Source organism: Amphiura filiformis, chromosome 1, assembly GCF_039555335.1.
Source record: "Amphiura filiformis chromosome 1, Afil_fr2py, whole genome shotgun sequence".
In the NCBI taxonomy this organism is placed as follows: Eukaryota; Metazoa; Echinodermata; class Ophiuroidea; order Amphilepidida; family Amphiuridae; genus Amphiura; species Amphiura filiformis.
In genome coordinates this window covers 41727182-41871360 of record NC_092628.1, presented here as the reverse complement: position 1 = coordinate 41871360, position 144179 = coordinate 41727182, and the positions used below count along the sequence as shown (strand labels likewise).

The 144179-nt window shown below is 34.8% G+C and overlaps 2 protein-coding genes across 2 annotated transcripts; one reads left to right on the top strand and one right to left on the bottom strand.

Annotated features, from left to right (window-relative positions):
- Positions 1–14357: 14357 nt before the first annotated feature.
- LOC140160415 (uncharacterized) lies at positions 14358–24316 on the bottom strand. The gene is made up of 2 exons (XM_072183653.1): positions 23510–24316; positions 14358–14381 (listed from the first exon to the last, which is right to left on the bottom strand). Exons 1-2 carry the CDS (start codon positions 24314–24316, stop codon positions 14358–14360), a joined length of 831 nt encoding a protein of 276 aa, XP_072039754.1.
- Positions 24317–42722: 18406 nt separating this feature from the next.
- LOC140147224 (uncharacterized) lies at positions 42723–136204 on the top strand. Its single transcript, XM_072169007.1, has 5 exons — positions 42723–43440; positions 105924–106640; positions 122750–122918; positions 127565–127688; positions 132627–136204. The coding sequence occupies exons 1-5, from the start codon at positions 43380–43382 to the stop codon at positions 132726–132728; spliced, it is 1173 nt and encodes a 390-aa protein (XP_072025108.1). The 5' UTR covers positions 42723–43379; the 3' UTR covers positions 132729–136204.
- Positions 136205–144179: the final 7975 nt, after the last annotated feature.

The following is a 144179-nucleotide window of genomic DNA, read 5'->3' as shown; positions in this document are numbered from 1 at the left end:
ATTTTTTTACACGTTGTAATAATATTTTTTGCCAATAAAGGATGAGCTGTAAATGATAAATAAAGATCAAAAGTCACTACCAAATCCATTAACACCTAACAATCTACGTCTACACGAGAATGACGAGATAAATTGTTACCTTTGGGATTCTTTCAAATATTTTTTTTCTTTGATTTTGATATTGAAATAATTCCTTGCATTCAGGCGTTTCTGCCTCATTACCTGTGTAAGGCAATTCAATGTGAAATGTAATTAAGCTTCTCTCAAGCAAATCACGCAACAAATCGAAATTTTATATCGAATATGTCAAAAACAGGTGTAATTACTCTAACATGGGATGTTCAATAGGAAATTACTTCATGAGCACGAAAAACATCATAATTTAGTGCAACATAACGATGGGTTATTCTTATGCAATAACTATATGTCTTTGCTTGTGGGTATTTAAACAAGACTGGGTCAAATCCTCGTACTGCGAGATTTAATCATGTTACAATAAATTTATCATATAAACGTGGAAAACTGCTTCTAGTATTTTCCATTTTGTAATGTATATTTTTATGACATATTATAAAAGAAATACAATTACAAATTGCCATGGGGAGGTTATGTTGTTGATGCTGTTCGTAGAAAAGTTGTTAGTTACCGTGTCAATGGATAGAAATGCAGCGAAAATGTGACTACTGAGACGTACGTAGTTCAGCCATCCAGGTGCTAATGCACTCAACTGATGACCTAGTTAGACCAATAACCTTATTTTATCACACGCAACAAGAAAAGTCAAATTGTGCAAACAGATGTATTTCCGACTGTTATCACAGATCTGTGCTATTATAAAGAAATAAGGGACACCATCCCTTCTCCTCCCATCCCTCCCTTCCTTCCCTCCCTCCTTCTCTTATCCCTCCCTCCCTTTCCCCTCCCCATCCACCATTTTAAAACGAGTTCATCTCTTACAGCGTCTAAATAACAGACCGCACCTCTACCACCTATTAGCGGTGCTAGTCAATGTTAATGCAATTTGTATTTGTATCAACATTGAAGGTGGGTAGTTCTATGTATAAGTATGAGTAAAACAAGAGTGTTTTTTCATACTAATAATAGAAGTCTACCCACCTGAATATGTTGATCCCGCCTCCCTTAACCCCCTTGCGGTATGTTATTTCTCTGGGCGGTGGGGAGTGAACAGGGATCGTTGCACGCATGCGCTCAACTCAAAGGGCGCCAATAGGTCGGTCTTAGGGACAGGTCAGAAAAATCTCTGTGTGAGAGGGTTTTTGTGTTTCGCATAATCGGTAGAACATGTCATCTCATATCACATCATTATGTCGCTCTATAAATTTCTCTCTTTGGAACATATCTCATTTAAGAAGATTCATCAACAGGGACACAACCAGCCATGCCATGCGAGCCCTTGTTCTGTCCAGATTAGACTATGCCAACTCACTCTTAATTGGATGCAACTCTAGCAACATCACCCGCCTTCAGAGATTGCAGAACAGGGCTGCTCGCATAATCTTTCAAGTTGCTCGCCGCCATTCTACAACTCCTCTTCTCGCTAGTCTTCATTGGCTCCCAGTTAAAGATAGAATCGCCTTCAAGACACTTTTGTACATTTTCAAGTCACTTAATGATCAGGCTCCTTCATACCTCACAGACTGCATTACCATATATCAATCAGGTAGACAAGGTCTACGATCTGCTGCAGACACTTCTCGTCTTGTCATCCGTCGGAATCACCGGGTGGTTGGTGGTGGGGCTTTCAGCATTGCTGGTCCCAAACTTTGGAACAACTTGCCATCATCCATACGGTCATGTCCCACTGTCAGCAGTTTCAAGAGCCATCTAAAGACTCATTTGTTCACCTCATAAGATTTGTTGTTGTTGTTTTCCTCTTTTCTTTTTGTGTAAAGTGCTATGTTCATATTCCTTGAATTTGTAATAGCGCTATATAAGTGCTGGTATTATTATTATTATTATTACAGCTGAGCAAAGTAAGATTTCACTTGGAAGTAGTTGCGATTTCAATGGAGCTTTCTGCAAAACGTACCTTCGCAAACGCTTTATACAATTGTATAGAAAACTGAAAATTGAATATACCCAACTTCAGACTGATTTTGCTTGATCACACCACAAATTTTCTTATAGGTTAAACACCACTAATTATGTATTACACGGGTTTCAATGGGAAAATGCCTAATTTCGGGTGGAATTTTCTCATATTCAGAACTCTCACAGATCAATGCCACTAATATCAGGTGAAACTATATGATTTAGATGCCAAATAATAAAAAATTCAACATAGGTTGACCTGAGACTTTTCTTGTTTAACGCACTGAACCGTAAACACCTTAAAATGACAGTGCGCCCTCGAAGCTGAAAGTTACAATATGATAGGGCGAATATTTACTAAAAACCGAAGCCGTGCGTATGAATTTTGGTACTATTACAACAAAAATGTCATATAATGAGAGAAATTGTATCATTTTGAAGCATCAAACTCTAAAAAGTACTTTCTTGGCTATATAACTTGATCAATTTCAGCGATTTTAATTCAGTCTTTTCGAATGCCATGAAAACAAATAGTTACTCGTCGTATTTCAATGTATCGCCCAGGCCTATTAGTGGTATTTAACCTATAGCATGAAGATGTTGTGCTGCCAAAGAAGATTCTGGCCACCGTGCGTGCCATCCACACAACCTCTTACACACATTACAGCAGTTTTTCTCAAATAAAACATGAATAAGACATTCTCTTTTCAATAAATCACTAATAATGAATTACAATTTTTTTAAAGGTCACACAATCATAAACCTGATTATAACAAACGACATTAAGTTAATAACTATGAAATCTTCCTGGTCCCTAGCTATCACGCAAGGCGCTTATTTGCCCTACAAACTATGTTTTTACAGATTATCTCTCTAATACTACTACTTGGTAAGTAGAATCCATGTTAATGCAGCAGCGTGTACTCGCTATAAGAGGCTGCATGAAAAAATATCAAAATGTTTTCTTAAATTTCTTAAATGGTAATCCATAATGATCACAAGTGGATGTAAGAGGTATATAATTTTCAATCTAGTCAGAAAGTTTACTTTACTGAAATTTCATTTGAAATATGCGTAGGCGACTGTGTATTATATTGTATAAGGAAGACTCTAAGTTTAAAATGTTACTTAATAGGTCTTTACTGCATTATTCTAAGGCAGGCTTGTACTCAAATGATTACCTTCTTGCAAGTTAATATTGAAATCAGTCGTTCTGAACCCTTAATACTTGTATCCCCTGCATGCACACTGTTTGGATGCACTTCGACTAAATTATTATGTGTCATAATAAAACTAATATAATATACAATTTACTTGAATTTGACATCAAATGAATTGCTGACGTTAACAGATGTCTGGGTAAATTCTCACTTCGACTCAAAATTCATTCTTCCGCGAGGGTAAAACAATTCCTTAACATATAAAACACCTGTTCTTGAACATACCCCTAAAGTTCTTCTAGGATAACGCAAATTCATTACGATATTTCTTTAGGCATCTTTGCACAACATGTTCCTGTCCAAACTTCACAAGTATGTACATGTAGTCTGTACTTTTCTACAGCAAATGAGTGATGTGCTTGTGTAATTCGAGACGTTTTATTGGTAAGGTGAACTTACAGGCCGTGGGGTGCTGGGAACATTAACAACTTGGCTGCCAAAATGTCGAACCAACGTGTAATGAAATCCGGGCCTAGCAGGGTAAATTTCCTTCTATATAGACCTGTAGTCATGGCGAAGATATTATTCAATCAAACCCTTGCTGCCATCCTATCTTAGGTAGTTGATTATATTGCAAGAAGAGAACTTGAAAACAAAAACCGTTTATGGCGGCTGTACGTTGCCATTGCAGTTCAAATACAAAAGTGTGGTGTGGGGTTACGTAGCAGTAGAGGGTGGAAATAGAGTTAGGGGAAGATATTGATACTTGATGCTAACAGCTGTTTTTCGTACGCCAAAATTGTAGATACGATTTTTTTCTTCTTCTCAGATAGAATCTTGTATAAAAATCGATTTTTGTGAAATTAATCTTGGTCTAACATGAATCCACATAAACCTATCCAGTTATGCGGTTCATTTATGATGAAAGATCAACTGCTTTAATCTTTATGATGAACATAACAGAGAGTAATTAACGTTAACTAATGCAAAAGTAATTTAACAATATTTCATAATATTACATTCAAGTCAATCGTTGGAAGAAGAACAAAAGTAACGCCAAAATTTAGTTTTTCTCGGTGTAGTTGCAGACCGATTATTGTTTTGGTTACATTTATTTATACCATTGCCGAAACTCTTGCAATCATAGTCGAGACCGTGTCAAAAACTTAATTCACCAATGACAGAAAGCGCTATCAAAGAGATTAGGAAAGAAAAGGCTGATCTTAATATCAACAAGATTAGGAAAATCCAGAGGATTGAACCAGGTCGGGTGCCATAAGATGGCCATGCTTCTGAAAGATCCTGCATCCAGTTCCCTGTCTCTGAGTGTAGATTCTCAGTGACTTTCAGAAAGCCTGCAAATGTCACTAGGGCTACAAGTACAAAATCAAAAGATTCAACGCAAGCCCAATCCCATACATGGCTGATTTCCTGAATCAGGCTTAGTATTTATTTATTTATTTATTTATTTATTTATTTATTTATTTATTTATTTATTTATTTATTTATTTATTTATTTATTTATTTATTTATTTATTTATTTATTTAGATTGCTGTATGTGTGTAGGTCTATTCGCGGATGATCTTGTGTGTGGGTGTGATATGTATGGTGATAGATAGCTCTTAAATACGTGGCCCTGTGTATATTATTTTTTTACATTATTACATTGCATACGTAATTTGCAATTCATTTGCCTACAACCACGCTTCAGTATTTTCAAAATACCTGCTATTTTGATATACATTTTTTTAAATGTGTTTATTATTTTTTTTTTTATATATAAATCACTATGGAATGCAGTAATTCGGCTGCTCTTTGAGTGTTTGGAATAAATCTGTTTGAAAATAAATGACAAGTAAATAATTTTCGTGTTGTTTTGTTAAGCATGGCTTTAAATACAACGTAAAAATACATTTTGTTGTTGTTATCTTTAGATTGAGAGACAAACACTGCATAAAGTTTTGAACCAAAGCATGAACCTCAAATGTCATTTTATGTTGTAAGAAAGAGAATAAAGACCGTGTTCATAGTGTCATTGGCTCAGGAAGCTTAAAATCGCGAGGTATATTGTATCTACCTTATCAAAACTTCATTCACAAATGGATGTAAGCAAATACTAGTCTAAACGAGCCCAAGTTCAATCGAAATGTTGTAATTATCACTAGATATCTGGAGGCAAAATTGGGGTAATTTCTACAATATTCACTGACCTTGTTGCTCATGGCTAACAAGGTAAGAAACCGATACCTTGTCTTGGTTGACATTAATTACATATTTCTTCGGGATAATCTTTATATATTGGAAAGAAGCAAATATCGGAACGAGCTCAATTCTTGTGATGGGGGTTAGGTCGTTAAAGTCCGCCAGGGGAGAATTCTACATCCAAATAGTGGGCCACGTATTAGTGTGCACTGTGTTAGCAAATCCACGGAGCATACAAATCAGAATCATGTCAGAATGTTTTCCGTATTGGCCATATGAAATAAACAACATAATATTGTCGTAGTATACTATACTACAAAATACGGAATAATTAGTATCCCAAGTTTATTAACCTAAGATACTACTAACTATTATCCGATCAGGATAAGAGTTTTTACGTTGGTTCGGATTAGAAAACGACGCATTAAAAATGTTTCTGTCACATACAAAAACATTAGGGAAGTATCGAAAAAGTAAAAAGGTGTTTATACCAGCAGTAACAAATCTAATGTTACAACATTTCCCTTCGTGTTTGAAGATACTCTTTATGAAAACAGACTTTCTAAAGTTGGTCAAAATAGCAATTTTCAAGATTTTACACTGTTAATTAGAGTACATCACCGTGCACTAATCAAACTATTAAACCTGTCTATCCTCTATTATACAATAGAGGATGGTAGTGAATGCAAACACTCTTATCAATTATTCTCATGTTTAGTCAGTTTTATATTTAATCTAGCACATATCCCCTTGTTCTAAAATGACCTAATCTTGTTTAAAATTTTAGTAGCGCATACTGTGATCTCGTACTACGCTCTAAAACATAAACAAGGAGACTGATAAAGAGTCTTTGTAAAAATTAACACGGTATTAAACAACACACACTTAAAGAATTTAGGATATTTATGTATTACACAATGCAAACATGCTATGCCACCAAAGCAACTTATTGCAGTTTATATCCAATTTTTCAAACTTCACCGCTATCCGTATTTATGTAGTATACTTCATACAAATTTGATGTTGTTGCAATCTTATTCACCTCACAAATAATCTTCAGTTCAACTTTCACCTACATCTCATAATGTTGGTGTATCAGATTCAATCAAATTTTGCCAACTTCTGGGTTTTGTTATATTCAGTGCCGTATCCATCCAGGTTTTGTTTTGATTAAACAAGTTAAGTAACAGCTAGTAACATGACTTACATAATGTACGTGACTGGAGAATCCTACGCCGTATACACAAATGTGACGTTTCACCATTTGTTTATTTGTAAGGTTTGTTGAACAGCTATTCGGCATACTAGAAAGGATCAAATGAAATACCAAGATAACTCATGGCATCAAACTCGCTTTTCAAACTCAAATCACCGTGTAAGTACTGTGAGATGTAGCTTCTATAATAGCTACCATGTAGAGTTTCAACTGACACTCTTATTTTGCAATAGCAATGCTATTTTGTTTTAATTTATATTTTGTTTCATGCGAATAAGCATCGACAGGAGATAAAAAAATCTTATCATAGAGCATGTCAATTCAACTCGAGGCAGATTCAAACAGTTACTTGATTGCAAGAGCACACAGGAACTATAACTTTTGAATGGAGATCAATCATTGTAACACTCACATGCCAAGTTCCTTAGCATGAGTAAACGTCAGGTAACCGGTGAAGCAAAAGTGGACGTAGTGTTTGAAATGTGGAATATATGCCCTAGGTAATTTTTCTGTGTTGATTTATTTGTCTTCAAAATACAATTAAAGATCAGATTAATCTAATATTCACATCATACAAATTATAATCGTTTTGTTTTATCCCTGACAACATGAGCCGTGTATACGTATGAATAATAAAATACTATAATGTACAATTACTTGTAAATGAATCAAAAGAAAAATTATAAAAGAATTACTCTACAAACACGTACCAGTTTTAAATCGAAATTGTCATAAAGATATAAAGGACAATGCAGTATCCCTTACACCAAATATTGTGTCCGAGGCAATAAAAATGTAAATAATGGGAGACGCGCAGCCGAACCCATTATTTAAAGTTTTTTTACTGTCTCGGACACTATTACCACAAAATAGCGCGATTGCGTTACCACGTGACTTGGATATCATGTTTTTCGTTATAGTCTAGCATTTTGTATAACCTCAGTCTCATTTTGATCACATCAAGGTATTCTATCAATGTCCAAAATGCATTTCATAGTTGCTTACATATTTTATAATATTAATGCATTCGCAAATGGATTTCTGCTTTAAAATGTAGTTACTAAAGTAACCTCTACAAAAAAAGATTGTACGCAATCATTTTAGTAGCCCTGGTTCATGTGGATGGACTTAAGTTATTCCCTGTAAATATAGAACTTAACAGCTGCTTATACATTACACACTAAGCATTTCCCGAAGCATTTACTGTAAATGTGTACAACAGACGACAGCTTTGTATTATTCTTTAATTTGCATTTTAACCCTCTAAGCTGACATAGATCACACCAACTGATTCATTCTGTTGAATGACAAACCAATCAAAGTCAACGTTATTGTGGCGATTACTATTAATACGAACAAACATGCCAAGCATTGCTCACTGCTCGTTAAAGGGTAGAATTCGGTATGAATGAATCTTATAATATTAATGCCAATCAGGGAATGTGATCCTGAGTAAAGACAACATCGATGGAAAAGCAAACAGAAAGACAACAGACAATCTGTAAATGTTTATTGCCCTGCCAATCAAAGTAAACCTGTCATATTAATCTTGTTGTCGAGTGTTGTATAATTCTTCACAAAATTTGAAATTCAAATTGATCTCTCAAAAGGATAGCCGATTGTTCTTCACGTTTGGTCCATCTCTACGCATAGTTTATTTTTGAATTATTCTGTGGAGATATGCAAACACGATATATCTCGTATCAAATGTTTTCCATCGATTTATACGAGGTCGATTTTATCACTACTTGGTTGGGGTATTAGGGACGATTTGAATTTAGTATATAATGTAAGCTATATTTCTGTCATCTACCTAAAGTTGCGTTGAAAACTGAATCGATGTTTATAAATCGGATTATTTGAATACTATTATTTTCATTCTGAGTAAACCACAGGTCATTAACACGAACTGCAAAAGGTAGAGTTCCTATATGGGGACTACATTCTAATTAGCAAATATAAAGAGACATTTTAATAAGGACGTAATAATATTGCCACGTAAGAAAGACACCTATAGAACTGACGCCTTAACACATGTATACATTTATAATAACCCTGTGAACATGGTCTGTACTCTTGCATCTACCTGATCAATTCATTGTAAACATGAAGATTATACAGTCAAGCAATGTGAGACATCAAGAGATCAAATAAAACCCAATAATATATTTGACTGAAGCTCGAGCTGATGAAATTATCCTTAAATGGCATATAAGTAGCAATACAGGTTAAAATAGTCCAACCGCGGCCATATTTTCCTTGTTTTGGTGTCTTAAAGTTTTGTCTTTGATGAAGTTAAACTGGTCCTCTGTCAGCATCGGGCAATTTGAGATACAGACTGTCAAAGTTCATACAGAAGTCAAAATTAAAAGTTGCTCAAATAATTATTGTTAAACACATCACTCACTAAAATTATTCTTGTTATAAGGATCCAGAAAAAAGAGTAGTATGTGTACATTTACCTTTCTGTGACGTACCGTTTGAAGAAGAAAGTTCAGCAGAAAGATCTAACGTCACATTTGGGACCCCACAAGGGTCAAAATTGAAAAATACTATACTATAATGGTCTCAAATTGCTCGCCTTCTATAAACAATTGAAGAAGTGTTGGCCATAATCATGATGTTTCATTACTTTGATAACATGGTAAAGAACTTCAACGTCCATTGACTCCAATAGAACTATCCCGCGCATTGCAAACTATGTTTTAAGTTGTTTCTCCACGAGATGAGACGAGTTTGTTGAAAATCAGGGTGTTTTGCATGTTATGACCCCATCAGTGAAGACCAAAATGTGACCTTCGACCTTTCCTCTTGTAATCCAAAAAGGTATATAAAAGATACATAATGTCACAGACATGTAAAACTATACTTTTTGTGAATCCTTACGACCCGGTGAATAATTTGTTGAGGCTTTAACAAATTTGAACCTCTGTATAAACTTTTGCCTGTCCGCATCTCAAATTGCCCAATGCATTGCTGAACGAGGGCCAGTGAACTGATTTTGTCCAATTGACTGTCTTTGGAAGCAAAATCCTTTAAAAACAAACTAAAGACTCCAAAAAGAAGCTAAAGCAGAAAAATTACGCTTGGTAACCATACTATGTCTGTTTCATGTGTATGCAAAGGGGAGTGTTTAGTTGATCATACACATGAAACAGACTATGTCTGTTTCATGTGTATGATCAACTAAACCCTCCCCTTTGCATACCATATCAATTAATTATCCCCGGTCGTAATTCTGATGAATCGACGAAATTATACCTTTATTTGATTCGCTTCAAAAAACACCCATTTGATATGCTTTCAGGGTAGATTAATATGATTACCTAAAAACTATCATATTGTGAGTAAAACAAACGCTTTATAACTGAGAAGATTATGAAGATTAGAAACAGGTTGGTGTATGAAATGCGGATTTATTTAGAAGTTATTAATTTTCTACTCCGTGATGAAGTAGTCGTCTATATTCTAGTGGTAAATGTCAGCTTTTTAGCCGACTAAAATGTTAGTCTATTTATAAAATACATGCAATTAAACAATGCTGTGGGGCAACGCATGCCCCAAATTAAGCCATTGATTCTTTAGTAGCATCAGAGAAGATAAATCGCTGAACAGCGTAAAATATTACATTAACTTTACTAGAGGATATTGCACCACATGACATAATTATATACAGTCACGGTGGTTGTTACTGCTCCTTAAAGATAACACCTTGCCATATCACCCCCAGGAATATAGTACTGAAAGAACTGAAAGAAGACTTGAAAAAATTATGATAAAAGTGAATATAAAGTCTGGCTGCCAGCCACAAAATTTCACAGTATCACGAATGATGAATTTAAGACAATATCTCTTATGTGTGACACATAATAATGTGTGATATATGGCAGAGCATAGCAGAACAGAGTTCCTGTATTTAACGCTTTTGGTTTATGCTGCCTTGGCCTTTGCAGATCTATTATTATAAAATAATATTTGAAGATTAATATTTTTACACGTTGTAATAATTTTTTTTTGCTAATAAAGGATAAAAACACGGAAAATTTATATTGCCGAGCATATTACAGTATTCATTCTGGAAGTCTGCTGTAAATGAAAAATAGAGATCAAGAATAACTACCAAATCCATTACCACCTTTTTGTTTGAGCTAAATTGAATAATAACTCACATGCAACTCTACGTCTGTACGAGAATAACGAGATAAATTGTTACCATTGGGATTCTTTCAAATATTATTTATTTGTTTTTCTTTGATTTTGATATTAAAATAATTCCCCGCATTCAGGCTTTTCTACTTCATTACCTATGTAAGTCAATTCAATGTGAAGTTTAAAAGCTTCTCTGAGGCAAATCACGCAACAGATCGAAATTTTATGTCGAATATGTCGAAAACAGGTGTAATTACTCTAACATGGGATGTTCAATAGGAAATTACTTCATAGGTCTGTCACACTACGACGGACTGGATCAACGTACATCACCGAATACAAAAATATTTTATTCTGTGGAAAATCACCAGTCCGGCAGAAGATTCGGTGGGATTGTGGGTCCGATTCCCGTTCGTCTCTCTATGCGTTGTGGTCGCTAATAATCCTGCAGGCGTCTTATATCCGATCGTTCAACGTCAGACAAATGACCGGATTTGGGGGTCCGATTCCCGTTCGTTTCTCTATGCGTTGTGGCCGCTAATAATCCTGCAGGCGTCTTATATTCGATCGTTCAACGTCCGACAAATGACCGGATTTGGGGGTCAACGTCCGACAAATGTCCGGATTTGGGGGTCCGATTCCCATTCGTCTCTCTATGCGTTGTGGCCGCTAATAATCCTGCAAGCGTTTTATATTCAATCGTTCAACGTCCGACAAATGACCGGCGAATCCGTGGCATGTGGCACCAATAGGGACGTCCACCCTATCAGAAAAGTGGGGGAGGAGAGGGTGTTTGAGAGGGTTTTTGACCCCTTAGAGGCAGTGACGTAGCAAGCACTTTTTCAGAGGGTGAACGAAGTGGGGAAAGACAACTTTTAAGGGGGCAAACTTTGACGAAAATGGTCAAATATTGGCTAATAAGTACAAAAGGGCTACAAATCTGATATATCAGGGCAATCAGCGTCCGGGGGCAATAGAGGTGAGAAACCTTTGGACAATGAAGGCCCAATTGAAGCCATTTGTCATTTTTTGGATCAATTTTAGCACTATTATTGGGTACTATTTTAGTTTGAAACAGCCGCAAATTGGTGAAACGAAAGCCTAATTGAATCCATTGAAAAGTTTTCACCATTATTGTATAATAGGCCTATAAACAATTGTTTTAAAAATAACACGTGGATGTCCATAGCAGAAGCAAAAAGGAAGACTTGTCCATTTTTCAAAATGAAGGTCCAATGAAGCCATTTGCATGGAGACTGTAGGGCCTATTTACATTATTAGGCCTAGGCCTATTGTGTAAAAATTTAGTTTTAAAAATGGAAAATTTGGAAAATTGTTTTTGGTGCATCATTTTTTCACTATTATTGCCTTAAACAAAAAACAAAGAAGGCCCGAACTGAATTTGCAAAATTTAAAATGTTACACTGATCCACTGACACGTAGATATAAGACTTCAGGTAAAGCATGCATGGATTGATATGTTAAAGTCAGTAATAGACCTAAGTCCGTCAATACTGACTTTCTACGGTGACAAAATATCACGGGCCCTACATATCGACGGGCCGGCAGTAATAATTTTCACAGGCTTTTGGGCCAAGGAACCACATTAATGCACTGCCTATAATAATCACAGGCCTATACTTAGGCTTACTATATACTATCCTGGGCCTACTCAATAACGTACAATTTAACCTTTTCCATGTTTTCTCTTCTTTTTTCTTTCTTGTCAATCACTAAAACAGGTAGGAATTTGATATTGCGTCCTCTACCCTTCAGAAAGTGCCCTCAATACTACTTACATGCATAGGCCTACTAAATTACGTGAAATTTAACTTTTTCTCTTCTCTTCTCTCTTCAATTTTTCTCACTTTCTTTTCTTTTTTCTCTCCTTTCCCCCTTTTTCTACTTGACAGTCACTAAAGTATTGGGGGAAATATGATATTGCGTCACACACCCTTCAGAAAGCCCCCCATGATCGATGCACATGTTCGCCATAGGCCTACATCCGGCACAAGCGCCTGCGAAACCTTGCAAACACCTGCGGTATATAAACGAAAGAATAACGAACAAACCCAGGGTATATATACAGAACAGTACGAACACACATCGGACAACTTCCGAACATGTGTATTCGAGCACACTCCGTTTCAAGTTTTGTGCATGCACAAAACTTGAAACGTATTGTCGACGGACTAAACAAACATCACCTAACACGAAACGCATTTGGCGGATAATAGCAGGACATATGAAGAACATAAAACGAACATTGACGAACACTAACGGATTTGCTAAAATACCATCCGTTTCTTATACGGAAGACCAATCCGGTGTAGTGTGACACTAACACGGTCTGGGTCAACGTACATCACCGAATGCAAAAATATGCTATCCGGTGGTGAAGGCCTCACAGGAACGTATTTGCAACGAACACGGGCCGAGTGCAACGAACAAAGAACGAACATGAACGAAAGTAGAGCGAACAAACTCCGGCAATATGCAGCACCATACGAACACACATCGGATAAATACCGAACATGTGTATTCGGTACACTCCGTTTCAAGTTTTGTGCATGCACAAAACTTGCCGATGGACATAACGAACATCACCTAACACGAAACGCATTTGGCGGATGATAGCAGGGCATAAAAAGAACATAAAACGATCATTGACGAACAACAACGGATTGACTAAAATACCATCCGTTTCTTGTACGGAAGACCTATTCGGTGTAGTGTGACAGACCTATCATGAGCACGAAAAACATCATAATTTAGGGTTATTCTTATTCAATGACTATATGTCCTTGCTTGTGGGTATTCAAACAAGACTGGGCCAAATCCTCGTACTGTGAGATTTAATTATGTTACAATAAATGTAACATATAAACGTGGAAAACTGCTTCTAGTATTTTCCATTTTGTAATGTATATTTTTTATGACATATTATAAAGAAATACAATTACAAAGTGCCATAGGGAGGTTATGGTGTTGTTGCTGTTCGTAGAAAAGTGGTTAGTTACCGTGTCAATGGATAGAAATGGAGTGAAAATGTGACTACTGAGACGTACGTAGGTCAGCCATGCAGGTGCTAATGCACTCAACTGATGACCTAGTTAGACCAATAACCTTATTTTATCACACGTAACAAGAAAAGTCAAATTATGCAAACAGATGACTTCCGACTGTTATCACAGATCTGTGCTATTATAAAGAAATAAAGGACGCCATCCCTTCTCCTTCCTTCCTTCCCTCCCTCAAATCCTCCCATTCCTACCTTCCTCCCTTCCTTCTTCCTTCCCTCCCTCCCTTTCCCCTCCCCATCCACCATTTTAAAACGAGTTCATCTCTTACTGCCGAGCAAAATATGATTTCACTTGGAAGTAGTTGCGATTTCAATGGAGTTTTCTGCAAAACGTACCTTCGCAAACGCTTTATACAATCTTATAGACAACTGAAAATTGAATATACCCAACTTCAGACTGATTTTGTTTGATCACGTCACATATTTTCTTATTGCATGAAGATGTTGTGTTGCCAAAGGAGATTCTAGCAACCGTGCGTGCTATCCACACAACATCTAACATACATTACAGAAGTTTTTCTGAAATAAAACATGAATAAGACATTCAATAAATGACTAAAAATGAATTACAATTTTTTAAAGGTCACACAATTATAAACCTCATTATAACAAACGACATTAAGTTAATAACTATGAAATCTTCTTGAAAGGGAATTATAGGTTCCTAGCTATCACGCAAGGCGCTTATTTGCCCTACAAACTATGTTTTTACAGATTATCTCTCTAATACTACTACTCGGTAAGTAGAATCCATATTAATGCAGCAGCGTGTACTCTCTATAAGAGGCTGCATGAAAAAAATATCAAACTGCTTTCTTAAATTTGCTAAATCAAACGCGTGGAGCCACGAAGTTGACAGTGTTTTTCAAAAATACAATTAGAATGGTAATCCATAATGATCACAAGTGGATGTAAGAGGTATATAATTTTCAATATAGTCAGAAAGTTTACTTTACTGAAATTTCATTTGAAATATGCGTAGGCGACTGTGTATTATATTGTATAAGACTCTAAGTTTAACATGTTACTTTAAAATAGGTCTTTACTGCATTATTCTAAGCAGGTTTGTACTCAATTGATCACCTTTTGCAAGTTGATATTGAATTCGATCGTCGTTAAATAAATATATGAAGTTCTGAACCCTTTACTTGTATCCCCTGCATGCACACTGTTTGGATGCACTTCAACTAAATTATTGTGTGTCATAATAAAAACCAATTTATACAATTTAGTTAAATAAAGTCAAATGAATTGCTGACGTTAACAGATGTCTGGGTAAATTCTCACTTCGACTCGAAATTCATTCTTCCGCGAGGGTAAAAACAATTTCTTAACAACTAAAACATCTGTTCTTGAACATACCCCTAAAGTTCTTCTAGGATAACGCAAATTCATTACGATATTTCTTTAGGCATCTTTGCACAACCTGTTCCTTGTCCAAACTTCATAAGTACGTAGTCTGTACTTTTCTACAGCAAATGAGTAATGTGCTTGTGTAATTCGAGACGTTTTATTGGTAAGGTGAACTTACAGGCCCGTGGGGTGCTGGGAACAGCAACAACTTGGCTGCCAAAATGTCGAACCAACGTGTAATGAATCCGGGCCTAGCAGGGTAAATTTCCTTCTATATGAACCTGTAGACATGGCAGAGATATTATTCAATCATACCCATGCTGCCATCCTATCTTAGGTAGTTGATTATATTGCAAGAAGAGAACTTGAAAACAAAAACCGTTTATGGCGGCTGTGCGTTGCCATTGCAGTTTGTTCATCTTTATTTTTGTTTCGCGCAAGGTGACTGCACCTTATATGTCAAGTGAAAAACAATAAAGTGTGGTGTGAGGTTACGTAGCAGTAGAGGGTGGAATAGAGGTAGGGGAAGATATTGATACTTGATGCTGACAGCTGTTTTTCGTACGCTAAAAATGCTAGATAGAATTTTTTCTTCTTCTCAGATTTTTGTGAAATTAATCTTGGTCTAACATGAATCCACATAGACTTATCCAGTTATGCGGTTCATTTTTGATGAAAGATCAACTGCTTAAATCTTTATGATGAACATAACAGAGAGTAATTAACGTTAACTAATGCAAAAGTAATTTAAAAATATTTCATAATATTACATTCAAGTCAATCGTTGGAAGAAGAACAAAAGTAACGCCAAAATTTAGTTTTTCTCGGTATAGTTGCAGACAGATTATTGTTTTGGTTACATTTATTTATACCATAGCCGAAACTCTTGCAATCATAGTCGAGACCGTGTCAAAAACCTAATTAACCAATGACAGAAAACGCTAACGAAAACGAAAAGGCTGATCTTAATACCAACAAGATTAGGAAAATCCAGACGACTGAACCAGGCCGGGTGCCATAAGATGGCCATGCTCCTGAAAGATCATGCATCCAGTTCACTGTCTCTGAGTGTAGATTCTCAGTGGATTTCAGAAAGCCTGCCAAAGTCAAGGGCTACAAGTACAAAATCAAAAGATTCAACGCAAGCCCAGTCCCATAGATGGCTGATCTCCTGAATCAGGCTTAGTGTTCGCTGTTTATTTATTTATTTATTTATTTATTTATTTATTTATTTATTTATTTATTTATTTATTTATTTATTTATTTATTTATTTATTTATTTATTTATTTATTTATTTATTTATTTATTTACAGATCGATTCCCTTTCCTGTCATTAGTGTTATTATGTTGTTATTCTGATGTTTTAATTTGTGTGCGAAGATTGCTGTAGGTGTGTAGGCATATTTGCGGATGATCTTGTGTGTGAGTTTGAATATACGCTTGTATGTATGGTGATAGATAGCTCTTGGGGTCACGGGCCCTGTGTATATTATTATTTCCTTTGATATTTTAATACTATTTTTTAACATTATTAAATTGCATACGTAATTTGCAATTCATTTGCCTACAACCACGTTTCTGTATTTTCAAAATACCTGCTATTTTCATATACATATTTTTTTTAATGTGTGTATTATTAATTTTTTTTATATAAATCACCATGTAATTCAACAATTCAGCTGCTCTTTGAGTGATTTGAATAAAAATATTTGAAATATGAATGAAAAACGAATAATTGTTGTGGTTTTATTTTGTTGAAATACAAGTAAAGCATGGCTTTACAAATAACGTTATAAAACATTTTGTTGTTGTTATCTTCAGATTGAGAGAAAAAAACTGCATAAAGTTGGCTCAGTAAGCTTAAAATCGCGAGGTACATTGTATCTACCTTATCAAAACTTCATGCACAAATGGATGTAAGCAAACACTAGTCTATACGTGCCCAAGTTCAATCGAAATGTTGTAATTATCACTGATATCTGGAGGCAAAATTGGGGGGTAATTTCCTACAATATTCACTGACCTTGTTGCTCATGGCTAACAAAGTAAGAAACCGATACCATGTCTTGGTTGACATTAATTACATATTTCTTCGGGATAATCTTTATATATTGGAAAGAAGCAAACATCGGAACGAGCTCAATTCTTGCGATGGGGGTAAGGTCGTTAAAGAATTCTACGCCCAAATAGTGGGCCATGTATAGTGTGCACTATGTCAGCGAATCCATGGATCATACAAATCAGAATCATGCCAGAATGTTATCGTATTGACCATATGAAATAAACAACATATTGTCGTTTTATGCTATACTCCAGAAAACGGAAACATTAATATCCCACGTTTATTGACTAAAGATACTACTATCATCGGATAAGGATAAGAGTTTGTACGTTGGTTCGGATAAGAAAACCATACGTTAAAAATGTTTAAAAAATACATTTCCTGTTCTTTATAAGTGAAGAAAAAACGGACACATGATGAAAGTATCCAAAAAGTACAAAGGTGTTTATACCAGCAGTAAAAAAATCTAAGGTTACAACATTTTTCTAAATGTTTGACGATACTCTGTTATGAAAACTGAGTTTCTAAAGTTTGCCAAAATAACCCTTTTCAAGATTTTACAATGTTAATTAGAGTACACCACCATGCACTAATCAAAATATTACACCTGTCTATCCTCTATCATACAATAGAGGATGGTAGTGAATGCAAACACTCTTATCAATTATTCTCATGTTTAGTCAGTTTTATATTTAATCTAGCACATATCCCCTTGTTCTAAAATGACCTAATCTTGTTTAAAAAAATACTATAATATACAATTCCTTGTGCATGAATTAAAAGAATAATTATAAAAGAATTACTGTACAAACACTGATTAATATGTTTTAAATCGAAATTGTCATAAAGATATAAAGAACAATGCAGTATCCTTTACACCCAAATAACCCATTATTTAAACGGTTTTTTTTACTGCCTCGGACACTATTACCACAGAATAGCGCGATTACGTTACCACGTGACTTGGATATCATGTTTTTCGTTATAGTCTGACCGCATTTTGTATAACCTCAGTCTCATTTGATCACATCAAGGTATTCTATCAATGTCCGAAATGCATTTCATAGTTGCTTACGTATTTTATAATATTAATGCATTCGCAAATGGATTTCTGCTTTAAAATGTAGTTACTCAATTAACCTCTACAAACAAAAATTAGATCGTACGCAATCATTTTAGTAGCCCTGGATCATGTGGGTGGACTTAAGTTATTCCTTGTAAATATAGAACTTAACAGCTGCTTATACATTGTATTACACACTAAGCATTTCGCGAAGCATTTACTGTAAATGTGTACAACAGACGACAGCTTTGTATTATTCTTTAATTTGCATTTTAACCCTCTAAGCTGACACAGATCTCACCAACTGATTCATTGTGTTGAATGACAAACCTATCGAAGTCATCTTTATTGTGGCGATTGCTAATACGAACAAACATGCCAAAAATTTCTCACTGATCACTAAAGGGTACAATTTGGTATGAATGAATCTTATAATATTAATGCCAATCAGAAAATGTGATCCTAAGTATAGACAACATCAATGGAAAAGCAAACAGAAAGATAGCAGACAATCTGTAAATGTTTATTGCCCTGCCAATCAAAGTAAACCTGCGATAGTTATCTTGTTGTTGAGTGTAGTATAATTCTTCACAAAATTTGAAATTCAAATTGATCTCTCACAAGGATAGCCGATTGTTCTTCGTGCATCATCTCTACGTATAGTTTATTTTTTGAATTATTCTGTGGAGATATGCAAACACGATATATCTCGTATCAAATGTTTCCATCGATTTATACGAGGTCGATTTTATCACTACTTGGTTAGGGTATCAGAGACGATTTGAATTTTAGTATATGATGCAAGCTATATTTCTGTAATCTCCCTAAAGTTGCTTTGAAAACTGAATCGGTGTTTACAAATCGGATTATTTGAGTACTATTATTTTCATTCTGAGTAAACCAGAGGTCATTAACACGAACTGCAAAAGGTAGAGTTCCTATATGGAGACCATTCTAATTAGCAAATATGAAGAGACATTTTAATAAGGACGTAATAATATCAGACTTGTACCCGAGTCCAGCTTGTCCGAGTCCGAGCCGAGCCGAGTCCATTTGTATCCGAGTCCGAGCCAAGTCCGAGTCCTTTTGTGTCCGAGTCCGGACTCGAGTCCAAGTCCGGGGTGCCGAGTCCGAGCCAAGTCCGAGTCCAACAAAATAAGACCCAAGTCCGGACTCGAGGTCGGCTCGAGTCCGGACTCGGTCAGAGTCCATGTCCGGAGGTGGCGGAGGGGGGGGTCATTCAACTTGAATGTGACATGTATTTGCCTACTGGCATTGCTTAGTAGGAATTTGTACAAAAATGGGTCATTGGGTATAACAAAATGAAAAAGCTAGGGTAATTGGGTATAAAATTTTGAAAGAAGGGGGTCATTTTGTATAAAATTTGAAAAAATGGGTCATTATTCCAAATAATGGAGCAACATTTTATATTTTGTTTCTAATTTGAAAATTTACAATACAAATTTGCTGAAAAAAAGACAATTTCAAAGTTTCCGCATAATTTTAAGGCATTTTGATGATAAAATTGCAGAAAGAGAAGGTCATTGGTCAAAGGTCACTCACTACACCACACCACACACCGCTCTCACTATACACACCCACCCCACCCCACACAGTTGACATTTCAAAGACTCAACCCAGGTCAACCAACCGACCAACCGTACACATGGTACACACAATACTTCAAAGACCCATACCCATGAGCAGCTACATGTAACTCCTGAAGGTAAAAACTACATGTATCAGACCACCTGTATCAGACAGCAGTCATGTGGGGGTATTAGAAATGTAGGCTGTGTGAAGCATAAAGATGAATTGCAATGATTCAAATACATTTTAGAGGGAGGCTCCCTATTATTGTAAACATTTTTATCCATTTTGACACCCAAATTTGGCAACCTCCCTATTTCTGGCAAATTTTGTGCCCTTGAACTTGGTTGCATGTATTTTTGAAAGTCTCCCTATTTTTTGTTTGAATCCTCTCTATTTTCTGGATGTTAATGTTGGCATCTCTGCATCATCGCTACGGTGTCTGTAGTTTGTGTGTGCTCACTACTCACAGCACATTTGTGTGGCCACTCCAATGTGCTGTGAGTAGTGAGCACACACAAACTACAGACACCGTAGCGACCTACCAATTTACTGAGTGGCAGCTGAGATGTAGGGTCCAGTGCATGTGCATGTTTCTCTCTTAAATTTTAATGGATTGGAAAGTTCCATGAAAAATCTCTTAGATATTTTTTATAGTCCAAATATTCAAATTATGCATTTAATTAATTATCAATTATTTCATTACTAAATTAATGATAACAATAATAATTATGATTCTGCTATTGACAGATAAATCTAAATAATTTGCTGGATATGTAGGATATATGACAGATCACATATTTGACAGCCCCCAATTAATTTGGAAAATGTTCAAATAAATAAAGTCAACAAATTTGAGATCTATTTTGACATTTTTAGATTTATCATTTCACATTTTACATGGATTTAATTGGACTGGACTCGGACCGGACTCGGCTTCGAGTCCGAGTCCTTTTGTGTCCGAGTCCGAGCCGAGCCGAGTCTTTTCGTGTCCGAGTCTGAGCCAAGTCCGAGTCCAACAAAAGTGGACTCGAGTCGGACTCGAGTCCGAGTCCGGACTCGAACGATACATCTCTGAATAATATTGCCACGTAAGAAACACACCTATAGAACTGACGCCTAACACATGTATACATTTATAATAACCCTGTGAACATGGTCTACACTCTTGAATCTACCTGATCAATTCATTGTAAACATGACGATTATACAGTCAAGCAATGCGAGACATCAAGAAATCAAATAAAACCCAACAATATATTTGACTGAAGCTCGAGCTGATGAAATCCTTAAATGGCATATAAGTAGCAATACAGGTTAAAATAGTATTTTCATTGTTTTGATGTCTTAAAGTTTTGTCTTTGATGAAGTTAGCTCCTATTTGAAAGATAAACTGGTCCTCTTTCTGCATCGGGCAATTCGAGATACAGACTGTCAAAGTTCATACAGAAGTCAAAATTAAATATTGCTCAAATAATTGTTGTTAAAAACATCACTCACCAAAATTATTCTTGTTATAAGGATCCAGAAAAAAAGTAGTATATATACATTTACCTTTCTGTGACGTACCGTTTGAAGAAGAAAGTTCAGCAGAAAGATCTAACGTCACATTTGGGACCCCACAAGGGTCAAAACTGAAAAATACTATACTATAATGGTCTCAAATTGCTTGCTTTCTATACACGGTTGTTTGATGGCATGTAAAACTGAGTCATTTTAAAGAAAAGTTGAACAATGATGGCGCTATTTATCTAAAATCTTGTTTGCATCTTTACAAGGGGTAGACACTTGTAAAATGGTATTAGAACCTCAGCAAACAGACTAACAAATGACAAAGGAATTTTCAAAAAATATTTTATAATGAAATGTAAGGTACAACTCATATTATTTGGCTAATTTAGATTTAAGATATATGTAAATAGCGCCCTCAATTTGCACATGAATATACAGTTTATAGAACTATATTTACTACAAAAAAGCAGAAAAAGGTGAAAAATTTGATATAGAAACGAAAATCTATGTTCAGAATTGCTACAAAATGCATGTGTACATACAATTTATTAGTGTAATACCTTTTGGTATTATTCAGGTCTAAAATTGAGCATTATAATAACGTTTTGTAAAAATATTAATAAATGATCACATCAAACAACCGTGTATAAACAATTAAAGAAGTGTTGGCCATAATCATGATGTTTCATTACTTTGATAGCATGGTAAAGAAGTTCAACGTCCATTGAATCCAATAGAACTATCCCGCGCATTGCAAACTATTTTTTGTTGTTTCTCCACGAGACGAGTTTTGCATGATATAACCCCGTCAGTGAAGACCAAAATGTGACCAAAATGAGGTAGGGGACGATATTGATACTTGGTGCTTACAGGTGATTTTCGTACGCCAAAATAATACTAGATATGATCTAATGTTTCCTTCTTCTCAGGTAGAATCTTCTGTAAAAATCGATTTTTGTGAAATGGGAAGTATTTCTTGAACTGCATATCTCCTTGTCTTGGGTAGGCATCAATTGATTCTCTGAGGTCTCTGGACTTAGGACCAGACTGGTGGGTTAAACCGCTTTTAAGTGCGCACAACCGTCACGCTACCCTCAGAGATAGATTTAATTAAACCATCATCAGAGATTGGTCACTCCATCCTACTTTCAGGCTAGGAACAGCTGGTATGAGTGGCGTAAACCAGCGTGCTAAGTCAATGCCCCTATATTACCCAGCAGACCCTTGAGCTAGAGTCAGCTGAACAGAGCTTGCACGACTGAAACTGGGATGTGCAATGTCATTACGGACAATGACTGGTCACAGGAACCCAGTCTTACTATCAGTTGGAGGGGTAGTTCATTTGTAGATCACCAGCGCGGTCATCTTCGGAGTCTAATTTCACCCTTCTTAAGATGAGCACTCCTTTGTAGTTCTCTCTTGGAAGATGACAAAAGTGGAAAAATCACCTTGTTGCAGTTTAACTATCAAACGAACAAAATCAGCTTGTTACACCGCCAAATTGCCACACCGTTGCAACGGTCCACCCGGGGTGATGTAAGGCAGCAGGCAGGACTAGTGTATAGCTATGAAAAGTGTCGTTGAGGAATATTTATAAGTGTCACTACTCACTTGGTATATTTAGGTCTGACTGTCTTATGTTGTTCGTCTTCTTTATCTTCACATGGAGACGGTTTCCAGCTTTTAATCAGGTCTATCTGTCGGAATGCTTTGCTTTGACGGCATATCCATATCACATAGCTGGTTCTGAGTGCGGTTTTAGAAGCCACATCCATGATGTAACGTCTCTTTCCACTTAGTACTCCGAGAGCAGCGATGCATTTTGTCAGCGATGTGTTGTTAATACCTCTGCTTCCAATTTCAATTGGGGAGTAGTGCGTACACCATTCCCTATTTTCGCAGTCGGCTACAAGATCTTGGTATTTGCTTTTCTTTCTTGCATTGGCATTTGACAGGTTTTCTTCCATTGGGACTGTAAGCTCAATGATGATAACTGTTTTGGTCCTTTCAGAATAGATTGTAATATCAGGACGTTTTGCAGTCTCTGTGATTATGGGAGGACATACTACTTGCTTTTGTTCCTCATCCATCAGAAATTCCCAGTCATTGGCCTTCTGTAAGAGGGTTGTTGGTTCTCTTTTTGGAAGAGGCAGCGCTGGATTCCGGTAGGTTACACCATCTGCAGTGCGGAATTTGATAGTAGTCATATAGTTGGTATCTACTGGAGGTGTGTACGACTTCTGATTTGCCTCTTCAAAGAAGGGCATTATGCCATTTGCTATAGCTTTCAGTGTCTGATCATGTCTCCAGTTGTATCTACCACTCTGCAGAGAATAGTTACATCCATTTAAGATATGGAATAGAGTGCAGTTATTATGATGACATAAATGGCAGGATCCGAGGTTGGTCTTTCCCCAGAGTCTCAAATTAGCTGGTGATGGAAGTTGGTCGTGGATGGCATTGACATGGAAAGATAGGAGCTCTGGTGTCCATACATAAAGGAGCTTCTTCCAAGATGTATCTACTTGCATGGCAGAGTCCCATCTGAGCCATTGTCCTTGTTTGGCGCAGCCATAGAGGTACACAAGCATGTCATCTTCATCTACGTCTTTTACCAGACTAGTGATGCATTTCCTGTGTTCTTGGGGTTTCTTGTCTCTTAACAGTTTCTGGTTCTTTTTGAAACCAAGGCATGCTCTGTCTGTTTGGCCTCTGCACATCTCATTCAGTATCAGATGTCGCTCTCTTTGTTCAAGTTCTCTGACTCCATTCCACCTTGATTGCTTTTCTTTTCTTTGTAGGCAGTCTTTGTAGAGAGTCGTCTGTGTTCTATAGAATACTTGTTGAGATGGTGCTTGGTGACTTGCATGCATTTTACAGAAGTGATGAGTCTTTTAAGGTGAAGCCCATACTTCTTTCTGCTTCTGTATAGAGCACTATTGGTGGTACATCTGCTTATTCATGCCCATCGTTTCAAGTATTTGGTGCAAGTATCTTCCAAGCCCTCGATGTATGCAATTGGGAAGTTGTAGATGGTAAACTCTCATGTCATTTTGGGTAGGATTGCATTATTATATATCCACATCTTCATGATTCCATTGAGTAGACTTTTGTCTGTCTTTTTTCAGCATGTCTGTTAGTTTCTGCTTTACAGACGCTCTGATTTCCTTATCTTTCAGATCTTTTATAATGAAACTATGAACATGGTCTACACTCTTTAAACTACCTGATCATTTCATTGTAAACAGGAAGATTATACAGTCAGGACATGCGAGACATAAAGAAACTAAATAAAATCCAATAATATAATCCGAACAAATCTTCTGCGCAAGAACATCAGCTGAAGACGCAGATTGAGTTGGTGATGAGTCTACCAAATTTCAGCACCGTAGAAGTTTAATTTTATTTTCTATTTACGTTTACCGCTAACTATGAATATACATCATTATTTTAATTTTAGATGTCAAGGGGCAAGAATGACAGTCATATGTTGACCAAATTTATTTATTTAGTACTAATTTATTTTCTACCGCGTGATGATGTAAATTCCTCTATATAATGTATATTCTAACAGTAAATTTTACATCCAATAACATGTCATGCAATTAAACAATGCTGTTGGCCACGTATACCCAAAATTAAGCCATTGATTCTTTAATAGTATCAGTGAAGACATATCACTGAACATCGTAAAATATTACATTAACTTTACTAGCATGACTAGAGGATATTGCACCACACGACATAGTTATATACAGTCACGGTGGTTGTTACTGCTCCTTCAAAATAACACCTTGTCATATCTCCCCCAGGAATAGAGTACTGAAAGAACTGAAAGAAGACTTGAAAAAGTTATGATAAAGGTGAAAATAAAGTCTGGCTGCCAGCCACAAAATTTCACAGTATCACGAATGATGAATTTAAGACAATATGCGACGTGTCATGTCAAAAGGAGACCAATTTTATAATACCATAACTTACAAACTCAATATCTTCGCTTAGGAATGTCCGATTTCATTGGGAAAACAGCATTGTGGAGCAAAATATCTCTTTATTTAAGATATGTAAACCTCAAAATCGATAACCTGCCCAAAAGTGTCTCCTTTTGACATGACACGTCACATATCTCTTATGAGTGACACGTATAATGTGTGATATATGGCAGAGCATATCTCGCGTTTTATGAAGGTTCGTAACACCATCTACGTGTTGAGACTAACGCTGGATATCGTTTGTTGTATATCAGTTCCTATATATAACGCTTTTGGTTTATGCGGCCTTTGCAGATCTAATATTTAAAGATTAATTATTTTTTACACGTTTTAATAATAATTTTTGTGTTAATAAAGGATAAAAACACGGGAAATTGACATTACCGAACATATTACAGTATTCATTCTGGAAGTCTGCTGTAAATGATAAATAGAGATCAAGAATCACTACCAATCCATTAACACTTTTTTGTTTGAGCTAATTTTGCACAAATACGCATGCTACTCTACGTCTGCTCGAGAATGATGAGATAAATTGTTACCGTTGGGATTCTTTCAAATATTATTTATTTGTTTTTCTTTGATTTTGATATTGAAATAATTCCTCACATTCAGGCGTTTCTGCCTCATTACCTGTGTAAGTCAATTCAATGTGAAATGTAATTAAGCTTCTCTCAAGCAAATCACGCAACAAATCGAAATTTTATGTCGAATATGTCAAAAACAGGTGTAATTACTCTAACATGGGATGTTCAATAGGAAATTACTTCATGAGCATGGAAAACATCATAATTTAGTGCAACATAATGATGGGTTATTCTCATGTAATGACTATGTGTCTTTGCTTGTGGGTATTCAAGACTGGGTCAAATCTTCGTACTGCGAGATTTAATTATGTTACAATAAATGTATCATATAAACGTGGAACACTGCTTCTAGTATTTTCCATTTCGTAATTTATATTTTGTATGACATATTATAAAAGAAATACAATTACAAAGAGCCATGAGGAGGTTATGTTGTTGATGGTTATACCGTGTCAATGAGTGAAAATGTTACTACTGAGATGTACGTTAGTCAGCCATGCAGGTGCTAATGTACTCAATTGTTGACCTAGTTAGACCAATAACCTTATTATATCACACGCAACAAGAAAAGTCAAATTGTGCAAACAGATGATTCCTGACTGTTATCCCACCCTCCCTCCATTCCTCCCTCCCTCCCTTTCCCCTCCCCATCCACCATTTTAAAACGAGTTCATCTCTTACAACCGAGCAAAGTAAGATTTCACTTGGAAGTAGTTGCAATTTCAATAGAGCTTTCTGCAAAACGTACCTTCGCAAACGCTTTATACAAAAAATTGAAAATTGAATATACCCAACTTCAGACTGATTTTGCTTGATCACACCACATATTTTCTTATAGCATGAAGATGTTGTGCTGCCAAAGAAGATTCTGGCACAACTTCTTACACACATTACAGCAGTTTTTCTTAAATAAAACATGAATAAGACATTCTCTTTTCAATAAATCACTAATAATGAATTACAATTTTTTAAAGGTCACACAATCATAAACCTGATTATAACAAACCACATTAAGTTAATAACTATGAAATCGTCTTGAAAGGGAATTATAGGTCCCTAGCTATCACGCAAGGCGCTTATTTGCCCTACAAACTATGTTTTTACAGATTATCTCTCTAATACTACTACTCGGTAAGTAGAATCCATGTTAATGCAGCAGCGTGTACTCGCTATAAGAGGCTGCATGAAAAAATATCAAACTGCTTTCTTAAATTTGCTAAATCAAACGTGTGGAGCCACGAAGTTGACAGTGTTTTTCAAAAAATACAATTAGAATGGTAATCCATAATGATCACAAGTGGATGTAAGAGGTATATAATTTTCAATCTAGTCAGAAAGTTTACTTTACTGAAATTTCATTTGAAATATGCGTAGGCGACTGTGTATTATATTGTATATATAAGGAAGACTTTAAGTTTTTAAACATGTTACTTAATAGGTCTTTAATACTGCACTATTTTAAGGCAGGCTTGTACTCAAATGATTACCTTTTTGCAAGTTGATATTGAATTCGGGCGTCGTTAAATAATTATATGAAGTTCTGAACCATTTACTTGTATCCCCTGTATGCACACTGTTTGGATGCACTTCAACTAAATTATTATGTGTCATAATAAAACTAATATAATATACAATTTACTTGAATTTGACATCAAATGAATTGCTGACGTTAACAGATGTCTGGGTAAATTCTCACTTCGACTCAAAATTCATTCTTCCGCGAGGGTAAAACAATTTCTTAACATATAAAACACCTGTTCTTGAACATACCCCTAAAGTTCTTCTAGGATAACGCAAATTCATTACGATATTTCTTTAGGCATCTTTGCACAACCTATTCCTTGTCCAAACTTCATAAGTACGTAGTCTGTACAGCAAACGAGTGATGTGCTTGTGTAATTCGAGACGTTTTATTGGTAAGGTGAACTTACAGACCCGTGGGGTGCTGGGAACATTAACAACTTGGCTGCCAAAATGTCGAACCAACGTGTAATGAAATCCGGGCCTAGCAGGGTAAATTTCCTTCTATATGGACCTGTAGTCATGACGAAGATATTATTCAATCAAACTCTTGCTGCCATCCTATCTTAGGTAGTTGATTATATTGCAAGGAGAGAACTTGAAAACAAAAACCGTTAATGGTGGCTGTGCGTTGCCATTGCAGTTTAAATACAGTTGGTTCATCTTTATTTTTGTTTCGCGCAAGGTGACTGCACCTTATATGTCAAGTGAAAAACAATAAAGTGTGGTGTGGGGTTACGTAGCAGTAGAGGGTGGAAATAGAGGTAGGGGAAGATATTGATACTTGATGCTAACAGCTGTTTTTCGTACACCAAAAATACTAGATACGGTCTACTTTTTTCTTCTCAGATAGAATCTTGTATAAAAATCGATTTTTGTGAAATTAATCTTGGTCTAACATGAATCCACATAAACATATTCAGTTATGCGGTTCATTTATGATGAAAGATCAACTGCTTTAATCTTTATGATGAACAAAACAGAGAGTAATTAACGTTAGCTAGTGCAAAAGTACTTTTAAAATGTTTCATAATATTACATTCAAATCGATCGTTGGAAGCAGAACAAAAGTAACGACAAAATTTAGTTTTTCTCGGTGTAGTTGCAGACAGATTATTGTTTTGGTTACATTTATTTATACCATAGCCGAAACTCTTGCAATCATAGTCGAGACCGTGTCAAAACCCTAATTAACCAATGACAGAAAGCGTTATCAAAGAGATTAGGAAAGAAAAGGCTGATCTTAATATCAATAAGATTAGGAAAATCCAGAGGACTGCACCAGGTCGGGTACCATAAGATGGCCATGCTTCTGAAAGATCTTGCATCCAGTTCCCTGTCTCTGAGTGTAGATTCTCAATGGATTTCAGAAAGCCTGCCAAAGTCAAGGGCTACAATTGCAAAATCAACGCAAGCCCAATCCCATACATGGCTGATCTCCTGAATCAGGCTTAGTGTTCGCTGTTTATTTATTTATTATTTATTTATTTATTTATTTATTTATTTATTTATTTATTTATTTATTTATTTATTTATTTATTTATTTATTTATTTATTTATTTATTTATTTATTCATTTATTTATTTATTTATTTATTGCGATAGATAGCTCTTGCAGCCACGTGACTCTGTGTATAAATTATTTCTTTTGATATATTAATATTATTTTTTTACATTATTTTATTACATTGCATACGTAACTTGCAATTCATTTGCCTACAACCACGTATTTTCAAAATACCTGCTATTTTGATATAGGCCTACATTTTTTTAATGTGTGTATTATCAAAAAAAATCAACATGTAATTCAGCAATTCGGCTGCTCTTTGAGAGATTTGAATAAATTTATTTGAAATATGAATGAAAAGCAAATCACTTTCGTTGTTTTTTTGTTGTATCAGTACAAGTAAAGCATGGCTTTACAAATAACGTAAAAAAGAATTTTGTTCTTGGTATCTTCAGATTGAGAGATTTATGTTGTAATAAAGAGAAAAAAGACCGTGTTCATATTGCCATTGGCTTAGGAAGCTTAAAATCGCGAGGTACATTGTATCTACCTTATCAAAACTTCATTCACAAATGGATGTAAGCAAATACTAGTCTATACGTGCCCAAGTTCAATCGAAATGTTGTAATTATCACTAGATATCTGGAAGCAAAATTGGGGGTAATTTCCTACAATATTCACTGACCTTGCTTTTTGGCTAACAAAGTAAGAAACCGATACCTTGTCTTGGTTGACATTAATTACATATTTCTTCGGGATAATCTTTATATATTGGAAAGAAGCAAACATCGGAACGAGCTCAAGTCTTGCGATGGGGGTAAGGTCGTTAGTGTCTCCGGCAGGGGTCTATATCCAGATGGTGGGCCACGTATAGTGTGCACTATGTCAGTAAATCCATGGAATCATGCCAGAATGTTTTCCGCATTGGGCATATTGAAATTATATATACTGTGATCGCGTAATATGCTGTAAAACACAAACAATGAGACTTATAAAGCGTCCTTGTAAAAATTAATACGACACACACAATTTAAGATGCAAACATGCTAATGCAACCAAAGCAACTTATTGGAGTTTCTATTAAAGCTTCAACGCTATCCGTGTTTGTGTAGCATACTTCATACAAGTTTGATGTTTTACAATCGTATTCACCTCACAAAAAATCTTCAGTTCAACTTTCACCTACATCTCATAATGTTGGTGTATCAAATTCAATCAATTTTTGCCAACTTCTGGGTTTTGTTATAATCAGTGCCTCATCCACCTAGGTTTTGTTTTGATTAAACAAGTTAAGTAACAGTTAGTAACATGACTTATACATAATGTACGTGACTGGAGAATCCAATACCGTACACAAAAATGTGGCGTTTCACCGTTTGTTTATTTGTAAGGTTTGTTGAACAGCTAGTTGGCATACTAGAAAGGATCAAATGAAATACCAAGATAACTCATGGCATCAAACTCGCTTTTCAAACTCAAATCACCATGTAAGTAGTATACGATGTTGCTTCTATAATAGGTACCATGTAGAGTTTCAACTGACACTCTTATTTTGTAATGGCAATGCTATTCGGCATCAACATGAGATAAAAAATCTTATCATAGAGCATGTCAATTCAACTCGAGGCAGATTCCAAAAGTTACTTGATTGCAAAAGCAAATGGTTTTTACACACAGGATCTATAACTACTGTATGGAGATCAATCATTGCAACACTCACATGCCAAGATCATTATTATGAGTAAAGTCAGGTAACCGGTGCAGCAAAAGTGGTCGTAATGTTTTAAATGTGTAATTTATGCCCTAGGTAATTATACCTGTGTTGATTTCTTTAAAATACAATTGAAGATCATCTAATAAACACTTCATACAAATTATATGTTGTTTTGTTTTATCCCTGACCACATGAGCCGTGTATACGTATGACTAATAAGATACTATAATGTACATTGTGCAAGGATTAAAAGAATAATTATTAAAGAATTACTGAACAAACACTAATCAATATGTACCAGTTGAAATCGAAATTGTTAGGGTACGGTGGCTCAGTGGTTACGGCCTTGGACTCATAATCTGAGAGCTTGCTCGACGTGCGTGGGTTCGATTCCCCGTCCCACCACCGTGTTGCGCCCTTGGGCAAGGCGCTTTGTTGCCTCACCCCACCCAGGTGCAATGGGAAGCGGTTAGGGGTAGTCACAGTCGTTGTACTGATGGACCCTGCGCCACTGGTAGGCTGCAAACGTGGTTCCGACATATTCTAATGACGGCGGAATAAATGTAAAAGCGCTTTGAGGCTGTTTACGGCATAAAGCGCTATATAAATACCTACATTTATAAAGATATAAAGGGTAATGCAGTATCCTTTACACCCAAATAATGTGTCCGATGCAGTAAAAACGTAAATAATGGGTGACGGGCAGCCGACCCCATTATTTAAACGTTTTTACTACCTCTGACACTATTACCACAAAATATCGCGATTGCGTTACCAAGTGACTTGAATATCATGTTCTTCGTTATAGTCTGACCGCATTTTATATAACCCCAGTCTCATTTTGATCACACCAAGGTATTCTATCAATGTCCGAAATGCATTTCATAGTTGCTTACATATATTATAATATTAATGCATTCGCAAATGGATTTCTGCTTACTAAAGCTCTACAAAAAAAGATTGTACGCAATCATTTTAGTAGCCCTGGATCATATGATGGACTTAAGTTATTCCTTGTAAATATAGAACTTAACAGCTGCTTATACATTGTATTACACACTAAGCATTTCCCGAAGCATTTACTGTAAATGTGTACAACAGACGACAGATTTGTATTATTCTTTAATTTGCATTTTAACCCTCTAAGCTGACATAGATCACACCAACTGATTCATTCTATTGAATGACAAACCTATCGAAGGCATCGTTATTATGACTATTGCTAATACGAACAAACATGCCAAGCATTGTTCACTGCTCATTAAAGGGTAGAAATTGGTATGACTGAATCTTATAATATTAATGCCAATCAGGAAATGTGATCCTAAGTATAGACAACATCTCGATGGGAAAGCAAACAGAAAGACAGCATAACATCTGTAGATGTTTATTGCCCTGCCAATCAAAGTAAACCTGCGATATTTATCTTGTTGTCGAGTGTTGTATAATTCTTCACAAAATTTGTAATTCAAATTGATCTCTCACAAGGCTAGCCGATTGTTCTTCGCGTTTGGTGCATCATCTCTGCGTATAGTTTATTTTTGAATTATTCTGTGGGGATATGCAAACGCAATATATCTCGTATCAAATGTTTCCATTGATTTATACGAGGCCGATTTTATCACTACTTGGGTGGGGTATTAGGGACGATTTGAATTTGAGTATAAATGTATATACCTTTCAGCTCCCTAAAGTTGCGTTGAAAACAGAATCGGATTATTTGAGTACTGTTATTTTCATTCTGAGCAAACCAGAGGTCATTAATACGAACTGCAAAAGGTAGAGTTCCTAGGGACGATTCTAATTACTAAATGTGAAGAGATGTTTTAATAAGGACGTAATAATATTGCCACGTAAGAAACACACCTACATGTATAGACGCCTTAACAAAGGTATATATATTTATAATGAAACTTTGAACATGGTCTGCACTCATCAATTCATTGTAAACATGAAGATTATACAGTCAAGCAATGCGAGACATCACGAAATCAAATAAAACCCAAAAATATATTTGATTGAAGCTCGAGCTGATAAAATTATCCTTAAATGGCATATAAGTAGCAATACAGGTTAAAATAGTCCAACCGCGGCTATATTTTACCTTGTTTTGGTGTCTAAAAGTTTTGTCTTTGATGAAGTTAGCTCCTATTTGAAAGATAAACTTTTTCTCTGTCAACATTGGGCAATTTGCGATACGGAGTGTCAAAGTTCATACAGAGGTCAAAATTAAAAGTTACTGATATATTAAATTATTGTTAAAAACATCACCAAAATGATTCTCGTAGTAAGGATAAAAAAACACACATATATTTACCTTTCTGTGACGTACCGTTTTTGAGTTCAGCAGAAAGATCGAACGTCACATTTGGGACCCACAGGGGTCAAAACTGAAAAACACTATACTATAATGTTCTTAAATTGCTTGCCTTCTATAAGCAATTCAAGAAGCTGAAGCTGGAAAATGGCACTTGGCAACCGGTTAGCCAGTTTCCACGGCTGTTTGATGTATATAGAATTGGCTTCATTATTAACTAAATGCAAATTATAGATGGCGCTCTATATCCTAAATCATATTTTTTTTTATTTGCAAGGGTTAGGTGAATAATACTGCCATTAAAACAGCTGGAATAGGTGAAACAAGCAACAAGGAAATTTTTATAAACATATTTCATCAAACAATAAAAGGAATTATTTGTATTAAAAGCTTGAAAGAGTAATTTCCAGTAACTAAATAGCGCCACCAATTTTGTCATTAATAGATACATTTTATATCTGAAAAAGCTATAAGAAATGCTATAAAAGTGAATAATTTTGTAAAAGAGGGGAAATTAATGTTGAGAATGACTCACAAGCATCTGTATACATTAGGATGATATCACATTTAGCACATGATGTTTTGTTTGAAAAACTAATAAATGATCCCATCAAACAACCGTGTTTCATGTGTATGATCAACTAAACACTCCTCTTTGCATAACATCAATTAATCGTCCCCGGTCTTTATGCTAATGGATCGACGAAATTATACCTTTATTTGACAGATTTGCTTCAAAAACATCCATGTGATATGCCTTTATAATACTGTCATACTGTGGGTAAAATTAAACGTTTGAAACTTAAGATTTTGGAAGATCAGAAGCAGGTTGTTTGATGAAATATCAAGTGAACGCGTATTTAATTATCTACTCCGCGATGAAGTAAATTCGTCTATATTCTAGTGGTAAATGTCAGCTTTTTAGCCGACTAAAATGTTAGTATATTGATAAAATACATGCTATTAAACAATGCTGTGGGGCAACGCATGCCCCAAATTAACCTATTGATTCTTTAATAGCATCAGTGAAGATATATTGCTGAACATCGTAAAATATTACATCACCTTTTACCAGTGCACCATATGATATCATATAATATGCAGTCACGGTTTTTACTTCTCCTTAAAGATAACACCTTGTCATATCTCCCCCAGGAACATAGCACTGAAAGAGCTGAAAGAAGACTTTAACAATTGATGATAAAAGTTGATCATACTTGAGTACCAGCCACAAATATTACAGTACCACGGAGAGATGAATTTAAGACAATGCCTCTTGTAAGTGACACATATGTGTGTGATACATAGCAGAATATATCCCGCGTTTTATGAAGGCTCTTAACACCACTTACGTGTTGAAACTAACGCTGAATATTGTTTCCTATCCTTTCATACCGTTAACGCTTCTGGTTTATGCTAGTTTGGCCTTTGCATACAATATTGTTATAAAATTGGAAGATTAATAACTACTTACAGAACTCGTAACGTAATTATTTTTTGCTGATAAAGAATTAATATTACCAGACATATTATAGAATTCATTCTGAAAGTCTTCTTTAGATCAAGAATCACTACCAAATTTCATATATTTGTTTTCAGATGATTTTACACATGCAACTCAATATCTGCATGAGATTGTTAGAGATTCTTATAATTATGCCTTATTATTATTTTTTGATTTTGACATTAGATGAATCCCATACATTAAAGCATTTCTGCCTGTGAAAGTTAATTCAATGTAAAATATAATTAAGATGCTCTCAACAAATCAAGCAACGATCAAACTCTTGCCGAATATTTTCTAGAATGACATTTAATTTGTTTTGTTTGAAAACAGGTGTTATCACTCTAACGTGGGATGTTCAATAGGAAATTACTGCATGAGCACGGAAACATCATAATTAAGTGTTACAAACATAGCGATGAGTTATTCTCAGGTAAAATGTCTATGTCTTTGCTTGTGGGTATTCAAATTGGGTCAAATCCTCGTATTGCGAGATTTAATCATTTTATCATGAATGTATCATACAAATATGGAGAACTGCTTCTAGTATTTTCCATTTTTGATGTATTCATTTCTCTGACATATACATTATAATAGAAATATAAGTGTTATGGTGAGCTAGGACGCAATTATTTTGCTGCTCGTATAAATTGGTTAGTTAGTGTGCCAATGGACACATGGGAAATGGAGCGAAAATTTGACTACTGCGACGTGCCTAGGTCAGCCATGCAAGTGCTAATGCACTCATTTGATGACCTAGTTAGACCAATGACCTGTGGCAAAAGAAGTCAAATCGTGCAAACAGATGCATCTCTGACCCTCTCCCCAAAAAGCATATTCGTAGGCATGTAATCCAAGCAAACTAAGAATTCACTTGGAGCTAACTGCAACAGAATTTATTATTGTACCACAATGCATTTCTAGTCTCAATAACGCCATACTAAAATTACTGCGGAGAAACGATGGCTAATATACATATAAACTGGAATGGATAACGTATTACTTTCACAAGGATTCAAAAAATGTGCAGTTCTACCTATCTCTGACGTACAGTTCTCGAGTTAGAAACCGAAAGTTCAAATTTCATTTGTTTTGGCTCTACATGGGTAAAATATTAAAAATCCTACAACTTTGATCAAAGTCGTCTTTAATTAAGTTCCTCTTGCAAAGACATGTTAAACAAAAATGGTTTTGTTATCTGGGTAATAGGGCAACAAGTCAAAGCCAAATATTGAATCTGGTTGACATTAATCTATTTTGTGTTACCTAACAAAACACCTAAAACACAATAACAATGTAAATTATTCTCAATTTTGTAAAATTCGCGATATAATACAAATTTTTATGGCAAATTATTACAAATTGATATCTTTGACATTCAACAGTCCTCGAAATTAACTTATAAATCTAATGATATGCACTTATAGTGTATGTAACTGGGAGCGAAAGCAGTATATCATTTGAAAATGTTGACCGTTTCTATTGAAGATATACATTTTTTCCCAAAAAGACGTACAAATTGTAGGTATTTTAGGTTTTTCATAAGGGTGTCAATATATCATCTAGATGTTTCGCTAGGTTGCAGTATGGTGAATTAATTGAACTGACAATAGATCTAAATGACATATTTGCTTTGTAGATTTTCTGTAGACCATAAAATGTGTGGAAACACAGTGTGCGTAGGTGTTAAATTTGTTTTGTTCTTTCAAGTGATAGGGTGGGGTCTTTCTTTATGACTTGATATTTTTTATTTTCTCTTTGTACTTATCTTTGTACATAACAACGGTAGACGGCCCTTGTCTGCTGGTAGGGGAATTATGGAAATACCATTCTTGAGTGAATTCAACTCTTCTCTCTCTTCCCGACATTGTATTTGGTTGAGGAACCTTTATAGCTTTCTTGAGAACCCTGAGAACATCACTTCGCTTCACCTTCACCTTCAAGTCTTTTAATCCGTGTTTGGTCGCCGCTATTAACTCATTGACCGGAATGCTCGTCGGAGATGGTGATTAATTCATGCCTTTGCTTAAGATAGCATTTTCAGAGTCATTAAATTCCCTACTACTTTCATTGCAAACTGTGTTTTGAGGAACGTCACTATTATTTCCCTGATCCCGCCTTAAGCTTTTTGGGTTTGTTGTTCTAGATGAGCAAATCTCTGAAGATGTTCTTGCTTAACACGTGAGTATGTGTTGTCTTGGCCACACGTGATACATTTTCAAAGTCCAATTTATTCAAATGATCTTTTAGCCAATTGTATTTTTGATTTATTTCTTTGGATATGCGTTGCATTTACTGACGATTTTCATTAAAAGTGGCTCGTATTCCGAATGTAAATTCGGTGCAATGTGCTCTCAGATCCCAACAAAAACGTTGCTATCTGATTCCTTAAGACGAAGTAAAGTCTGCCTGAAAACTGCCAAAAAGACGTACAAATTGTAGGTATTTTAGGTTTTTCATAAGGGTGTCAATATATCATCTAGATGTTTCGCTAGGTTGCAGTATGGTGAATTAATTGAACTGACAATAGATCTAAATGACATATTTGCTTTGTAGATTTTCTGTAGACCATAAAATGTGTGGAAACACAGTGTGCGTAGGTGTTAAATTTGTTTTGTTCTTTCAAGTGATAGGGTGGGGTCTTTCTTTATGACTTGATATTTTTTATTTTCTCTTTGTACTTATCTTTGTACATAACAACGGTAGACGGCCCTTGTCTGCTGGTAGGGGAATTATGGAAATACCATTCTTGAGTGAATTCAACTCTTCTCTCTCTTCCCGACATTGTATTTGGTTGAGGAACCTTTATAGCTTTCTTGAGAACCCTGAGAACATCACTTCGCTTCACCTTCACCTTCAAGTCTTTTAATCCGTGTTTGGTCGCCGCTATTAACTCATTGACCGGAATGCTCGTCGGAGATGGTGATTAATTCATGCCTTTGCTTAAGATAGCATTTTCAGAGTCATTAAATTCCCTACTACTTTCATTGCAAACTGTGTTTTGAGGAACGTCACTATTATTTCTCCGATCCCGCCTTAAGCTTTTTGGGTTTGTTGTTCTAGATGAGCAAATCTCTGAAGATGTTCTTGCTTAACACGTGAGTATGTGTTGTCTTGGCCACACGTGATACATTTTTAAAGTCCAATTTATTCAAATTATCTTTTAGCCACTTGTATTTTTAATTTATTTTTTGGATATACGTTGCATTTACTGACGATTTTCATAAAAAGTGGCTCGTATTCAGAATGTAAATTTGGTGCAATGTGCTCTCAGATCCCACCAAAAACGTTGCTATCTGATTCCTTAAGATGAAGCAAAGTCTGCCTGAAAACTAGTGTAAATTGATGAAACAGGTATTAGAATAAGCATTCTGTGTAATAGTGTTTCACCATTCTGTTTACTCTTCGTAGCTTGCTCTAATGTAATCAATAGCGCAAGGTGTAATTGTTGCTGTGTATGTCCTTGTACACTATTACAGGTAATACTAACACACTTTCCTGATCAAAATTTCAAAGAGTACAACATTTTAAAGCTGAAAATTTCCAACTGCAAGGCATAAAAGATGTGAAAATTACAATACTGAACAGGTAATCTAACCCAGCTAAAGGCAATGTACTTTACTAGGATTTCAGGCAAGTGACAATAACCGTCCATTAATTAGTTTATATCTCGCAATATTCTAACTCGTATGACACATTGTTTCTAAAAAAATAATGTCGAAATATTGATCCAAGCTTGTATTTGACGTCGTGTTAAAGTCAAACCTATACATAGTATGTGAGGCATATAATTGGTGCAAGACTGCATCAACATCACCTGCACACTGTTTTACGAGCTCAAGCTTATAAATTGTGAGAAATGCGCTGACGTTTGATTCGATTTTATCTTTTCTTGGCTATTTTAAGAATGAAACATGCTACAGTAGCATGCTTCAAAAAACAAAACGTTGACCTTAGATACATTAAACAAGATACACAGGGTGAATACTACCAAAAGGTAAGAATGTACAGAATAAAACATCTGAAATAAGCGTGACTTGCATTGTGATGTTAATCCAGACGTTTGATTGAATTGGGGTAATACGAATACGCAATACTGCGACATCCATTAAAATATATACAGGGTGTCCCCAAAATACATAACCCTCATTGCGCCCTCTTTTCTCCTATTTCAAAAAAATAATAATAAACCGAAAATGCCATACCAAAATATATTGGCTCAACGTTTCAGAAACAGGAGAACAAGAGGACGCAATAAGGGTTCTGTTTTGGGACACCCTGTATATAATGAATCGATGGCAAAACACTGTTGATTCGATGTTTTCGATATACTTTTCAACTCAGTCAGTCAGTCGGTCAGTCGGTCAGTCAGTCAGTCAGTCATTTTTTCATTCAATCGATCACTCATTCATGCATTCGTTAATTTCTTCGTTCATTCCTTTATTCCTTCATTTATTCATTCATCGTCTTTACAATGTTAAGATGACCCAGATAAGATAACAAGACATGATAAATAGTGAGCCAAAGTACAATTCGAAATATAACTTAATCTCTAGCATTTAAAAATCAGTACATACATAATAAGTAGCGATTCTCACAGAAATGGCAGTGTACATCGAGACGTTTGGACACCTTGCATGTTCGATTATTTCTTTCTGCTATTTTTAGAAAGCCCCTAGTTGCATAAATGTTGTTAGGACGCTGACAAAATAGATAAAACGATGGCTTTAGCACACTAGAGACACAAAGACACAAGATGTAAATTTAGTTTGTAAACAAACAGGACAAGATAATATGCAATAGTAAGGTAATAAGAAGGCAATAATGAGTTTATTTACGGTCATATGGCAGTGTTATTCTAAAGAGGGACGGTATTTCCCTTGCCAATTAATAGGTGTGTTTCATAATATACAAAGCGGCTTTAGAATCTCCATCTTTATGCTGTCTACGGTCACGTTTACGGCTTTGTTGCCAACAGGCCATTTTGCGGTTCACGTTCGTCACTCGCACGCTGGCCACCATACATCGAACCCAGTCATTTCTACTTAGAATCAATAAACTGTTTAAATGATGGTTATATTTAATTTTAAAACTCTGCGGATTATGTTCAATTTAACTAAATCCTTCATGACATTACAAGTGATCGTCTTTTTTGTGACATTTATCAGTATGTCGAGTTCATATTTATCTATGGGAGGGAGGGTAGAAGACGAGGTCAAGTGAATCCATTCTTATATATGTTTGTAATAGTATGATTAGTGTGTATGTTAAAGTTTGATTCTTCTTCTTTATGGTTCAGTTTTAAAATACTCATTAGGTTTTACCGTCTTTCTACATTATTTTTTTTATTATTTTATTATTTTTGTTACATTTAAGAGTGTTTGGGACACCACTGGGTGGTACCTTGCAAAATAGAAATATTATTATGTGTCCTTAATATTACTGCCTGTTTTACTTTAAGCAGTCTTTTTCTTCTGCTTTCTGTCATGTCAAGAAACTCTAGCAAGATTCTACATAATATATAAAATAATGACGCCAACCTGTATTTTTTGTTTTGTTTTTTTATAGATTTGTAAGGCGCTTTCAACTACTATGATTATTTGCGCCAGTACTCACTCCTTTGTCAAATTGCACCTGTATATCTAAAGTCAGTCACAAAACGTAATTATCTGCTTCACTGCATCTTAGTTATTTCCTATCTTCTTCATGCCTCGTTGTATGTCTCTTGCTGTATGTGCTCGTACGATGAATCCAAATTTATTTCTTTGTAGACGAGGTAAAAAACCAAACGGTATCTCTTCAGAGCCCAGGCTGAGTCAGCCGAGGAAGGGCTAGAACGTGGTCAAAACTTTACATGAACCTCCGCTAGCTTGACTTCCTCGCATCCAAGCCTGGTCCCCATTGCCCAAGTTTGCGTTACCCATCCGACACCACGTGGAGGTTTGGGTTGAGTTGCCCGCGAGCAAATACTATGCTAGCTCTGCGGGCCTGGCCGGGGAACCTGTTTTTTTCTAGTCAGAGAGATCAAGTAAGGGTTCATTTCATTTCAGTTCATCGCTGTCGCTAAGAACTGAGTGGTACCTGTGAAGAAAAAAAGGCAAATTTAGTATGAGACTGGCATTTGGTGGCGTGAGATCTTATTCATCCAGACGTTTGGACACCTTGCATGCCGTCGATTATTTTTTGTTGCTATTTTTAGAAAGCTCCTAGTTACGTGAAATGATGTTAGACGCTGACAAAATAGATAAAACGATGGCTTTTGCACAATAGTAACTCAAAGACACAAGATGTAAATATTGCTTTTAAACAAGCGGGATTAGTATGTAATGGCAAGGTAAAAAAAGCGATAATGCGTTTATTTACGGTCATTTGGCAGTGTTATTCCAAAGAGGGACGGTATTTCCCTTGCCGATTAATAGGCGTGTCTCATAATACACAAAGCGGCTTTGAAAATGTCCATCATTTCTACGTTCACCTTTACATCTTTGTTGCCAACAGGCTATTTTACGGTTCACGTTTGTCACTCGTATGCTGACTACCGTACATCGAACTAAGCCACTTCTACTTAGAATCAATAAACTGTTTAAATGATGGTTATATTTAATTTTAAAACTCTGCGGATTATGTTCAATTAAACTAAATCATTCTTGGCATTACAAGTGACTGTCTTTTAGGTAGCATTTATCAGTGTGTCGAGCATGATATTTATCTTTGGGAGGAAGGGTAGATGACCATGATGACGGGGTCTAGTGAATCCATTTTTATTATGTTTGTGATAGTATGGTTTGTGTGTATGTTTGGGTAACATCTTCTTACATCTTTACCTTTTATATAAGATTTGTGTGCGTGTATGAGGTAAAACCAACTGGCGCTGTGAGTATATTAGCTGCTAGCTTAATGGACAAGTCTAACCTGCTTGCCTAAGGCACAGTCACGCCTAGGCAAACCCGTAAAGTGAATTAGCACCTCCTCACACGGAATAATCTCACCGAAAATACCCTCGTGGATAGGATTCACAGTTCTTTTTAAATACATATCGCTACTTAACCGTGTACGGTTACCCTTGATACACGAACGATGTTAGTCAATTCGGCATTTGGCAGCGATATTGCTCATCGACGTAGTTAGAAATACCCAGTTTAAGTACAGTATAGATCATTACGTAAAGAGCAAGAGAGCTATTATCTACCGCACAAAGTCAAAGCTGCCACGCGCATATTAGAACGACTTCTATCTTCAGGCGCACTAGACATCTTAGTATTGTTTTACTATTTACTAAAGTAGTATAATGTAGCAAAAATCGAAAAGATAATAGGAAGAATTGCAAGCAAATAAAAGTAAAAGTATTCTTCATTCCATGAAGGTAATTAATCTTACTAAAGGCAGCTACAACGATCGATCTTTCTTGAACATGAGGGATTTTTTATTAGAGAGTTTAAGCATAACATTTTACTTGGATGCTGGGATATATGTGCTGCCAACATTTCGTATAATATCATTATCTATGTGAAGACCGAGTGGATCATTCATGCCCCAAGTAACATTAGATTGTACTCAAAGATTATACACAAATTGGGTCAAAGGCGTATGTAGTCTTGTAATATTTGTGTTATTTGTCACTTCTTAAATCAACTCATTACTGGATCATTCCACCTTGATGAATATCAATGGTTCATTCATGTGGATAAATTAGATAACATTAATGAAAAGAGACTAAAATTGAATATAATTTACTTATTTAAAATAAAAGTATTTGAGTTTCAACAACTAATCAGGTAAAGTGAACGTCCATGCTAACAGTATTATAGAAGCAATGCTGTGTGTTATCAGTTAGTCTATCTGATGAAAGTGTTTTATTTCAAGATTATTATCTAACATTTATAGCATCTTCATGATTAAATTTAACGGATAGGAATTAAAATTAAAATTGATAACATAACTATATTACAGTTATAAGATGTTTGAATAGTAAAGCATAATTGAAAACAATATATATATTAAAAAGACCATTAGTAAGATACAATCACAAAAGTTGAGTAAAGACAGTCTAGAATTACTGTGTTTGCATCTGATTGGACTTGTAGTGGATAAGCAAACCGGTGGCGTAAAATTGGATTTCACCATTCACAGCATAGTGTGCCAGAACGCGTGATATAAGTGATTGAGAGCAACGTAGTGTAGGGGTACATAGCGAGGAACTCGCTTGCCAGGATTGCATTTACACTACTGATTGTCTATGAGTGATCACAGTATACCTTTGTTATGTCCCGGTCACATGCCATCAGCGTTGTCTCACCAACCCCAGCGCGGCCTTGAATGATCTCGCTCACTCACTCACTACTACTACTTCAATTGGCGTGGCAAGCAAGCAAAATCCATTATAGTTGGGGTGTCTATCCGACGCACAACCAAATATCAACCGTGCAAATAATTGCTCAGGGCTTTTCTCGTGCAATCCGGTGTTTTCTTACCCCGACGCTGTCTTCTACAGAAAACCAAATATTGAATTCGGCGTGATGTGAGTACGGAAGAGGTTCGTGGTGTGTATTTTTGAGGTACTCCATAAAAACTGTGTATTTTATAATCTTCATCATCGCAGCTGTACATACCATTTGCAACTGCCTCGACGCCAACTTCCACCGGGTCATCATTGTGGCACAAAGGATGTTTAAATGCTGTATGCAATGATGTATATTGTCGAGTGTGAGCTGTATATATAAATACTTAGGATACACCTACCACACCATCAGTTAAACCTATTTGTGGATTCTAACGTAGTTGTTGATTTGGACGCCATGCTGAGGCCTCTACTATTTCTTACCGCACTATGCGGGACTTTATCCACGTCTTATACAGGTGAGTTATATATATATATGTATGTATATATAGAACTAGACAACGATAAAGAGGAGAAAAGACAAAACATCATATTTTGTTGATATAAAGCTGAAATATATTGTTCCTGACAAGTGTGCTAGTGAGACAGATAATTAAATTTTCTACTTCAGGATTGACTACCCAAGTCAACGTTCACATTTCACTTTATTGAATTGACGAAAGTGATTAAACATCATGGATTTAATAGCAGCAGTATTTTTTGCATCTAAATTCATAACCCTGGAAATAGCGACTGATTCGTGGGTATTAAGTTATCTAATGAGAGTTATCCTGACATTAACAGGTACTAAAAAGCAATAAAAGTTATTTGAAGAAGCAATATATAGCTATATAGGTAATGTAATAACATGATGGTCCTTGAACTGATGACTACTTCAATTAAACTGTACAACAAAAATAAAGTTTTGTGCTTCAACTGATGTAAAGACCTACACCCTGAACCATGTCATTGTTTTTAAAGTTTGCGTTTTTTCATTTAACAGCAACCATTTTTTTAGGAATTTATTTTTAATATACCTCCAAAAATGGGCACTAGCCATAAAACTAAAAGATTTATCGAAATTGTTCAATAAGTTATTTTTTGGTAATGCTTAATAGAAAAACAGAAACATTCTGTACAAAAAGGATAATTGCTGACAGCCCATCTGTCAGAAATTTCCGGTATTTTTTTTCGAATATATTTCTTACAGTATTATATTCTGGGTAATTTCCCAATACCATATATTTAGGCTTAGGTCTAGTTTCTGTACTTTCACCAGTGCAATATGTTTCAGATCCTATGAAATTGCACCTTAGTTACTCAAAATCACTTTGGTTATTAAAAAAAAAAGAAAATGACATTTAATATTTCCATTCACTCTTACAATGCAGAACATAATTTACTAAACGCATAGATGCTATCACCGCAATCTGATATAAATCACACATAGTTTGAAATTGATTTCAAATATTCCAACTGCAATATTTGATCCCTTGTATTTATTTATATCTTTGTATGAAGCCATAGATGAGCTTGAGGCTACAACGTCAATGTCAGTGATTGCATTTACTCTGGGCAATCCCAGACAGCGAGTACAATGTACTCTATAAGCAATGAACATAAACTAACTATATATTAATAATATAGCATTGAAGATTAAATAAGCTCTGTGTCCATCTAGTAGCTATTTTTATTGATTGTTCGTTCCGTATATCCCCGCTCTCCCAACATAACATGTTGTATAATACAATACATTTATCCTCAGATTCTTTCGAAAATACAATCATATCGTCAAATAGTATATATATATGTGATGTGACACATTCAACGAATGCAGCATAAGGCCCACTGTCATGATTTTATTAACAAAACTGATACTCTAGCTTACTATACCTCCAGTATCTTGTTTCATTGCTCGCAAATCGAATAGAAATAATCATTTGTGGCAGGCTCTGGTATTATCTCAGTCAATAAGTTTAGAGACTTGTATTAAATTCACACTTTTTCGAGTTGAAATATTATTCTATTATATCTATATTGAATAATGCATCTGGATAATGAAGTTTTTGAAGCAAATATCCTTTGTTGAAGTTAAAACGGAATGCCTTTTGCTTGGGGTGAGTTTCAAATATGCAGCATTTTAGGCTTATCTTGCCATATATATTTTAGAAGTTTCAATGTTTGTTTGTGTCAAATTTAATTAGAATTGTAGTATCAATTTTTTCAAGTTTTTGAGGTTAAAAATAAAAATAAAAATATAATGCCAGATTAGTGTGATACCTTAATAGGTTTAATAATTTGAGGTAGGGTTAGGATTTGTTCCAGCAAAAATAATTGGAGTCTGGATTAGAACATGTATTTGTTATTTGTGACATAATCTGATCCAATCAGTATGAATGAATGAGTGATATAGGCAAATTGAGATATGGGCAAAAACGAGAAGCAATAAAAACATTAAAAAAATTACATATACAAAGCTCAATAACTTTGCAACAAATTATGTCGAGACTTAAAGTGATATAAACATCAGTAAGCTTAGGCACTGAGCAATAGTAAATGGTAATAACGTAGTTTTAAAAGTTTCAGACTTTAGACTAAATGGACCTGGTCGTTTCACATTTAGGGTTACGGTAGGACTGGTGTTACGGTTAGTATATAATTGTTTCAACAAACATTATTCAAAACATATTTTCATGTGAAATACACGACCACAAGTTAAAACTTAATTTCTCCAAGCTTCTTTCTTTATATTATCCATACTGTATCAAGAAACATGACAAATCAGACGGTTTTATTGACATTCAAAACACCTTATCGTGGTATAATTTGTAAATTGAGTCTATAACCTCTTGAATACTTTCATTAAAATATTAGTATACATTCTACATCACAAATGAACTAATAAAAAGAGGACAACTCCAGTCGTTAATCACACCTTGTGTGGTATACGCATTCCGCGACCTGATCCAGTCAGACGGTTCTCCAAGTTACTAATTGTATCTGTAAACTATATAGCGTCTGATATTCATTAGCATTAGCAATAATTTATGAAAGTAATACTACTAATGGAATCATGATGAGAAAGACAGAACCATTACGCCATTATCTGCACAAATGACTTCAGTGCAATTAAGAAATTAAATCCACCAGTTCGTTTGTTTTGTATTATCTGCGATAGACCAAACTGGCTTAATTTCGAATGGGGTGTGTTTAATTGTGAACATTCTTTCTCAAGGACAAAGGTAATGATAGTACGCACGTAATGAGAAAGCTTATATTTGAATTTTCTGACGTAATTGAGATATGAATTAGATATAACATTTAATATTACTATTACGTTTATCACCAGATATCATTGTCATAGTAAAACAATGCAATTTGTTATCTTGTATGCAACCAATTTTGTTTCTTATTGTTGATATTCAAAAGTATATTCATTTTATTTGGAAAAGAAAGATTTGTTAGAAAAGTTTTAACTGTTTTAAATTTTCATATACCCTTTCCTGTGAAAAGACATGTGCGATTGCAACGGATTCTGGAAATAAACTTCTTTGAGAAGACACTTTTCATGATAGTATCAGTACAGGTTTAGATGTAAAAACAAACCCACAGTGGATCCAGTTTATTGACTCCTTCTATGAAAGCAAACGTATACATCCAAACTTACCTCGATAAATCTTCAAATCATTGACAATACTAGAAATCTGATAAAAATTGACACTAATTACAAAAAAGCCAGATTGAATCTAAACAATTTACTCAAAGATTGGTTCAAGCTGAAATGATACCGAAATTAACTTTGTGCATTCGTGTATTCTTTGTGACGTATATGTCGTTACTAATGCAGTATTAAACAGCCAAACTAGGTCAGGTAGGTGTTTTAATCTGCAGTATATCTGCCTCCTTTTCATTTTCCACTTCAATTGAAATGTTTCGCCTATGTAAAAGTTCTTTCTCTGTAATGTAATCCCATGCCATGTAAGTTGCTTGATATCTAGTCTATGGCAACGAGCGATAAACAGTGATTGATACCGATGAACTGTATTGTTTGTTAAAAAAAAAACACATATAAACGATTCATCTTATTGGCCAAAATTATTTAAAGTTGCTTGTCACCAGAGACTGAAGTATTATGGACTATTCCAGTTGAAATCTATACAAATGGGCTACCCATTCAGGTAACTCTATTTGAAATCCACACTCAATGTTGGAAAGATTAAGGTCATGTCTTCCATAGGGGATGTATGGATTATAACTGAATAGCCGCATATCAAGTTTATCCTCGACTTAAAATGGACTGCGGTAGTGTGTGTCATTCATTGCTTTACATCCATATATTAATTTTGAGTTCTGTAATTACCAAATTTTTGCTAACAGAGAAAAGATACGGAACATTAAAATACTTTACTAAGTATTCGTACAGTGATACGAGAGCAAAATTACAAGAACATAATATATTTATTAGATTCATATAACTGGATCGAGTTATCACATGGCAGGTATATAAGGTGGTGATCTATCCGTATAAAATGCTGACCTGGATTGTTTATCTTGTTTATGGAACCTGAAATAATCTATTTATTCGAGTACTCTACATAAGTCAACATTACTAAAGCGTATTCGGACACTAACCACCGCACATACACACACACTTGTCCATTTATGACACCTACTATGCAGACATATCAATCAAGTCAAGGCAATTGTTAAAGACATTGTACACAGCGACTTCAAGAGCAACAACTGTTTTAATCTAGTTTTATTTCAACTATCTTTGGTGCCGCACAATACAAAATATACACAGGCTTTCAATCATTTCCATTCCATATGAATAAACTATTAAAATCATTTCCACCCTGGATTGCCCAAGGTTGTTCTAGGGAAGATGTATAGTGTTTGTAGTATTGTGTATTATAATTATTATCCGTTTGAGCTTGGATAGCTTTGGGTACGTATAATAGCTTTAGAAGCAATATAACATAGCGTTCTCTGCAGCTTTAGATTTGAACACAGTGACTACAATGTAGTATGTAGATAAAGATGTATCGGCAACGTACTGATTTGTGTGTCAGCGAAACACAATTAATAGACCTTTATTGAATGTTGACAGGTATTTCCTATTAGGCACAATTTTTCAACCACAATATACGGATCAGTGTAGACGATCCATCATCTTATTGCTAGGTTGATGTAGGAAAACGAGCAGACAACCGTTCATTTTTAGACCAATTCATTATCATTGTTGCGCACAGCTGACAGCTCATACATCAAACATGGTGCTGGATACGATCATGAAAATGTCGACCTTGGTCTTCTCGAATAATGTCAGAAGTCAGCAAATTTGGTTTACCATGTTTACTGTACGTGTTATTCATACTACTAATACAGATAAAAGAGAATTATACCGTAGAGAAATGTTCACTTTCATATCGTAGATATACTTTTAAAGGTTAACCATTTTATCAGTGTAAATTGACATAATGGAAAAAAATGTCATCTTGTAATAAAAAGATGTTGACAAGACAAGTATAATGTACATCTTGTCCCAAACAGAAGTGTAAAATGTCTAATTTGCACTAAAAGTAGTAAATTGGTGCAATGACTACTAATACCATAGCTTTGGGTACGTATAATACTGATAATACTGCCCGGGGGGCCACTCAAATATGAGTGTGTACGCATGCGTGACCAAATTTTTTCCAAACACCCCCTAAACAAGTTTTCCTCTGTGAGCAAAATGACCCCCTAAGCAAGTTTTTAGCGTGCTTTCCCCCAAAATTTGACACCCTAAACAAGTTTTTGTCTAATTTTGACCCCCTAAACAAGTTTTTGTCTAATTTTGACCCCCTAAACAAGTTTTTGTCTAAATTTGACCCACTTTACAAGTTTTGATGGATTTTGACAACTTGCACAATTTTTGGTAGGCCTACACTTGTCATTGAACACTAAAAGTCTACCTCTAAATGATGACACAATGAATTCAGAGTGTACCATGCATGAGGCCTACAGATTCGTAGCTTGTTACATGAATCTGATTGGATTCTCGTAAAGTAGTTTTGTGAGAATATAAAATACCATTTTATACAGCGTAATTTATCCAGAGGCAACGTTAAGCAGTATTCACATCGTATTTGGTTCCGAATTCGGCACCTATTGTTGATTATCGTGTCCAGGTCTCGTGCCCTTTTCATGCTTTCTACCGCAAATACAATTTCCTAAAGTAATCCAGAGAAGGGGAAACTCACAAATCTACCAGCAGGAATAGTAAATAATGTGAGGAATCTATAAAAGTCCTGAAAATCTTTTTGAAATACATGATATTTTCGTCTCCCCGTCTGTCCACTGAACTATATACCCATCATAATCAAGCAACATCTATATGACGTCATTAATTAATATGCACGTTTTTAAATCTAAATGACATTTTACATAGAAGTACGAGGCTATGGTTAAATCACATGTATCACGTCATGAAATATATTTGCATAACACAGTGACACTCTAGGTTTGCAGTATGCTATAAAACAGTTCTACGACACTGGAATGAACTTTTTTTCGGAATCGGAGTTTCATCAGATTTGAAAAGCGGATTAAAATGGTACCCTAAATGCGTTACAAACGATTTTAAAACTACCCCTTTTCATGAAAATCACTGTTTTTTACCCCCTTAACGCGTCACGCGCGTAACGTGCTCAACCAAGAAAAAACACCCCTTTTCACGCGTTTTTTTGGTCACGCATGCTTACATCATTATATTTGAGTGGCCCCCCCGGGTAATAGCGTTACAAGCAATAACACAGCAAGCTCTACAGCTTTAGATTTGAGCACAATGACTACAATGTAGTATGTAGATAAAGATGTATCAGCAACGTACTGATTTGTGTGTCAGCGAAACACAATTAATAGAACTTTATTGAATGTTGACAGGTATTTCCTATTAGGCACAATTTTTCAACCACAATATACGGATTAGTGTAGATGATCCATCATCTTATTGCTGGGTTGATGTAGGAAAACGAGCAGACAACCATTCATTTTTAGACCAATTCATTATCATTGTTATGCACACATGACAGCTCATACATCAAACATAGAGCTAGATATACGATCATGAAAATGTCGACCTTGGTCTTCTCGAATAATGTCAGAAGTCAGCAAATTGGGTTTACCATGTTTACTGTACGTGTTATTCATACTACTAATACAGAGAAAAAAGAATTATACCGTAGAGAAATGTTCACTTTCATATCGTAGATATACTTTCAAAGGTTAACCGTTTTATCAGTGCAAATTGACATAATGAAGAAAAATGACATCTTGTAATAAAAAGATGTTGACAAGTATAATGTACATCATGTCCCAAACAGAAGTGTAAAACGTCTAATTTGTACTAAAAGTAGTAGCTTGGTGCAATGATTATTAATACCATAGTATAAAACATTCCGCTTTCCAATACTCGTTTTTATATCCAAAATGATATTGCCCTCAGGGATGTCAGTTTATGTGGAATCGTCCAAAATCCATTTAGTGCCACTATAGTTGTGTTACGTAATGCTTATAGTGACAAATGACAATGCTGGAGCTGATAAATATAAACTCGAAATAGATCAGAGAAAATTGACATAATAAAATATTTCAACCATTATATTTATTTCATTTCTGTCTTTTTGCTGACAATAATCTTTTTGTACTCACTTCAAAGTGACTGATATTGTCAGTATTCTTACGCATTGTGTTAATGAGCATTTTGCCAACAGTGGCATAAAATGGATTTTGAACGTAAAACAACATATCTCTCCAACGACACCACTGTAATTGGATCAAACAAAAAGTACTGAAAAGCTAAATATTGTAGCTATGCCGTGGCATTAATAACAATATTGAGACAACCTACAGCATTCAAATCAGCCGATTTGTGTTGCATCATTCTTTTTGGGACATGGGCGGGATGTGTGTGAGCGTATGTGTTTGCCAGCAAACGTGACGCTTTTATGAAACTTTATATTTCAACCGTGGACGCCCCAACAACCGGACACCGTCCCCGTTTAACTGAATTGTAGCTAGGCGCAGAAAATCAGGAAAAACACGTCCGCGTTTATTTCGTTAAGCACATTGTCCCCGTTAACAAGCAAATACCGGTGGGTGTGGGTGGGGGCGTGTGTGTTGTTGGGTGGTTGAATGATTTTATGTCTGTATGCTGTATGTATACGCCACAAAGCAACGACTCTGAGGCCTCAGCACACTCCATTACAAAAGGACATACTTGATAACAATCAAAGAGTGTCTCAGATTGAAATGATCGGAAGGATATGCAGGGGGCGATTTCCAAGACCGATCGATGTGTCTGAGAGTCTAAATATGGTTTGAAGGTTTTGTTGTGTTGGGGTGAAATTATTAAAAAGAACTTCATCAGAGGTAAAACTGCTGAGATTAGGAGCTATTTTGTTTTGATTAACTCTCTCCACGCGGGTGTCGACTGCAGACGACAAGTTTCACATTTTGTTTTATAAATTCAAAAATTTCAGAAATGCAAATTTTCATGACCATATTTGGAATCAGCATGAAAATTGCATTAAAATGAGTACAAACAAGCCTAGTATTGATTCAGTCGTTCTTAAGATAGCTCTTGATATTTTGAGAAAATATCTCAAAACTTGGAAATTTTGTGTTGAAGCCTATGGCTAGCACCCAGAGCATTAAATTAAGTTCATGGTGATTTTGTCCTAAATACCATCATAAACCATGTCAGTACTTAATCGTAGCTCGTTTTGCAGAAAATAAGCAACAAATGAAATATTCTCGGAGTATAAGCAAATTATAAAACGCCTTTTTAGAATCAAGTACATGTAAATATCCCACAAGTGCCTCTTTCACAAAACGTTATCTCTTTACCTAGTGCCTCAACGACTCTTCAGCTAGCCTCGCCACTGATTACATGGGCGTTATGGAAGATAGCTTACAGTCGACTACAGCGGACATTACCGATTTCCGATTACCTAATCATTCTATCAGACCAAATCCTGGACCACCATTTGTATATATTAAGTTTAGATAGTATAAAGCATGCCGTGAAAGGTTTTGTATCATGTGTACGTTGTTGGTAATGGATAAAGCTAATCAAATGGGATTACCGTGACAGGGATCAATCTATTGCCCCATTCCCTCATTGTCTCATTCCATCCATCAACGTAAATGTAAATGTCCATGGCTATGTGTGCACAGGGTGTCTCTGAAAGAACTATACCGTCAGAAAATTTAAGTTTTGAATATTTTAATGCCACAACGAAACAGAACGGAATAGTGTATGTTTTGCACGTATTTTGTGAATTGTGAAAATTGACACCTACGTTCTGAAATTATAACAATTTGAAAATCACATCTCATTTTTATATGAGTCATTACATAATCTGCATCGGACCATTATGCATAATATATTCAACTGAATATCGAGGTCTCAACCATATCATATATTTTTAATGCGTGAACAGGATTCAAAATACACTGTCATCGACAAAGTTGTACTTTTCATGAACAAAGCAGTCAACTTAAAAAAAAGTGTGCGAAAGCTGTCTTTATACAATTGAATACAATAATCAATCTTGTATGGCTCAGGATTAAAAAAATAACAACACAAACTTCCGCGTTCCGACGGTACAGTTCTTTCCGAGACACCCTGTAGTAAAGAAGTCCATAGCTCTGTGTAGTAAAGACGTCTAAATTTAACTTCAAAAACCTTTCGTAATTGCATAAACAAAACACCACTAAATAGAGAAGCATGGTACAGAAATACTTCTAAGATGAAACTACGATGTTTGTATGCATCATGATTGATGCCTTCAACTTAAAATGTGCATTCTTGAAAGTGGAATATAGTTTATATGCACCAGCCATGCATTCAGCACTTAGACGATAAACATAGTCCTTTTCAATTCAGCGTGGCACGAAGGGGTTTACCCATTTAAGTTTATCAAATGTGCCAACCTTATAACATGTGCAGAAGCACGTACATGTAATAGAGTGCTTCCTCAGTACTTGTAAATGGATACCAAGAGGGGGATTATATAACCGATATCTGGAATGTACGAAGCCCTACTCAATAAGTTAATATCAGCAACCCTTTATTGCTTGTATTGTTAAGATGTTGAGCCCTAGACTACAGATATGGCAAATCAGAGGCCGAGTCTTGTATCACAAATAGAGAAAAGCTGTGAAACGGAAAACATGTGCGAGGTGTTGAATTCGCTTTGAATACCAGAAGCCTTGTCCTTTTCACTCAGTCTTAATAATCCTCAAATGTGAATGCATAGCGTAAACTTAATATGTATAAGAGAGTCAAGAAAAATTAAAATATGAGCCGAGATTAAAAGAGATTGGTATCGTCAATTACCTGGAACTCCTGACCCACACACTTTGCCATACATTCATCTCATAATAACCCGGGCCTTTTATATGTGTTCAACTCAACCCGTGGGGGATTAATTTCAAATACAAAAAATCTTGTAGTGCAGGTTTTGACATAGATTCTATTGGTTACGTGTGGTGTATATTAAGAATTAAGGATTGCATGAACAGGACTGTCAGTTTTGGCGGTAATATAACAGATTACACTTTCGGCAAGACTAGGCTAATGTTTCTTATCGGCTTAAATATTTTTTGCATGCATGAACATGAAGTCAGTACATACGTCATTTAATATGTTTGCCTTGATTTACTGCATTCATAAATTACATTACATTATTATGTCACATGTATTTCTCCTTTTCTCAAGAACCAGTAAACCAAAGCTAGATTATGTTTATACATATTTGTTTATGTAGAAGTCAGTACACACTTAAAACTACGGGGTCAAAAAATGACCCAAACGGGGTCATTTTTGACCCCAGCATAGTTATCAACTAAACACCATACCACTAACGGGGTCATTTTGACCCCATTGGTCGGGGTCATTGCAATTGGGTCAAATAGTAACCCCATTGGGGTCAAAATATTACCACATTTCGGGGTCAAATGAAATGACCCCTTCAAAAGGGTTGCCTTATTGGGTTACTTAATGACCTCATTTCGGGGTCAAATGAAATGACCCATTTGAAAGGGTTGTTTTATAGGGTTACTCAATAACCACATTTAGGGGTTGTTTGGATTTTTTTAGTAGGCCTATGGTCATGCTGGTCCCACCAGGACATAAGTGTGTTTCTGCACAGAGAAAGCATTACATAAACAGCAAACTGCAAAATGCATCTGTGTATCACACTCACACGCAGTCAGTCATCGCCTATGACAGTTCACGTATTATAAGCTTACATGATATAAGCTTATAACAACTGCAGCCAAGACACCGGCCACGACAGCATGAAATTGGAATGAATCTGCGTGCATAGACAAGGGTCTATGCATCATTGCAGTCTCACTTTTCAACTAACTTTTCATATTCCATCATGCAGACAAGCACACACGACAATCCGCTGAGCTGCACAATCAGAACAAATATGGCGCTGATGTGACCACGTGGAAGCCGATGCACACCGTGTGTGCAAATAGTTCGAAATGCAAGTCATTATAAAGTTAACAAAGTGGATAACTTCGGACAAAAAATAAATATTATTTATTAATCAACAAACATTAATTGCAGCTCATGTTTAAACTCATTTATGAATTGAGATTTTCAAAGCGGAAGATTGAAACTGATATCAATGCGCGACGGTATCGGCAAAATGACCACTAAGTTTTTGACCACGTTCGTCGTGGCTAAAATGACCTCGTGAATGTGGTCAAATTAAAACAGTACAACCCCTTGAAGGGTCAAAACAACCCCAAACGTGGTCAATTCAAAATGACCACGGAAAATATAACCCCGTAGTTTTTAGTGTGTACTTTCATGGAAATTTTCAATCTTGATATTGGGAAATTTATCAATATTTTTAACCTGTCAATCATCACCCGCTACACCACGATGGTTAAATATAAGAGAACATATCTCTTGTTGCATTTAATGTACATTAATATAGTTCAGCAGATATATTTTGACCATTACCGGATGTTACAAATCGACTGATCAGTGCCAGAAGTATGTAAGTGCACTAGCTGCCCTGTGAAGATTCGGCAATGTACACACAGTATATCGTACTCTTTTACACATGACATCTACACATAGCAGCTATTGCATTTACCCACTTCTGGTACTAAGCAGTTGAAATGTCATTGAAATGCATCGATTTCAAAACTGGATCAGTTAATAGCTTGCAGTATTCCGTGACAGATGTACTTGCTTTAACCGCAGTTACATCAAAAAAAAAGTTATGAAAAAAACAATCAATCAATATAATTATAATCATGTTTTTTACTCTTTTAAATAGGTTTCCATAATATGTTCTGGAATGGCCATCAAAACTTGAAATTCGTTTCCTGGCGTCGTCTGCTTGGCAAATAACCTTCTCACGAACATATTAATTTGTAACAATTATTATTTCACACTATTTTCTGGTGTATTAACTACGTTAGACGAAGTAAAGCATTACAGCTGTAGTCTACGTTGGCTTTGTCCCACTACGTTTGGCTTCCATACCTAATTGCTGGAATGTAAATAACCCATATGTGCCACCATGGTTAATTTGTTATTATTGCAGGAAAGAGAATATTCAATATGCACACTGTTTCAGATGTGTATATCATTACGGAGGGTGTAGCTAGTTTCTCACTTTGTCGATATATTAACTCCCAGCAAGGGTATGGATTTCAAAGATTGGAATGGAGGTTAGATATCAAGTTAAATCGGGTTGGTTAACTGGGCCACGTAAACAATAAGCTTTCGCTCTGTTAAAGCAATCTTTGCCCCAATCTGCTCACGGCTACATGTCTGATTTGAATTCGTTATGCATATCAACTGTGAAAACATTCGGTGAAACACTAGCTATGCATAATATAATTTTTTTCATTTATAGAGATTTCATACGCCTTAATACGCTTTTATTTGGTGTGGAATAATTATTCTTTTGTAATACGCTATTTACGGTCTAAATATGTTATTATCAGTTGTATACTTGATTTGTTATATACGAATTCGTCGGTTTCATTGATATTATAATTTTCTTTACATCAATATATCGGATATTTGTACCACGTTTACAGGCCACATGAAAAGCTGGATAGATATTTCAATAGAAAACGGTTAAGAAATTAATACACGATTGCTCTAGAAAAAAACCCAATCTAATCAAATTATCCCAATAATAATGACATAACTAATTTTTAATATGCATGATCATAAAATTCTTATTAGACACGAAATTGAAAATATTTGATACATACCAAAGCCTCAGAGCCGAGATTGAAATCTAAATTTGATGAGCTATACGCTAATCAAGACACACAGTATACTCCATTTTGTATTGAATCAATGGGAACATCTAATTCAGTATGCTCCGCACGTAGTTCATATATGTTAGATAGCAGTGCCTTGTCTTGGTGTTTAATCTTCCGCTTTTCAACACTATGCAATCAAACTCTAAAAGGAGTAAATTGGTGGTTTTAAACGTTACTTAAATTGCTTGTTAAATGTAAGCATAGAAAATAAGGCGGGAGGTCGTGAATGCTACAATGGATTGCATGTTACACTATGATCCACAACATGCTCATCTATCAAGGCACATTTCTTTAACTCCAATACAGTTGTACATTCATGTAATGACCTTTGAAAATTTGGTTTAAAAAACTCATACTCTGCAACTTGAGGTCAAATTTTGCACTATGATTATGTAATTGAGGTTATTAGACCATGCCATTGGGATGAGGCTATTGTGGTCCATAGTGTCGCGAATGCTGCAATGGATTGCATGTTAGTAACATGTTCTGTCAAGATGTTATCAACACACCATCTATTTCAATTCTCACGGGAATCGTTAAGAAGGTTTAGCTCATGTGTGAAGTGCTCTAGGACATACGATCTGTCCTTGGTTACACCTTAAGAGGTACTACTATAGACACGGCAGAGCCAAAATATCTTGAAATAGACTACACTGCCAAACTAGGGCATGCATATATGACGAACATTACGAACCTATTAACATTTGACCAAATGACATTCATACAAAGCTATCATCCAATTTGAACGAATCTGATTAATCTCTTAATACAGAATACATTGACGGCTCCTGGAAGGTAAATGTTTGTGGACGTTAATTGCTTTTACACAATTTTGTATTAAAGTGTTTAAAAGCCTTTCGCTGGTCACAAAAGGGGTTTCATCGACTACGTGAAAAGCTGGATAGATATTTCAACAGAAAACAGTTAAGAAATTAATACACAATATTGCTCTAAAAAAAAACCCCAATCTAATCAAATTATCCCAGAAACAATAATGACGTAACTAATTTTTAATATGCATGATCCTAAAATTCTTATTAGACACGAAATTGAGAATATTTGATACATACCAAAGCCTCTGAGCAGAGATTGAAATCTAAATTTGATGAGCTATACGCTAATCAAGACACACAGTATACTCCATTTTGTATTGAATCAACGGGAACATCTAATTCAGTATGCTCCGCACGTAGTTCATATATGTTAGATAGCAGTGCCTTGTCTTGGTGTTTAATCTTCCGCTTTTCAGCACTATGCAATCAAACTCTAAAAGGAGTAAATTGGTGGTTTTAAACGTTACTTAAATTGCTTGTTAAATGTAAGCATAGAAAATAAGGCGGGAGGTCGCGAATGCTGCAGTGGATTGCATGTTAGATTGCATGTTCTGTCAAGATGTTATCAACACACCATCTATTTCAATTCTCTCGGGAATCGTTAAGAAGGTTTAGCTCATGTGTGAAGTGCTCTAGGACATACGATCTGTCCTTGGTTACACCTTAAGAGGTACTACTATAGACACGGCAGAGCCAAAATGTCTTGAAATAGACTACACTGCCAAACTAGGGCATGCATATATGATATCCGTACATTATTACAAACCTATTAACATTTGACCAACTGACATACATCCTTAAAAGCTATCATCCAATTTGAAAGAATCTGATTAATCTCTTAATACAGGATACATTGACGGCTCCTGGAAGGTAAATATTTGTGGCCGTTAAGTGCTTTTACAAAATTTTGTTTTAAAATGTTTAAAAGCCTTTCACTGGCCACAAAGCCGGTTTCATCGACTTTATATCGGCTGCGAATAAAATTAACATAGCAGTTAAGGGAGTACACACGAAACGCAGCCGGTAGTTGACTAGAGCTCCTGACAGGTAATAACGTTTACGCAAGTTACGTGTCCTTCGTACATTGTGCTGATGATTAACTCCAATCTCAGCAACGCAATTTATTATATTCTAAAACATGGATTAAAAAGTGAGTGAGCCCACAGGTTATCCCGCACTTTATCCGATCAAAATGCAGATATTTTCCTTATAAATCATACAATATATAGGGAGTGGAAACAAAAACGTGGTATTTTTGTGTGCATACCAGCCTGAAAGTCATGTAGCCTGTCGTTCAATGGGCCACTGTGATGAACACTTTTGCTTCTTAAAACTCAACCTGATGGAGCATTTTAACTCAAAACTTGGAATTGGATTAGCCACAATATGAGGTAGATACGGGAATACGTCCTGTGTTACAATCGGGCCTTACAATAAGTGTGAAGCTTGAAATGTCACTGAATCTTAATACAATACCTTAATGTCCGGGTCTCAAAGTTGATTGTATTTGGAAGATGAAATGGTCGAAATTCCAATTTCTTTGTCTCTTTGAGAGATGTTCTTTATAAAGCGAATTGAAATCACAACTTGTAGTGACAATGAGGGCGGTATGTAATATGGTAATAAATTCATAAACCATAATCATAGCTAATTTACATAATACATTACACTGTATTTAATGTTCGCCGAACCTCAATCTCAAATGTGTTTTAAATGTTAACACACCACCAGTAGTCGGTAAATCTGGGTCTGTTGATTTGATTATTGTGCTCGTAGCACATGATGGTGACTGTTTACACTGACACAACATACCACACGTTGGATCCATCTGTGGGGCCACTATCCTGGTTTTTACATACATGAACTTGTTGAGACATATCACTGGACAAAATTGGTGAGATTCACAGCAGGGCAATAATTTGTACCAGCACCAAGCATATTGTGGGGAAGAAGCGTAAAATCTTAAATGCTGATGGCTTTGGAATGCTTGTCTTTTAATATTATCAACATAAAGAAATGCTTAAAATTCCCATTCGATTTAGATAACAAGTTAGATGTTGGTATAAAAGTTTCACCTGAATCAAATTGACTACAATGGAAATATAGTGAAACAGTGCATAATTTGAGGGTAATTAGTCTGGCTATAAAAGAAGCACAACTGATCATTTTTCATTATCACCTGTAGCAAGTGGCGATCAATTACTCGGAGAGTTTTGGGAGTATCATATGGAATAAGGTAGCCTTCACGTAGCTAATGAAGATTTCAAATTCATCAGTACTCAAGGAAACATGTAACAGAATGCTTTAAAAGACACAGGCATTTAGCGCACAGATGAGTATGCCTAGAACTGTCCAACTCTCCGGGTAATGAAGATACAATAGCATGGCCAATGAAATGATATGAACGAGTGACTGTCCTTGTTGACCTTTTCAATGGAAAATTGAAGAACCTTATAAATGATGTGCATTTTTATTAGAAGTCAGTATACGTTACAAATTATTTAAACATCGACCTCCATGTCAGAACTTTGTATTTCATTGACTTATAATAATATGTACACATATATGTACACTCAGATAAAACACATATATTTTCTACCAAATTATTAATATGCAATTTCGCACCATTTCCTTTCAATAGTTTAAGGTTATTAATTATTTTAAACTGTTGTGATTTGGTAGTTCACAGCATCTATCACAGATATACTTTTATAGGTGCTGCGGTTCTTGAGTTACGTTGTAAAGAGGGCTGAAACAACAACACTTTTGTAAAACGTACATAACTCATTAACAACAATAAATTAAGCAAGCTTGCAAAGTATACGATTTGTAGAATGAACTTTTGCAAAACATCAATGTGTTAATTTTCAATAATATATTGATCTAGATAATGAAAATCGATTTTTAGGTTGCTTCGACCAACAATACCTCGTCTACCCTTAATCAAAAGAATATATACCGTTTTCTTTCAAAAACAACAACACTTTCCTTTGTATTCTGTAGCCCATCTGCATTCTGCATTCTACATGTTGAAATCATTATTTTTATAATATTCATCATTTTAATTCCGTAGTTTTACTGTTGATATCAACAGATAAAATTATTGCCAATGTTGATTGGCAATGACTAACTACCATTCTTCATGAAATAATCATGTGAATTAGGGATTCAATCATGTTTCACCGTTGTTCGTCAACATTTAACAACGATGTGTCCGCGTCGTCTAAGTGGTTTACTTCGCGAGGGCAGCTTTAAACGCAGACGACGCGGACGTATCGATGCTAGTCAGTGATAAACAACGGTGAGATATGATTGAATCTCTAAGTCATTAATTTACATGGCATGACCCTATACAATTAGAATTTGTAGGAATTCACAAGTACAATAAATACAATCATGAAGAAATATCTTCCTCAGCTCGGCAGTTTTCATTTTACCATAAATTTCAGCCATATAATATCTCAATAAGGTCTTTGCACCAGGCTAATTCTGTGCTTGCTTATGACCATTATATCCGTATCTGAAATCAATGTTCACATGGTTCCCAGTCATACATACTGTTGTAACCTTGATCTAAATCATGAAATAAAACGACCTAAAATTGCACAATATATAAAAAATCTAACATTTCTCTTTAAAAAGCAGGTCATTGAAGTTCATATCATTTATAAAGTAGACCTGTGGAATCTTGTTTCCGTAGCAGACAGCTTAAACGTTTTAACCCGATGTTAAACTACATTAGCGATGTCGCATTAGGTCATACGACATGTTAATTGCATTACTCTCAACAAGATGGAAGCAAACAAATATCGAGCTTGGCGCGAAAAACCAGGACTACTTTAGTCGATTCTCATTAATTTTCAACTCCTGTACAATTCCGTACTAAGGCAAATAAAGGTTCACAAAACCTTGTGAATTGTTAAGGGAATAGAGCAGGACAGAACTCCCTAAAGCGCATACCTCTCTTCGATTTTTACCCTTATGTACGGGCTTTAACACTATGGTTGATTGGAGTGCCAATTGCAGGCACGCGACAGGTGGAAAAAATACAATTGTTTTTCAAAACAATTTAGTCTCCTTATCATATAATTCTGGAAAATATCCTAAACAATGCAATTCAATGAGAGCAAAGATGCCTAGCTATAGTTATATGGAGCATCATATCCAAATTTGTGTTGTGGATGAAAATCTCAAAACAATAATGTCGGAGGTTGCAGCGCATGTTTTGCAAAGCACGAAGCTGCCTCTAGGGAAGAGCGGTAATTGGTGTTGGATGAAGAACAACTATTGAAACGAAGGACGGATAGCATCAGCAAGTGGTGAAATTTAACTTTTTTCCCTTGGAATCAGTTTCATACATGGACACCCAATTTACGCATTGGTTCGTATTATACTTTCTTACCTATGGCAATAGCAATATTCAATTACAGTCCTGGGCGAGACATACCGTTAAATTAAACCAGACGGAAAACTTTGCCCCCATAATACAACCATTTATAGCATGTATAGAAGAGAGAGGCAGATTGCATATATATAGTAGTGATGCAGGAGCGACATGAACATCGATTGTTCTGTATACATGTATAGTATAGTATAGCCAATGTGAGGTCACGTATTCTACATTTGGCTTTATCACAGGATTCACACATGAATGTTGCTTGCCATAAATGCAAGGTGTCGATGAACGATATGCCCTTTCTACGCACGATTTTAGTGATTTTTTTGAAAAATTAGAATCGTATTTTGTCTCATACTGTTTTCACAAAATTGCAGCTGTATTGTAAAAATACGTTATTTTGCATATCATTCATGGATTTTTTAAAGGGCGTATTGAGTCATCATGGCATTGAAAGGTCCCGCAAAATATATACCCTTTTTGCGCTCGTTGTGGTGACTTTATTGTCATTTAGAATCTAATTTTGTCTCATATTGTCTCGAGAGTTTCAGCTGTGGTGTGCAAATCTTTGTATCCATTCTTCCCAATCTATAAAGAGGCGGAACCAATTTGTTCAGCGGAATGAAAGCTAATTTAAAGGTATGTTTTTTTCTGGGCACATTTTAGCGACTCTCTGAACACTTATGAGTCGAAAAAAAAAACACACACCCAAGATTTAGTTGATAACCTTTTTTAAAATATACTTTGGAGATCAATTTATCGACGTAGATTTTTTTTACTGACAATAACGGCACAATGTATAACCTATTAAGACAGGAAAAAGAAAGAATGCAAAACCAAGCAGAAGCATATTTGGCTATTTTTCTTTCTTATCGTTTAACCTCACTTTGCCATTTCCGTCATTCAACAAAATACCGGTGAGTTGTAGTCACCAAAATCATAGCTCGTTTGCTTCAAAAACCATACTCTCTAGGGTTGACGACCAGCCTCACTCTCTACTAATCAATTGTTGGGTATAGCTGCTTTCCTCTTTCTCATCTTCTGATCTAGAAAGATTGACAAGTGATGAAAGGGCCAATAGACAGGAGATAGATACACAAGATAGAAATTTAATTGGCTGTTTCCCAATACCTAATCGATGTTTGGTTTCAGATGGTTTTTGGTTTTAGACATACAATCTGCACTTAATGCACATTAGTATTCCACTAAAGTAAAAAGAAATCGAATTGGAATTTTGAGATCGGTAATCTTGTCCAGAAATAAATAGTGATAAACCCGGTTAGTACTCTTCCCGAGACGTAGCTTCATGCATTTCAAACGTCTTGATCTCTTCATTGTGATAACTTAAATCAAATTTGAGACTACATGTATAGATTATTTTTGATGATTTTCTTTATTGGGTTAAGATTCGTTTGTGATATGTTGGGAGTTATTGTGACTGACGCTGTCTGTGAAAAGACTGCATTGCTTTGGTCATGTAGCGATGATATAAAATGATAAAACACAGGGGCCAACAAAGGTGTAACCACCGTGTTTTATATGAACAGAAACGTTGATACACCGATATGAATGTATAAACTAAATGTCATGAGAGGAATGAGGTGGTCTGTATATCATTCTGTATCGCTACCTTATTTTCAGTTGCTTTATACAGTTATTTTAGAATACGTTGAAAGGTATAAGAAGCACCTGCGTGGTTTCTGACGAAATGGCGTTCCTTTCTTCCAATCTAAACGTCCACCAATAACTAACACGACAACATAAACCAAAAATACATTGCATCATAACTTTGCATACTATCTTGAGTTCTGGGAAGTTTGAGCAGGACTCAGAAAGTTGCCGAAACTTTGGCACTTATGATTCGTTACAATTCATGTCCAATCATATTAAGTTGTTTTTCACCCCTCATGTCAACTAAAACTGTCGCCCACACTAAGCCGTTCACTCATCATAATTCTTAACTCAAAATGACAACCTCAGTATAACCAGAATAAATTGGCAAGTCTTTCAACATTAATCGTGTTTGTGTGTATACACCTGTTCTTGTAAGTCTGGAAACTTTTTTTCAAGATTTCGTCGTCAGCGCCTCCTCTTTGATTGACATTTTATGATGTTATATAAAGGTTGCTTCGATCTCAGGATAATCTTATCGACAAGTTACATGTGTGTAATTTGTTTTCATAATGTCTGTTCCATCAGGTGGACTTGCCTATTGTAATTTAAGCTTCTAAATGCGAAATATGAATTTAACTTAATTAATTATAAAATTATAAGATTTGTATTTGTTTACGTTAACTATATCAAATAGATACAAACCTGTCTTGTTTAAAAAACAATTCTGGATATTTACGGTGAAAGTCTGCTGAAAGATCCTAGAATCGGACTTTCACCGTCATAGTGGTAACGCCAGTGGATAAGCATAAAAGCTTCTTGGTTGTCGTGGAACACGTTGCAGCTGCTGACCAAGGCCATAGCATGTTATACATTAGTCGATATTTTTGCCTCGATGAATACAGTCAAGTTAGTGACATTTTAGACCATTAGAATTGTTCTAGTCTCTAATTCAGCGCAACAGGTTGTCAAGCTGCGTTTAAAAGAAAAAGCATATATTATTGATTACTCCCTCTTTGTTGAAGAAATTTTGCTAACGGGATATGACGTAAAATTAATGTGTATGCTATTCGTGAGAAAAACATGAAACATGCCATATGACGGTTAAGTTAATGTGTAAACTGTTTACATATAGATTTCCATTAATTGACTTGCCATTTGACTGTCTAGTATTTTTGAAATGTATTTCCATGTTTCCCATGTATTAAATGAGATATTATCTCTGGTCAAATATCGAATTTACCTTATTCGATTATTATTAATGAGCTGCATCAAATGATATTTAAGACACAAATAATTAATATATTGCTATACTCCTTTTAATGTACAGAGCGATTCATTAAACCCCGACCATAGAGGGCGCTCAATAGTAAGCACACGCTGGATTTGTATCGGTTGTTATTCATGTTGAAATGTTGGTGTCCTGTAAACAACATTCCAGGTTCTTCTTTTGACTAATTTTTAGAAACAAATAGAACATTACAAAATGCTTTATACTTGATATGCAGTTATGGAGTGCTAATTCGACATGAAGTTATAGTGCCAATAGCCATGATAACATTCTCTGCACCATTCTAATATAGGCTATATGTGATATAAAAAGGTGCGATAGACTGGAGCTAATTTTCTCAAACACTTCACCTTCTGAAAAGCAAACACATTTTAATTGATAGTTTTCGATTTATTAAACAATGATCAAGTGTCACATTGATATCATAACACTGCATGGTTTTGAACCACGTTAGTATGATGTTAATTAAACCATGTAACCAAATGATTCATTGCGCTTTCTTATGAACAGTCTTATATGAAACAGTATATCATTAAGCAGGTGTTTCTTCAAGTTTTTGTAAGTTGTATACTTTATTTCTCTCATGAATCCAATCTGCACTTTTAATAAATGTGCTGCCATGATTACTCTAACGGGCTGTCAGCTAATGTCAATATCTAACCTGGGTAATATATTTCTTATTTCAGTATTGTTTTCATCGTTATGGTTTACCAGAAATGATGCGGAATATTTTGCTCCCCTACTATTACATAAAAAAGAGCCACCTATGTTCTATGATATCCTTCGGAAGAACTTGTGAAAGTCCTTTTAAACAAAGAACAGGATCCTAACCCTGTTGCTGATAATGGCCAAACACATGAATTAACGCCGTATTAAAGGACACCTTGTGAATATCTTGAAGTAATTAACGCAGATGAGCCATGACAGTTCGTTGTGTAGTACACCGTTGACAACGGGTTCAGGCTGTCTCATCACCAGTATATGAAAAGTTGCAGATCGTATTAATTGCTTATTATTTTATAAGTAAATATGACAATACACAAACGTATTCGACTAGTCTTGTAACAAATATGTTGCCTCCTTCAACTGCAACGCCAAATAAAGGCTTCATAGGTAACAGCAAATACATTCAAATCAGATCATATTATAATAAACAGTAACACCTCTTAGTGTAGCTGTCTGTTCTGCTGCTTACTAAATAGGAAAGCCCGGCAGCTAGCATTAAAATGCTACCCGTTTTCAAGATACATGCATTTAACACATGACGCAAGGTATAAGACAACTAAAAGATACAGCAGTGAATAAATTGTGCTTATATAGAGGTATGCGAAATGTAATATTGAAGTATTCTTGTTTGTTGTTCACTTCATATTCACAACGTCTGCTTGTCGTTTGCTTACATTAAAAGGGAAAAAATACAGATTAGAGATGAACTTACACGAAGGTTTACTGGCAATCGAATGATGTTTTGAAGATAGCCTACGTTTTCACATCATGAATAGGAAGCTTCCGCCTGTCTATGCAATCTACTCACTCGAATCTGAACACAATATATGTAGCTCTAGGCAACATCAAACCACCTCATATAGCCATTTGATGGAGGTAATAAAGTTTAACGTACAACAGACTTGGTAAATTTGCCTACTCTAATCTATATCGTCGAAAATCTTCTACTTGCACAGTCTCCAAATAGTAACAGAGTGTTCTAGAGCCTATGTCAATTTAAGTTAAGGAACTAATGCGTGGATAAAAAAAAAATGAGAATATTTTAGATATATTAAATTTACCGTTTTCTGTGCGGCGTTTTCTTCTTTAGGAATAGACTACTTTGCTATGCTCAAATTATGTTCAAAATAAACATTGACTACAATTAATCGCTCTTAATAAAAATCGAATTAAATTTTAGTGCCAGCCATAAGTTCGAGCAACTGATGCATGTGATTAAATGAGGTAATACGGTATAGGGTCAAATTCACATTCTTGATATGATTATTTGACACCATTTATGAAATATATTTTGAGAGGCATAACGTTACTGCATGCATGTTGGCACCGTGAAATAATTCATAGAATGTTAAACATAGAATGTTAAAGGTGTAAATATCAAATAACCTTTAGATACTACACTATTCATTACTCAAATTTCTCACACTCACTTCCTTGGTTGCTTCTCCTACCCATTTCCCTTTTCAGTTTGAAGTACTTTGTAAATTTCACAACTAGTATCTTATAACACCAAAAACAATAGTTGAGTAGTGTCACATCCGGGATATTGTCCTAGTTCTTCTTATATAGCTTTAGGGGTTGCGTAATATATATGGTGCTTCCAAGTCAGGCGTTTGATAAAATTTTGATCTTAATTATTGCTATGAGGTGGAAAAAAAGATCAAACAATCAAATCGGAAATAAACTATTGAGATGTGCCACTACATAAAATAAATTCCCTATTATTTAAAACCCAAGTGAGAATCTTCCCAACTATTGAGATGAATGCCTTAGGCAAAACAAGGAAATTCGTGATTCGTTTACCCATTTGGGTTCCTCTATGTAGTACTCAAGACAGCAGCTGTTATATCGTCTGCTGCAAATAGTTAGAGGCACTTTAGGAATTTTCACTTGGGCGGGCACGATTGCTACCCAATTTGGCTCCCCTCATAGGGCATTTTGTAGTTGTCAAGTTAACATTTCTAGTAAGTTGATAAGAAATCGCTTACAACTCTAATTTCAATTATTACAACATTGCGATACGACTATTTCCAACGGTGCAATTTTAGAAAACATGTTAATTGTGTGTACACTGGGATAATAATGTGTCTTCTTCTTATTGACAACATCCTTGTTTCTCAATAATCTGTATCAAAAAGTAATTTCCTCAAGCATTTATTCGGTGAAAACAAACTGATGTAATGATCAAGTGATCCATGAAGAATGAAACTAAATCTCAACTCCACTTCATATAATTAATTTCTGACGACGAATAAATACAATAAACAATTCGTATAAACCTCTTAACAAGTTTTTCAGATTACAAAATGTACCTATTGGAATACAATCTAAAAGGCAGCAGTATAAATGTGTTACTCGTCTCGCTATCTACCGATATTCATATAGCAACAGCACCCACTTTGTACCATGATACAGAGGCTAAATCGACTAAATCAGATCCAGATTCAATTTTTTTTAAATCTCAATAATACGAAGAATTATATAATACTATTGAAACCGTCGAGTCATAACAAACCGAAACTCAAATCTCTAGATTTACATTTAGTTCATCACAATATTGACAGGCGGATGTCTTGACTAAGAAGGTGATGCAGGGTCACTACCACATACACCACAATTCATATACACAAAAGCATAACTAGAGCAGACGGCATACGTTATTGAACAAATGGCAACAAAAATAATGACAAAAATTTAACATTTTGTTCTGCTAACATTAATGCTACATGTAAAAATGTCAAGCCCCAATTTAGTAAGGGTACCTGTTATGAATTCCGTTGAATCTATGAAGGGAAGGAATCTGTAGCTTTTTATAAGAGATATTGCATTAATCATGTTAACAGCATGTTATGCCCCATACGTATGTAGAGTGAGTACTTCTTAACATTCATTATCAAGAGTTTTGCATCATATTGAAGGATAATGCTTGTTGACAGATTAGTAGGTGCCAATAGTAGGGTTAAAATTTGACATTTAGATAATGACAATAACGACTGTAAAACACGAGTTCCTATATATTTATATATATACAGACCACAGCCCTATATGTCCATCATGTCAGTGTGTTTACACATAATATGAATGACATTTATGTCCGTTTCATTATATCACACGGCCAGGTCTAATGTATGCAAAACTAAACTCCAGAACAAAATATCATTACATCACCTTCAATTAAATTCATTTTAATAATGTAAAATGAAGGCAAGCAATGAATCGAAATTATGTTAAATCAATTTATTTCAGTCTTTTCAGAAGTACACAGTTGCATTATGATAGACAACATATAACCATAATATCGTAGATAACAAATTACAAAGATAAATATAATGTAACAATGTAGTTTTAAAACTATTAATGTAGTTTTTAAACCATTTACAAATAATGTAACAATGTAGTTTATAAACGTTTAGAGTAGTTTTTAAACCATTTCCCGGGCTTCCTTGCAAAACCATCATATTACTCTACGTATAAGATTATATATTTTATAGTTGCGCTACTGCCACATGGAAGCACGATGTAGACAAAATAAGTCGAGTATAACGCACCAGGTTAACACCCCTTTAAATGATGCCATTCTTCCCAGTTCCCGAAACTCTATTTTCCTGATATATTAGTCATTATCCCATATATAAGTGTAAACGGTGACTCTTTTTAATTTGGTTACGATAAGATTCAGGTGAATTTGTTTATTTTAATATCGCTTTCATTTTTCTGAATTAATATACATTACCGCAAATAATAGTCTCAAAAGCTAATGACTGATGATTTTTTTAAAAGTACTTCGTCATGTTCGTATGATTTCATGTCATATAATAACGTGTTTTTTTTTGAGATATAAGTATTTTATATGTGTGCTAACAATGCTTTAGATACTATTAATAACTAGATTTCGCGGTTCTCGGGTTGGGCGGTTCTCGTGATAGGCCTATCTCTAATTACCCAACACCCGTTACCCATAATACTTGTCCTAACCTTTCAAACAACTACGATATGCGTTGCTCAATGATTAATCAACTCTGTTAATGTTTTGTAGATGCACCTGTTAGTCACACTGTAATGTTTTTCCGATGCGCGCACAGTACTCCGCGTACACTCCCGTTGATACTCCGCGATAGCGCACCGCGAGCACGAGATAGTGCACCGCGTGAACGCGAAACGCGCGGACGCGAACGCGATAGCGCGCGGACAGAGGACGGACGGACGGACACGCCATAATTAGTATTAAGATTATAATGCGTCATATAGATTAATAACAGTATAAAGAAGCTTAGGATCGAGATATATATGTCAGCGAATACGGTATAAATGATATCTATCTTTTTTTCAACTACTTTGCAGTTCAAGCGAGAATGTATCGACGCAGAAAATTAGTCTTTTCATATTTACAATTAACGACACAAGGTATAAACCATACAAACACCAAAACAAACATACAAATAAAGAACCAAGAGAGAAGTATCCACGACTATTTTCAAAGCTCAAATTGAAAGATTCGCTTCAATGTGTTCTCTCTTTAAAACTCACTTTGCCATTTCCATCATTCAACAGAATACCGATCAGTTGTAGCCACCGAAATCAGAGCTCGTTTGCTTCAAAAACCATACTTAGCTAGGGTTGATGACAAGCCAGAAATTGCCTCTCTCTCTACTAATCAATTGTTGGGTATACCTGTTTTTCTCTTTCTCAGCTTCTGATCTAGAAAGATTGGCAAGTGATGAAAGGGCCAATAGACAGGAGATAGATACACAAGTTAGAAATTTAATTGGCTGTTTCCCAATTCCTAATCGATGTTTGGTTTCAGATGGTTTTTGGTTTTAGACATGCAATATGCACTTAATGCACATTAGCATTCCACTAAAGTAAAAAGAAATCGAATTGCAATTGTGAGATCGGTAATCTTGTCCAGAAATAAATAGTGATAAACCCGGTTAGTAGGCTACTCTTCCCGAGACATCGCTTCATGTCTTTCAAATGTCTTGATCTCTTCATATGATATCTTAAATTAAATCTGAAACTATGGATTATTTTCGATGATTTTCTTTATTGGGTTACATTTCTTTTTGATATGTTGGGAGTTATTGTGACTGACGCTGTCTGTGAAAAGACTGTATTGCGTTAGTCATGTAGCGATGATATAAAAACACAGGGGCCAACAAAGGTGTAACCACAGTGTTTTATATGAAAAGAAACGTTGATACACCGATATGAATGTCATAACTAAATGTCATGAGAGGAATGAGGTGCTCTGTATATTATTCTGTGCCACTACCTTATTTTATTATTATTTATTATTCAGTTATTTTAGAATACGTTGAAAGGTATAGGAAGCACCTGCGCGGTTTCTGACGAAATTCCTTTCTTCTAATCTCGATCGTTGTGCATAAATATTTGGAAAAATTAGTTTGTCATTAGATTTGAAATACCTACAAAACTTACACTTAGATTTACCGTGCTAAACTGTTTTGTTATATATGTGGCTCACACTGACAAGGTGACTCTCGTATCATAAAATATATCACTTACGAGCTAAATGTTGTGGGGAACAATGTGTTTTAAAATTTTGTTTCCCCATATTCTGCCTATCTGTGCTCAAATGTTAGTTACATCACGCTATTAAACCAAAAATTTCAATAAATTTACGCGTTGAATTATTCCAGAACAAATTAACACAACGTTTACATGATTTCCAATTTACACAACAGCGTCCACCAAAAATAAATGGCTAACATAACATCACAAACAAAATGTACATTGCATCATAACTTTGTATACTATTTTGAGTTTGGGCACTTACGATTCGTTACAAGTCTTCTCTCAATCGGGTCCAACCATATTAAGTTGTTTTCACCCCTCATGTCAACTAAAACTGTCGCCCACACTAAGTCGTTCATTCGTCATAATTCTTAACTCAAAATGACAACCTCAGTATAACCAGAATAAATTGGTAAATCTTTCAACATTAATCGTGTTTGTGTGTATACACCTGTTCTTGTAAGTCTGGAAACTTTTTTCAAGTTTTCGTCGTCAGCGCCTCCTCTTTGATTGACATTTTATGATGTTATATAAAGGTTGCTTCGATCTCAGGATGATCTTATCGACAAGTTACACTTGCGTAATTTGTTTTCATAATGTCTGTTCCATCAGGTGGACTTGTCTATTGTAATTTAAGCTTCTAAATGCGAAATATGAATTTAAGTTAATTACAAAATTATAAAATTTGTATTTGTTTATGTTAACCATATCAAATAGATACAAACTTGTATTGTTTAAAAAACAAAGCAATTTTGGATATACACGGTGAAAGTCTTCTGAAAGATCCTACAATCGGACTTTCACTGTTACAGTGGTAACGCCAGTGGATAAGCATAAAAGCTTTTTGGTTGTTGTGGAACACGTTGCAGCTGCTGACCAAGGCCATAGTATGTTATACATGAGTCGATATTTTTTGCCTCGATGAATATAGTCAAGTTAGTGACATTTTAGACCATTAGAATTGTTCTAGTCTCTAATTCAGCGCAACAGGTTGTCAAGCTGCGTTTAAAAGAAAAAGCATCTATTATTGATTACTCCCTCTTTGCTGAAGACATTTTGCTAACGGGTTATGACGTAAATGTGTATGCTATTCGTGAGAAAAACATGAAACATGCCATATGACGGTTAAGTTAATGTGTAAATTGTTTACACAAAGATTTCCATTAATTGACTTGCCATTTGACTGTCTACTATTTTTGAAATTTATTTCCTTGTTTCCAATGTATTAAATGAGATATTATATCTTGTCAAATATCGAATTTACCTTGATATATTTGTTTAGATTATTATTAATGAGCTGAATCAAATGATATTTAAGACACGGATAAATAATATATTACTATACTACTTTAAATGTACAGGGCGATTCATTAAACCCCGACCATAGAGGGCGCACAATAATAAACACACCCTGGATTTGTATCGGTTGTTATTTGTGTTGAAATGATGGTCTCATGTAAACAACATTCCAGGCTCTTCATTTTACTATTTTTCAAAAACAAATAAAACAAAATACCTTATACGTGATAAGCAGTTATGGAGTGCTAATTCGACTAAAGTTATAGTGCCCATGGCATTCCTACATCATTCTATGACTCGTGAAGGCGTGCACCAAAAGGGTGCGCTAAATTAAAGCTAATTTTCTCAAACACTTCACCTTCTGAAAAGCAAACACACTTTAATTGATAGTTTTCGATTTATTAAACAATGATTAAGTGTCACATTGATATCATAACACTATGCATGATTTTGAACCACGTTAGTATGATGTTAATTAAACCATGTAACCAAATGATTCATTGCGCTTTCTTATGAACAGTCTTATATGAAACAGTATATTATTAAGCAGGTGTTTCTTCGAGTTTATATAAGTTGTATATTTCATTTTTCTCATGAATCCAATCTGCACTCTTAATAAATGTGCTGCCACGATTACTCTAACGGGCTGTCAGCTAATGTCAATATCTCACCTGGGTAATATATTTCTTATTTCAGTATTGTTTTCATCGTTATGGTTTACCAGAAATGATGCGGAATATTTTCCTCCCCTACTATTACCTAAAAAGAGCCACCTATGTTCTATGTCCTTCGGAAGAGCTTCTGAAAGTCCTTTTAAACAAAGAACAGGATTCTAACCCTGTTACTGATAATGGTCATGTATTAATGTCGTATTAAAAGACACCTTGTGACTATCTTGAAATAATTAGCGCAGATGAGCCATGACAGTTCGTTGTGTAGTACACCGTTGACAACGGGTTCAGGCTGTCTCATCACCAGTATACTGATGAAAAAGTTGCAGATCGTATTAATTGCTTATTATTTTATGTAAATATGACAATACGCAAATGTATTCGACTAGTCTTGTAACAAATAAATTATGCTGCCTCCTATAGCTATGTAACTCAACTGCAACGCCAGATATAAAGGCTTCATAGGTAATAGCAAATACATTCAAATCAGATCATATTATAATAAACAGTAACACCTCTTAGTGTAGCTGCCACCATGACCCGTAATATCCCCGTAGTCAGATGCATGTTTAAAGGTATATCAAGTACCTTATCGATTCGTCTGTTCTGCTGCTTACTAAATAGGAAAGCCCGGCAGCTAGCATTAAAATGCTACCCGTTTTCAAGATACATGCATTTAACACATGACGCAAGGTATAAGACAACTAAAAGATACAGCAGTGAATAAATTGTGCTTATATAGAGGTATGCAAAATGTAATATTGAAGTATTCTTGTTTGTTGTTCACTTCATATTCACAACGTCTGCTTGTCGTTTGCTTACTACATTAAAAGGAAAAAATACAGATTAGAGATGAACTTACACGAAGGTTTACTGGCAATCGAATGATGTTTTGAAGATAGCCTACGTTTTCACATCATGAATAGGAAGCTTCCGCCTGTCTATGCAATCTACTCACTCGAATCTGAACACAATATATGTAGCTCTGGGCAACATCAAACCACCACATATAGCCATTTGATGGAGGTAATAAAGTTTAACGTACAACAGACTTGGTAAATTTGCCTACTCTAATCTATATTGCTAAAATCTTCTACTTGCACAGTCTCCAAATAGTAACAGTGTGTTCTAGAGCCCCCAAAAAATGTCAATTTAAGTTAGGGAAAAAATGCGTGGATATGAAATAAATGAGAATATTTTAGGTATATTAAATTTATAGTTAAGATACGTTTTCTGTGCGGCGTTTTCTTCTTTAGGAAGAGACTACTTTGTTTTGCTCAAATTATGTTCCAAATAAACATTGACTACAATAAATCGCTGTTAATAAAAATCGAATTAAATTTTGGTACCAGCCATAAGTTCGATCAACTGATGCATGTGATGAAATGAGGTAATATAGGGTCAAATTCACAATCTTGATATGATTATTTGACACCATTTATGAAACATATTTTTAGAGGTGCGACGTTACTGGATGCATGTTGGCACCGTGAAATAATTCATAGAATGTTAAACATAGAATGTTAAAGGTGTAAATATCAAATAACCTTTAGATACTACACTATTCACTACTCAAATTTCACACACTCACTTCCTTGGATGCTTCTCCTACCCATTTCCTTTTTCAGTTTGAAGTACTTTGTAAATTTCCCAACTAGTATCTTGTAACACCAAAAACAATATTTGAGTAGTGTCACATCCGGGATATTGTCCTAGTTCTTCTTATAGCTTTCGGGGTTGCATAATAAATAGGGTGCTTCCAAGTCAGGCGTTTGATCGAATTTTGATCTTAATTATTGCTATGAGGTGGAAAAACAAGAAAGCTCAAACAATCAAATCGGAAATAAGCTATTGAGATGTGCCACTACATAAAATAAATTCCCTATTATTTAAAACCCAAGTGAGAATCTTCCCAACTATTGAGATGAATGCCTTAGGCAAAACAAGGAAATTCGTGATTCGTTTACCCATTTGGGTTCCTCTATGTAGTACTCACGACAGCAGCTGTTATATCGTCTGCTGCAAACAGTTAGAGGCACTTTTGGAATTTTCACTTGGGCGGGCACGATTGCTACCCAATTTGGCTCCCCTTATAGGGCATTTTGTAGTTGTCAAGTTAACATATTTAGTTAGTTGATAAGAAATCGCTTACAACTCTAATTTCAATTATTTAAACATTGCTGCCATACGACTATTTCCAACGGTGTAATTTTAGAAAACATTAACTTGTCTTCCTCAAGCATTCCCTCGGTAAAAACAAATTGATGTGATGATCAAGTGATCCATGAAGAATGAAACAAAATCTCGACTCCACTTCATATAATTCATTTCTGACGACGAATAAATACAATAAACAATTCGTCTTAACCTCTTAACAAGTTTGCCAGATTATAAAATTTGATATCTATAAATTATAACCACATGCATATAGCAGCACCCAGTTTGTACCACGATAAAGAGACTAAATCGATAAGCGACTGATTTTATTTCTCAACCCTTTCAGATCCAGATTCAGATATTTTTCATCTCAATATACACATAGTTATGGTTATACAAAGACAAGATAATAATATTGAACCTGTCGAGTCATAACAAACCAGAGCTCAAATCTCCAGATTTACATTTAGTTCATCACAATATTGACAGGCGGATGTCTTGACTAAGAAGGTGATGCAGGGTCACTACCACATACAGTACAATAAATTCCTATGCACAAAAGTATATCTCGAACAGACGACATGATATACGGTATTGAAACACTTAGTTCTGCTACTCTTAATGCTACATGTAAAAATATCAAGCCCCAATTTAGTAAGGCTACCTGTTATGAATTTCGCTGAATCTATGAACAAATCTGTAGGTTTTTATAAAAGATTAGTGACCATGTTAACAGCACGTTATGTCCCATACGTAGATTGAGTACCTTTTAACATTCATGGTTTTGCATCATATTGTAGGATAATCTCGTTGACAGATTAGTGGGTGTTTTTTCTGGGTGTCAATAATAGTAGGGTTTAAATTTGACATTTACATTAGGATAATAACGACTGTAAAAATGCGAGTTCCTGTATGTTTACAATTTGGAGTCAAATAAAACACCCAAGATTCGTTTCATATCTATCTTTTTTTCAACTTCTTTGCAGTTCAAGCAAGAATGTATCGACCCAGAAAATTAGTCTTTTCATATTTCAACTTACAATTAACGACTCAAGGTATAAACCATACAGAGACAAAAAACAACAACATACTTACAAACATACAAATACAGAACCAAGAGAGAAGTATCCACGGCTAGCTATTTTCAAAGCTCAAATTGTAAGATTTGCTTCAATGTGTTCTTTCTTTAAAACTCACTTTGCCTTTTCCATCATTCAACAGAATACCGATCAGTTGTAGCCACCGAAATCAGAGCTCGTTTGCTTCAAAAACCATACTTAGCTGGGGTTGACGACCAGCCAGAAATTGCTTCTCTCTCTCAATCTGCTAATCAATTGTTAGGTATAGCTGTTTTCCTCTTCTTCAGCTTCTGATCTAGAAAGATTGGCAAGTGATGAGAGGGCCAATAGACAGGAGAAAGATACACAAGATAGAAATTTAATTGGCTGTTTCCCAATGCCTAATCGATGTTTGGTTTCAGATGGTTTTTGGTTGTAGACATGCAATCTGCACTTAATGCACATTAGCATTCCACTAAAGTAAAAAAGAAATCGAATTGGAATTGTGAGATCGGTAATCGTGTCCAGAAATAAATAGTGATAAATGCGGTTAGTACTCTTCCCGAGACATCGCTCCATGCCTTTCAAACGTCTTGATCTCTTCATTGTGATAACTTAAATCAAATTTGAGACTACATGTATAGATTATTTTGATGATTTTCTTTATTGGGTTAAGATTCGTTTGTGATATGTTGAGAGTTATTGTGACTGACGCTGTCTGTGAAAAGACTGCATTGCTTTGGTCATGTAGCGATGATATAAAATGATAAAACACAGGGGCCAACAAAGGTGTAACCACCGTGTTTTATATGAACAGAAACGTTCAACACCGATATGAATGTATAAACTAAATGTCATGAGAGGAATGAGGTGGTCTGTATATCATTCTGTATCGCTACCTTATTTTCAGTTGCTTTATACAGTTATTTTAGAATACGTTGACGTTCCTTTCTTCCAATCTAAACGTCCACCAAAAGAAATAACTAACACGACAACATAAACAAAAAATACACATTGCATCATAACTTTGCATACTATATTGAGTTCTGGGAAGTTTGAGCAGGACTCAGAAAGTTGCCGAAACTTTGGCACTTATGATTCGTTACAATTCAGGTCCAATCATATTAAGTTGTTTTTCACCCCTCATGTCAACTAAAACTGTCGCCCACACTAAGCCGTTCACTCATCATAATTCTTAACTCAAAATGACAACCTCAGTATAACCAGAATAAATTGGCAAGTCTTTCAACATTAATCGTGTTTGTGTGTATACACCTGTTCTTGTAAGTCTGGAAACTTTTTTGAAGTTTTCGTCGTCAGCGCCTCCTCTTTGATTGACATTTTATGATGTTATATAAAGGTTGCTTCGATCTCATGATAATCTTATCGACAAGTTACATGTGCGTAATTTGTTTTCATAATGTCTGTTCCATCAGGTGGACTTGCCTATTGTAATTTAAGCTTCTAAATGCGAAATATGAAATTAACTTAATTAATTATAAAATTATAAGATTTGTATTTGTTTACGTTAACTATATCAAATAGATACAAACCTGTCTTGTTTAAAAACAATTCTGGATATTTACGGTGAAAGTCTGCTGAAAGACCCTAGAATCGGACTTTCACCGTCATAGTGGTAACGCCAGTGGATAAGCATAAAAGCTTCTTGGTTGTTGTGGAACACGTTGCAGCTGCTGACCAAGGCCATAGCATGTTATACATTAGTCGATATTTTTGCCTCGATGAATATAGTCAAGTTAGTGACATTTTAGACCATTAGAATTGTTCTAGTCTCTAATTCAGCGCAACAGGTTGTCAAGCTGCGTTTAAAAGAAAAAGCATCTATTATTGATTACTCCCTCTTTGTTGAAGAAAACATGCCATATGACGGTTAAGTTAATGTGTAAACTGTTTACATTAGTTGACTTGCCATTTGACTGTCTAGCATTTTTGAAATTTATTTCCATGTTTCCAATGTATTAAATGAGATATTATTTCTTGTCAAATATCGAATTTACCTTGATATATTTGTTTAGATTATTATTAATGAGCTGCATCAAATGATATTTAAGACACGGATAAATAATATATTGCTATACTACTTTAAATGTACAGGGCGATTCATTAAACCCCGACCATAGAGGGCGCACAATAATAAACACACCATGGATTTGTATCGGCTGTTATTGGTGTTGAAATGACGGTCTCATGTAAACAACATTCCAGGCTCTTCATTTTACTATTTTTCAAAAACAAATAAAACAAAATACCTTATACGTGATAAGCAGTTATGGAGTGCTAATTCGACTAAAGTTATAGTGCCCATGGCATTCCCTACATCATTCTATGACTCGTGAAGGCGTGCACCAAAAGGGTGCGCTAAATTAGAGCTAATTTTCTCAAACACTTCACCTTCTGAAAAGCAAACACACTTTAATTGATAGTTTTCGATTTATTAAACAATGATTAAGTGTCACATTGATATCATAACACTATGCATGATTTTGAACCACGTTATGATGAGGGCGCACAATAATAAACACACCATGGATTTGTATCGGCTGTTATTGGTGTTGAAATGATGGTCTCCTGTAAACAACATTCCAGGCACTTCATTTTACTAATATTCAAAAACAAATAAAACAAAATGCTTTATACGTGATAGGCAGTTATGGAGTGCTAATTCGACATGAAGTTATCATGCCCATGGCATTCTCTGCATCATTCTAATATGACTCGTGAAGGAGAGCACCAAAAGAGCTCATTTTCTCAAGCACTTCATCTTCTGAAAAGCAAACACATTTTAATTGATAGTTTTCGATTTATTAAACAATGATCAAGTGTCACATTGATATCATAACACTGTGCATGGTTTTGAACCACGTTAGTATGATGTTAATTAAACCATGTAACCAAATGATTCATTGCGCTTTCTTTCATTAAGCAGGTGTTTCTTCGAGATTTTATAAGTTGTATGCTTCATTTTTCTCATAAATCCAATCTGTACACTTAATAAATGTGCTGCCACGATTACTCTAACGAGCTGTCAGCTAATGTCAATATTGAACCTGGGTAATATATTTCTTATTTCAGTATTGTTTTTATCGTTATGGTTTACAAGAAATGATGCGGAACATTTTGCTGCCCTAATATTACATAAAAAGACCCACCTATGTTCCATATCCTTCGGAAGAGCTTTTGAAAGTCCTTCTTTAACAAGAGCAGGGTTCTAACCATGTTGCTGATAATGGTCAAACACATGTTTTAATGCCGGACACCTTGTGAATATCTTGAAGTAATTAACGCAGATGAGCCATGCCAGTTCGCTGTGTAGTACACCGTTGACAACGAGTTCAGGCTGTCTCATCACCAGTACATGAGAAGTTGCAGATCGTATTAATTGCTTATTATTTTATAAGTAAATATGACAATACGCAAATGTATTTGACTACTCTTGTAACAAATATGCTGTCTCCTATAGCTATGTAATTCAACTGCAACACCAGATATAAACGCTTCATAGGTAACAGCAAATACATTCAAATCAGATCATATTATAATAAACAGTAACACCTCTTAGTGTAGCTGCCACCATGACCCGTAATATCCCCGTAGTCAGATGCATGTTTAAAGCTATATCAAGTACCTTATCGATTCGTCTGTTCTGCTGCTTACTAAATAGGAAAGCCCGGCAGCTAGCATTAAAATGCTACCCGTTTTCAAGATACATGCATTTAACACATGACGCAAGGTAAAAGACAACTAAAAGATACAGCAGTGAATAAATTGTGCTTATATAGAGGCATGCGAAATGCAATATTGAAGTATTCTTGTTTGTTGTTCACTTCATATTCACAACGTCTACTTGTCGTTTGCTTACTACATTAAAAGGAAAAAATACAGATTAGAGATGAACTTACACGAAGGTTTACTGGCAATCGAATGATGTTTTGAAGATAGCCTACGTTTTCACATCGTGAATAGGAAGCTTCCGCCTGTCTATGCAATCTACTCACTCGAATCTGAACACAATATATGTAGCTCTAGGCAACATCAAACCACCTCATATAGCCATTTGATGGAGGTAATAAAGTTTAACGTACAACAGACTTGGTAAATTTGCCTACTCTAATCTAAATCGTCTAAAATCTTCTACTTGCGCAGTCTCCAAATAGTAACAGTGTGTTCTAGAGCCTATGTCAATTTTAGTTAAGGAACTAATGCGTATATAAATGAGAATATTTTAGAAATATTAAATTTATAGTTAAGTTTTCTGTGCGGCGCTTTCTTCTTTAGGAATAAACTACTTTGCTATGCTCAAATTATGTTCAAAATAAACATTGACTACAATAAATCGCTGTTAATAAAAAATCGAATTAAATTTTGGTACCAGCCATAAGTTCGATCAACTGATGCATGTGATGAAATGAGGTAATATAGGGTCAAATTCACATTCTTGATATGATTATTTGACACCATTTATGAAATATATGTTGAGAGGCATGACGTTACTGCATGCATGGAGGCACCGTGAAATAATTCATATAATGTTAAAGGTGTTAAATCAAATAGCCCTTAGATACTATACTATTCACTACTCAAATTTCACACACTCACTTCCTTGGTTGCTTCTCCTACCCATTTCCCTTTTCAGGTTTGAAGTACTTATAAATTTCCCAACTAATATCTTGTAACACCAAAAACAATAGTCGAGTAGTGTCACATCCGGGATATTGTCCTAGTTCTTCTTATAGCTTTCGGGGTTGCGTAATAAATATGGTGCTTCCAAGTCAGGCGTTTGATCGAATTTTGATCTTAATTATTGCTATAAGGTGGAAAAACAAGAAAGATAAAACAATTAGATCGGAAATAAGCTATTGAGATGTGCCACTACATAAAATAAATTCCTATTATTTAAAACCCAAGTGAGAATCTTCCCAACTATGAGATGAATGCCTTAGGCAAAACAAGGAAATTCGTGATTCGTTTACCCATTTGGGTTCCTCTGTGTAGTACTCAAGACAGCAGCTGTTATATCGTCTGCTGCAAATAGTTAGAGGCACTTTTGGAATTTTCACTTGGGCGGGTACGATTGCTACCTAATTTGGCTCCCCTCATAGGGCATTTTGTAGTTGTCAAGTTAACATTTCTAGTAAGTTGATAAGAAATCGCTTACAACTCTAATTTCAATTATTTAAACATCGCTGCGATACGACTATATCCAACGGTGTGATTTTAGAAAACATTTTACTTGTGTATACTGGGATAATAATTTGTCTTCTTCTTAATAACAACATCCTTGTTTCTCAATAACATGTGTCAAAATGCAATTTCCTCAAGCATTTCTTCGGTGAAAACAAATTCAGATGTGATGATCAAGTCATCCATGAAGAATGAAAAACAAATCTCGACTCCACTTCATATAATTCATTTCTGACGACGAATAAATACAATAAACAATCGTCTAACCCTCTTACAAAGTTTTGCAGATTATAAGAATAAAAGGCAGCAGTATGAATGTGTTACTCGTCTCGCTATCTACCGGCATATAACCACATGCATATAGCGGCAGCACCCTGTTTGTACCATGATACAAAGATAAAATCGATAAGCGACCATTTGATTTCTTAACCCTTTCAGATCCAGATTCAGATTTTTAATCTCAATAATACAAAGAATTATATAATAATATTGAACCCGTAGAGTCATAACAAACCAGAGCTCAAATATCCAGATTTACATTTAGTTCATCACAATATTAATATTGACAGGCGGGTGTATTGACTAAGAAGATGATGCAGGGTCACTACCACATACAGCACAATTCCTATGCACAAAAGCATAACTAGAGCAGACGACATACGGTATTGAACAAATGCCAACAAAAATAAGGACAAAAATTTAACATTTAGTTCTGCTACCATTAATGCTACATGTAAAATTGTCATTCCCCAATTTAGTAATGCTACCTGTTATGAATTCCACTGAATCTATGAACAAATCTGTAGCTTTTTATAAGAGATTAGTGTATTTATCAAGTTAATAGCACGTTATGTCCCATACGTACGTAGAGTGAGTACTTCTTAACATTCATATCAAGGGTTTTGCATCATATTGAAGGATGTATAATGCTCGTTGACAGATTAGTGGGTGTCAATAGTAGTAGGGTTAAAATTTGACATTTAGATTAGGACAATAACGACTGTAAAACATGAGTTCCTGTATATTTACAGAACACAGTCGTATGCCATTATATCATTGTGTTTACATATTGTATGAATGACATTTATGTCCATTTCATTATATCACACGGCCAGGTTATGTATGTAAAACTAAACTTCAGAGCAAAACATCATTACATGAAAATGACGGCAAGCAATGAATTGAAGTGATGTTAAATCAATTTATTTCAGTCTTTTCAGTAGTACGCAGTTGCATTTTTAATAGACAACATATAACCATAATAACATTCTTTGGTTACGATAAGATTCAGGGCATTTTGTTTGTTTTAATATCTCTTTTCATTTTTCTGAGTTAATATATATACATTACCGCAAATAATAGTCACAAAAGCTAGTGACTAATGATATACTTAAAGTACTTCACGTACGCATGATTGTAATTTTCTGTTATCGTACAATGGTTTATTGTCATTTAATAAAGTTTTTCTTGACAAATAAGTATTTGATATATGTGTTGAGAATGCTTTTGGCACTATTAATAATTAGAATATATCATATAGCCTATAAACAGTATAAAGAAGCTTATGATCGAGAATACGGCGTAAATGATGCCTAGCGCATGATTTGTATGTATACATGCCTCAATAGAATGAAAGCTAATTTTCAAGGGTTTTTCATCTTTTTTGGCACATTTTGGAGACTCTCGCAGCAATTTACATATATATCCTTTTTCAATAATGCAGTTCAAGCGAGAATGTATTGACACAGAATATCTGTATTTTCATATTTCAACTTACAATTAACGACAGACACAAGGTACAAACCATACAGACATCAAAAACATACAAATAAACATACAAATAAAGAACCAAGAGAGAAGTATCCACGACTATTTTCAAAGCTCAAATTGAAAGATTCGCTTCAATGTGTTCTCTCTTTAAAACTCACTTTGCCATTTCCATCATTCAACAGAATACCGATCAGTTGTAGCCACCGAAATCAGAGCTCGTTTGCTTCAAAAACCATACTTAGCTAGGGTTGACGACCAGCCAGAAATTACTTCTCTCTCTCTCAATCTGCTAATCAATTGTTAGGTATACCTGTTTTCCTCTTTCTCAGCTTCTGATCTAGAAAGATTGGCAAGTGATGAAAGGGCCTATAGACAGGAGAAAGATACACAGTTAGAAATTTAATTGGCTGTTTCCCAATGCCTAATCGATGTTTGGTTTCAGATGGTTTTTGGTTGTAGACATGCAATCTGCACTTAATGCACATTAGCATTCCACTAAAGTAAAAAGAAATCGAATTGGAATTGTGAGATCGGTAATCGTGTCCAGAAATAAATAGTGATAAACCCGGTTAGTACTCTTCCCGAGACATCGCTCCATGCCTTTCAAACGTCTTGATCTCTTCATGTGATAACTTAAATTAAATCTGAAACTATGGATTATTTTCGATGATTTTCTTTATTGGATTAAGTTTCTTTTTGTGACTGACGCTGTCTGTGAAAAGACTGTATTGCGTAAAAACACAGGGGCCAACAAAGGTATAAACACAGTGTTTTATATGAAAAGAAACGTTGATACACAGATATGAATGTCATAAACTGAATGTCATGAGAGTAATGAGGTGCTCTGTATATTATCCTGTTTCTCTACCTTAATTTTAGTTATTTAAAAAAAATAAAAGCAAATTGAAGGAATAGAATGGTAAATAGAATGCTTTTGATGAAAGGGTGTTCAGTTTTTCTAGCATCGATGATTGTGCATTACTATTTGTGAAAATAAAATGTTTGTGTTAGGGATTTCAACAAAATTTGAACTGTATTGCTTCAGAATGAATTTTTATTTCTTTTTTATGTATGGGGGTTCACACTGATAAGGTAACTCTAGTATTATAGAATATATCACTTACGAGCTAAATGTTTTAGAGAAAATCTGTATCCAAAAAGGTATACTTTTATTTTCCAGCACAACCAGGATTCTGAGTATCTGTACTGTGTACATGGTATACAACAGATAAATCATTTACACTCCGAGAATAAACTAAATTGTACAATAAAATAACGTTTTGAATAATTCCCGGACAAATTAACACCACATTTCCAGACAAATGATTCCAGATTTACGTAACAACGTCTACCAAAAGAAATGGCTCACATGACATCACTAAAAATACATTGCATCAAATTCCCAGCCTATCGTGGATGTCTAAAACTGGGATTTAGAGAATTGCCTATTTTTGGCACTTATGATTTGTTACAAATCTTCATTAAATCAGGTCAAGTCATGGTTTTGTTGATGTTTTTTCACCCAGTTGACGGAGGAGGGGGGAGTATTTGTTTATATTGTTATTAACAACTTCGCAGTCCCATATATTTTCCCATGACTATGTGAATTTTCCAAGACTGGCTGCATTTCCTCTGACTGATTGACAAAAGTCGACAGGGAGCGTGTTTAAATTATCCCCCGGTTAGATGCATGTATACATTTTTCGCGACTGGGTCCATTTCCCTCGACTGACAAAAGTAGGGGGTGTGCCCACAGCTCCCTTTTGCACACACTAATCTTTTATGTGTATACACCTGTTTTTGTAATAGTCTGAAAACTTATTTTGAAGTTTTTTGTCGTCGGCGCCTCCTCATTGATTGACGTTATGTGACATTATATAAAGGTTGCCTTGATAAAGATGATCATATTGTCAAGTTAAACTTGTGTAATTTGTTTTCCCTGCTCCTTCACGCGGAATTGTCTATTCTAATTTAAGCTTGTAAATGCGATATCAATTCAATTTGGCACAAAATAGTTTAATTTTTACAAATTCATAACCACACAAAAGTTGTTTATTTTAACTATATTAAATATATACAAATCTACCTTGCTTTTTTTCATCAAATTGGTCTAGATATAGATGGTGAAGGTCTGCCGAAAGACCACAGAATCTGACTTTTAGTGTGGTGTTGCCAGTGGGCAAGTATGTAAGCTTGAAGAGTTTTTGGTTGTCGTGGAACACTTTGCAGCTGCTGACCAAGGCCATAGCATGTTATACGTTGGTCGATATTTTTGCTTCGATGAATAGAGTTTAATGTTTTTGCCGATTTAGTTAGTGACATTTTAGACCGTTTGAATTTTCTATACTCTTATTCAGCTCAACAGGTTGTCGATATTATATGTCAAGCTATGTTTAAAAGAAAATACTTGGCGATGGCTGCAAGCAAGAATCTAATATTGATTACTCTGTTTATGTTGACGAATTTTTGCTGACGGGATATGAGGTGAATTTGCATGCTATTCGTGAGAAAAACATGACAACATATCATCTGTCAGTAAAACTAATGTGTAACTGTATGCATATAGATTTCCATTAATTGACTTGACATTTGACTGTCTGGTAGTTTTTGAATTTATTTCCATGCTTCCAATATATTTAATGACTTTAATGACACATTACTTCCGGTCAAATAAGTTACTTATTTATATATTTGTTCAGATTGTTATTTGCTGCATCAATGTTATTTCGGACACATATGTAAAATATTGCGATATTCTATTGCATGTACAGTGTGATTGAATTAACCCCGATCATAGAGGGCGCTCTATAACAAGCATACCCTGGATCTCTATCTACTATTACTAATGCTAGAAATTTGTAGCCTTGATCAAGGCTTCCTTCTTACTTTTTCTCTATTCATTCCATGTACAGGACGCACGTATAATCAGTGGTAGTAGTATCAGATACTGGACTCCCTCAGAGTTTTAGTCAGGTCAGATTTTTTGTGTAGGACGACTAGTTGGTGAGCTAGCATAGACCCTGGGAGATTTCTTCCAGGGTCTTTGGAGCTAGGGAGGAAGTGTGCCTAGTCGGCATTTTGCCCAAATACTAGACTACCCCTGTAGTGCACAATATGCCTAGGGGTACTAAGTATGATAAGAGAATTCACTACCTGGCCTATAATTTAAATGTCAAATAGATTTTTAAAATGGTAATTATTTTGAAAGAATAACTTCAAAATTTTGGAAAGAAACAGGAATTTTTAGAAAACGTGGCAAAGCTTCCATGTAGTTTTTACTCACTAGCTACAGACGCCCAAGGAATTGAAGCAAGTCTAGAAATTTGATGTTCTGTAAACAACATTGCAGATCTTAATACAGGCACCAATTGTTTTATTTATTTTGAAAACCACATAAAGTAATTACCTTATACATGAAAGGAACTTATGGCGTGCTAATTCACCGTGAAGTTCAGGCGGAATAGGACACGCGACACATGACCTTCGAGGCTGGCGAAAATACAAGGTTGACAGACCCATTCAAAATAGACGGTTAGCAGTTATAAATTGAAAAAGAACATACTCAACTTACAGTGGGGTAGATTGTCGTACCCCAACGGTTTTAGAGTAAGATAATTTTGCATTGACACCACATAACAAATTTAGAATTGTTCGTGAAGATTTCTTGATTATGTGTTAATCCAATGGCGATGTCAAAAATGGCGATATCGCATCCGCCACCACCTAATGAAGTTGACGTGATCAAGATGTTCTCTTCATCATTCTAGTCTGTGACTCGAGTAGAACCCGGGGAGCGGTAGATATAGACTAGAGCTAATTTACACAAACGATTTATTTAGCAATAAACTATGTTTTTTAAACTTATCAGAAGGTGGTATTAATATCATAACACTGTGCATGATTTTGAACCACGTTAGTAGCCCATGATATTAATTAACACAATGATTCATTGCACTTTCTTATGAGCACACTTTATGAAACAGTATAATTGCAAGCAGCTGTTTGTTTTAAAAGTTATATGCTTAATTTTTCTCTTGAATCTAATCTGCACCTTTAATATTTATGCTGCCACAGTTACACTACACGGGCTGTAAACTAATATTAATATGTAACCCAAGTCATATATTTCTCACTTCAGTATTGTTTGCATCGTTATTTCTTACCAGAAATGAAGCGGAACATTTTGTTCTCCGTACTATTACATTGGGAAAAGAGGCACGGGTGTTATATTTCTTCGGAGGAGCTTGTAAGAGTCCATTTTTACAATAAAATGATAATAATGACCTAATACTTACGGACATCTAGTAACGATTTTGAAGTAACTAACAGAAATAAGCCATAAGAGTTCTTTGTTCTTGGTATTTTAGTACACTGTTGACAACGGGTTCATGTCTAATCACCAGTGTGAAAAGTTGCAGCTCGTTGCATATTATTTTTATAAGTAAATGACAATGCGCAAATATTTTCGACTAGTCTTGTAATAAATATGCTGCTCCTATAGCTATGCAATTCTACTGCAACGCCAATACATTGCTTCATACTAAGATCAAGCAAATACATTCAAATCAGATCATATTATAATAAACAATAACACCTCTTAGTGTAGCTGGCATCATGACCCGTAATATCCCCGTAGTCAGATGCATGTTTAAAGCTATATCAAGTACCTTATCGATTAGTCTGTTCTACTGCTTACTAAATAGGAAGGCCCGACAGCTAGCATTAAAATACATGCATTTAACACATAACGTAAGGTATAAGACAACTAAAAAGATACAACAGCGAAGAGGCTGTTTTTGGCATACAGAATGTAATGTAAATGTTAAGTAGTCTTGTTTGTTCTTCACTTAATATTTACCACATGTGCTGCTCGTTTGCTTGCAACATTAAAAGGCATATACAGGTAGGAGGTGAAATTAAACATCATGATATTTTGAAGGTAGCCTACGTTTTCACATCATGGATAAGAAGCTTCCGCCTGTATATCTACTTACTCGAATCTGAACACAATATTTGTAGCTCTGGGCAACATCAAACCATCTCATATAGCCATTTGATGGAGGTAATAAGGTACAGCAGACTCGGTAAATTTGCCTACTCTCATCTATATCGTCGAAAATCTTCTACTTTTACAGTCTCCAAATAGTGTATTCTATAGTGCCTATGTCAATTTAAGTTAACGAACTAATGGGTGGATATGCAATAAATGAGAATAATTTTAGATATATTAAATTGATAAGTTAATATACATTTTCTGTGCGGCATTTTCTTCTTTAAGAATCGACTACATTTTTATGCTCAAGTTATGCTCAAAATAAACATTGACTACAATAAATCGCTTTTAATAAAAATCGAATTAAATTTTGGTGCCAGACGTAAGTTCGATTAACTGATGCATAATGATGGAGTGAGGAACTATAGGGTCACATTAACATTCTTGATATGATTATTTGACACCAGTATATAAAATATTTTTGAGAGGCATGACGTTACTGCAGGCATGGTGGCACCGTTAAATAAGTCATATAATGTTAAAGGTGTAAAAATCAAATAGCCTTTAGATACTACACTATTCACTACTCAAATTTCGCACACTCACTTCCTTGGTTGCCTCTCCTACCCATTTCCCTTTTCAGCTTTGAAGTACTTTATAAATTTCCCAACTAGTATCTTGTAACACCAAAAACAATAGTTGAGTAGTGTCACATCCGGGATATTGTCCTAGTTCTTCTTATAGCTTTAGGGGTTGTGTAATAAATATGGTACTTCCAAGTCAGGCGTTTGATCGAATTTTGATCTTGATTATTGCTATGAGGTGGAAAAACAAGAAAGCTCAAACAATCAAGTCGGAAATAAGCTATTGAGATGTGCCACTACATAAAATAAATTCCCTATTATTTAAAACCCAAGTGAGAATCTTCCCAACTATTGAGATGAATGCCTTAGGCAAAGCAAGGAAATTCGTGATTCGTTTACCCATTTGGGTTCCTCTGTGTAGTACTCAAGACAGCAGCTGCTATGTCGTCTGTTCCAAATAGTTAGAGGCACTTTTGGAATTTTCACTTGGGCGGGCACGATTGCTAACCAATTTGGCTCCCCTTATATGGCATTTTGTAGTTGTCAAGTTAACATTTCAAATAAGATAATCAGAAATCGTTTACAAACTCTTATGTCAATGATTTAAACTTCGCGGCAATAAGACTATTTCTAATAGTGTAATAAAAACAACCAATTCTTGCACCATATTTCATACACTGAGGGTGATAATATGTCTTATTATTATTATTTACAACATCCTTGTTTCTCAATAATCTGCGTTTTTTCCATCAACATTTCTTGGTGAAAAAAAAATTAGACAAGTGATCCATGGCCAATTAAACATAATCACCGCTTGTGTAATCATCCAATTCATCGTGACAACAAATTCTGATGACGAATAAATACAATAAACATTTCATCTAGACCTCTTAAGGGATCTAAAATGAGCGTTTATTGCGTTTCGACAGTATTTTTTGTGGGACATGAGAGCACCTCAGACCTATCAAATTGCATTCTGAATACGAAGCATGTCTTTCTGATATCAAATAATTTTCATTTTTTGAAAATCACAATATAATACAAATTTTATGACAAATTATTAAAATTTGATATTTTTCAAATTTTTGATATATAACAGTCCTCGAAGTAAATTATATAAATCTAATGATATATTCTTAAAGTGTATGTAGTAGCAGGAGGAAAAGCCGACGGTCAATTGAAAATTTTGACCTCCCAAAAAGACCTAATTTTTTTTGGTGTTTTGGGAAAAAAAATACATATCTTCAATACGAAAGGTCAAAATTGTCAATTGATCGTCGGCATTTCATCCCACCTACATACACGTTAAGTATAAATCATCAGATTTATAAAGTTTACTTCGAGTACTGTTAAATATCAAAAATATCAATTTTTAATGATTTGCCATAAAATGTGTATTAAATTTCGAATTTCAAAAACCAAAATTATTTGATATCAGAATGACATTCTTCGTATTCAGAATGCAATTCGATATGTCTGATGTGCTCTAATGTCCCAAAATAAATACTGTCCAAACGTTCATACCCCAGCCCTTAACGAGTCTTGCGGATTATAAAATTTGACCTAGTAGAATCAAATCTGAAGGGCAACAGTATGAATCTATTACTCGTCTCTCTATCTATATAACCACATGCATATAGCAGCAGAACCCACTTTGTACCATGATACACAAGACTAAATCGATAAGCGACCGACTTTATTTCTCAACCCTTGTCATCGAGTCATAACAAAACAGAGCTCAAATCTCCAGATTTACATTTAGTTCATCAAAATATTGACAGGTGGATGTCTTTGCAGGTTGGATGACTAAGAAGGTGATGCAGGGTCACTACCACATACAGTACAATTCCTACGCGGAATAATATAAACTTGCAGACGACATGATATATTGAAATAAACAAATTCCAAAAATCTGTAGTTGGGCACAGTGGTAGTGCTACCGGTGACGAATTCTACTGAATCTAAGAAAATATGTAGCTTTGTATCATGCATTACTCAGCAAACACGCAACGTTTTCGACATTATTCGCAAAAAGTTAGAAAAGGTTGCCGCAAAACGTTAAAATGTCGGGTTATATAAAGGGTATATAAAGGGTATAAGACATTTTCATTACATTCAAAAACATTTTTGAAAACTTACTGCAAAATATTCTAATATAATGTCATTTCAATGTTGACGAAATATTTGGCAAAACATGTTTGCAAAAAATATTTAACAATAACATTTTGACAACATTTTGACAACATTTTGCAAATTTTGTTGTAGTATGTTTTCCTACAACCGTTTTAAAAACATTTTTCATGACCTTTATATAACCCGACATTAATGTTATTAAAATGTTTTTACCAACACCAAATCCCAAAATATAACCCGTTTAAAACGTTTTAAAAACGTTTTGTGTTTGCTGGCTAACCATGTTCACAGGAAATTCTGCACCATACGTAGACTACACGGGTAATTCTGAACATTTATGTGAAGGGTTTTACATTTATATTGCAGATTTGCAGGATCTATAATGCTCCATGGCAGATTAGTGGGTGTCAATTGGTTGGGTTTAAATTTGACATTTAGATTAGGACAATGACGACTATACAGACATGAGTGCCCTGTATATCAACAAAGCCTTGTAAAATCATAGGAACATAAATGTCATACATATGACATTTATGTTATGGTATCATATTGCTGTATATACGTATTTAGAGAAGCACCACTGCCACGTGAAAGCATAAGGCAGTGTATATAAAAACAAGCCAAGCATTACACAACAGAGTAACACCCTTTAATTGATGAGTTTTCCAAGGATTGCTGTATAGTTGATAATAATTATGAAAAAGCTTGATAACTCTACCTTCCTGACATATTATATAAGTGTAAAATCTGTAAATAGTAAGTCTTCTTTGGGTACAAAAAAGTACTACAATACGTTAGCAATTATAGCCTGATTAGAAAGCATAAATGTCCCAATTTGTCAGAAAAAACATTTTCTTGAAACAAGTTCTTTTAATACTTGGGTACTCATTACTTAGATTCAGGGCAATTTGTGTATTTTAAGGCCTCTTTTCATTTTCTTGAATTAAGATACATTACCGTACGGGAAGCACATCGTTTAACTCGTAATACTAGTCACAAAAGCTAACGACTGCTGATTTAAGTACTTCATATGATTGTTATTCTCTGTCGCTGTAGAATACTTTCATGTCATTTAATAACTTTCCTTCGTGACTAATAAGTATTTGATGTGTGTATTGAGGATGCTTTTGACACTATGAATAAGAGAATGCAGCATATAGCTTATAAACTGTATAAAGAAGCGGGAGACCGAGATACATGCGAGAGCATCGCATCATATGTTTGATGTCTAGCGCATGATTTGTATGTATGCAGTGTACCATAATCTTTATATTACGTTAATAGCCAGTTTGTTTGCTTGTATACTTGACTTCACCTAAGGTGAATGAACTTATTCATACGCCAACGGCTATGTCTAAATTTGATATTGTCATGATGAAATATATTGCCGTTCAATTCATCATTTGTTTTCCTTTGGCGTGTTGTATTTGCTGTCATTTAGCTAGAGACAGATATGGAATTCTTGGTCACGTATTTTATTCTCAATAGCCGAAATGATCACTGTAAAGGAGGCGCAAGTCGGCAAGCTTACATTTTACAGTGGTCATAAATTGTATAATTATTTCAATGCAATTTCATAAATTCAGTATTGACATGAAAATATGAAATTAGAAAACATGCATGGGATTGATTTCCAACGTGTTTGCAATACATAAATGCAATTTACTTTAATTAATTGAACACGTTTAAAACTAAAATATGGAAATCAGAGTCGTTCATAGAGACAATTAAGAGACTAATAAGATTCTCTGATGCCATTGAAGCTGAGGTCAAGTTTTAATTACGAGTAAAATCTTCAAGCGTGCCGCTCATATTAAATTTTTTCATTAGTATTCCGTTTTGTTTTGTAGGAGTTAAAACGTGATGATACTCAAAAAGGAAATATAAATATTTACAAGGTTTATATCCATATGAAAAGGACGTATTCAACTTCAGTATGATTGTTCACGTCACTTGACATGTTTTTAATAATAATATAGGAAACTCTTCGCAAGATAAAATGGAAAAAGAAAGACGTGATCAGCGTTGACAATTCTTAAGCGACATTTATTCAAAAAGAATAACAATGCAACTAAAAATAATTATTTGTGTATGTTATTTTCTTTTATTCATTGGCATTTATTTCATCTATTTCATGTCTAGTGTGGACTTACTTGTTAATGTTAAGATTCTCATGTATTCATTGAAATAAATAATGATGATAAATTCACGCAGGTGGTGCAAACCTATTACATATCTACAAAATTGTATTATACTTTTGCCAGTGCAGTTTATTCCACTAATTATATCATTAATATCTAGGATGATGTTCTGATAGCATACAAATGGCGTATAAACCATCAACCGCTAGAACTGATTATATGTTAAAAATAAGTACTGTGTACCAATGTTTCATCAAGTTATTTTAGTTTGATTAGATACCATAGCTTATCAGCCTGCAGTATTGATGCATCTAACCTCAACTTTTAATAAAATAATAGATGTTTCCTCTATTCTAATGTCTATGATTTAAGCGTAACGCTCGCGGTGATCCTGCTATAGTTGGCTTCCATTTATTCATTCATCGTCAATGATAATTTGAAATGTCTCCATGCCGTAACATATAAAGTACATTGTCACTGCTTTAGCATCTAACTCATAGGGAGCACATACCCATCCAAGGTCAACCTAGGAATAACTGCAGATTAGACATGAGAGTTTATTGTCCAGAACGCTTTGCAATCACAGACATTACCCAACCTTTCAGTATGGTAGAAATTTTAATTTCAATTTTAAAGCATTTAAATTCAATGCAAAAATCATCATCTAACTGTTACAGTTAAAGTATAAAATGAAATTGTATTGAATTATAAAATATCAACTGAATGGCACACGTAGCGTGAAAGAGTTGAAGAAAATTAAATTGCCCTTAAGCGACACTTCAGACTCAATAGGTGTGCTTCGTTAAACAGAATGTGAAAAGAGATTCTATGTATTTTTGTAATTGTGGACTCATACGTGTTTAAAGTTATAAAAAAACCATTGCATTATGTATAGCAAAAGCCTGTCTGAAGCTGGAGGCATGCATAGACAGGTAATATATAAATGCTTAAATGCTTATTAAAATGTATTTCATAATTTTAGTGGACGATGATTGCATAACAATATTTGTATTTTCTTTTCATTAGCCATGAATCTATCGTAGTGTAGAACCGTAAATTTCATTGGAGCACGAAGATCACTCACAAACTAAAATTTTAAAAAAGAATAAAAAAGGAAAGGTCAGAAAGAAGGAGAGAAATAAATAATGAAAGAAAACTAGAAAGAAAGAAAGAAAGAAAGAGAGAAAGAAAGAAAGAAAGAAAGAAAGAAAGAAAGAAAGAAAGAAAGAAAGAAAGAAAGAAAGAAAGGAAAAAAAGAAAGAAAGAAACAAAAAATGAAGTAATGTACTAATGATGAAAGAAAGAAACACAATAGAGGAGAAAGAGAAATGAATGAAAAGCGAAGAAAGCTATAAATATTATAAATACACTACATGATAATAGAATTTAAAATATGTACACTTGTATAATTCAAAACATCTTATATATACATAAGGAATCTATTCACAGCATTAATGTTTTGAAGGTTATGTAAAACCGTAGTATTGCACGATTCTTAGCAAGTTAACGCTATAAAATTTAAACGGTAGCACCTGTTTTATTTTAAGTAATGCAATTGTGTCAAATATATAATTTTCAAAGGAGCGAGCCGTAAATTTAAAATGAATGCATGCAGACAGTAATCTTTCGGGATGAATGTGTAAAGTTTCTGTATTGTTTTTAATACTTTTGTGTGTGTCTTTGTTGGCACTACTGTGATACAATTTTGTAAGCAACGTCGACTTTCCTGTTCTGGGGTTTACCTTTTATTAGGACTTTCTTAATGGTTTACAGTAACGTTACCCTTAGCACTTTAATATTGTTCACCTAAGCACCTATTCTCACCCAATTCTCTTCCAATTGTATTGCTATATATGTATGGTTGAATGTTATTTTCCGAGAAACTATACTAGAAACATTCAGAAGTCCTTATGAAAGGGGGAAGGATTCGCGACAAATTGATCATTTGTAAAAAAATGAATTGAATTGGATTGAGTTTAATAAAGACGAAAGTAAGGTAACTGCTTTATATGTAAATTCATTTGTTATGAGATACTGATAGTCTAGACGAGGTTTCGTGCATATTTTTCGTTGAACCTGCAATTGCTCAATACCATGATTATCTTATTTAATTTTAATTGACTGTGTAGGGATATATTACACAGTCATCGATTTTGTGTGCATATCTTTGTTAGCCTTTCTGTGATACAAATTTTGTAAGCAACATCGACTTTCCGGTTCCGGGGTTACTTTTCATTAAGATCTTTGTAGACTGTAATTTTTCTATCTATCTATCTAGGCTATGTCAATCCACTGTTGGATGTAGCCCTACTCATGATCACTCCATACCGTTCTATCTAATGCTACTATCGCCCATGTTGTACCAATATATGATGTTATCATCTCTCCACCTCCTCTTCTGTCTACCTCTTCTTCTTTTTCCCATTCTTGGTTGCCATTCTAACAATCTCTTTGTCCATCTGTTATCATTTCTTCTGGCAACATGTCCAGCCCATCTCCATTTTGATTGTTTGATTTTTCTCAAAATGTCTGTAACACCGATCAGCTGTCTGATGGTTGAGCACCTTACTTTGTCTCGCAGTGAGATGTTTAACATTTGCAGTTCCATTGCTCTTTGAGCGGATTGTAGTTTAGTATTTAGTTAATGACCACCCTGCTTTTATCCTTCTCAATACTGTAATTTTTACCAATTTACAAAAGACCCACTAGCATTACTTTCAATGCTCGTTACTCCGAATATTAATCAAGACGTTGCCACCTATGTAACATCACTCACAAAAGTGTTCTGCATTCTTGACGTTCCTATTGTATTACTTTAGTTGCACTTTGATGTAATCTCTGAGCTAATATAGAAAGTACTATTCTACCGGGAACATTTATAAGTCCTTATGATGGGAAGGATTTGCGGCAAATTGATAATTTCCAAATAACCAATTGAAACGGATTGAGTTTAAAGCCTGAACATGTGATAACTGCTTTATACGCAAATCCAAATTAATGTTTTTCAAATATAATATTGAATTTTATGAATTTCATCAACAATAGATGAGAGATGAGGTTTCCTTGTAAATTCCACTTCCTTTGTAAGATTTGCTACGTTTCTATGAACAATTTGTTTTATTTGATTCATATGCAGATATAATTTCATCTTTTGTGCAAAAAGTGCAAATTTATTATTTCAATGCAGAGATTAGCGTACACATTATTCAAAATGATATAGTCTTTTATGAATTATATTTACCGCAAATTCCCGACTTAATTAATTATTCACCTGTATTCAACGCAGTACACTCAAGTATAGAATTACAATATTCTTTTGTTAAACTTCCAATCTATCGCAAATCGTGTTGAAATTATATCTTATTAAAATACGATTGAAGTATTTCTTTATATCAGGGAAATAGGAACGGGAATCCCACAAAACCGCCCTGACGTTCTTGGTAGTTTGGTACACTGTTGACAACGAATTCATATCTAATCACCAGTGTGAAAAGTTGCAGATCGTTGCATATTATTTTTTATATGTATATGACAATGCGCAAATATGTTCGGCTAGTCTTGTAATAAATATGCTGCTCCTATAGCTATCTACTGCAATGCCAATACTTAATACTAAGATCAAGCAAATACATTCAAATCAGATCATAATAATAAACAGTAACACCTCTTAGTGTAGCTGCCACCATGACCCATACTATCCCCGTAGTAAGATGTATGTTTAAAGCTATATCAAGTACCTTATCGATTAGTCTGTTCTACTGCTTACTAAATAGCAAGGCCCGGCAGCTAGCATTAAAATACATGCATTTAACAAATAACGTAAGGTATAAGACAACTAAAAAGATACAACATTGAAGAGGCTGTTTATACATACAGAATTAGAGAATAAATGATAGGATTTTGTCTTTTGTCTATCCAATATCGTGTCATAATGGATTTTTATCGTAGTGGATACCGGCTGCGCCGGCATCCACTACTCAAAATATTGGCCAGCCCATCCATTATGACACGATATTGGATAGGCAAAAGACAAAATCCTATCTTTTACTCTCATTCTTATTCAGTTTTAATGTAATTTTTGCGAGAAAAAATGCCTTTTTTCAGAAAAAAATAAAGTTACTTTTGTGAGGACATCCCCGTTGTTTTAAATGAACGAAACCATTACCATGATTACGAACATCTAGCCGCCGAATCGCGTACTAAGTTCTCGCACGTGTATTACGCGAACGCATTATCGCGCGATCATTGAGGAGCAACAAGCGTGCCGCCGTTGCGTGGCGGCGCGCGCCCTGACTAATATCACTATCAACTATTGTGAGATATTATACACCAGAAAACCAATCAAATTACGTGAATTCTTTACAAGACGCACCCATTGAATAAGAATGTAATGTAAATGTTAAGTAATCTTGTTTGTTCTTCACTTAATATTTACCACATGTGCTGCTCGTTTGCTTACAACATTAAAAGGCGCATACAGGTAAGAGATGAAATTGAACATCATGATATTATGAAGGTAGTCTATGTTTTCACATCATGGATAAGAAGCTTCCGCCTGTATATCTACTTACTCGAATCTGAACACAATATTTGTAGCTCTGGGCAACATCAAACCATCTCATATAGCCATTTGATGGAGGTAATAAAGTTTAATGTACAGCAGACTTGGTAAATTTGCCTACTCTAATCTATATCGTCGAAAATATTCTACTTTTACAGTCTCCAAATTGTAATAGTGTATTCTATAGTGCCTATGTCAATTTAAGTTAAGGAACTAATGGGTGGATATGCAATAAATGAGAATATTTTTAGATATATTAAATTGATAAGTTAATATACATTTTCTGTGCGGCATTTTCTTCTTTAAGAATCGACTACATTTTCATGCTCAAGTTATGCTCAAAATAAACATTGACTACAATAAATCGTTTTTAATAAAAATCGAATTAAATTTTGGTGCCAGACGTAAGTTCGATTAACTGATGCATAATGATGGAGTGAGGAACTATAGGGTCACATTAACATTCTTGATATGATTATTTGACACCAGTATATAAAATATTTTTGAGAGGCATAACGTTACTGCAGGCATGGTGGCACCGTTAAATAAGTCATATAATGTTAAAGGTGTAAAAATCAAATAGCCTTTAGATACTACACTATTCTCTACTCAAATTTCACACACTCACTTCCTTGGATGCTTCTCCTACCCATTTCCTTTTTCAGTTTGAAGTACTTTACAAATTTCACAACTAGTATCTTGTAACACCAAAAACAATAGTTGAGTAGTGTCACATTCGGGATATTGTCCTAGTTCTTCTTATAGCTTTAGGGGTTGCGTAATAAATATGGTACTTCCAAGTCAGGCGTTTGATCGAATTTTGATCTTGATTATTGCTATGAGGTGGAAAAACAAGAAAGCTCAAACAATCAAGTCGGAAATAAGCTATTGAGATGTGCCACTACATAAAATAAATCCCCTATTATTTAAAACCCAAGTGAGAATCTTCCCAACTATTGAGATGAATGCCTTAGGCAAAGCAAGGAAATTCGTGATTCGTTTACCCATTTGGGTTCCTCTGTGTAGTACTCAAGACAGCAGCTGCTATGTCGTCTGTTCCAAATAGTTAGAGGCACTTTTGGAATTTTCGCTTGGGCGGGCACGATTGCTACCCAATTTGGCTCCCCTTATATGGCATTTTGTAGTTGTCAAGTTAACATTTCAAATAAGTTAATCAGAAATCGTTTACAAACTCTTATGTCAATGATTTAAACATCGCGGCAATAAGACTATTTCTAATAGTGTAATAAAAACAACGCATTCTTGCACCATATGTCATACACTGAGGGTGATAATATGTCTTATTATTATTATTTACAACATCCTTGTTTCTCAATAATCTGCGTTTTTTCCCATCAACATTTCTTGGTGAAAAACAAATTAGACAAGTGATCCATGGCCAATTAAACATAATCACCGCTTGTGTAATCATCCAATTCATCGTGACAACAAATTCTGATGACGAATAAATACAATAAACATTTCATCTAAACCTCTTAACGAGTCTTGCGGATTATAAAATTTGACCTAGTAGAATCAAATCTGAAGGGCAACAGTATGAATCTATTACTCGTCTCTCTATCTATATAACCACATGCATATAGCAGCAGAACCCAGTTTGTACCATGATACACAAGACTAAATCGATAAGCGACCGACTTTATTTCTCAACCCTTGTCATCGAGTCATAACAAAACAGAGCTCAAATCTCCAGATTTACATTTAGTTCATCAAAATATTGACAGGTGGGTGTCTTTGCAGGTTGGATGACTAAGAAGGCGATGCAGGGTCACTACCACATACAGTACAATTCTTACGCGGAATGATATAACACTTGCAGACGACATGATATATTGAAATAAACAAATTCCAAAAATCTGTAGCTGGGCACAGTGGTAGGGCTACCTGTGACGAATTCCACTAAGAAAATATGTAGCTTTGTATAATGATAGTAATGCATTACTCAGCAAACACAAAACCTTTTCGACATTATTCGCTAAAGGTTAGAATGTCGGATCATATTAAGGGTATATAAAGGGTATAAAAAATTGTCATTACATTCAAAAATTTTTTTGAAAACTTACTGCAAAATATTCTAACATAATGTTATTTAAATGTTGACGAAATATTTGGCAAAACATGTTTGCAAAATATATTTAACAATAACATTTTGACAACATTTTGCAAATTTTGTTGTAGTATGTTTTCCTACAACCGTTTTAAAAACATTTTTCATGACCTTTATATAACCCGTTTTAAAAACGTTTTGTGTTTGCTGGCTAACCATGTTCACAGGAAATTCTGCACCATACGTAGACTACACGAGTAATTCTGAACATTTATTTCAAGGGTTTTACATTTATATTGCAGATTTGCAGGATCCATAATGCTCCATGGCTGATTAGTGGGTGTCAAGTGGTTGGGTTTAAATTTGACATTTAGATTAGGACAATGACTACTATACAGACATGAATGTCCTGTATATTTACAGAGCCATGTAATATCATAGGAACATAAATGTCATACACATGACATTTATGTTATGGTATCATATTGCTGTATATACGGATTAGAGAAGCACCACTGCCACGTGAAAGCATGAGGCAGTGTATATAAAAACAAGCCAAGCATAACAGATGACACCCTTTAATTGCTGAGTTTTCCAAGGCTTGCTGTATAGTTGATAATAATTATGAAAAAGCTTGATAACTCTACTTTCCTGACATATTATATAGGCCTAAGTGTAAAATCTGTAAATAGTAAGTCTTCTTACTTTGGGTACAAGTACTACAATATGTTAGCAATTATACCCTGATTAGAAAGCATAAAGATCCCAATTTGTCAGAAAAAACATTTTCTTGAAACAAGTTCTTTTAATACTTGGATACTCATTACATAGATTCAGGGCAATTTGTGTATTTTAATGCCTCTTTTCATTTTCTTGAATTAAGATACATTACCGTACGGGAAGCACATCGTTTAACTCGTAATACTAGTCACAAAAGCTAACGACTGCTGATTTAAGTACTTCGTATGATTGTTATTCTCTGTCGCCGTACAATACTTTCATGTCATTTATTAAACTTTACTTCGGTACTAATAAGTATTTGATGTGTGTATTGAGAATGCTTTTGACACTATGAATAAGAGAATGCAGCATATAGCTTATAAACTGTATAAAGAAGCGGGAGACCGAGATACATGTGAGAGCATCGCATCATATGTTTGATGTCTAGCGCATGATTTGTATGTATGCAGTGTACCATAATCTTTATATTACGTTAATAGCCAGTTTGTTTGCTTGTATACTTGACTTCACCTGAGGTGACTGAACTTATTCATACGCCGCCGGCTATGTCTAAATTTGATATTGTCATGATGAAATATATTGCCGTTCAATTCCTCATTTGTTTTCCTTTGGCGTGTTGTATTTGCTGTCATTTAGGTAGAGACAGATATGGAATTCTTGGTCACGTATTTTATTCTCAATAGCCGACATGATCACTGTAAAGGAGGCACAAGTCGGCAAGCTTACATTTTACAGTGGTCATAAATTGCATAATTATTTCAATGCAATTTCACAAATTCAGTATTGATATGAAAATATGAAATTATAAAACATGCATGGGATTGATTTAAGATAATTTCCAACGTGTTTGCAATACACAAATGCAATTAACTTTAATTAATTGAACAAGTTTAAAACTAAAATATGGAAATCAGAGTCGTTCATAGAGACAATTAAGACAATCTGATGCCATTGAAGCTGAGGTCAAGTTTTAATTACGAGTAAAATCTTCAAGCGTGCCGCTCATATTAAATTTTTTTCATTAGTATTCCGTTTTGTTTTGTAGGAGTTAAAACGTGATGTAACTCAAAAAGGAAATATAAATATTTACAAGGTTTATATCCATATGAAAAGGATGTATTCAAGTTCAATATGAGTGTACACGTCACTTGACATGTTTTTAATAATAATATACGATACTCTTCGCAAGAAAAAAGGATAAAAGGAAGACGTGATCAGCGTTGATAATTCTTAAGCGACGTTTTATTCAAAAAGAATAACAATACAACTACCCAAAATTACTTATTTGTGTAGGTTATTTTCATTTGTACATTGGCATTTATTTCATCTATTCCATGACTGGTGTGGACTTACATGTTAATGTTAAGATTCTCGTGTATTCATTGAAATAAATGATGATAACACATTCACGCAGCTGGTGCAAACCTTCTATAGTCTGTATATCTACCTCGAGTCACCGACACTAGCTTTGAAATTCAGTGTGTTCGGCGTCACTTGGTGCGTGTACATACTTTTATGCGCGCGATCAACGTGCCGCATATGCACACGCAAGAAACCCACGCTAAGCCAACGTAGCAAACGCTGAACTTCAAAGTTAGTACCGGTGACTCGGGGTAGATATACAGGCTATATCTACAAAATTGTATTATACATTACTTTTGCTACACTAATTATACCATTAATGTCTGATGATGTTCTGATAGCATACAAATGGCGTATATACCATCAACCGCTAGAACTGATTATATGTTAAAAATAAGTACTGTGTACCAATGTCTCATCAAGTTATTTTAGTTTGATTAGATACCATAGCTTATCAGCCTGCAGTATTGATACATCTAACTTCAACTTTTAATAAAATAATAGATGTTTCCTCTATTCTAATGTCTATGATTTAAGCGTAACGCTCGCGGTGATCCTGCTATAGTTGGCTTCCATTTATTCATTCATCGTCAATGATAATTTGAAATGTCTCCATGCCGTAACATATAAAGTACATTGTCACTGCTTTAGCATCTAACTCATAGGGAGCACATAGCCATCCAAGGTCAACCTAGGAATAACTGCAGATTAGACATGAGAGTTTATTGTCCAGAACGCTTTGCAATCACAGACATTACCCAACCTTTCAGTATGGTAGAAAGTTTAATTTCAATTTTAAAGCATTTAAATTCAATGCGAAAATCATCATCTAACCGTTACAGTTAAAATATAAAATGAAATTGTATTGAATTATAAAATATCAACTGAATGGCACACGTAGCGTGAAAGAGTTGAAGAAAATTAAATTGCCCTTAAGCGACACTTCAGACTCAATAGGTGTGCTTCGTTAAACAGAATGTGAAAAGAGATTCTATGTTTTTTTGTAATTGTGGACTCATACGTGTTTAAAGTTATAAAAAACCATTGCATTATGTATAGCAAAAGCCTGTCTGAAGCTGGAGGCATGCATAGACAGGTAATAAATGCTTAAATGCTTATTAAAATGTGTTTCATAATTTTAGTGGACGATGATTGCATAAAAATATTTGTATTTTCTTTTCATTAGCCATGAATCTATCGTAGTGTAGAACCGTAAATTTCATTGGAGCACGAAGATCACTCACAGAAACAGAATTAAAAAAGAATAGAAAAGGAAAGGTCAGAAAGAAGGAGAGAAATAAAGAATGAAAGAAAACTAGAAAGAAAGAAAGAAAAAAAGAAAGAAAGAAAGAAAGAAAGAAAGAAAGAAAGAAAGAAACAAACAAACAAACCAAAAAATGAAGTAATGATGAAAGAAAGAAACACAAGACAGGATAAAGAGAAATGAATGAAAAGAGAAGAAAGCTATAAATATTATAAATACACTACATGATAATAGAATTTAAAATATGTACACTTGTATAATTCAAAACATCTGATATACATAAGGAATCTATTCACAGTATTAATGTTTTGAAGGTTATGTAAAACCGTAGTATTGCACGATTCTTAGCAAGTTAACGCTATAAAATTTAAACGGTAGCACCTGTTTTATTTTAAGTAATGCAATTGTGTCAAATATCTAATTTTCAAAAGAGCGAGCCGTAAATTTAAAATGAATGCATGCAGACAGTAATCTTTCGGGATGAATGTGTAAAGTTTCTGTATTGTTTTTAATACTTTTGTGTGTGTCTTTGTTGGCACTACTGTGATACAATTTTGTAAGCAACGTCGACTTTCCTGTTCTGGAGTTTACCTTTTATTAGGACTTTCTTAATGGTTTACAGTAACGTTACCCTTAGCACTTTAATATTGTTCACCTAAGTACCTATTCTTACCCAATTCTCGTCCAATTGTATTGCTATACATGTATGGATGAATGTTATTCTCTGAGAAACTATACTAGAAACATTCAGAAGTCCTTATGAAAGGGGAAGGATTCGCGACAAATTGATCATTTCTAAAAAATTAATTGAATTGGATTGTGTTTAAAAAACGAACGTAAGGTAACTGCTTTATATGTAAATTCATTTGTTATGAGATAGTAAATTTTATGAATTTGATCAACATTACTGATAGTCTAGACGAGGTTTCATGCATATTTTTCGTTGAACCTGCAATTGCTCAATACCATGATTATCTTATTTAATTTCAAATGATTGTGTAGGTATAGTTTTTTTAAATATGTTTTTATGTGCATATCTTTGTTAGCCTTTCTGTGATACAATTTTGTAAGCAACATCGACTTTCCGGTTCCGGGGTTACTTTTCATTAAGATCTTTTGTAATCGTTAATATTTCACTAGGTTTAAAATAAAAAGTCAAATCGTGTAAATCGCGTGTACCTTGTTTATCCACGTTTCTATGTTTAGCATAAATTTTGGACTACATTTTAACAGTCAAAAGTTGTAGACTGCAATATTTACAAGTTTATAAAACACCCACCAGTATTACATTCAATGCTTGTTACTCTGAATATAAATCAAGGCGTTGCCGCCTACAGGATGTCTCTGAATGAACTGTATCGTCAGGAACTGATTTTATTTAGTATTTTAACGCATAAACCAAACATAACTAAATATACTTTTTAAATTTTGACAATAACCCGCTCCGTGTTTGAAATTAAAGAATATAACACAATTAGCTCATTTTCAATCCGTTCCACGGAGTTAAAATTCAATGACAATAAACGCCTCATGCGCTGTGATTAGCACTCTGAATACAGATCACCGATTGATATTTGAATCCATGGAAAGGTTTGAAAATGGGGGAGTTTCTTAAAATTCTTATGTTTCAAGAACGGTGTAGTCTATTATCAAAATTTAAAAGTATGTAATAGCTGATTTAGTTCTCAATCACACCAGTTACTTAGATATGTTTAGTTGTGGCGATAAAATACACAAGCAGTTAAGTTTCGCACGATACAGTTCTTTCAGGGACACCCTGTATGCAACATTACTCACTAAATTTTCTGCATCCTTGCCCTTCCTATTGTATTACTATAGTTACTATAGTTGTACTTTGATGTAATCTCTGAGCTAATATAGAAATTATTATTCTATAGGGAACATTCATAGTCCTTATGATGGGAAGGATTTGCAGCAAATTGATAATTTCCAAATAACCAATTGAAACGGATTGAGTTTAAAGCCCGAACATGTGATAACTGCTTTATACGCAAATCCAAATTAATGTTTTTCAAATATAATATTGAATTTTATGAATTTCATCAACAATAGATAGATGAGAGATGAGGTTTCCATGTGAATTCCACTTCCATTGTAAGATTTACCCACGTTTCTGTGAACAATGTATTTGATTTTGTTTATATGAAGAAATCATTTTATACAAAAGGTTTTGTGTGCAAAAAGTGCATTAGATTAGAGATTAGCGTACACATTATTCAAAATAATACAATCTTTTATGAATCATATTTATCACAAAATCATTAACTTAGTTAATTATTCACCTGCTGTATTCAACGCAGTACACTCAAGTATAGAATTACAATATTCTTTTGTTAAACTTCCAATCTGTCTTATATCTTATTAAAATAGAATTGAAGTATTCCTTTATATCAAGGAAATAGGAACAGAAATACCACAAAACCACCCTGCGAAACGATACAAACAAACAGACTAACAATCACACTAATTAACAAACATGCAGACATGCCTAAAGACGACCAGAAACTTTGCTACAAATACTGACCAAAATGGGCACTCAATATTGGGCCCCACAGTCAATGTAGCTTGAAAATTACTTCAAGTCTACTATCATTTAAAGTCTACTTTAAATATACTTATATTCTATTTATTTCATGCGACACAAATTGTTTTAAGCAAAATGAAAAAAGATTTTACGTTAATCGGTGAAAATGTCTTGATCTTCATTGAATTTATCGAAATGTAAACACTTTCCTGCGACACAAATGTCTTGATCTTCATTGATTGTATGGCAATGCTAATCATTGTTAACATAATACCCATCAACCGTAACCTAAAAATCGAAATTACCCTGCATGCCCTAGTAATTCATATTACCTCAAGGGATGTAATGCCTTTTCTGATACAAACTTATTATTTTGCATATGTATTTCTCAAGGGACCATTTTGTGCTTGGCGCCTTGTAGTTACAATCTTACATAGTTACCAAAAGGCGTATGTTCTGCCTTTATTATTTTGGCAACGTGGTTACTCCCCGTGCCAAGTCTACCTACAACCTAGATTATTACTCATTAAGGCCTCGGACCTCGGGCTTTTCCACTTAACGATCAATACTTATTTCGTTGGGGCAGAAAATTGCCTCAAGTTGAGACATTATGAGTGTGCTAATCTTACTGTGCTCACTATATCCACCTGTTTTCCTTACAGGCACTACCAGCGAGAAACCATGGGGACCAACCAATGAAGAGAGCACACATGTTGATGACGTAGACACAAAGACCGCCATCGTCACTGAGGTCATTGATGAGATTCAGAAGGTCACCGCAACAGGTCAAAGTTACCCGGATTTCAGTGATGTTGTTGAAAGAAATGATGAAGTTGAGAACCCAACATTTTTACCGGATGAAATTAATCATGTTACTGCCAAGTCAACAACGGACCCAGATGTAAAACCAACTACATCACATACAAAACAAATTGTGCAGCCTGTGAAAAACTCATCAAACAGAACAAGTACCACAAACACGACACTTCCAGATTCATCATCAGAATCGAACAGTGGTCATGTAACAGAATATACACAACAAAACACAACACATATTTTGCAGACATTACGTAGACAAAGAACAGACAATTCGTCTAATGATGAGAAAAAACTAAATACAACAAACAAAGTTGGCAATGTAACGATAAACAATTTAACAAGTGAATTTGTTAGAATACCAAATAGCTCATTAGCAAGTAGTACATCGTTCCAAGTAGACACAACTACGTCATCAATAAACACATCTACTGTAAAGGCTCCCGGTGATAAATCAAGCTTATTTTTATTAGATTCTACCTCACCTACATCATTACCAACGACGGTAGGCTCGGAACCAACCACCGCATTAGATGACAGTGGAGAATACACTTCTCCAAGACGTGAGTACTTCAAGATATTTCATTGAATAATTAATCACTAATAACCTGAAGAAAAATTCGGGTTTATGGGGTAATCACGAATCCGTTCTTTGATTTCCAAAAGATGTAAATTTTATACAACAACAATCTCAAGAGTTTCAGTTTCCTGTTTTGATAAACTATGATTAAAATTCACATACATAAAAACGCAATAACACTGCCAATAATGGGGATACTACTTAATTTTGCTTTTGATAACTTGAGTGCAGCTTAGTCCATTTATAGGGAATATGCAAAACTTATTCCATTAAACAATATTTAGATAAAAGGCAAAAGCCATAATTTGATCTAATTTTAAATCAATATAACTTTTTTCATTTCTTTTAAAATACAGGTACTTGTCGTTGTAGAACTTTTTTATACTTAAGCCACACTAATTGCATGTTATGACCCCAGTAGAGATTGCGTTAATAGGTTGAGTTGCATTTTATTAAACGATTAGATCACGCCTGATGTTACATCGTCACTAGGTGTTTTTGTTTTTTCATTTAACATTTATATTGAATATAATGCAGTTTCGTGGAATGTCTTTGCATATCATCAATTGCATCGGGCAATATTCATAAATATGTATTCAGGCTAAAACGCTAGTGTGTAGGATGTTGAATATTTTTGTGGAGGTGACGGGAAAAGAAATGTCAATTGCATTTACGATTAAACAACACATTTTACAATTTTATCAATTTATTTCGTTTTAAAACCATCTATTTTCGTGCATGAGACGTAGATTCTACCATGTTTACAATGGGTGACGTTTTTTAAGAGACGGTTAAACTTTTACCCATCAAGAACGTGATTGAAAGTGACTGGTCAAAAATCCTAAAGATCACAATTGAAATATTTGAGTCAGGTATACTAACTTGATGTGTGGAACAAGGAAAACAAGCATAAAGCCAGACACAAAAAGTAAAACGGTCAGGAAACAATAGTGTCCACTCTGCCAAGTAATGCCTCTATGCAAGTTGTTTTTAGCCAAACATCTTGCTCCAGCAGACATTTTTATTCATACTATTTTTTTCTTATTTTTTTCTTAGTTAGTCTGATTATAGGAGACCCATTTGAAAGTGATTACTTTTGCCATTTGGGGGATCCTCCAGAGACCAGGCTGGCTATATATATTTATTTGTAATTTTAATTGTAGTATGCCTATTTTGTATGTGATTTGTGCCTGAATTATGAAATCAAAATCAAATCAATAAAAGTGTACAAAAAGTAATTGCGAACCAAAGTTTATACAGAGCAACACCAACAATCCAATTTAATGGATAAGTAGACCAAGTTTATCAAAAAGACAATCATAAGTATTTGAAGCCATATTGTAACATTTCCATAAGAAATAGATTTGCATTTCTTTTCCGAAAAATGTTAGTTTTCACTGTCAGATATATCCCTTTTTAATTTTGAGCCAATCAAATGAGGCAAACCAAACAAAAAAAATTGATATTGACTGGACACGTCGCGTCGTTTTATTAAAAATGTCGGATTTTGTCACAAATACAGCACCTAAGGTTACATACCACTAATAGGCCTGGGCGATACATGGAAATACGACGAGTAACTATTTGTTTGCATGGCATCTGAAAAGACTGCATTAAAATCGCTGAAATTGATCAAGTTATAGAGCCAAAAAAGTACTTTTTAGGGTTTGATGCTTCAAAATGGTATATTTTCTCTAATTATATGACATTTTTGTTGATAGTACCAAAATTCATACGCACGGCTTCGGTTTTTAGTAAATATTCGCCCTACCATATTGTAACTTTCAACTTCGACGGCGCACTGCCATTTTAAGGTGTTTACGGTTCAGTGCGTTAAAACAAGAAAAGTCTCAGGTCAACCTATGTTGAGTTTTTGATCATTTGGCATCTAAATCATATAGTTTCACCTGATATTAGTGGCATTTAAATGTGAGAGTTTTGAATATGAGAAAATTCCACCCGAAATTAGCCATTTTCCCATTGAAACCTGTGTAATACATAATTAGTGGTATTTAACCCTAAGGCCTATATTTTTGCAGTTTGCAGGTTAATGTTAATATACATTACAAACACGTACAAATCAGAATTTTAAAATGTTACAATATAGCTTTAAGATAGCCTTTGATAGCTTCAGAAGGTAATAAATTATCCCACTTTGATGTTTTAGCTTCATAACCACGTACAAATCCCGAGTCAATAGCCTCCTTATATTGGCAATGTTTTGTCTTATACATTGGTTAACCCTTTCTTGGAAGGTCCCAATTCTTTTATTCTTGTTCAGAATGAACTAAAATGTGTTTGTTCACAATAACATCCCAGGGGGCATGTGGAATGATCATACAACATTGAGAAAGAAACCAAGTTTTGAAAGTTTAATATTACTAATTATGAATCATGTCACGAATTTTGCGAAACATATTGTGCATTGTAGAAGTAGCACTATAAGGTAAAGTATTATCCTAGCCTGCCTTGAAGTGTACAGTAAGTGTAGCTCTTGTCATAATTCACTTCAATAGTCCTCTGGGCAAGAAACAAATTATGTGTGAAATGCTATTTCGCGTGGTCACTGAAGATGGCACTACGGTCACTATAAGTGTATATCTTACGATTCACGTTTTTAAAAGGTTTGCTCAGTCTTTTGACCGTTGACTTATAGATAAATATCTACATAATATAGCTTATTTGATGATGAAATCAAATTTGCTTTGCACATGTTCCATGAAACTCTCTCTTTGCTTAATAGAATGTATTATTCAAACACTATCATATTTCATCACGATGTTCATTAAATTGATCGCTCTGTTTCTTATCCCATGATGTCCAGTTTCCTGCGGGGATTGCTTAAATGAACAAGAAGTACTGACACAAAAAACATTCTGTGCATTGACCTATAATGTGTAAAGATCGGTTCTCTATATTCGAATCCTATAAATTAGGTAAAGTAACATTTAAAAGACACTTTTATGCAAATATGAATATTCAAATGAGATGAGGTAAGTGTGTGTTGCTTAAAGCAATGCACTACACTATAATTTGATTTTTATTGCATTACCTTTTATGCCAGATCCTTGGGATAACCGGTTTGAACTATCAACACATTCTTTACCAATTGTATTTAGATTTGAAGTAAATTCTTTACTTTTATCACACATTTTGATTCCTCTACAACATACGTATGTTTTATTATACTGTAAAGAACACTTCATGCATTAGTGCTGCATTCGTGAATCTTTATTAAGTTTCCCATGGGAGCTGTTTTGCTTAAAAGTAACAGGAAAAACAAAGATAAAATTTGCACATTTTTATTTAGAAAGGCACTAAAAGCTTTTCATTTGTATAAAAATACTTCCACAGAATCTAATAAAAAAGAACAAAATACATTCTTAATTTATCTTATCCATTGAATTTTCAAATCACGTCCTTGGCTTTTCTGCTTCTCGCGTATCTTTCTTCCCGCGTGATCAAATCCACAATGTAATTATAATGATTGTTACCTTGGCCCAAACGCGTTACTAAAATCCCAGAGTGTATACACAGGTGGAAATTAGCAGCTGTAATTGTTAGATATCGTACTAAATTACCTGCAACACAAATAGCCCTCCAAAACTACGTCAAAACCTGACACCGAAGCGAGTATGTCCCCCTATATATCTATATGCGATTATACTAAGTAAGGGTATCTTTAATATGGCCTGCTGTCGAGCAATAAAACAGATCACATTCATAATGTAAGGCAAATTCCAGCCGATGAATAAGATCTGAATTGTCGGCCAGGTTCGTATAAAAAGAAATTGTTACCAGCTTATTTAGGGATAAAGAGGTTATACCATGTAATTAAAATGCTATCAACGCCCTATGAATATTCTAAGAATAACGTAGAAGTGGTGGAACGTTTTAAATCAGCACGTACCACCTGGTACGTATTTTACATTCCGATTTTGGCAAAAGTAGTAAAGGTTATTGTTGTTATCTGTTTAAATTGTACACTAATAGAATACAATTGATATGCTAAACGTTTGACATCCAAACCGGCGACTGTCCTCCTATAGGAATGAATCGGAAGAGTATATTGTTTATGAGTACTTGGTGCTGCGAATCTAGCTTGATAAAGGAGACATTTCTTTGGGTAGATCTATATCCCTGTGGATGCCTCGTTAATTTTGCTGACGATCTAGTATACTCTGTTGGTTGTTAATAGTAATGTAGAGTAAAGACACACACACTGCTCGGTAGCCATCTAAGGTTGCAATTGAATTAACTGGTAACTTAATACTGTATCAGAATCGAGATTTAAGCCTGTAACATTCGTTTTCGCAAAAAGAAGCCAATTGAAGGGCCCTTTAATGCAATAAGAGTCTCTTACAATTTTTAATGAAATAGTGTAATATCAATTTCTGTTAATACTAAATGAGATTATGTGTCTTGGACGGAAATTTGAAGGGATCTCATCAAATAGTAAGTAATATCTCATTCTCATGCGCAAAAAGCAAGGTATCTGTGTTTAGATGTGGTCGTAATAAATGACACGTGTATAAGAAATTCAAAGTCTGAGAAAATATTCCACAGCACAATTCCACATATAACTCGCTTTCGTGAAATATTAGTCCATGTACGTAAGGTCCATTTGGTAATGAAATTAGTACTATGTAGAGATGACGATAGGTCAATGTAATATTCAAATTTCCATCTGTAAACTAAGCACACCTCAGAGCGGTCCGATCAGTTTCATTTGACATTTTAATACCAACGACAACATATGACCTAAGGGAGTATTCCTGAATACTTTGGTAGGGGGGGTAAGAGAATATGTGGGGTCTAAACAAATTTGAGCAGAGAATGTTTTTGTATTATGGATTTGCAGTATTGTACTCAACTCCACTTTCTCCAAGTCTAATACAAGCCCCAGTCCTGGGGTTCTAGAAGAGAGAATTTTGGCCTATTTTAACATTAAACTGCCAAATTTATCCCAGTGAAGTTATTTTGGACGAAGTCGATCATCAAGACGATTGCTCAAATGCTCCTTTTGGAATCACGTCACTGAGTCCAAGTACTTTGGTGGCAGAAACCTGAGTCTATGAATGAGTCCATGTATACAAAAATGTTGAGTCAAATCTGAACTGTAGTAAATGAGTCTTCACTGTTTTATCGGATTTTCATTTCCCACAAAGTCACGATGGGTTATGTAATACAACAAGTCTGCATGTGTGTAACGGATAAATAATATAACACTAAACATTCAATTACATTCTTAATTTCTCTGTTGCTTGCAACGTATTACAGGCTAGACATAAATAAGTTTATCAACACACAAAACCCAAATGAATAACACATTTGATCAGGTTATCGGGAAAAGTAATTGAAAACGAAAACTCGTACAACTAAAGCCAGTAACACATTTGCTTTACTTCAAAAATTATGCAATTGGATGTCCTTGGCATTGCTGCAATTGATGTAGTGTATTTAAAAATTGATATGTCTATAAAAAGTAACCAAAATAGAATACCGTAGTCTAAATACAGCAACACATCATGACTTGGAGAGAAATGAAACCATTAATGATGTATTACGCCGGAGTCACCTCGTCATACTTGTAGCTGTTGTAGGATGATGAAGGTTTTACTTTGAACTTCTAATCATAGGATAACCCATATCAAAATATGAGACCTTTGTGGATAACTTCCCGATAGTCACCGGGTAGACAACGGCAAATTTCACATGTAAATTAGATATGTAGCAGGTGACTACCCGATAAATTTTTGAGAAACCATAGTGGATACCTTTCAGGTAATAGGTACCGGATGACTACCCGATGACTTTTTTGGGAAACTCGCGGGTAACTACCCGATGACTTTTTTTGGGAACTAGCGGATAACTACCCGATAACTTTTCGGGGACCTAGCGGATAACTTTTGTTGACGATATACCTGGTGACCTCTTTGGAGACTTCCTGTCGACCTTTGGGGAATGCAGAAATACAAATTCATGAGTATGCACAAATTTATTAGACAATTTAGCTTATTATTTGAATTGTAGTTTTTGGAGAAATACAACTCTGCAGGCATGGCAGTTGAGCTAGGCTATCTTGCTATAAGAAACTTGAAAGTGTACAATGTAATATTGTAGTTATTGTACAAAAATATGCTTCTGATTTAATTTGGTTATAAGATGCATACCTTTCAATTAATGTACAACCAAATTGTTATGATATCAGCATAATACATGTATTACAGTACCTGTAACTGTGATCACATCACTGACACAGCCTATAATGTTTATCTCAAATATTATAATTTATTTACAACAAATAGCTTAATATAAAGCTTATATCAGTTTATTGACCCATTAAGTGATGATTAGTAATTAAATTGACCTTAATTTACTGTTAAAATCTTGTATGATTTTCTAGAAAACATATAAACTAAAACATTCAAATGTGTCATATATTAGGTACATGTATAAAGACTGCATCAATATACAAATCATTTCATACAAATTTTTCTTACCTGCATTGTCATATGAAATCAAGCATTCAATGCTTTATAATTCCTACAGCTAGCTGCTCCATTTTGAATTCATTCAGTGACCTTTGACCATATACCCACCCACAATGCATTCTAAAGATGCTTTATACTATTTTCAGGGTCAAATTAAAAGCGGATAACCACCGGGTAACTCCTGCAAAGATTTAAGTTTCTGGGAACCTTCTGGGTAACTCATTTGAAATATGTGAGTTTTTGGGAGACTTCCGGGTGTCTACCCGAAAACTTTTGGATAACTTAATTAGGTATCCACCAGGTATCCGCTAGCGGGCACTTTCGGATAACTCTGGAAAAGGTACCCGAAAGGTTTCTGATGACCACCGAATGGTCATCGGGTGGTCACCGGGAAACCTTTCTTTTTGCTATGGGAATGTAATGTGTTCAATGCCAATGTTATACCGTTGTATTCGTATGATGTTTACATAAGAAAATAATCTGAAGGCTTTGTAGTACAAAAGTTGAAACTTCCAATTTTAGTGCACTTGGCACCTAGTGACAATATGCTACAATGTTTATAATGGGGTTAAATTTATTTTCCTCTGTTTTGCCCAACAAGAGGTTTGCACTGATTTCCAATTGACTGTACCGAATTCCTACAGATCACAATCTTTCAAGCATCAAGAAATATTCAAATCAATCAGAACCAAATTTGAACTTAATTACATGGGCTATTTTTTGTGGATAAGCAGTTTCCAAAACCTCCTTTTAACTCAAACAATAACATAGTACAAGAAGCAATATTGTGAAGCACTATTTATATAAGACATCACCAATTTAAGGGATGAGTAAAGAAAGTTGATCAAAAAGACAGCCAGGTACAAAGTATTTAAGATAGCCTTTAGTATATTTTTGAAGAAGTTAATAACTTTACCATAACTATCTCACTTTCATAATGTTTTAGCGTTATAACCACGTACGAATCCTAGGTAAATTACAATCTTATATTAACAATGCTTTGTCTTTTCTTACCATGTACAAATTCTTCTACAAAATTTACAAAAATGTTAGATTCAACCAAAACAGATTGTTCATAATAAAAAGCAATGTGAAATAATAATACAAGATCGGGAGAGAACCCAAATATTAATAGCTTAATATTACCTATTACGAACCATATATTTTTGAACGAATTTTACGAATCAGATTGGGCATTGTAAAAGTAGCACTATAAGGAAAAGTATTATCCTAGCCTGCCTTGAAGTGTACAGTAAGTGTAGCTCTTGTCATAATTCACTTCAATAGTCCTTTGGGCAAGAAACAAATTATGTGTGAAATGCTATTTCGCGTGGTCACTTCAGTTACTTCAGTCACAGATAAATTTTAGATAAATATAGAAGATAGCTTATTTGATGATGAAATAAAATTTGCTTTGCATATGTTCCCCGTATCTCTCCATTTTTTTAGCTGATATTATTATGCAACTACTATCATATTTTACGATGTTCATTAAATTGATTGCTCTATGTCTTATCTCATGATGTCCACTTTCCTGACGAGGTTGCTTAATATATGAAACAAAAAACAAGGTGTTCATTGACCTATAAGGTGCAAAGGAAAAGGTCATTTAAAGCTAATTTAATATTTAAATAAGATGAGTATAAGTATGTTTTGCTTAAAGTAATGTACTATACCATAATTTGATTTTTGTTACACTGCTTTTAATGCCGAACCCTTGGGAACACCCTTTTAACACATTATCTTCAATTTGCATACAGATTTGACGTTTTTGCTCTTATCAAAATATGCCTATTTCTCTGCAACATATGCATGTTCTATTATGAAATGTGTACTTAAAATAACACACATAGCATTAGTGTGGTACTCCAGTATCATTATTAAGTTTCCCATGAGAACAGTTTCGCTTAAAAGTAACAGCAAAAACAGGGATCAAGTTAACATTAAAAAAAAAAAGCACGAAAAGCGTTAATGCACAATTCAATTGTGTAAAGACCTTGTCGATATCTAAGAAAACAACCTCCTTAATATATCCTTTGAATTTTCAAACCACGCCCTTGGCCTCTCTGCTTCTTGCGTACACTTCTTGAATCTTTCTACTTTGATCGAGGAATGATCAAATCCACAACGTAATTATAACGACTGTACTACCTTGGCCCAAACGCTTTATCCAACCAAGTGTATACAGGTGGAAATTATCAGCTGTAATTGTAAGATATCTTACTAAATTACCTACAATACAAAATAGTTCTCCAAAACTACGTCTAAACCTGATATGGAAGCGAGTATTCTGTTCCCTATCTATTTGTATAGCTTATACGTAGTGGGTGTTTCTTTAATATGGTCGCCTGTCAAGCAATAAAACGAATCACATCTATAATGTAAGACTAATTCTAGCAGATGAATAAGATCTGGATTGTCGGTCAGGTTAGTATCAAAAGAAATTGCTACCGGTTATTTAGAAATAAAGATGCGATAGCCTGTGATTAAAACGCTATAGACGCCTTATGAATATTTTACAATGAAGAAGTCGTCCAACATTTTGATTTAGCAGAACCATCTTTGCACTAATCTAAATCTTTTTATACCGATGTTGGCAATAGTAATAAGCGTTATTGTGGTTTTCCGTTTTTAAAGTGTTCACTAATAGAATGCAATTGAAATGCTTAACGATACGGTTAAACATCCTGAACTATCGATTGTCCTTCCGTCAAATTGTTTGGGAATGAATCGGAAGACTATGCGTACTTGGTGCTCCGATTTTAGCTTGGTAAAGGAGACATTCCTTTAGGTAGATATATATCAATTTGGATGCCTCGTTAATTTACTGACGCTCTACTATATTCTGAAGGTTGTTATTAGTAATATAAAGCATAGAAAGAAACACTCGGTTGCCATCTAAGATTGTAATACATTGATAACTTAATACTATGAATCGTAGTTTAAGCGGGTAATATTCGTTTTTGAAAAAAGCCTATAGAAGGTTCCTGTTAAAGCAATAAGGAGTCTCTTACTATTTTCAAGGAAATGTCAATGCATGTTAATAACAAATGAGATGATGTATCTCTAACGGAAAATTGAACTGATCTCATCAAAGAGTATATTATCATATGGTGCATAATAAACGACCCGTGAGTCCGGAATTCAAAGTCAGAGTACAATTACCAACTACTTATAATCTGTTGTCGTGAACGTAAAGTGCATAAAATTCAGTAGTATTTGACATTTTTGTGATCTAAGGTACATCAAAAAAAGCAATACTGTCCTCTAATAGAAATAAATATTTGTATCAAACGCGTAAGCGACTCACCTTTCTCAAGCTTGTGTTGTGGTGTATGTGTGTAAATTTTGTCTATACTCATACAGACACTATTAATATATAGCTCTTATCATACCTGCCTTCTACACATACACACATACTACACGAAAGTATTTAAATATCGCTGAAAAAAAAACAAGAATTCGACAAACTGTAAGTTAGACATTGATCCAATATCCTGTCGAATTCACATTATGTGCTAGTTTACAATGTTCTTTGCATGAAACAATTACGAATATGATGGAAAGTGTGATTACAATGATGGCAGTGAATACACAGAGGATGAAGCTTTAGTCCAGAAAATGTCCAAATGCCTTAAATGGTCACAAAATTGTTTGATTGGTTTCAGCAAACATATCGGGGAAACGGTGGCGGTAGAATAATTCACGAATGTGTCGGGTGCAAGAAATCAATAGCCCTAGAAGACAAAGGTCCTTCAATGTTTTGTCGAATCAGAGAAAGAACTAAAGATCACGTTGCAACCCCATAAGGCACCCGATGACCTTGAATCACACCTATTGTTTTGCGTGTTCATTACGTATTTAAATGAGATTATGTCCTTGCTATGGAGTAACCACGTGACTTTATTATTGCAATTGAAATTTCCGAGTCTCCCAAACCTTATAAGACATTGGCTATCTGTGACTGTGAAGCAACATTTCCGTGCAACCTTCTTCCGTACCAATTTCCTGATACGTTGCAGAAACCTATTAAACAATTTGGCGAAGTCATCTGGACTTAAGATTCTTCTTCTCTGCACGAAGTTGTATTACAATTCTCATGATTCACAATACAATGCGCCGCCAACGGTTGCTCTTGCTAGTCCAATTTTTGATCTCCAGGGTCGACATCGCCTTCTATAGCCACCATTTGATTTTAACGCGAGTGTGATAATAATAATGCCGAAAACAGCTCCACGAAGGATTCCGTGTGATCAATCGATCGAAAGTACTACAATTATTGTAAACTGCTCTTTATTGTACATTCGCGTGTAACATAATTATATTGACATTTAAACACATGATGACATGTTCCTGTGTTGTATTCGTATTACGCGGGCTTTGGATATCGACATTTTCCCATGATACACTGCGTATTTTGGCCTTTCCCAAGCTACCGCTGGAGGCGCATCGTATTGTAAATCGACCGAATTGATTAGTCTAGTCATAATTATATCATGCAAAGAACATTGCTATCTAATCGATTGAATATTGGATGAATGCTTAATTTACAGTTTGTAGAATCCTTCTTTTTCAGCGATGTTGCAATACCCTTTGTGTAGTGTGTGTATCTTAAAGAAGTATGAGTATTGTTGGAATCACCGCCCAAATCACAGGTCGTAACGCACAGTTGAGCGAATCAAGACATTAATTTTCCCTATTGCAACACATTCCAATGCTGTTGCATGAGAACACAAACACTATCATTGGCCATTCTTAAGCTCCGACACCTATTTCTTGTAAGCTACAATCCAGGAAAAAAAGGTTGGCACACTTTGCCTGTCTTTTGGTATATCTCTTCCCCCGCTCCCCCAATTCAATGTTGGACCAAGCCATGTGGTCAACAGGTCCGTGAGACCCTCCAACATAGAAAGATGGGGAGTGGGGAAGGGTGAGATATAGTGGGGAGTCTGTACTTCACATATATTGCATGCATGTTTCACTCGCCTCTCCAATTTTGATAGGGCACGCATTTCCATTGTTTAGTGCAAGTGTGCCAACTATTTCCTGGATTGTAGATTCCTAGTTTCCACAAAGCCATGATGAGTTATGAAATATGTCAAGTCTACGTGTAACAGATAAACAAAATAACACTAAACCTTATTATGTTAGTTTCTCTGTTGCTTGCACCTTATAGACTAAACATAAATAAGTTTACCTGCACATAATACCTGAATGAATCCCCCAAGTGATTAGGTAACAGATGAAGGTAATTGAAAACGAAAACTCTTGCAGCTAAAGTCTGGAATAACTATTACCCTGCTTTAATTCAAAATGCATTTGATTCTGTGGTACCTTTAACGTTGCATTAATACAGAGTATTTCAATTATTGATGTATTTATAGCAACACAGTAACACATTGGGTGAGAAATGAAACCATTAATTATTTATTACATCGGATCCACCTCTAGACTTGACCAAGTCGTTTTGTCATTCTTTGTCATTTGCGAAGCAACATTTATTCAGAACAATGCCAATTTTAGGGACAAGCAGGCAAAGTTGATCAAAAAGACAATTAAGAGGTACTAATTTTTGAAGATAGCCTTTGGTATCTAAGGAAGCTAATAAATGATCTCACTTTCATAATGTTTTATTTAGCTTTATAGCCACGTACAAATCCTAAGTCAATAACCTCCGCATTAGCAATGTTTTATCTTATTCGATAGTTATCCTTTTCATGGCTGGGCCGAAATTTTGAAAAATTTCAGAATTAACCATAGTTTGTTTGTTCGTATATAATAAAATCCTAATAACGAAATGGCAAGACAAGATTGAGAAAGTATTAATATTAACTATTAATAGCTTAACATCACTTAGTTATGGAAAATATCTTTTTCGAACGAAATTTACGAAACAGTTTGTGCATTGTAGAAGTAGCATTATAGAGCAAATCCTGCCTTGAAGTGTACAGTAAGTGTAGCTCTTGTTATAATTCACTTCAATAGTCCTCTGGGCAAAAACAAATTATGTGTGAAATGCAGTTTCTCGTGGTCATTGAAGATGATGGCACTACGGTCACTATCGGTGCAGATGCTACGATTCGCATCTTAAAAGGTTTGCTTAGTCCTTTGAGCGTTGACTTACAGATAAATATCTACATAAAATAGCTTATTTGGTGGGGAAATCAAATTTGCTTTGCACATATTTCATAAATCTCTCAGTTTGTGTAATAAAATGTATCATTCAAACACTATAATATTTCACGATGCTAATAAAATTGATCACTTTGTGTCTCATTCCATGATGTCCAGTTTCCTGATGGAATTACGTAAATGGACAAACAGCATTGTGTTTTTGGCATATAATGTACAAAAATTAATATCAGTTTGCTATAGAATCCTTTAAGTTATTCAAGGTGGGTCTAAATTTAAGTATTCAAATGAGATGAATAAGTTTGTGTTGCTTAAAGTAAATCACAATGGTATATTTTTATTTGTCTTTGCATTACTTTTCATGCCGAACCCATAGGTTAACCCTTTCCAATTACATGTATAATTCAATTCTCTTCCAGTTGCACTTAGATATGAAGGCAAAATCTTTGCTATTGTCAAAACATTCTTGCTTCTCTGCAACATTTTATAAAAACCACTCTACAGAACGCATCATGCATTAGTGCTGTACTCATGAATCTTTATTAAGTTTCCTATTATTTGAAATAGAAAGGCACATTTTCAGATCACGTCCTTGGCTTTTTGCTTCTCGTGGACTCTTCTTAAATCGTCCTGTTTAATCGAGGGATGATCAAATCCACAATGTAATTATAATGCCTGTTACCTTGGCCCAAACGCGTTACCATAATCCCAAAGTGTATGCAGATGGAAATTAGCAGTTGTAATACATACACCACAAATATCCCTCCAACCTGCGTCCAAACCTGATACTTGAAGCAAGCATTTGCCCCTATTTGCGAATAGTGACACTTTCTTTAATATGGCCATCAGTAAAGAAATAAAGTGGATCACATCTATAACGTAAGACTAAATTCAGCTGATGAATAAGATCTGGATTGTCGGTCAGGTTCGTATCAAAAGAAATTGCTTCCGGTTATTTAGGGATAAAGACGTGATAGCTTGTGATCAAAAGGCTATCGACGCTTTATGAATGTTTTACAATGTAAAAGTCATCCAACGTTTCACAGCAGAACCTCCTTTGAACGCATTAAAAACTAGTTTTTCATACCGACTATTTTACCAATAGTAATAAACGTTATTGTTTAATTGTATAATTGTATTATACGTTATTTTTAATTGCATAATCAAACGCATTGACATGTACACGTAACAATAGACATCCTGGACCTGCGATTGTCCTTCTGTCGAATTGTTTGGAATGAATCGGAATATAATGTTTATACATAGTTGGTTTTCTGAATCTAGCTTGATAGAGGAGACATTTCTTTGGGTAGATCTATATCCCTGAGGATGCCTCGTTAATTTTGCTGATATCTAGTATACTCTTTTGGTTGCCAATAGTAATGTAGAACAAAGACACATACACTGCTCGGTACCCATCTAAGGTTGCAATTAACTGGTAACTTTATTAAAATACTGTTTATGAATCGCAATTTAAGTGGGTAATATTCGTTTTCGCCAAAATAGTTCCTTTTACTGCAATAAGGGGTCTCTTACCATTTTTAATGAACTAGTCTTATTTAAATTTCTATTAATGAAAACCAAGATTATGTATCTCAATCGAAAATTAGAAGGGATATCATCAAATAGGCAGTGATATCTCATTCTCATGCACGCAAAACTAGATATCTGTGTTTAGATGGGGTTTACATTTCATTTATCAATAGTCGTATAATAAATGGTAATGAGAAAGAAATTCCAAGTCTGAGACAATATTTCAGAGCACAATTTCAACTACTTACAGACGAATCCAATTTCACGCATTCCTACACCTCAGTGGCAGCCATATTTGTGTCCCCGTTGGCTCCATCTCACCTAGAATGTGAAATGATGCGGCCTTGGAGGGTATTTTAAACTGCATTCTATCACCCGTGTTACACGTAGACATTAGAATGATGACAGTTTACAAAACAAAAGAATCTAACATCGAATTTTAAGCGGCTTTAATCCACCCAATTGGGCAGTCACAACACCAGTTTGGTGCTGTGGGGACCCAGTCAATGGCCGACCAAATCCTGACAATGACTTGGCTCGTTGGATTCGTCTATAATATGCTTTAGTCTACTGTTATAAGTTCCATTAAACGCAGTAGTGATCAGTAGCTTGAGGAGATGACAATAGGTCATTGTAATATTCAAACATTCCAAATTACCATCTGAAAATTGAGCACTCAGAATGGGCTGATCATTTGTCTTTTTAATACCAGCCTTATGACGATTTATGATTTAAGGCGTATCAGACATTATACATTAGACATTAGAAGCTGAAATATAAATACATAATTATATTTATTAAATGCAAAAAGGGACCACCCTTTATCAAGCGTGTGTAGAATTGTGTGATGTCCACCTTATATTTTAAAGACGGGGTGAGTATTGTTAGAATCCCACACACTGCTATTGCAACATATGATATCGGTGTTATATAAGAACAACCACTGTGATGGCCATTTTGTTTTTGTCTCGGACACATGTTTCATCTGGTTGATATCTAGTTTCCACAAAGCCTCGATGGGTTATATAGTCTACATATGTACCGGACAAACAAAATAACAAAACCTTTAATTACATCATTTAGTCTGTCTGTTACTTGCAATTTCGTATAGACTAGATATAAATAAGTTTATCTGCACACAATACCCGAATGAATACCTCATATGATCAGGTAATTGGTAAAGATAATTGAAAACGAACACTCTTGCAACTAAAGCCCGCAACAAAGACTACCCTACATTTCTTCAAAATTATGCAGTTGGTTCGTTCGTTGCAATTGATGTGGTGTATTCCAATAATACAAATAATAACTGTAATGTTTATAAAAAGTAACCAAATAGAATAGTCTTAATACTGCAATACAGCCGTGACATGGCAAGAAATGAAACCATTAATGATTTATTACACCGGAGCCTCCTCGTTATGCTTGTCGGAGGATAAAGAGCTTTACTATGAGCTTCTTCAGGAAATTAACTTCTTTTGCCGTTCTAATCATGGGATAATTGTATTATGTTCAATGTCAATGTAATGCCTTGTTATTCGAATCATGTTTACGTAAGACACTTAACGCTTTGTTGTGTAGTAATATCATTGGTTTAGCAGTCAAACACCATTCTTTGTTAAGAAGCTCTTGAAATAGAATATAGATGTCTGATGTATAATTTACTGAATGGGCACTGGGCATGTTTGTACTGCATTGGCATGCATCTATTTTTTACGTTTCAAAACTGACAAATAATTCTGTTCATTCCTTAATAAGAAAGTCGACAAGCTTTGTGTACAAAAGTGGATAAGATCGAGTTAAACAAATCTATATGACATATAGTGGCGAAGTTCAATACTTTCTATTCAACTATTTTTAATACATGTGAATAATGATATACATTGTATAACACTAATATTGTGGAATTATTATTTTTCTTTTCCTCTTACAGCGTCAATAAATGTGGAAGATACCCTAGAAGCAAGTAGGATAGACATGAATGTAAATAGAGCAATGCAGAGAAGAAAAAATATTAACCACGCAGCACTGTGGATCACCATAGGGTTTGTTGTTGTTCTAGTTTCATACATAGCAGTTTTGGTAATCTACAATAGAAATAGGTAAGAAAAAGTATTATGAGTTTCTTTTTCGTTGCATGCACATCTCTCACCTTTTATGTCAGCACTACCGCCTTTGCCGTTCTTCTTTGGTATGAATTTTGGTCATAGTTTTGCTGTTATGTTTTGTCTTCTTTTTCTTGTTCTTTTTTGATTTAGCCTCCTTCGATTTCTACTTATTCTTTTTTACACTTTGTGGTCGTTTATAAAATAAGGAATTAATAATTAAATGGATAAGTAATATTAATAAACATAAACATAAAGATAATAAATAAATAAATAAATAAATAAATAAATAAATAAATAAATAAATAAATAAATAAATAAATAAATAAATAAAAATAAATAAATAAATAAAAATAAATAAATAAATAAATAAATAAATAAATAAATAAATAAATAAATATAAATAAATAAATAAATAAATAAATAAATAATTTCATTTGTATAATAATAATAAATAAATAAATAAATAAATAAATAACGGCAATCCAGGACGAGATAAACTTACTTTAGTACTGCTAATACCTGTCAATAAATGTATAACAATTACGGTTCATCTGGCAAGAACACAAAATATTTGAATAGAAAATCAACTCCCACGAGCATTATTCTGCCTTTCGTTCCATAGTAATGATCAAAAGACACCTGCTGGTGAATTACTTAATAACAATACAGGAATACATAATTTGCTATTTATTTGACACTGTATCCTGTGTTTAACCCTTGCTGAGACAATCCCCTGAGATCCAAATGCATATCTTAAGTAGCCTCCATCAGATAATTTGTATTTTTTATTCATGGGAAGTATTGGTATTTCCGAAACGTATAGTACGACGTGACGCGTTAGTAAGGTGGTTAGTCAAAAAAGCAGCGACATTCGCACCTGAGCGGAACCGGGAAGGTATTATCTTAATTTCCCACTGTCGATTTTGGTTTCATGAAAATTTGATATAATATATAGGCTATTCACTAGTAATATAACATATAATCCCGATAATACTATATATAGGTTTTAACAGGTTATTATTATCCCAATTGCATTTGTTTAACCCCCCCAAAAAAAAACACTCGGACAAGGACACATTCTCATTGCAGATATTTTGGTTTAAGTGTTACTAAAAGATGAGGAACTTGGTTTTTTTTTCATCCTATATATTTTGGGTTTGTACTTTCAAATGAATAGTGGTGATGTAAGCAATACTTCATGACAAAACAATACATACATAATTTAGCGTCATTAAATGTTTTCATTCTTTTCCTCTTTTATTTGCTTTCTTTCAAACATATATATTTTTTGCTCGTCTTTTTCGATTATTATCTTAATTTTTCTGTCTTTCTGTCTTCTTAAAGCTATGTGTTTTCCCGCCTTTCTTCTCATCTCTTATTTATAAGCCATGTTTTCAATTGCAACCACTTTTATTCCATGTTTGCCTCGAGTATATTCCCCGCATATATTGTTAGGATATCAATTATCTTTCCGGAGGCAGAGAATTCAAGTAGAATATAAAAATGTGCAGCAAAGGTCCACTGTTGATGCATTTGAGAAAATTTCCATCTCATGAATTGGGGATGCACCTATCATATTGAACTATTAATTACTTTAAGCAATCAGATAATTCAATCAGTGGCACCATTAAGGCAATTACTTGACGCCTTGATATTTACCAGCTTCTCGGTTTTCATTTTAAATTAATTATTGCCCGCTAAGAGTTCTCTTTTGAAGCGACAGTGTTGAGGGTGTGGGGTAAACAAAGCGGTTATCAGCTATCTCCAGAGCCGTGAAAAGTTGAGTAGGGACGAAAACTTGTTTAAGAAAAACAGGCACATAAAGGTATTCAAGAATCTGACCTTATTAAATGCAATCCTTTTTGTGGTTCAACGATATTTACGCAGTTTAAATATTAATCATGTTGTATTGAATCCGTGTGTGCATTTTTGATAATGAAGGTGTAGCATTTTCATAATGATGTATAATGATGTATAATAACTGGAATGGTCTCGTCTAGCTCAAACAATTGTTTGTGGTAATTGATATGCTTCTTTCTTTCTTTTGAAGACCAATCATTGCAAAGGGAATTGATCAATCGAATGCTCAGTGACGGAAGTGGGTAAGTGCAATAGCTGCCCTGTGAACATTTGGCAATTTATACACAGTATATTGCCATCTACACATGGCAGTTATTGCACTTACCTACTTCTGGAACTTCGCAGTCAAAATAGATAAGAGTATAATTGGATTATTATTGCATTTTGAGAATTAGCTTAGTAAATATAGTGATACGAGAAAATCCTGACTATTTGCATAAATACTTGCACCGATCATTTTGGCTGTACATTCAAATCTTATTATTTCTCTATTAGACACATGAACCCATCCCATCACATGTTTTTAGCAAACGTTTGTCATTTTTAAATGGATTTATTGCGATATTATAACTAAGAGCTGGTCTATACACCTACTATACATTATATATACATAGATCTGGTCTTTCTCCCTAGAAAAAGAAAAGCTTTTAGGATTTTAACTTTGGGTGTTTAATGTTGTGTCACATTTTTGCTCTGTTTTTAAGTTTTCCCTTTGTTATGCATCACGGTTGTTGATAGTATGTAAAACTACGTCATTTTAAAGAAAAGGTGAACACTGATGGCGCTATTTATCTTAAATCGTATTTTCATATTTACAAGGGGAGAGACTGGTATAAAAGCAATAAAACACCAGAAAAGGAGTAACAAATGGCAGCACCATTGTCAAAAAACCTTTTATCGTGAAATGTTAGGAATAACTCATATTATTTAGCTAAATTAAGTTTACAATATAGATAAATAGCGCCCTCAAGTTGCACACAAACATACAGCTGGAAATATATGTACATATTAGTGTCCACGTCTAAAATTGAACATTATAAAATGTTTTGTTAGAAAATTTAACAAATAATCACATCAAACAACCGTGATATGTGACTTGTATCATTTTGGATCCATCCTTTGGTTCCCTGCTGGTCTGTTCGAAAAATTTGTCAAGTTTGTACATTATGTATTATATATCTTAATAAAATGCTCTTATAAATCATGTTAAGGGCCAACAAACTCTGTAGTAAACTCTATAAATACATTTAATTGGGCGTTTTGAACCACACTATTTGTTAACAAAATCATATGCTGGGTACCTCAACTCTGTGAGCCAATTGCAAGTAACTCGATCAGTGCTCAGTAATTGTAAGGTAATTCACATACTCGACCTAGTCCTAGTGTAATGATTTCATGATTGAGCGATTAATTCAGATTTACTTACGCTGTTTACAGTTTGCGCGCGAAACAAATTTCATTAACCGGTAAACTCTTTTGGACAATACTGTTATAAGGGCAGTCCTAAGATCCATTAGCACTCAACCAATACTAGGCGCGTTTGTCCACAATGAACTATCTATTCAAATTTTTTAGAATGCAACGAAAAAAATGTGAACAAACAACTGAAGCGTTTCTTGACATTTGATTGCGGCCAGGCCTTGTCGTTTGTATGCAGAATGTTAAAACATTTATTAGAGCTTAAAACAAAAGCTCTAAATATACACTTCTGCTAGTGACGTTTGTTTCTTGGAATAGAGTATTGCAATTGATTATTTCAATTGAGCATAATGTATTTTATACATATATGTACTTAAAGGATTTGTAAATTTAAATAACAAATACGGTTTTATATATATGTACGCGACGAATTAGCCGTAAATTCCTCCACCGGCCAATTTTGTTTTATTTCGTGTTTAAAAAACATAGATCATAAGCTTTAAAATGGTATATCATTTGACTTCAAACGATATCCAGAACCGGGGTTATGGTTTGTTGAACTTTGCTCATTCAACAATATGGTAGCTTTTTTCGTTTCTACATGTGTCTCTTTTTCCACATTGCTGGTAGTAAATATCAAACAGTCATAATTGGCGGTCATTTCAAATCATACCAGGTCAACGGGGCTCACTAATGTCCTGACATTGTTAATTGTTGGTTATGCATACCTAGACAAAATCCAATACTTTGTAACCCACCACTTAAGCAGGATTTAGCCAAAGCAAACAAAGACCAGAGCTATTAAGAATTCTATAGGCATCTAAGGTAGAAGCCTATTATCCTCTTCAGCAATAGGATTATTGATTGGTTTAAAAGGTGTTTTACTATCAAAATGAGATAGATGTCGCGCCAACTTGAGGTACCGATGAATACGACCTTCATGTACAGTTTACACTGTAACTCAGAATACAATTTAGGACATTTACGGCTCATTCGTGCTATACGGTCACAATTATTCGAGTAAATACGATTAAAAGAAAACCAATCTAAATATTGGCCAAAACTAATAATAGACGACGTACCTTAGAGAGTATTTTAAAATACACACAATTTATTTGACAGGAGCTTTGAAAATATTGTCATCCAATTTGACCCATTTTATCATATCTCTTTCTCGCTCTCTTTAAGTACAAAATTCCCTCGACATATGCGAACAGCACTTGAACATATAACTTGTAAAATAAAACGTAGATCAAATTTAACCTATATATAAAATTTCATTTGAAATGTAAACATATGATTTATATTGGATTATATTCTCCACATCCATTGACTCTGTGTTTTTTTCTTTCTCAATACAGGCCAGAATGGCAGCCTTCATTACAGGAATACCAGCGATTTGAAGAAGAAGCGCCTGAAGTGTCTACAGCTACGACTGGTTGTACCACCTCAGACGAGGACAATATAAGTAACCACAGTACAGATGTAAGTTGGATATGCGCCTTGGGCGTCTTGCTTGCTTGCACCACTTTTTATAATGCATGTCCTTAATATATTAAAGTACTTCTTAAGAGATTGGAATTGAAAGAAGTTAACATCTACATGAAAGGTTATTGTTGGGGATTATTTATTATGGTGAGTATTTTGTTAATTCAATATATTGCAAAGCTGTTGTAGGATTGCCTTTTTGCCATGCCGTCTAATAATTATTTAGGTTTGTTGTTCGGTTATTTAGATATAGAGACATTTATATTTTCATGTTTATTCTAAGTTTAAGGGCTTTATTGCCGCTGGTTATGACTATGGAAATTTGATTACACCGTGAATCTGGATAACCTTGGATAACCTTACTTCACTATATGGGCCTCTACCTGGATGTCTACTTATATTTTAAATATTATTTGTTTTTAAAATGAAGATTTCATTGCCACATATGTAGGTACACATAAATATTTAACGAATGGTGTTCTAAAAATTTTAATGACCTCGGGTTTCAATTGATTTAATATGTTATGACAAATTGACCAAAATACACCAAACAAAAAACAAACCAAACACCAAGAATATTTGAATTTCTTATTGTGTTGTTTTCCTCGTTTGAATAGTCATAAAATAAATAAAAATAATCAGAAATTTGTTGTTTGGCTATAAATACCCAATACATATATATATATACAACCAAATATTAGAATAAATAGATGCTTTTAAAAATGCCAAGTACCAGAAAATATAACACCTCAAAGTCCTACGTAACATATATGAAGTGCCTCGTCGAATGCATCTGAATTTTAAGAGTAATTCTACCCAAGTAAGATTCCATCTTTTCTCCAAAGAATACTTTCTCAAATATGTGTGAAAAATGAGACCACGACTTTGATGGAGTACTATTTTATATTGTAAATATAGTTTGTCATTTTAAAAGTGCGCTAAAATAAAGAACAACATGCCGGTATCACGTTGCAATAGTGGAATGAACGGGGAATAAGCTACCTTTATGGGATGTCGTAGATGCTTTTAAAAATAGGTTTATCCTATTTTGCGAGAATGCTTTTACGTCAAATTGTCAAATTTAATGGAAAATGAAATATCTGGAATTTTTTTAATCATTGTCAAACAAGACAAACAAAAAATGGGTCCCGGAAACATAAATTAATTATCTTGTCATTGATACGCTGTGCTTGTCTTTTACTTGAATTAGGATTGATATTTTCCATCACAACACACGAATTAGCCTGCTTTACTTGTTTTTATTACAACTACATTCTGTCGATTGATTCATTCAGTTACAATACCCAACTATTGATTTCTTTTTCATTGGAAATGTCACACTTGGACATTTTAAGCCACGCATAATTAATTATTCAGAGAATATCAGTAGATCAGATGCGTTACTTCTGTTGAGTATGCTTTGTAAAGACTAACATGAATTCGCATTTGAAAGCAATAGTTTAGAAAGACGCACAATCTCCCACAAACGTTGTAATTTTTTGGAAACCATAACCCTAGACCATAGCACATGGAGTAGGGAATTGCTTTCGTAATCATATTACTATAGCAGAAAGGGTTTATGGTTAACTGAACCCATTCTTATGATCCATGTGTCACACATAAGTGTCTCCTGTGAATGACTTCTGTGCAGAGAGCGTTTTCCTTTCAAATAATTTTCCTGTCTTAAAAGAGAGGTCTTTTTCTACGTTTTGAAAGAGAGATTTACATTGTGGAATATCAAGAGAGTACCGAAGGCTTAAATTTCGTTTGTCTTTCCGACGTTCAAAACTGCTTGGCATGCATTTAAAATAGTCTTCGAATCCAGAATAGGTGATATTTTTCCAATGAAATTGAATCTGTCTGCAATAATAAGCATAGGATTTTGACAAGCCACAAGACAAAAAAGTCGGGGAAATTTATACATATTCCCCTGGTGTTCAAAAGGGTCATGTTATTATTGTCGTGTACAATTATACGTAGTATTCTGATCACGTGTCCGTTAAACTAAGGTAGTCGAAGTCCTAAAATATGCCGAATATATGGGTTATTTAAATGTGGAAATTTGAAAATCTGTAGTATCTGAAAACTTAACAGAGTCCCGCGCTAAGGTTTACATATCTGCAGTTTTGTTTGAATTACCTAAACGATAACTATAGAACTCCCATAAAGTAAATTAGTGTTTTTGTGTTTTTGTTTTAGAGTAGCTCCCTAAAATCCCGACATACGTAAGAAGAACCGCAGTATGTTATTTACTCGTAGATGCAGCGTTTCTCCATAGGAGGGTAGATGTTGTCCACCGACAGCCATATCCGCGTTAGATGGTTTTCCCGGAAGTGGTTGTGGCGAGGTTTTTTTTGTCTTAATGTCTTTTGTCTTTTGTCTCAGCTCAACTAATTCAACTTTGGGAAAGCAATTACAGCCAATGATGTTAAATTACTGTGCTAAGATGTGATACCAAGACTGCTTCTGACAGATATTTTTTTCAAATTCATCTATGTCGATAGTTCCATGTTGCACATATAGTCATATACATCGGTATGCTAATCTGTTCCATAATTTGGATATAATGACTTGCAGAATTAATATCGACAAATAGTCTAGCTGTCGAATAATAATTGCTCCCAGTTTGAATTAAGCAGCTTGCAACGAAAATCCATTTTGTGTATATGCAATTCAAACTACCTCTAATTTCACCAATTTTAGATTAGTTCAATATTACCCAAGATTTGATTAAATACCATTCGAAATGACATTATCAGGAAACAAATAATAATATATTAAATCACCAGACCAAGCGAAAAGTCAATTAAACGTCTAAAACTTAATGTAGCTTCTTGCTATGATGTAGTTAATTTGGTTTGTAATAATGTAGAGAGAACCAAATCAATTAAATCCACGCAGTGATCGGTAGTTGCTTGTTTATTTAAGTTGGTAATAGGCAGATGTGATTTCTCTGTAAAAATAAATCAATATAAGGATAGGGACTTGTCTTAGATGAGAAAGCTACCCAGAGTAATGAAAATAACCCCAGAAGGTCGTCAACTTGCCTGATGTGCTATAGATAATATTCAAACGCGGTGGTGCGCTTACGTCAAAACGGCATTATCTTGTAACCACTTGTCTGATACGACACATTCTCTTTCCTCCAATTTAGCATGCCCTCCATTTAGCCCGTTTGGTTCAAGAAGACTTTATCTCTTTTAGATAAACTAGATACTATGCATAAGACACGTATACATTCTATTTTACATGCTATTGCATTAAGACGTGACCTAAAAACGAAGCACCCTCTTCATTTAAAGGTAACCGCCATACTTTCAAATGTGTTGTCAACAGCTACATGTTATAACATGGATTTCTCCTCAAGAATGTAGCCGGGTATATTGTATAATAACTTCGTGAATATAAAACTATGAAAATGGGAAGAAAAATACAGCTTTTTGGCGTCAGACGGCTGTCTGTCTCAAATCTGATAAGAGCTACGGCTGGTCCATGCTCACCGTCATGATCTTGTTGTTTCACGTGGTCCTGTAAAGACACGTCTCTACTCATTAGAGTCTCTTGTTCCAGTTAACTAGCTGGATACGGCGAGTTATATATTGTGAGCAAGTTTGTAGGGAAAAAGGCCTGCGTCAGAAAAATAAAAAATAATCATATATTGTAGGCCACGTTTATCACGAAGAGGTGCTAACAGCAAATAATCGTCCATTATAGTATATGTTTATAATGAATTATGATGTTATTTAACTCGGATTTTGCTCAACAACTATACATCTTAACACTTTTCCTTCATCCGCAATCCTAACATCATTACATTATTTGCAGACCCTGGTCTACAACACAAGAGAATGAATAAGGAATTTAAATCAAAGTCATGTCCAAAATGACATTTTCTAACTGTCCTACCTGTTACTAATATTGATCCTGCATGTCGAGAGATGTATATTAATAATATACATACAGTTATCTGTTGATTTCATTGAATTTTGTAGAAGGAAAAATCAATTACTTCGTTTAATTTAGTATCGATGAGGTGAACACTTTGAAGGTCACGTCGGAATGCAATATATTTGTTTCTTTTCCAATTACTATTTGTATATAAGGGAAAACATACATGGATACGTCGAAGAATCTTGTTGTTTTGATCAGGTCTTTTGGAAACATAGCACAAATATCTGGCAGATTCAACTTTGATATTTTACGGAAAGATACACTAAAGGAAACAAGCAACAAAAATATTATGTATCTCTTGGGACTTATTCTGTTCGCTACACTTTTTGGTTTTACGCGTTTTTGTAAAAAAAAAAAGGTGTGCAGAATAATGAGTGCTATTCTCTTTTCATAGGATGAAACCTACTTATCAATTCAGTCAACAAACAATCCGGTAATAACGTAAATTTAAGTAATTGTGTATAACTGTTTCGCACACTAGTTGGCACCCAGCAATAAGAATCTCTACATATATACCGTAAAAACTCGATAGTTAGCATATGTGCTTATTATCGAGCGCTTTTGAAAATATGAAATTGTATACAAGTCCAGCGCTTTACCAACTGAGCTAATGGGGTTGAGACACACACTTGCAGGCTTACTTGTTCGTATATAACTATGTGTATCGATGATTCACTCAAAACCCTTTACACTTTTGTGGATGGGGCTCTCCGTGTTTGTATATTTTAAAAGCGCTCGATAGTAAGCACATATGTTAACTATCGAGTTTTTACGGTATGTTTTTAAGCGTATGGTTTGTATAACCTAATGGGCTGCAGTAAAATCAAGTATGCAATACACGATTTCAACCGTTACCTATGCATCTCATAAATAAGTTTTTCCCGTCAAATTCAGCACATCATAAACATCATAAATAATAAATGAAATATTCGAATAACATGAATGATGCTAATATTATTAATGTTTTGTTTTTCGTTTTTACAGGCAATGACGCAGACACACCCATTCTTGGAAACAGTAGGATGTTCCGATGACAGGGAGATAACAGGATACTACTCAGATTCCGAGCAACTCTATCGGCAATGATTGCTACCGAGCAAACGGAATATCATTTTTATACACTTGCGCCTGAGGACTTCCATTAATAATGAAAAAGGAACAAAATTGTTTCTGATAATTATATGACGTTGGTCATTCTTTGTTGCTGTGTCTGGATTTACCGAAGTGTTATAAAGCTTAAGGACTTTTAAGTCATTCATATACTTTGAAGTTAAGTGGAGTCTTCGACTATGGACCACTAAACTCCTTTTGAGCTGTGGAAAATGGTTAATTGCTGGTAATGATTAACCAGTCGAAAGCCAAGACGCTTGTAGATTGATAAAACGATCAGTGCAATAGAAATATATTTTGAAGCTGTTTATAGAATCATAATATCATAAAGGCTTTGGGCGAATTGTAGATAGGCCTATGTCTGTAAAAAGTTGCAGCTTGTTATTTGAAAAAAGAAATTGAATTGCAGTTGAAATCTTTAAAATGAAAGGAATACTGAAAATGCATATTTGTAAGACAAACTTTTGTGGATTGTTGCATTTCAGGGAAATGTTATCTGTGTATTTGTTTGTATTTTGTAACATCAATATTATTGTAGGAGATGGTGCATGGTATTTTATTTTATCAGTACGTGGTATACTTTGATAAGAGAGCGAATTATATGGAGCATATGTTTACTCAACAAATGTGACCAGATCTGATCCAATCAGGCTAAAGTCGGCAAAAGAAATAAAAGGTTCATAACTTTGCAACCAAGTATTCAAGAGACATGAGGATTCAACACCAGTAAGTGTAGGTTACAAGTTAGTAACGCTAGCAACTCAATTTTCAAAATTTTCCGACTTTGGCCTGAGTAGATCAGATTGGGTCACAAATGATCCCATGCAGTAATGCTTTTTATTTTGCATTGTCACTTTTGTAACGATGGCATGTTAGATAAATCTCAAGCTTAACTCAGTTCCAACTCAAGGAGAACTAATGAGTGTAAGCCTTATGAACGCCAGTGGATTTACCCATGAAACTTAATTTACACATAGTGGTCACCTTCCTTCTGATAACATTGTGTTATAGTATGTATTCAAGTGCATGGTGTGTTATTCATAATTTAAGTCACATTATTTGACGAAACTCAGTACTTTTTGAGATTTATTTTTCTTATCATTAATATGTTAAGTGGTCTAGCATTTATAGCACTACTTTTTGTGTTTTTAAAATTAATTTGACAAAGTAGATATTAATTTTCATGATCATGATAGGAATTCTTGGAATGTACAAAAATCAAAACTCAATATTACTTTACAGTTACTAGTACTCTCATATATATATATTCATTCAAGATTTGCAGGTTTGTGAATATCTTACGCATGATACCAGTGTTACAAGTCCGGAAACGCGCTTATAAAATGTATTATGGGCATACAAGCATTTGTAATATTTTTGTTGATACATTAAACTACATTAATTATAAGGTGACATAAAAGGAACATATAGTATATAAAGTATGAGTGTAAATTCATGCTATATCATTTTACTTACTATTCATTTAGTCGTTTGAAGTTCTGTAAACTTCATTACATCTCATGTTCTTTGTAGCGGGACAGGTTATATATTGATATCAAAACTGGTCATAGTGTGGTTGCATCACAGTTCTCGCGTTTCACAATACGATGTACCGCCAGCGGTTGCTTTTGGCAGTCACATTTTCGACTCCAGAGTCGACATCCCCGTTCTAGCTGCTATTGAATTTTCACACGAGTGTGATAATAAATATGTTGAAAACAGCTCCACGAAGGATTCCCTGTGATCAATAGATAGAAAATGGATCTACTATAGTTGTAAAATGTTATTTTAGTGTGCATTTGCATGTAACATCATTATAATGACATTTAAACCCACAATGGTGCATGTTCCTGTATTGTATTCGTATTACGCGGGCTTTGGATGACGACTCATTTTCCCACGATGCACTTTTCGGCCTAGACCCAGACACCGCTGGAAGCGCATCGTATTGTGAAACGCGAGAATTATAGCTGATTTCGGATGTCACATGTTTATACCGAATATCCAAAAAAAATTACATGCAGATTATTGAAAATAATCCAAGATTGATGTTAATTTCATTATGTTGGTGACAGGAGATGCAGTGTACAGAAGTGACTTGTCCATCTTCCTTTATTTGTTACCACCAAGTGTCAAGAAGCTCTAAAATTGATTTACTTTCAGATGTGTAATTTTTAATTTGTCAAGGTGGTTATTTAGTGCAATAAGTTTAACCATGAAAAATAAGAGTAATAAGAAAAAATACGAAAACAAAGATGTGCTTGTGCTCACCTTTCGTTGTATAATATTTTGATGGTTAGTCACTCTTGACACCCCTGTCATCTTGCGCTCATAGGTTAAGATGCTTTTACGATACAGAGTTAAAACTTAACAGACAATTACATGAGGAATGAATTCATAATAATTTATCTGAAAAATGACAGTGTTTTGTTGTTCTATCGCAAAATGCGATTCATTTTCTACAAGTAACCTTTTTATGGGACAACTTGTAAGCTATTCAGGACGACTTCTGTTGTTTCACACAAGCCACAATAATACAGAGTGTCTATGGCAGACCACATAAAATCTTTTCTAAATACATCTTGCAAAACCTTTGTTTTAATTTTGTGATATTACGTAGCTTGCAAAACATTCAACCCTCTGCATGCAGACTATATCTCAGGCCAACAGAGGGCGTACTAAATGTAAACAGATGTCAACCATAAATTAAACAACCGTCACTTACGTTTTCAATACAAAAGTAGTTTACAATAGGAAAAACCGAAACCAAAAACAGGAAACATTGATATGCATTATGAACTTAAAACGACAACAAAGCCTTTACAAGTTTCTAGTTTCCAGTCCCATCATATCAATTTTCCTATATGAATAATATTGCAATTCGCATTAATTTTGCTTTATGTGTTATGACACAATTGTCAATTGCATGAAGGAATTTGCCACCCACTTTTAAATACCAAACCAAAACGTCTAGGCGTTTTAGGGTATGTTGGTTCCTCAGCAGCACAAACGTGATAAGGTCCGTTCATGCTTCACTGCATCTGCGTTGTGGTGAGTTGCGTTAACCACATTGCAGTCTCTTCCCAAAATACTGCATCGCAATAAAGTTAAATTTGACTAAAGAGGTTCATCAGGTCTGTTAATTAATCAGCTATTTAGAGTTAATTTGTCAAGACCAAGTGAAAAACTGACAGTTTCAACAAAGCCAACAAAATAAGCCGAACAAAAAAGACAATCCTAACGCGGAAAAGAACAAAGGATGCGTAGTGATCCCATACATAGCCGGCGTCTCGGAAAAGATAAACCGTATCATGAAAAAGCACAACATATCGACGGCCATGAAGCCCCATACTACCATCAAAAAGATGCTAGTTCACCCCAAGGACAAACAAAAAAAAGAAAGAACTGCCAATTGTGTTTATGAGATCCAGTGCAAAAGTTGCCCCCAAAAATACATCGGTGAGACCAAAAGACAATTTGGCGTCCGCATGAGTGAGCACAAACGGGAAGCAGAGAAAGCCGGCCAGCTTAAATACACACGCTCCAAAAGAACAGAATCTCTTACGGAAATAAATAAATCCGCAATTACTGATCATGTGTCAAGAGAAAACCATATCATAGACTGGGACAGTTCATCAATCATCGACAGAGAAGAAAATCGCAGAGCAAAATGGGTAAAGGAAGCGATCTGGATTCGCAAGAGAGGGGACAAGACCATGATCAGAGACGAGGGCACATTCTTTCAGAGTCACGTCTTTGATCCTCTGCTCAAGACCACCGCTGGAGACAGGAATACTACTTCCCGGAAAATCAAAACATCCGGTCAAGGTTCCCACTCCGAGCAGATGGATCAATAACATCATCAATGCTTTGAGAAAGCCAGAAGGCCTCTGGCGAAACTGTCAGCAGAAACACGTAAATTTTGCACTTGGTCTTGACAAATTAACTCTAAATAGCAAAGATAAATTTGTTTTATCAGGATTTGCAGTGCGTCGCGTTGAGTTGCGGCAGAAAATGATATCGATAACGTAACGCAGTTGCAGTGAAGCAAGAACAGACTTGTACACACCTTCTTGAATCCACCAATTATACGTCAATCAAACCTTGGTTTTAACAATAGAGAAACCCAAACTAGAATAAAGAATCATTGTTATGTAAATCAGGAAACTTGAAAAAGCCCACTGTATCATAGCATTATATAGTTCTCCTTCCAATTGCTATTGTTATTACGATATGAGAAATTTGATAATCTTTTACCCAATAGTAACATATTTAGAAAAGGTTCAAACGAGAAAATTGTCATGTTTCCAGCCAGAAAACACCACTCCAAAGCACTAAGTGTAAGAGGTATGACTGAAGAAATGTTTGTATAGGGCCTCGATAACATGAAGTTAGAGCTAGACTGTTAAAGACTGCTCACTCAAACGCATACAATCATTCCATCGAATCGCCGTGTTCTCCATCTCAAATTGCAACTATTTTGAGCGTTTCTAATGGCAACGGAACTTGATTTTGCAATGTGAGGAATACAGGTGATGATTCGGACATAGCCTGCGGGTAATTCTTGGCAAGTTTTCGTGTCTGTCATTTGGCAAATAGTTAAGTTACCTTTTTATTCCGTGTATTATTTAGTATTAATGCTTTGCACGCGAATATATGTTTTGCCAAGTATGTGGATATTCCAAATCATGAAATAAGGCTCAAGAACCCGGTGATCAAAGCTTGGAATTGTTATGTACTCACTACTGTCCCGTCCCGGATGATGTTAAAAGTCGTATAATACTATTCAAAGTTCGAAAAGAGAATCGTGACAATCGTACAAAATTAAGAAACATCGTCTGCTCTTCGACGATGCTATAAGTCGTCTGTCAGTACATATTTTAAGTCAATTTCAAACGCTTTGGAATGAGTATAAAATGTGATGTGAAATTGCGTGAAATTGTGCAACAGTATGCAAAGACATTTTATGAAGCCAATAGAGTAGCTCTTACCTGAAAAGGATAGGCGATTTGATTGTAAGCTTTAAAGCCATAATGAACGAGTTTCGTCAAATTTAAAGTTTGTTCTCTTTTACCCAAAATCCAGAGCAATTTCGATTTCCACGACGGAAGGTTCTGCGACGGTAAAACACCAAATGTTGTCGTCGTCGACTTGGTAATCCGTCGTCGTCCAAATTCTACAACACGCGAAGAGTCTGATAACCGTCGTGGTGACGACGAGAACGTTTGACGTTTGGTGTTTTACCGTCGCAGAACTATCCGTCGTAGAAATAGAAAACCCCCTAATGTTGTACTACGACTTTATGTCAAAATTGCTCTGTTGACCTATAATAAAATCGTACATTATGGCTTTAAACATCGTTACTATTGTGCAAATATGTAAACCTGATACATGCCAAAATGGATAAACAAGTTATGTCGTTCAAGCAAACCTAACGCTGTCGCAGACGTTCCGACGATAGCTAAACAGCTTTTAAAATTAGGTTTAATGTAGAGACCGCTCAATGGTTTGCATGAGCGATATCATTATGTTATCAATGTTTTTTTATTAAGTTAAATAATTATAATGCTTAGATTTGAAATGAAAGAAATGATTTGAATTAAGAATACGTATATTTGCTACTTACGCACTTTGCTAGTTGAACACTTTTCAGCTATGATTTTTAATAAACTAAGTGTAATTAACTATTGCTTTGTTATTTTGCTTTTTTGATAAAATAAGCATGAAAATATGAATAAAATACCATACATGAAGACGAAGTTTTTATACTCTTACTTGATTAATGACTTAAGGATAAAAATCGAAGAAATAAATGCATCACATTCAAAGGATGATACAGTCACCAACAACATAACGTCACTGGGCGGGAAAAACCTCATATGTACTTTTGGCCCTTGAACATGGATAAACTTTGTAGACTTTATATTAAAGAGGTTGCTTCATCCATGTTCAAGGGCCAAAAGTACATCTAAAACAACTCATATTTACTTTTGGCCCTTGAACATGGATAAAGCCTTGTAGGTGTAGACTTTATATTGAATGGTTTGCTTCATCCATGTTCAAGGGCAAAAAGTACATATGAGGTTTTTCCCGCCCAGTGACGATAACCAGAAACAACAAAAGCAATATATTTGTGAATATTCACAAATATCCAGGTTAAAATTAAAGTAAATACTGCTGATGAATTGTTAACCCGTGACACAATTGGAGTGACATCACAGGAGAGTCGCCGTAGAACGTTTTTGGATATCTGTGACAGGGTGCTCTGGAGGGGTTATGGCTGTTCTTTGAACAAGTTCATTTGGAATGTTGGATTCAACTGTAAACATGGTTCATTTTGAACAATTCCAGTGAAAAATGATGTTGACTACTCACAATTTAGTGACGTTTCACCACTACAGTAGTGGTTTAATGAGACTGGCAACCTCTGACCTCTGACTGCTTCCTTTTATAGGCAACAGGGACCGTTGAGAGCGTGATGAGTTGGTCAAAGATGAGGCAATTTGTGAAATCCTTTTGAAGAGACTGCTGGCACATATATTGGAGAAACCGGCCGTCCGTTCGGTGTTCGCTTGAAAGAACACCAAAAAGAGGTGGAGAAACTTGAAACTAAGCCATACACCCGTGCTAGCCGAAAATCTTCTATCACAGACATTCACAAGTCAGCTATCACCGACCAAGTATCCTCTTCCAATCATTCCATCAATTGGGAGAACTCAAAAGTTATCGACAGAGAAGCTACCAAGACCATTAGATGGCTAAAAGAAGCCATCTGGATACGCCGAAAAGGAAAAGACACTCTAAACAAGGACGAGGGGGCCTATTTATTCAACATCCTTGACCAACTCATCACAACCTCAACGGTTCCTGTTGCCTATAAAAGGAAGCAGTCAGATGTGATGAGTTGCCAGTCTGATGAAACCATTAGTGTAGTGGTGAAACGTCACTAAAAATGTGAGTAGTCAACATCATTTTCACTGGAATTGTTCAAAATGAACCATGTTTACAGGGTTATGGCTGTATTTGACATTAAAATCCTATACCGACGGGAACTATATCTCTACAGAAGTAAATAACCAATACATATGCATGGTAAATGTCGCCAGTTATGACCTAAAAACGTCATGACAGTGGCATCAAGGTTCCAGAGCGACACACAGCTCTATACATTCTATATTGAACTAAGGAGCAATCTAACCGATTTACAAAGGAACAGTTTGGTAACTGGTGGCTTAACTTTGAGATCCTTTCTTTGGGCATGGCTTGTAAATACAATCTTTAAATATATACATGTAATTGTGCTGTCGCTTTCCGTGAATTGGAGATAGACTCGACTTCGTGGGAAAATAAGGGTCGATAATCGCATCATACTTCCTACGAGAGTGGATTACACAAAGTACGCAGCCACATGTAAGTGATGTGACAAGATAGGTATTTGGTGTAGTATACATGTATACAGTAAGCCAAAAAATTAAGGTACCAGTTGTGTTCACCCCTGTATATCCTAAATAAAGACAAGTATGTCAAAATCATCCAATACCTGTACCCTTTAGCTCTGATTTAAGACCTTATTTGTTGAAATTGGTTGAGAATTAAAGAAACGGTGATCTAAAACCTAATGAAGAAACGAAATGAAAAGTTGCACTTTTGTGTTCTAATCAATGAAAGCACAACGCTAGTCATAACATGCTAATCAATGGAAACGCGCCGCTTGTTCTCTTGTTTGCGAACGCTTGGTCATGGCTTTGTGTACACATCAATAGAGCTTGCAATTGAGCAAACTGCAACTTTTAGATTGGCATCTTCCTTGGGTATTTGGAGCGTCGTGTTTTTATTTCTAGACCAATTTCAACAAATGAGGTCTTAAGATGCCGCTATTGGCTGCTGGTTCCAATTCTGACATATCTGTCTTTGGTTAGGATATACAGCAGTGAACATAACCGGTACCTTAATTTTTTGGCTTACTGTAGTTTGGGAGACCAGATTTCTACTCCAATATGTTTTGGTAAAGAATGTATAGTGCCTGCTGGGAGTGCCTGCCTTTGACATTCTTGCGCCAACCAATGATGATACAAATAAGACGGCAGAATTGTATTTACCGTAGTGAACATTGGATAATAAACCAGCTCATAGATATTGGTATGCCAAATCCCAAAGTAGGTATGTCATTGATAAACAGAGATTTTAAACAGTTCTCTCAACAATTATTTGACTTACTTGAGGTATGTCATTACTTTCTAAAGTCAGTAACTATTCTCTGTTGAACTCACCAATAGGCCTACACATTTACAATACCCATGAAATTACTTTAGAAATATTCTCCACAAGAATCAACTTTATATAATACCCGTAACCCAAATGATGGACGATTGAGAAACACTGATTAGTCAAATAACATTATTGCAGTGGGAACTCATAATATTTGGTCTGGGCCGCATGTTCTGGAAACTTGGTACTGTAGTGTTCATATCAGGCGAAAGTGCATTACTACCATATGTGGCTCGGCCCCAAATGGTTGAATAATAAGTATGAAAGGAAAATTGCCAGTGGTGTTTTTACACAAGCTTTGATAACATGAATTGTGCTTTCACATAAACATGATAAATGACGATTCGCCCATCGTTTTTGCTGCTGGAGACCCACTCAAAGTGTCGAGTGTTTCTAAGAACGTATTTGACGACAAGTTATGTTTTGAATGTTAAATCAGGCAAGCGAGGTCTATTGGGCCAAACATTCACGTATGTAACGCGGTCGTGCTGAGATAAGAGTGACATCTTCTATCGAAAATGCAACACATTGACAGAATGCAAGAGACTCCAGCAGACAACCAGAAGCAATAACAAGAATAAAACAATAATTTGAAAAACAACAACAAATATAGCAAATATAACAAATTCAACAAAACAACCGTCGTAAAACAAAACAACAGCCAGCAACAATAACAACAGTAGCAGCCCGATTAATTACATTAACGACAGCAAGAATCAAAACAGAGACAACAAAATCAGTATTCATAAATACTATGAGTGACGAAACCAATTTGACATATTTAACTCATTAATGCTTTCACCTCCTTCGGCGGATGATTGATTCAGTCTTAACCGATCTATCAGTTTTATTTTAAAGGCAGTGAAAGGTAAGGATGCTAGTAATTACCTTTAATGTTGGTTTGTCAAACATTCATTCGTTATGCGTTTGGCAGAATCCGGATCCATCTTTTGTGAAATTCATGTTACGCATGCGTTATTTTTTAATTAGGGAACAAACGATCGGCGCTTTAGCTCTAGAGGGCAGTATATCAATTTTTAACGAAGATCAGCGTCAACCGTACTGCGTTGCACCGTTAGCTAACCATGTATGCCGCCCTCTTTTGCTTACTTATCATGCTGATCACCGTTAAAATTTTATATGCTGCCCTCTAGAGCTACAGCTCCGCGCCTTTTTCGCTAAATCAAAACAATTCATAAATGTAACAAAAAGACAAATCCGAATTCTACATTCTGTCAAATTCATAACGATTTATAATTGAAAACCGAGTTTAAAAAGACTAGTTTGCATCTGACGTCAGGGCAAAGGCGCGACATGATTGGTTGCTGGCCTGCGCAGTACACCGTTTTTGATCTGGTTGACAGGACGTCATACACAAACTAGTCTTTTAATTCGGTCTTCAATTATAATCGGTATTTTTTCCTCTTTTTTGTCAAGCTTTTGCAAAAACGAATGTACAAAGTACTCTAATCATGGCATAGAATGGCAATAATATCGGTCTGACGAAATGATCATCTTAGTTGATCTGAAATTGTACCTACATGAACTAGACGTACTTAAAAAGTGAATCAGAATAAATCCATGGTACTCAGAATTATGTTCAAAATGTTAGTATTGATGAAGTGGAATAAATTAGCATCGCCTTGCCATCAATATTTTCAATGATACTCATGACACCTTGTCATCAGAATTGCAATAAAATCCGATACAGTAGTGTAGCTTTTGGGTATATTGGGTATTACTATCTCCTCTGAAATAAATGTGAAATAAATTCATAGAAACATTCAAGATATGCATGAGAAAATTGGCAGTTATGGTCTGCTGAAAACGTTGTGAAAATGGCCTCAAGGTTCTTTTACCTTTTTGATATTTATTTACCCTTAATTTCCCTCATTCATCGGCCCTATCCTCTACCTGGTGCTAACTTTTGGTCTAAGCTTGGAAGATTCAAAACCACAGTTTAAGTGGACTTACTGCGGAGCAACATTGGGCAATTTGTTTTTGAGCGCCATTGTTTTCTAGTTTAATCTTTTATGGAAGAAAATGAATCACATAAAATTCAAGTTTAGAAACCCGTCTTAATAAACTTTGAATACCCGAAGCCAGAATGGTAAGTAGGCCTTACTTTTGAAGGCCACTAACAATAATCTGCTCGAGCTAATCAATACACATTTTCCAAGCCATATGAAAATAATGACATCACAAATATTCCCCATATAGTCAAGAACCATTTGCCTAGCCATCCAAAAGACAGACAATTGAGTCTAAGCAATTAACAATTTCAGAGTGAACTTATATGCGTATGGCCTGCCCTCCGGTTATGGAAGCTTTTCTTGATGCCGTAGCGTTCAATTCAAGCATTGTGCTTGACCATATATCTGCCTTGGTTCTAAGTGGCTGAATAATAAGTGATGAAAAGAAATTGCCAGTGGTATTTTTTGCTACATACGCTTTGATGAAATTAATCACGCTTCCACGTAAGTGACAAGTAAGTTGTTGGGTATAAGCCTTTATAGATTACTGAACATTTTCCTCAGGACTGTTGTTGATAAATAAGTGAAGAGATTTCATACATCTAGTCCAATAAAACAGTACTCACTGTGGACGTTTCGAATCAGGAAGCAAGACAACATCATGAACAGGGACGAGGGGCAATACAATCTTACTCACGCATTTGACGATCTTCTTGGAAAACCAACTGGCAACCGCGTTGCTAAGCAACCTGTAACATCAGCGGTAAACAGAAGATCATCACAACAACATCAGTGTTGAAAAGAAGTCTGCAAGACTTCGAAACGTCCACAGTGAGTACTGTTTTATTGGACTAGAAGTATGAAATCTCTTCACTTAGCCTTTATAGACATTACGAAAATCTGAAAATTACAGAGTAAAAATAATTGAAACATATATAATTAATTCATTGCCAAAAAAAGAGAACTTGGTCATCACAAAAACATAATTGATAAACAACCTATATTTGCCGCGTGAGCTATGTGTTCACTGAACAGGATATTTTCAATATGAGAAAAATATATTGCTGGATAAGGTATCATAGTTTTGACTCTTTCCAAAATGGTATTGATTGTTTTGCAAAATGTGATTAATAACAGCGTTTTTTTAAATCTTCTGTAACCATTTTATGTTGCATTGTTTTGGTAG

Coding starts and splice junctions, on each gene's coding strand:
- LOC140160415 (XM_072183653.1), bottom strand. CDS start 24,316: ATGCATGCAAGTCACCAAGCACCATCTCAACAAGTATTCTATAGAACA. Junction 14,382..23,509: donor ATGAGGAACAAAAGCAAGTA/GTATGTCCTCCC, acceptor GTTTTATTTCAG/AAAAACTTCTGTAATGTATG.
- LOC140147224 (XM_072169007.1), top strand. CDS start 43,380: ATGCTGAGGCCTCTACTATTTCTTACCGCACTATGCGGGACTTTATCC. Junction 122,919..127,564: donor GTAATCTACAATAGAAATAG/GTAAGAAAAAGT, acceptor TTCTCAATACAG/GCCAGAATGGCAGCCTTCAT. Junction 127,689..132,626: donor TAAGTAACCACAGTACAGAT/GTAAGTTGGATA, acceptor TCGTTTTTACAG/GCAATGACGCAGACACACCC.